This window comes from Cricetulus griseus, chromosome 8, assembly GCF_003668045.3.
Source record: "Cricetulus griseus strain 17A/GY chromosome 8, alternate assembly CriGri-PICRH-1.0, whole genome shotgun sequence".
Taxonomy (NCBI): domain Eukaryota; kingdom Metazoa; phylum Chordata; class Mammalia; order Rodentia; family Cricetidae; genus Cricetulus; species Cricetulus griseus.
The window spans coordinates 52245801-52386948 of record NC_048601.1 but is presented as its reverse complement, the minus strand read 5'-3'; the positions used below and the strand labels follow the sequence as shown (position 1 = coordinate 52386948).

Here is a 141148-nt window from a genome sequence, read left to right as displayed (position 1 = left end):
CCAGTAGATCTACAACTACAGACTGGTCTTGACACAATGCTAGTGATGATGTCAATGCCACATTCTCATAAATAGACAGCCCCTACAGAAAATAACTGAATAGAGAAACTCTGGTGTTAAATGACACCATAAACTCAAAGATCTAACAGATATCCCACCCAAACACTAAAAATTACAAGTCTTTCCAGCAGCCCATGGAACTTTCTTCAGAACTGACCTCATAGGACACAAAGCAAATCTCTGCAATATAGACAAATGGAAATCACATTCTGCATTCTACCTAACCACAATGGAATAAAGTTGGAAATCCACAGCAATAGAAGCTACAGAAAGTATGCAAACACACAAAAACTGAACAACATACAACTGAATGATAACTGGGTCATGGAAGAAATCAAGAAGGAAATTTTAAAAATTCCTAGAACTGAATGAAAATGAAATCACAGCATACCAAAATCTACGGGGGGGGGGGGGGACGACGACAAAGGTAACAGAAAGAAGAAAGGTGTCTACTAAATGCCTAAATTAGAAAAATTGAGAGATCTCAAATTAATACTTTAATGATGAACCTGAAGCCCTTGGAAAAACAAAAACAAGCAAACCTCCCCAACCAAAAAAAAAAAAAAAAAAGACACAAAGAGATAACCAAAATCAGGGTTGAAATTAATAAAATAGAAGCAACAACAAAAATAAGACAAGGTCAATGAAACAAAGGGTTGATTCTTTGAAAAGATGAACAGGCTTAGCCAAATTTACTAAAACAAAGAGGGCGCTGGAGAGATGACTCAACAGTCAGGAGCACTGGCTGCTCTTTCATGTGGACCAGGGTTCAATTCCCAGCACCTGCCTGGTGACTCACAACTGTCTGTAACTCCAATTCTAAGGGATCACACACCCTTTTCTGGCCTCCTGGGCACCAGAAATGCACACTCTACACAGATACACATGCAGGACAGATAGTAATACCCATTAAATAATATTTTATTTAAAATAAAAGTGTAAAACACTATATGCCACCAAGCTGGAAAATCTAAAAGAAACTGATAAATTTCTAGATCTATATGGTTTACCAAAGTTAACCCAAGATGAAATATATACTTTAAATGGATCCACATCATCCAGTGAGATAGAAGCTGTATCTAAAAGTCTACTGGCTAAACAAAACAAAACTTGGGGCCAGGTGGATTCAGTGCAGAACCCTAGGTCTTCAAAGAACTCATACCAGCACACCTCAGAGTATCCCATAATAGTAAACAGAGGAACATTCCAAAGTCTTTTTACAAGGTCAGCAGTAGTACCCTGATACCAAAGCCAGACAGAGCCCCCCCCCAAAAAAAACCAAACTATATCTCAATAAGATCCTTGTAAACTGAATTCAACAACACATCAGAAAGCTTGTCCACCATGACCAAGTTAGCTTCATCCCAGAGGCACTGGGGTGGTTCAACATATGTAAATCAATAAACGTATCCCTCACATAATTTGACTCAAGGAGAGAAACCACATAATCATCTCATTAATGCAGAGAAGCCCTTTGACAAAACCCAACATCCCTTCATGACAAAGGTCCTGAAGAATGTGGGGATACAGAGGTCACATTTCACAGCTCACATATGGCTGAATGAAGAAAAATTCAAAGCATTTCCTCTCAAGTCAGGAACAAGACAAGGATGTCTGCTCTGCCCCCTCCCATTCAGTACAGGACTGGAATTTACTAAAGCAATGAGGTAAGAGAAAGAAATCAAGGTGATACAAATATGAAAGGAATCAAAATATCCTCTCATGAAGATGATATGATCCTAAATATAGCTTGAATTCTTTATAATTTCATTTGGAACTTTAATAAAATGATTCAACAAAATTTGCAGAAATTCTGTAATATCCACTTAGTAGCACTGGGACACTGAATTGCTGGACCAGATAAGCACTGGGCTCAGCATGGCTCGCACAGTTCTGAGATGGCCTGGGGTCCTTTTCTGGGGATGCAATACTGTTCCTTCTCTCTGGAATGCCCTTCCCTCCTCACTTTACCAAGTCTCTGCTCCTTTTAGACCCAGCTCAATGTGACACATTTCCTGATCCCTACCCCTAGTCAATCAGACCCTCTCTGGAGCAGTGACAGAGAAACAGCAGAAGGCTTAGTGTGCATTCACAGGAGGTGGTGTCCAGGAGGACTGTTCGGAGGGAGGCACCAAGTCCACATGGTGCTGCCCAGTGACTGCTATATTGAGCTTGGCCCTGGAACTTCCCTTATCCCTCAACCTCAGGCCAGTTTCCTGTGCTTGCCTGAGTACCTGCTGCCCTGACCCCCAGTGTTGAGTTTGTGCTTCAAGAGAAATGTAGTTACCCAAGGACCATTTTACTAGGTCATTCCCCTGAGAGCCAACCTTGGAGGAGATGGGCATGGCCACATGCATACCTGTGCAGCCTACTTCTAAGGTGTAAGGGGTAGGAGGGAAGGCTAGCTCCTATAGTTCTTACTTTCTATGGAGTGTGCCCATCCTGGAGAGAAATGGAAAAGGATAAGGGGCTGAGGGCCGAGTGCAAGGCCATATGGCCAGCAAAGGCAGAGGTCTGGGCTTATTCTAACATAGGCTTCTTCATTGCTAAGCAGGACCCCCTTCAAGCCAGAGACCTTGCTGTGGTTCTCCCTGTTTGGTACACCCAGGGCACTCAGCAGGCTCTCACAGGCTGCTAACCCAGTTCTGTCAGCAGGTGCACTTTGCAGATGGGACAGACTGGTCAGAGCTGAGAGGACAGCTGTAGGGAGACACCCTAGCCCCGCCCAATAGTCCTGAGACAGGTACCAGGTGGACCCGGGACTCGCCCATAAGGGCGTGGTGAAGGAAAGCCGGGGTGACGTAAGGGGGCTTCTTAAGGGGCTGCACGTGGGGACCCAGGCCTCTTTTGTTCTGGCCCCGCTTGCTGGGTTCTATAACCTAGCTCTGGCCTGTGTTTTGCCTTGGTGTCTTCTTGAATAAAGAGACTTTAATAGTAACAGACAGCCCCAAGTTTTGATGTGGGGGCCCAGAATTCCCCAGAACCCGGGTTCTCTCAGCCATGACATCTATCCTGTTTCTGGAAGGAGATCACAGGGAAGCTGGTGTGTGAGGGAGTAAGGTGCACAGGCTTGTTAGCTGACTGAAGAGGAGCCAGAAGACGCCTGGCTTAGCTGACCTATGTTCAGTGTGAATCTAACTGGGCACATCAACACTCTGCAGAGGATGCCAGTAACAGATCCCAAATGGTACTCCGTAGGATGAGTTGGTGGGAAGAGCCAGTGACAGGAATCTGAGTGGAAGAGGTGAGACAGAGTGCCATCAGGTGATGCAGAACCAAAGCCATGGGCAGGACCTGAGGGTGGTTGAAGGTTAAGAGATGGGCAGGGCTGAAGGGCTGATTGAAGTGATGGGAGGTATAGGGAAAAGGAATGGAGTTGTGGATTGTAGGCTGGTAATCCTTTGCTCTATGTCTAACATCCATATATGAGGGAGAAGAAGAGGGAGGGAGAAAGACATGAGGGGCCAGGAAGATTGAGTTGGGGGAAGAATAGAGGAGAGAAAAAAAAAGAGAGAGATACCTTAACAAAGGGAGCCATTAAAGGTTTAAAGAGAAATCTGGCACTGGGGAAATGTCCAGAGATAGACTAGGATGACTCCAACTAAGAATCTAAGCAATAGTGGAGAGGCTATCTTAAATGCCCTTCCCTGATAATGAGATGGATGGCTACCTAATATACCATCATAGAGCCTTCATCCAGTAGCTGATGGAAACAGAAGCAGACACCCACAACTAAACACTGAGCAGAATTCCTGGAATCCAACTGTAGAGAGAGAGGATTGATGAGCAAAGGGGTCAAGACCATGCTGGGGAAACCCACAGAAACACCTGACGTGAACTAGGGAGAGCTCATGGGCCCCATACTGACAGCTTGGAAACCAGCATAGGACCAAAGCAGGCCCCCTGCAAGTGGGTGCCAGTTAGGAGGCCTGGGTAGTCTGTGGGACCCTGGTAATGGAACAGTATTTATACCTTGTGTATGAATGGACATTGGGAGCCCATTCATCATAGAAGGATAGTCAGTCTCAGCCTAGACACATGGGGGAGGGCCTAGGCCCTGCCCAAAATGATGTGACAGATTTTGATGATACCCCATAGAAAGCCTCATCCTTTCTATGGAGTAGAACAGGAATGAGATGAGGGTCGGTGGAGGGCATGGGAGAAGGGGAAGGAGTGGGAACTGGAATTGATACATAAAGTAAGATTGTTTCTAGTTTAACTTTTAAAAAAATGGAAAAAGCTGCCAACCTCCAATTTGACACTAGGTGGCGCCAGATGTGTGCTTTTTTTTTAGAACTAGCTTCATTCTTTTTATTTAATTAATTTTACATTCCAACTCCTGCTCCCTCTCCTTCCTCTCCTCTCACTACCCCCCATTCCCGCCCCCCCCACACACACACCCTACCTCGAATCTGCTCCTCAGAGAGGGTAAGGCCTCCCCTAGGAAGTCTACTAAGTCTGTCCCATCATCTAGTTGAGGCAGGATCAAGGCACCTCTCCACCCCCACACCTCTGTGTCTAGGCTTTCCATATAGAATGGGCTCCACTAAGTCAGTTTGTGCATTAGTGTTAGATCTTGGACCCACTGCCAGTGGCCTCATGTATTGTCCCATCACACCATTGTCACCTATATTAAGGGAGTCTAGACCAGTCTTATGCAGGTTCCCCAGTTGTCAGACCTGAGTCAGTGATCTCTCGCTAGCTCGGGTCAGCTGATTGTGTGGGTTTCCCCATCATGGTCTTGGCTTCTTTGTTCTCATTATCTCTCTTCCCTCACTTCGATTGTACTCCAGGAGCTTGGCCCATTGGTTGGTTGTGGAAGTCTGCATCTGCTTCCATCTGTTTCTGGAAGAGGGTTCTAGCTTCTCTGGGGTTGTGTATTGTAGGCTGGGTATCTTTTGCTTTACGTCTGGTATCCACTTATGAGTGAGTACATACTATATTTGTCTTTTTGCTGGTCACTGGTTTGGCTACAGGAACTTTTAGAGAAAGCCCTGACAGCTGGTGGTAGTGGTGCATACCTTTAATCCCAGCACTTGGGAGGCAGAGGCAGGCAGATCTCAGTGAGTTCAAGGCCAGCCTGGTCTCTTCTAGCTCAATTAATGAACCAAGGTAAACTCCCACAGACAGGCCCACAGACCAACCTGATCTAGACAGTTCCTCACTGAGACCCAATCCTACATGATTCTAGAGTGTGTCAAGTTGACAAAACTCACATCCACTCTTTGTCAACGTGACATAAAAACACGCCACCTAAAGATATCACCATCGGACCCTTTCCCCCAAAGTTTCATATTTATTTCATAATGTAAATTGTAGTCCAACTTTAAAAGTCGCCACTGTCTTTAAACACTAGCATGCAGGACTGTGAGGGTGGAACACTCACATTCAGGATCATGAGGGTGTATATTTTCATATGATTTATGTCGAACTGGGAGTGTGATTGCTAGCTCATATGGTGGTGTGGAGCAAAATACACCACAGTTTTCTCAACATCTTCTGGTTTGTACTTCCCTCTGAGAGTCAGTGATTGATGCTGTTTTGTTTTTGATTTTTTTTTTGTTTTTTTTTTGTGTTTTTTTGTTTGTTTGTTTTTTGAGACAGGGTTTCTCTGTGTAGCTTTGGAGCCTATCCTGGCACTCAGTCTGGAGACCAGGCTGGCCTCGAACTCACAGAGATCCGCCTGCCTCTGCCTCCCGAGTGCTGGGATTAAAGGTGTGCACCACCAATGCCAGGCTCAAATTGTTGTTTTGATGACTGACAAGTATCTTTAATGTTATTGACCTAGTTCAAATAAATCCTTTCATGTGCTAATTTACTAATGTATGTCTTAGTTTTGAAGGGCCTGTCCATGTCTTCTCTCTTTCTGAGACATGGTAATGAATGTTGGAATAGAACTGACAATGCCACCATGACTGAACTTGAATTTGTGACCCTTGGCCTTCAGCCTCCTGAATGCTAGGACAATAGACATGCACCCACATTTCTCACCATCTTCTTGTCCTTTCTACATTATCAACTGGATCATTTCCTTCATTTGCTCCCATGTTATTGACCTCTTAATAGTTGCAAATATTGTGTCACGTCAACTGAATATGTAAAATATGTAAAATTCCATTCTGTTAATATTTGCCTGAAAATGAAGAGAGTCAACATAACTTAATATTTTTCCAAATTGTCTACTTCCCTCACCCAGTATGTTTTGTTTATTTTCATTTTGTTTGTTTGTTGTTTGTTTTGAGGCAGGGTCTCACTCTGTTCTGTGGCTATTCTGGAACTCACTATATAGACCAGATTGGACTCAAACGCAAAGAGATCCATCTGCCTCTGTTTCTCAAGTGTTGGGATTAAAGGAGTGTACCACGATAGCCAGCTCATCACCCAGTTTTAAAGTTAGTTCTTTAAATAAAATCATAAAATCGGAATTATGAAATCAAAGTATGTGTATGGCTGTCACTATGGCAGGAAAATTAAGCAGTATTTAGTTTGTCACATATTCTTGAGTTGATCTTCTGAAATATTGAATGACACATAATTCTATCACATATATAAGATTTAACTGTAGCAGCGTTTTGGTAATTAAACATGTGTGACAAGTCTATTGTTTCCACAGCATTGGCTGTTCTTCATGCTGGGTGACTTTGCATGTCCTATTTTTACTGACTTTCAGCGTTTAATGTCATTTGAGATACCTGATCCAGAAAGTCAAAGCGCTGGAGCTAATGGGAGGCTGAGAGCCTTTTCAGATAAATTTTGTTGTTTCTCAAACAGGTTATTATACCTCACCGTAGCCAAGGTTGGCAGGGCTGAAGGTCTTTCAAAGGCTGAGCAGCAGGCAATGGTGCCTCCGGACACTCTAGGAGGAACTTCTCTGCTTACTCTGAGAAACTGAAGCTAAGACTGGGACTGTTAGAAAATGATCATTGTTTGGAGAAAGTCTTCCATGCTTTGAAACTTGTAAAATCACATTTTGACACTTCAAGAATCTTTTCATCCTTTCATTTCACAAGAATGTACTTTGCATATGGGTGAAGGTAACTGAACACATTTTTATTATGATAAAGCACATAGAATACGAGCATTCCCCATCTTAAGCACATTGCTTGGAGTTATTTACATTTTTACCACTGTCTGTACCACTTCTTCCTCCTCCACCCGGCCAGCCGCCCATGGCTGCCCCTACCGAGCAGAGAATGACATTCTGCTTCTTTGTCTCTGCCTGTATGAGTCTCCCAGATCTTCCTGCTCCTTGTAGTCTACACAGAATTCATTCTGTGTGACTCTCACTCAGTCAGTATGGTGGCTTCATGCTCATCTGTGTGGTACCATGTGCAGAATCTCCTTTTCTTTTAAAGAGTATAAAACACGTATGTTTTTGGCATGTGGCTATTCCTTTATGTCTGCCATCCACATATATCACAATACAGGTTTAGTAAATAAAATAAAATAAAAAAGAATAAATAAATAAATAAATAAATAAAAATAAATAAATAAAAAGAATAACTCTGGGACTGGAGAGATGGCTCAGCCATTAAGAACATTGGCAGCTCTTCCGTCAACACCATGGTGGCTCACAGCCGTCTATAATGGGACCTGATACTCTCTTCTGGCATGCTGGCATTCATGTAGATAAAGCATAATATACACAAGATAAATAAATCTTTAAAATTGTATTTTCATTTTACAGGAAGCTCAAAAGAGCTACAAAACGAAACAAGGCTCTGATGGCAGTGCGCCAGCTCATCCTCAGGGAACTTTACCCATTCTTGAGCAATAACATGTTTACTGCCCTCCCATACATGGATTTGAAAATGTTAATTATACTTTTTTCAGCACTGAGAACCAATAAAGGACTGGCTGTGGCATAGCTGTGACCTATGAGAATGGATATACAATATAACATAGGATCACCATTTATTCTTAAGTAGGCCATGCAGCTGTCCACAGTGTACATGACAACAAAGAAACTCATGAGGTACAAAATGGTCCGTGTGGCTCTTTGTTCTGGGGATGATTTAAGGGAAAGGCTGGTGCTGTGGAGATGCTGGGACTGCTTCTTATGTCTGCATAGGAAAATCACCATGTACCCACTGGAGAGGGCCAAGAGACCTACAAAGATGACATCTCTGACAGTTAATAATATATAAAACGTATGCCGGACAGAGTAACTCATGAGTGTAAGAGAGCAAGATTCAGTAAGGTATATAAGACTAGAGGAGGTTGAATTAGGGGTCGCAGTCACGTATGACACGAGGTGACTGCTAATGGACGCAGAGAGGGCACTGAGGAAAAGAAGACAACCTAGCATGTAGTGTGCAGATTGACATTTGAACTTTGCTAGACAGGAGGTTCTGGGACTGAGGGTGATGGCCTGGAGGATGCTGAGCAGGCTAGAGGCACAGAGAGAGAGGCTCCTAAAAAACCTGTACAAGGATATAATAACTTTGCATGTGGTATCACTCCACCTCCTCCAAGGCATTAAAATGTCTGTAGCTACTAAACTCATGACTATCAGCATCAGCAGGTGGATGAGGGCCAGGACCGCAATGGGAAGGTCAGTGAGTCTGGGCTTCTGCCCACGGATGAGCCTGAGGATATGGAAGAGAAGAAGGAAGCAGTTGCCTAAGATCCCAATTCCAGCTTCAGAATAAATGGTGTTTCTTAACTTGGTGTTATGGGACAGTTTATTGATTTGATTCATTTTATTTCTGAAAGAAGCAGGTAGGAACTATGTGAGGAAAACAGTAAGAAGATTCCATGTCACAAATCTAGCCTTGCTCATTGACTTCAGTCAATGACGGCATCGCTACCTCAGGAAGGCTTGTCAGTGCTTCCCAGTTCAGCCTCAGTCCACTTAATGTCACCTCCACCTAAACTGTCCAGATGCAATCTCTGTTGCTCCAACACTTGTGCCCCATCAGTGTGTAAGCTCTCTTCCATATTAAAAATTGCCATGTGTCATAGAAGCATTTTCCTCACCACTTCACATGTGAGGTTTCCCGAGGCAAAAGCAGCCTTGCCTTACATCTGCATCCTCTTGATGATCAGGCCCATGGCAGCTCTACAGTTTTTGATGAAGTTCAGTGAGGATTGCACAAAGTAGGAATGAGGCCCTGGCATGAAACAGTGTCCGTGGGTCAGCAGGGTTGTTTTATTCCAGTCACTCTCTGTTCTGTACATTTACTGCAGACCTAGTGCTCTTTGTGTGGTTCTGCAGGGAGCAGTGATAGGTGGGAACTCTCAATCCAGACTGCTTCCCAGTCTGCCCACAATCTAAGGGTGTGAGGTAGACCTCTGAGGGTGACTCTGAGCACTCTGAGGATGACTCTGAGCTGCGGTCACCTCCGCTAGAACATATGGACAGTCATGTGCCTGTGTTGGGAAACCCGAGGTGTGAAAGAAGGTGGAGTCTAGTACTAAGCATGGCAGTGTTTACTGCACAGGGTGAGCCGTGGAAGTGTCTGCTGCTGACTTTGTTCCCACAAGATTCCTTATGTTTGTGACTTGTGAGAGTTCATGCATTTTTTAAAACAATTGATCAGCTATGCCCTGCCTGAAACAGAGAAGATTAAATATGAAAGCCGTAGACTGTCTCTGGGCAGTCCCTTGCCAGAGCAGAGCATTCTGGTAGCATTTTAGGCCTTTTCTGTGAACCCCACTTTGTAACTGCATTTGAGATATGTGTTTGAGTCGCAGCAGAACAAAAGCCTGTGCAAGAACCATCCCGTTTTCAGATACTCACAGGAACATGGTCTGGGGTTGTTCTCCTCTGGCAAATGCAGATAAATAAACGGAAACAGAATTATAATTAAAATAGATCTAGAACCATTCCTATTGTAGGGTTTTAATAAATGATGAAACCCATCCTGGAAGATGGGCTGGACAGGCATCTAGGATTCCATACCTCCTTGAGGAAGGAGGGATGCTTCTCACTCAGGGGGCCCAAGCCTCAGATGTCCACCAGAAGATTTGATGGAGGATTTACTGGAAGATTCTTTCTCACACAATGCCAGCATTTACTTTAATTCAGGTATCATACTCCTGAATTGTGTAATAATATAAAAAATTTCCAGTCATATAGTAAAAAATAATTATCATCTGATACTCGAGGGGGTATTTTTTTTTTCTTGTTTAGACCATGGAACTTGTAAGATATGAAGGGAAGGCAGAGGTATCCAAGTTCCTAAACATATAGTGCCAGCTATGTGCTCAGAGCAGAAGGCCTGCAGGAAAGCTCATTGTGCAGAGGGGATGGCTGTCAATCATGATATGAATTTGATTCCTGGAATTTACACTCTGGAAGGCAAGAACCAACTCCAAGGACCCCAAAGAAGTGTGCTGTGGCATGCATGCCTCCTCCGCCCCCACAAAATGAATGGAATGAAAGAAATCAGAACTGAGGTAGATAGCCCATTTACACAACTAGAAATGGTATCTGAAGAGATGGCTCCATGGTTAAGAGCATCTGCTGCTCTTGCAGAGGACCCAGGTTCAGTTCCCAGTACCCACAGGATAGCCCCTAACCACCTGAAAAACCAGCAGCAAGGGATCTAAAAAACAATTCTGAGGTCCACAGGCACCAGGCATGTATATAGTGAAAACACATGAATGCATGGGAGATATTTGTTCACATACGATAAAATAAATTATTTTAAAATGGAGATTTCCTGAATAAAACTCTATAGCCTTCTTGGGAAAAAATTAAAGTTTTATGAGATTAATAGTCATAATAATGTAAGACTGATAGTAATAATAATACTAATAGAGTTTTAAATAAGTTTTACTGAATTATTCCCCTTGAATTATCATTCCCTTCATATAACATATGGGCTTAATGGCCTAATCACAGTCTCAGTAAGCAGAGGTCAGAAACAAAACGAAACAAAATCTACCAGAGGGAGACAGACAGACAGACAGACAGACAGACAGACTGCAGCTGTAAACCCTGATTTAGGAAAATGGGAACAATCTCCTAAAACCATGACTTTAGTGGACAAAGCCTTGGACCCACTGGAAAACCTGTTTTTCTGGAGGTGACCACCTGAGAAGCCTCCTTCATCCAGAAGACAGACCAAGAAGGCAGCACACCATCTGGTCCTCACAGGTGCCTCCTGGCCAGGACAGACAGCATTTCTGCAGTCATCCTGCTATCTCCCAGTGTTGCACCACACTTTTATCAACCAGGCATAACAATCAAACGCACATGGTGTAAAAGTCTTTAAACTATGAATGCTGTAAAGATATGTATACAGTAACTTCTAGACTAAGCATGGGGATCCACTATGGTGAAGATGAACCCCTCAGCAAGCCATTGAAAAGGAATCCTCAGGACTGTCCCCTCCCAGGTAAACCTTCCCAGATCATATCAGTCTAGCAGATCACGGCCACAGAACTCAGGGGACACAACAGAAATGCTCCACCTGCAGCAGTATCATTTAAGACAAATTCCTCAATCAGACAAGTTAAGGGTGACTGCCTGTGATTATACTAGGATAGCCTGTTGTATTGCGAACCCAAATCCCCTTTTGCATAATGAAAACACCAATTGATTCAGAGACACTTGACATCATGTTTGTAAGGAAATAAGTCACAGGGAAAGTGATATGGGTTTGGGAAATTGTCCCACATAAAGAAAAGAAAAGGCTGAGTGAACAGACCAGGAAAACAGAATACTCAAGAAGGAAGAAATGACCAAAAGAAACCATGGGCTCCCTCTGTTAGAGCCAGCTGTAGGGATGTCCCCTGAAAGATGAGTTATCTTGCCCTGCACTGCAGAGTCCAAAAACCCATGACTGCAGACACTGTATCATCCTGAAGTCACTGCCATCAGGGAGAGCCCTATAGCACCTGACGACACCAAATGGGCCTCTAACAAGTGACGAGTGCTCAGGACAGTGACCCTAACTTGTGATCTGGTTGTAAGTAGAGAGTAGAATGGGCAGAAGAAACTCCTCGAAACCCCTAGGCAGATGCCACTGCAGGATGGGGTGCTTAATGCCCTGGTATAGGCACTGATCTAGGGAGAAGCAGGTAGAAAGAACATATCTGTTTCCTCCTCAACGTGAGTCAGCCCGCCCATCTCCTGGTGTTGACAGGAGATGGATGAAGAGCATGGTTGTGGAACTTAATGGAACCTGTTCACTCTTGCATTCAGAAAATGGTGTGCTTGTATTTCTCATCCTCAAATAGCTCACCTTTGAGTTGTCATCGCTCTCATCCCCTCTGTGAGGTACTGTAAAATGGACAGAGGGCTTTGCAAGGGGGAACTGGCTCGTAATCCGAGTGGGATTGGGATGAAGTGGAACTGAGCTCTGTTTGTTGCACAATTCTATCAGGAAGACTAGGATGATGGCTGGTTCATCAGGGAAGCCTCAGTGCTGTTTTGCTTGGGTCTGTTGAAAAGGGGTCACTGTAGAATGTAATTTCAGGCTTAGCAAAAGTAGGGGGGCACTTGGGGGAGATGGAACCAGCCTCAATGGACTGACTGCTCTTGGCTTTGCAAAAGCCTCCTTTACTGTTACACAAATTATACCTCTGGCAAGTCAATTTCCAGTCACCAAAACCTCTTATCTGGAGTTCTTTGACGGAATCATTTGCCTAAGCAATTCTCAGCCATGAGAGCTCCAATTTTGCCAGGTCCTCTCGAGACTAAGTTTTGCAAAGGCTCTAAAATTCCTTCAGGAAAAAAACTCAGATAAGAATCACGGACTTTAAACAACAGGTAGTTCAAAGCCTAGGAACTAAAGCCAGATGCAAGGGCTCTGTGGAATCTCTCGCTAGGGAGAAGGAAGGCCATCACCAAGCAGATGTTAGCTCTGTGTCCAGAGAGGACATGAGCACAGGAACTGCAGTAATGCCATGCAAATGCCTGGAGAGTATTTGGACTAGGAAATGATTGTGACTTCTGAAAAGTAGCTTAAGAATTAATTCCTATCATCTTTTTCCTGAGCCTAGTGTGAGTACTTCTCGGGCTTCAGACTTGCAGGTTGGATGTTGACCAATATTGTTTCTACAGCAGCAGAGGAAAGTGCTCTTTTGAAATACAGAAGCAGGGGGCTGCAGAGAAGCCTCATCTTCAGCCCCTTGCTGTCAGCTGTCAGTCCCGGAGACCCACAGCCCATGGGCAGACTCCTCCTTCACCTCAGGGGGAAATAATGGCTGAGACAGGCTTCCTGCTGCACAGCTGTCTCTCCCTTTCCCTCTTAGTCTCTGTGTGTTAGCAGTAAGAAAGACAGGTGCTCGTGTTTGTCTGATCCTGATGGGTTTATGACAAGAACCAGACTGAGAAAATCTGAACACTAAGCACAGGGCAGAGGAGGGTGAGGCTTGACACCCTGCATTCTCTTCTAAGCCAGAGATCTCAGCACCTCCACTGTTGGGGAGTTGGAAAGGGGTACTTTCTCAGTGACTAGAACAGGGGAAAGATTAATGGATACAAATTCTGTTCCTCTCAAGCTCTTGGAATTTGGATCCTGGCTCTTTAGACACCAAGAGGGGAAACCCTTGTGTTTCCCTGTGTTCACTGTGTACTTAATGTCAAGTGTTCCAGCCACCATCATCCCTCTGAGGATACATCTTACTGTGTAGTGCACAGACAACGAGCCAAGAGCATTGGCGTGTGATTTCTGAAACTGAATCAGGATAAAATGACTTCAGGAGAAAATTACTGGTGGGGCCTCTAAGTAATGTGACATCCTCTACTAGACGATGTTGACACAAAGAAGGACATTTCCTTCTAGACACACTGGAATAATTTTTAATTTCTCAAAATATAGGTGATTTATATAATAAATAGTTTTGTTTTAGTTAAGAATTAACAAAAGTAAAAGTATAGATTTTAATGAAGATATGAAGTCAAAACTATCAATGTTTAAATAATAGGCACACTACTTAAAAATCACTAAAACATACTATATAAAAGGCAGCATTGATATAGTTCATTGTGAGTCATTTAATTCAGACAAAATGTAAACATAAAACATTGATTTTTCCAATGAAAAATTAACTAATTTTAGGAGTTTCAGGAAATATCCTAAGAAGAAAACGCCTTCATTGCCATGCAGCACACAGTCCCTGTGCCCAGGGGCTGTCAGAGCTCAGTGTCCCCTCTGCAGATCCCTGATCCCCATGGCCTGCCTGGACCTGACCACTTTCTGATTCTGCACTTGGGTACAGAGCACTTACCCAGATAGACGTGGCTGATGAGGACTCTGCCTGAGGAGATCTGCACAGGCTTAGGTGAGGGGGGCTTTAATGCATCTCTGTGGTTTGTAATTTTAGTGTCTGTTGAAGGCGACAAGTTCCCGCTGGGAGCTCGGAAATGTGGCATCCCAGTGGAACACCATTCCTGCCTATCACAGTACTTAACTCTGTCCTGGATAACAGCTATCTGGGGAGGGCTGATCACAAACTTTATCTGAGCTCCCATGCTGCAGGAGGGATCCAAAAGTTTATGTCAAATGGACAACCCTAACTTTTCTCACTTTACTCCTTAGACTTAAGTCAAACCAATTTATTCACTATGATGCCTCTATTCTGAGATGAGGATTCCTGGGCCTCCCATGACTCCCCACGGTTCCAAGGATGATTTCCCTACACTGTGTGATAGGGTTGCCTATAAGTCTCCCTCATGAGACATGTATTAATATCAGGGAGGATTAAGTGGAAACTTGTGAATATGAAGTGAGAGTAAGTTATTGAACGAGTCTTTGAACACATATAATCAGGTAGGGCTTATCCAGGAAGCAAGCAAAAGGTAGCTAAAGAGAAACAGGTTAATTTAAGTTAAAAGAGCTAGCCAGAAAAGAGCTAAGCTAAGGCCGAGAATTCAAAACTAGTAAGTCTTCTTGTCAGCTGGGAGGTGGTGGTGCACGCCTTTGATCCCAACACACACACACACACACACACACACACACACACACACACACACACACACGAAAATGAAGATAAGTGCAGGGTCCAGGATGAGGCTGGACTGTGGTGGCCCTCTTTTCCCAGTAACAATGTAAAATATTTGAGCTGAATAGTTTTCCTTTTATACTATATTCCTATATTCCCACTGAATGATGGCAAACTTCCATAACCCACCAAATAACCCAAAACTACACATTTTATCTCTTGGGAATATGGGTGTTGTGTTCTCTGGACTGTTATCTGGAGGCGATGGCATCCCGAGGGGATGCTGAGAAAATTGAGATAATGGACAAGTCCTAAGAAAACTTGCTATAACATTTATTAGTTCAGTCTCTGTGTAATGGGAAAGTGCATTGAAGCCATTCTGAATGCAGAACTCTGTGGAAACTGTAACAGGGGGGACTTTGAGATTTCCTGGGCCATCCATTTTCATTGGTGACTGGTCTCCTTGCTCTGAAAACACACAAACTTTCAAAGGTAATATACATATCTGCATAAACACAAGCATGGACTGTGTGTTGTACACAAACCAGGCAAAGATAATGTTTTGTCTGTCAGCTTTATGTTTGGTTGGACTGTATAACCAAACCTCTATCCATGTTAGATGAAAGAATGGCATGTTATAATAAGTCATGAGGAGTCTGTTACCAACAAGATTTATCACGTCTCATCCAATCTCAGAGCTGTTACTGTTAGACCCCCGAAAACTCAAGTATCCAGGGTCCCAGGCCACGTTTTCGGTCACCCCAATCACCAGGCGGATTCGAGAGCTTGCTGCAAACTGCACGAGGCTTTATTGTAATTTAACGAGCTAACCCCATGTTAGCTCGGGTCTTTCACCCACCCACCATGGCAGATGGCTAGAAAAGACGGCTCCTAGGGGCTCCCAAAAGATCTTATAGGGCAGCGTAAGGGGAGAGTCTAGGGGTACGCACAGGCTCACGATTGGTGTGCCTCCAGGCTTGGAGGGCTTGCCCTGTGTTGATTGGTCAACTGGTTGTTATGGCCCATAGGCCCTCCCAGGGTGGTTGCTATGCTCTCTATGTCATTGCTGTGCACTTGTCCATAAAGCACCCCAGAATCATAAAGCATAGCGCCACCAGCTAACTTCTGATTGTTTCCTTGTCACAAGGCAGGCATCTGACTTTCTAGTGTCTGGGACAAGGTCATAGAAGCACGTGTTTGGCCGTTATGGCTGCCAAAAGAGAAGCTGGTTCCTTCATTACCATGTCAAGAGATCACCATAAATGTCACCCAACTGTCCTGCAGTTTTCCTAGGTTTACTTCTTTATGTCTGTAGCCAAGATTTTCAGGGGGTCTCCCCCCCATCAAATCTTCTCTCTATTAATTTAGAAGGAATCCACAGCCTTTTATTTCCTGTGAAAACCAAAGGATAAACTCTACCCCAGTGCTGAGGGGAGCAGCTCCCCGTTTGGGCAGCCATAACAGCCTAACACGTGCTTGCCTGACCTTGCCTTGGTCACTAGGAAGTCAGATGCCTGCCTCCTGGCAAGGAACCAATCAGAAGTTAGCTGGTGATGCTATACTTTATGGCTCTGGGTGTGCTTTATGGACAAGTGCACAGCAGTGGTGTACAGAGCATAGCAACCAATCAACACAGGGCAAGTCCACCAATCCTGAGCCTGTGCATACCCCTAGACACTCCCCTTATGCTGCCCTATAAGATCTCTGTCCCGTGGCTTCTCAGGGTCTTTTAATCCGCCACGGTGAATGGATGAAAGGCCCGAGCTAATGGGGTTAGCTGGTTAAACAACTGCAATAAAAGACTCATTGCTTTTGCATCGAAATGGGCCTCGTGGTGATTTGGGGATTCAGAATTTGGGTACAACATTGCAACACTTTTTCTGAATTCCATTTTAAAGTTAAGACATCCCTAAAATAAGCTGATTTAATTCAGTGGTTCCTCTTACAATCCCATGTCTCTCAGCAGGTGCTGTTCACTCATCAGAATTCAAAAAATTCAAAGTCAACAAAGCACCATACAGGATCCAGACTCCCTGTGTATTTCCCATCTTCATTGAACTTATTCTTTTTAATTATTTTACTCTTTCATTAAAGACTTTACTTCCTCTTTCTTAAATTATTTTTAAACCATTTATGGTTCCCTATGACTATCTATACCCATATTCTTTTCTTTCTTAAGCACCTATGAACACTGTAACCTGTTTTTGTTGTTGCTCTGGACAGGTTTTACTGTGCACCTGAGCATTCTCTGGCTACATGAACCAAGCCTTAAACTGCTAAGCGGCAGCTAGGCCCTCTACCAAGAGGCTCTGGTTGTTGGTTCTACCCCCTTCTTGGGTCCCTGAGAGCCAAGCTTTAAGACTGTGGGTTGTCAGGAGCCAAAAATTATGCTATTAGAGAATTTCTCGGGGTCCAGACCTCCGGTTCCAGTGGTTCCAGTATCAGGGAACGCTAGGTTCCATTATATTGCAAATACTAGCTGATATGCTTTTGAATGGCATAGCCTTGTCCCCTAGTTTTGCATCTCTACAGAACTAAGCATTTGAATAGGCCTGCACCAGGGTGGAGGGCAAGGTCTACACAAGAGTATAGACTGTTTTGGAGGTATCTGCTGATAGGGTCTAGAGAGAGGTAGAGGAGAAATGGCCAGGACAGTAGGTCTAGCCAAGAGTGGTGTTTAACTGGGAGCTGCATCTAACTGCCCACCTCTAGAAAGCTGGTGCCCACACTGTGGCCGGGGTTTTGACTTAGCTTGCTCTTTGTAATTAGCATGCTAGCTGCTCAAGTGCTGTGTTGCACAGCAGTGCCTCTTAAAGGAGATGTATCCTTTTTCCCCCTTTTTTTTATCTTTCTCGGGCCCTAGGTGGAAATTTGGGCCCCACATTTGTAGTTGGAATTATCTTTGGACTGCCAACCAGCTCCCAAATAAAGACACAGAAACATATTATTAATTAGAAATGCTCAGCCTTAGCTTAGGCTTGTCCCACTAGCTCTTTTAACTTAATTTAACCTGTTTCTATTCATTTTTACCTTTCATTCTGTAGGCCCTACTTTCCTGCTTCCTCCACATCTGTCTGGTCCCTGGCATCTCCTGTAGTCTCTTTTTCTTTCTTCCCCTGAGCCTCAATTCCTCCTCCTACTTTCTCTTCCTACCCAGAAGTCCTGCATATACCTCCTTTTTTGCTATTGGCCATTCAGGTTTTTTCTTTTTCTTTTTTTTTATTAGACCAGTTGGGTGCCTTGGACAGGCAAAGTAAAACAGCAACACTTCTTTACATACTGAAACAAATGCAACTCATCTTAGTGTAGTTAAACAAATATTCCACAACAGAAAAAGACTGGACAGGGCCTTTCTGGGAACTCCCAGAGGACAGACGGAACCTATGAGACTCATGATAATGACAAATACAGAAGCCAAAAGCTCACAGTGGTAGAAAGGATCAGACGTGGTAGAGTATCAGCAGTCTTAAGCAGTTGATTTAGCATTTCAGCTAGAACTTTTTATCAAAGACAAAATGCAGCAGTTTATGGCAGTCCCCAAGAAACAGCCAGCCTATAGAAATTTGTGGGGTTCCAGCTTCTTCCATAGACAAGAATAATATTAAAGTGTAAAGCATGGAGAAATTTGACCTAAACAAAGAGCTATACTGACAATATGCACCAAGTGTTAGGCCTGGAGGAGGCTATGTTGGGACCTAGCATTTCTGATCATCACTGTCCTACTCATTCTTTTCTGTGTGTGTGTGTGTGTGTGTGTGTGTGTGTGTGTGTGTGTGTGTGTGTGTGTGTGTGTGTGTGTGTCCATGTAAAACTTTTCGCCCTTCCATACAGTATTAGCAATAGGTTCAGAACAGTATCCCAGGTGACCAAAAGCCCCCAGCTTTGCTCAACTTTTTCCACGTGCCATGGGTCTTCTGGCAATTTCTTTGGCTAGAGATGTATTCGGATATTTCATATGCTTTTTCTATTGTTGTCCTCTTGTTGAGTGTTAAGGGTTCTTTGTATTCTGGATATAAATAATCATGCACACAGTTTGCAAATAGTCTCTCCTATATCATTCTGGGATTAAAATTTTTTAATACAGTGCAAAATTTTTTCTTGCATGGTTTGTGGTTTTGTAGTTGAATCTACAACCTCCTTGTGAAGAAAAGGTCACCTAGATTTCCCTTCATGTCACCATTTTAGAAGTCCTGTAGTTTTTTACTTTCAGGCCTGTGAATGTTAAAAATTAAAATTTATTTTTGTGAATGCTTGCATGTCAGTGCATATACATTCTTTTTTTGTTTTTTTATTTTTTTATTTATTTTAATGTTGACTGTTCCAGTACTGAATTCTGTAAAACTCCTCCCTTCTGCATTGGTAGCCTCTGCTCCTTTGACAATAATTAACACTCTGTGTAAGCAAAGTTTTTCTTCTGGACCACTGTCTCCCCAATAACCACACAGAAACTTATAATTAATTATAGACACTAGGCCAATCTCTTAGGCTTGTTTTCAGCTAGCTCTGTAACTTAAATTAAACCATTTATATTAATCCATGTACTTCCCAGAGGCCTGTTTACCTCATCTATGTAATTCCCATGCTGCTTATTCCACATCTGGCTGGTGATTCCTGAGGACACCCCCCCCCCCGTCCTTCTTCTTCCCAGTGTTCTCTCAGCCCCCAAAATCCTGCCTAGCCATTGGCCAGTCAGATCTTTATTAACCAAAGAGAGTAATACATATTTACAGTATTCAAAACGATTACTGCACAGTATTCTCCCCTTTTTGTCTAATTAAAAAGGAAGGTTTTAATTTTAACATAGTAAAATTACATACAACAAAAATAGTTATCAAGGAAATTGTAGTTACACTATCTAGTTCATTTGCATTTGGCAAATTTAGAGAAAATATTCTATTATCTATCTTATATTTGTGAGTCTAAAGTTTTAAACTAATTTATCTTTATCATAACTAAGGAAAACTTTAAGTCTAATTATTTAGCCTTTAACTCCATCAAAGACCCCAGAAAGGTGTAATGTTAATTATCCACAGAAACATTTGGCTGCCTGGATAGTCACCCAAAGTTCTTCTGTAACACTGGGGCATACAACATGTCTGCCAGATGTCCTACAGGCCTAGGACATCTGACAGACATTTTTTGGAAGCAGGGAATTTTGAAGGACTGTCTTTCCTTGTCTTGGCAATGTTTGGCAGTCACTTTTTTCATCCTGCTGACACAGTTTGGAAAGTGAATGGTCAGCAATTGAGCCAAGGAAAGTTTCTTTACCCAAATGGCTAACTTTTGCCGTAAATAAAGCAAATTCCATGCTGGGCGTTGGTGGTGCACGCCTTTAATCCCAGCACTCGGGAGGCAGAGGCAGGCGGATCTCTGTGAGTTGGAGGCCAGCCTGGTCTCCAAAGCGAGTGCCAGGATAGAGTCCAAAGCTACACAGAGAAACCCTGTCTCAAAAACCAAAAAAAAAGCAAATGGAGTTTCTTTGATGCCCATCATCTTCTTGTGAAGTAAATTGGTGCTGTCAGTAGTAGACTTGTATTACTGTCATAAATAACCTTAGGTTATTAAGCATATTAAATGCCATATTCTGGAGGTCTTTGAAGTGTTTGAAGATCATCTGTCTATCTAAATATATCTGTTTAACCTTGAAAACATACCTAATATAACTACAAGTTTGATTATTATAAATGAATAACTATTAACCTTTTAATTACACATTTTTAAATTGGTTGCATAAGCACAATACCGGAAACAAGAGCAGAAACATATATATATATATATATATATATATATATATATCAGGGAAAAGTAACTTTAAATTTGTATCAATAAACCAAAATCCATACCATTGTAAAATACTTTGAGATTAATAGTTGTTTTGTAGATTAATGTAGATCCATTAATCTGCCCTTTTTTCCTATCATTCCTATGTCATATCCACCTTTTTTCCTTTAGAAAAAAAATCTTTGAATTTAACTCTTTTGTTTAGCTTTTTTTCTGACTTTGACCAATAACAACTTGTAACCACCCCCTCCCTTAAATGATAACATATATTCATAACCCACCTTTTGGGAATGTGTGTGTTTTTATTTTAGACTGATTCTTATTTTATGGGGTGCTGGACTCTTTGGGGGAACCTTGGGAAAAATCAGGATAATTGTTAAGTCCTGGTTAGAGTAGTCTGTGAGGCTGGACCATCTCAGCCAGCAAGCCTTGAAGTTGTTCTGGATGCAGGACTTTGAGGAAACTGCAACAGAGGTGTTCTGAGATGCTGGATCATCTGAGCCACCCATTTTTATTGGTGTCTGATCCCTTGTTCTAAAAGACACATAAAGTTGTAAAAGTAACATACATATCTGTATTAATAGAAATAGAAACTGTATGTTGGACACAAATTAGGCAAAGATGTTTGAGTATGTAACTTTGTAGCTTTTCTAGGTTTATTTCGTTATATCTGTAGCCAGAATTTTCAGAGGGTCTTCCCCAGTTAAACCTGATCCATATCAACCTGGAATGAATCTGTAGCCTCTCATTTTCTGTGGAAATAAAAGCATAGCCTCTCTCCCAAAGCAACACATCTTTTAACTTTATTTTGAAGTAAAAATATTTTAAAAATATATAGGTTGGTTTAATCTAGCAGCTTTCATAAACCAATGCCCATTAGCAACTAATATTCATTCATCAGCAGTCAGAAATTCAAAAACAATACAATAACATACAGGATCCAGACTCTCTATGTATGTATTTCTATCTTTATGTGGTTTATATTTTTTTTATCCTACTTTACTCTTTTTTTTTTTTTTTTTTTTGGTTTTTCAAGACAGGGTTTCTCTGTGTAGCTTTGGAGCCTATCCTGGCACTTGCTCTGTAGACCTGGCTGGCCTCCAACTCACAGAGATCTGCCTCCTAAGTGCTAGGATTAAAGGCATGTACCACCAATGCCTGGCTACTTCACTACTATTTTTTTTTTGGTTTTTTGAGACAGGGTTTCTCTGTGGCTTTGGAGGCTATCCTGGAGCTAGCTCTTGTAGGCTGGTCTCGAACTCATAGAGATCCACCTGCCTCTGCCTCCTGAGTGCTGGGATTAAAGGTGTGTCCCACCAAAGCCCGGCTACTTAACTCCTTTTTTTAAGGACTTTAATTTTAAACTATTTTTTTTTACTCTATCACTGTATTAAATACACTGTAACTCATTTAGAAGTGTCTTTCATTTGGATCTGTCTTTACTGTGTATCTGTAATCTTTTTTGTCTGTATGAGCAAAACTTAAACCACTGTGAAACTTAGCTCATGGAATGCTGGTGGCTGGCTTCTCCCCCTTTGGTTCTGAGAGCTTAGCCTCATGGTGGAGGTACCAGGAGCCATGTTTGATTGGTTGATGAATAAAACACTGTTGGGCAATAGGGCAACAAGATAGGAGATGAGGAGGATTCTGGAAGATGTAGGCAGAGGCGGAGTCATCATGAGAGTCAGGCCTTCTCCAGTAAGATAAGACCGTGTAGAAATACATGGATTAGTAGTTATGGGTTAGTAATTAAGACAGAGCTAGCCAAATAGGAAGCTCTAGTCATCGGCCAACAGTTTTATAATGAATATAGCGTTTGTATGTTCATTTGGGGCTGATGCAACTGTGGGAACCAGGCTGGCAGGAAGAACCATTCATAACAAGTTTACCACCCCATCTCTGGGAAGTTTTTGGGTCCAAGCTGCCACCAAGTAGTGTGCCACCTGCTGTTCATAAGTGTTCTGTAGCAGGGCCTCTTAAAAGACCCTAGTCTCTGTTGCTACCACCTAGCCTACCTAAGAGCAGGTAGTTACCAGGAAGCAGCGTTTGGCTCTGGTTTTGTATTTTAGAACCTTTTCTTTTTAAAGCTTTCTTAGGTTTTATGTGGTTCTACATTACCCCACATTGAAATGCCATTTGTAGGCAGAGTTTTTCATGCAGACCACAGCTCCCCAATAAACGCACAGAGATTTATAATTAATTAATTATAAATGGTAGGCTGATAGCTTAGGCTTGTTTTCAGCTAGCTCTTATAACTTAAATTAACCCATTTCTATTAATTTACATGCTGTTCCAAGGATCATTTACCTCATCTGTCTACTTCCCATGTTGTTTTTTTCTGAGTCTGGCTGGTGACTCCTGAGATCCTGCCCTTCTTCTTCCCAGTGTTCTCTCTGCCCCCAAAGTCTTGCCTAGCCATCAGACAGCCAGCTCTTTATTAACCAGTGGGAGTAATACATTTTTACAGTGTACGTGAACCTGAACCTCAAAGGACTTGGAATGAATAGGTACAAGAGGCACAAGGATGACAGCAAGACAGGATTTCTGATCAAGCTGTAAAACTTTATTTTTCTCAGAGACCTTATATAGCGGGTGAAGTGGGAAAGGCTTGGTGGTGTGGGGAGAGCTTATTTGCCTGGTACGTGAGATTTCTTCAGGGAGAAGCCTTTGATCTGGTACATGAGTCCTTGAAGGTAGACAGGATGTCAGGAAGGGCAAGCAGGGGGTTGCAGGTGCAGATAAGGCAGGATAACGGGGCTGCGGGGGGGGGGGGGGAGGGGCAATCAGAGGGTTGCAAACATAGTAAGATGAAGAGGTTGCAGGAGGAAGAAGCCTGACTGTGGAATGTTTGCCATCAGCTATTCCTGTTTTCCCAGGCTCTATTCATTTGGGGAAGAGGTAGATTGGGACTGTAGTTAGCTATTCTCCCAACATAATGGGTTACTCATGCTGACAATCTTTAAGAGATTCTCTGAAGCTGCCCAAGTCTCTTTACAGGTCTAAGGTTACCTGTGCCATGGCTCCGGGCATTAGTAGACTTATCCAGGTCACTTTCTGGGCTCACTGCTTTGACCCACTGACTCCCTGTTCTCTCTCCAATACATGACGCCAGTGGTTACTGTGTATTACAGCGAGGCTGGAGCCCAGGATGACTTAGCCTGAACCCCTCCTCTGAACTGGGATTGATTGCAGCAGATCTTTTGCGTTTCCCACGTGAACTTTGGAATGACCAAGTTGGAGAAGTGATGTCACACGAACGTGAACTTCTTTCCATTTCTCCCCATCAGTATGTTGCATATGTCTTCAGGCTGACACTGCGCACGTGTTTCTTGGAGCTGAACCTAAGTGTGTCTTTGTGATGATGGTTTTGAAGGGACCAGCTTCACTTTTGGCAGCCATAACAGCCGAACACGTGCTTCTATGACCTTGTCCCAGACACTAGAAAGTCAGATGCCTGTCTCGTGACAAGGAACCAATCAGAAGTTAGCTAGTAGCACTATGCTTTACGACCCTGGGTGTGCTTTATGGACAAGTGCACAGCAATGACATAGAGAGCATAGCAACCACCCTGGGAGGGCCTATGGGCCATAACAACCAGTTGACCAATCAACACAGGGCAAGCCCTCCAAGCCTGGAGGCACACCAATCATGAGCCTGTGCGTACCCCTAGACACTCCCCTTACGCTGTCCTATAAGATCTCTTGGGAGACCCTAGGAGCCATCTTTGCTAGCCATCTGCCATGGTGGGTGGATCAAAGACCGGAGCTAACATGGGGTTAGCTCGTTAAACTACAATAAAGCAGCAAGCTCTCGAATCCGCCTGGTGATTGGGGTGTCCGCAGTCGTGGCCTGGGACCCTGGATACTTGAGTTTTCGGGGGTCTAACAGTTCCAGTTTGCATCTCCAGTTCCAGTGTGCAGCTGAAGTGTAGAGAAGTATCTGGCTTTTCTTTGTTGGCCTTGATGCCACAGCCTTGTTTTAAGTGGCTGTAACCGGGAGGTTTATTAATCATCTGGGTTCTCTCCATGAAAAAGTCAATTACAAACAGGAAGTTTTATTTCTTCTTTTCCCACCTGCAACCCTTTCATTTCCTTTTAGTGTTTATCCTATTTAATGATATTATAGGGCCAATGAGATGGTCAGCAGGTAAGTCTTGATGACCTGGGTTTGATCCCAAGAAATGTTAGAAGAACTGATCCTTTTTTCAAAAGATTTATTTATTTATTTATTCTGTATATGGTGTTCTGTCTGCATGTGTCCCTGCAGGCCAGGAGAGGGCACCAGATCTCATTATGGATGGTTGTGAGCCATCATGTGGTCTCTGGGAATTAAAATCAGGACCTCTGGAAGAGCAGCCAGTGCTCTTAACTTCTGAGCCTTCTCTCCAGCCCAGAAGAACTGATTCTTAAAAGTTGTCTTCTGATCTCCATGACAATGAAATGAAGAAAGGAAGACAGAAAGTTAGTTACTGCACTAGACAAGATTCTAGCTTGTAGCTAAATGAGGTGTATAAGGAAGGACAATATACTGTATTCTTGACCTTCAGAGGAGGTTTGGTAGAATTCATCAGAGAAATCATTTGGAGATTTTTTTTTTACATCATACATTCATTCAATTTTTTTCAGTGATATGACTCCATTACAGTCTATTTCTCCTCTGGGAGTTTTTGTCTCTGAAGGAATTAATCAGTTTCATCTAAGCTTTTAACACTCTGAGAAGCTTCTCTGTGCTACTTTTCATATTCCTAAAGTATTCATGTTATCAACAGTGGTAAGCGCTGTTTCATTTCTGGTTAAGAGCATTTGAGTTCTTTTAGAAAACCAGAATTGATATTGGTTGATTTTTTTTCCCTCTGGGGATAATCTATTTTCAGCTTTTAAATGATTTTCCTGTTGCTTTAAATTAATTCACTATTTGTTTTATAATTTACTCAGGTGAAGTTTAAATTACTGACACCAGATTTTTCTTCTTCCCAGGATACACACCCAGTGGCATGTATCTCCTATACTGTGAATCTTGTTTTTACTACAGATCACAAAGTTAACAAATTGGTTCCATTCCCTCCTCCTCCTCTTTCTTTTTTGTCTCTCTTATTTTCAGGGAGGAATCCAGAGCCCCACTATGCCCTTGCTGGACAAACACTTCATCACTGAGCAACATGCCTAGCCCCTTATTTCTATTTTAATTTGACTGGGATTAAAGAAATGCCCCACTACATCTGGCTAATTTGACTTGTTTTAAACTCACATTTAGCTCTGACTTGCAGCTTGGAAACTGCACAACTCACAACTTGGAAATCATGGGAAACAACCAATAACACCCAGAAACCAAATGCTGCATGTGAAAATGGATTAGAGGGCTCCTGTCACACACGGGGAGAGAACCCTTGAGCCTATGATCAAGAATAAAAGGACTACCACAGTTTAAAGCCAAATTTGAAGCAAGCTTTAATTATGTACTGGTCAAGTCTATACCCAGGTTCCTGGGAAATGTCCAATAATCACAGTTTGTATCTGCTTAAGAAGAAAAACCTGGGCCGGGTGGTGGTGGCACATGCTTTAATCCCGACATTTGGAGGCAGAAACAAGGAGATTTCTTTGACTTCAAGGCCAGCCTGGTCTACAAAGCTACACAGAGAACTCCTGTTTCAAAAGACAACGAGGAGGAGGAGGAACACGCATTTCTCACAGGTCCAGGTCCAATCAGGAGCAAGTATACATCCTGACATACCTCCGGCCTGTGAACCTCCTGCCCACGTGTGATCAAGCACATCTGGTGCAGATGGGTCAAACTAACTTGTTTAGGGCAATGAAAGCATGTGTGGCTTTATTAGCTCCCATAAATAGCCTCCAGCATTTCAAAAACTATCTGTCCTTGGACAATGGGCTTGCAGATCAGAGGCATTTTTGTTTCATGGGTCTCTTAGGCATAGTAATTAAAACTTAAAGTGTAACTTTGGCTCTCACACCTACTGGGAACTCACAGGAAGTACCAGGAGTCCCACAGGACACAAGAGGCATCACTCACCATAAAATAGATTGCAGTTGATTGTAACTTGGGACCAGTCATAGAGAATGAGTGTGTGCCACAGGGAGTCAGGGTCTGTGTGCATGTACCATGTTTTGTTTTTCCACCCATTCACTGATGGACAGCCACACTGAGCCCAGGACTTGACAAGTGCTACAGATGTTTGTGCAGGCATTTCTATTCCTTTAGGAGTGGCAGTCCTTGGTGGGGCTATAAAAGGAGACAGATCTGCAGGTGAGGTTTTCAGGAGAAGCTGCTAACCCTACCAGCTACTCCCCACCCGGTGCATTTCCCCCACCCAGAGGATGGTTTTTGTGTAGTCCTATGAGGAAACTTTCTTCTTGGGGTACCTTTTCTTTTAGTTTTGAGATCTATATAATTAGTTCATTTGTGTCATGAGAAATACTAGTTTCAGCTCTCTGTTTTTAAATAAAACTTCTCTTAACTAGCCAGAGTGAACAGTACTCATTATCCTTATTATTACTGATTTGAAATACTGTGTGTTACAGGATACATATTATCAGGGAAATTATGTTTTAATTTCACAGTAATATATTGCTTTCCTCTTTTATCTTTATAGAGAGAAAATATAGTTATTAAGTATCTTAAAGATCTTCAGGAATTTTTTTATTTTTTAAAGATTTTATTTATTATGTATACAACATTCTGCTTCCATGTATATCTGCACACCAGAAGAGGTCACCAGATCTCATAAGGGATGGTTGTGAGCCACCATGTGGTTGCTGGGAATTGAACTCAGGACCTCTGGAAGAGCAGCCAGGGCTCTTAACCTCTGAGCCATCTCTCCAGCCCGATCTTCAGGAATTTTAAAGAATATTAAATGCTTGAGAAGGGAGTGGAGTTCATGATGAATACCTGCTCGCATGGTGGACACTCAACCACAAAGCATATGCCAGTGTTTACCCAGGAAAGGTTCTATCCAAAGTTTACTGTCAAAATTACAAGGGAATAACATTAGCTCTTAAACTAAAATATGCATTATAAATGTAAAACCAATTAATGTTTCTGAGTTCACATTTGCTTGGCTGATACAGTAGAATGTGTATTTTCAGTATATGCATACAGCACACCCACCCACACACACTACCACTGAAATCATCATATCTATGAGACCATCTGATCCATTGAGTCTCAATGCTGGGGAAGGCTAGAATTCGTCACTAGTAGGTAATCCATCCACTTGAATTCACTAACAATTGTACAAGTTTTATAGTGCACTCGACACAAGAGGAAGTAGTAGTTGGCAGTACTTTGTGTAACACGTGGTAATCTTTAATGCACATAAAAGCTTAGGCACTAGAAGGCCCAGCAATGGATACATGCCCCAGCCATGGCTTGGAAACCTTGGGGCAGATGATGCAAGTGGTGGTAAAAATCTCTTCCAGTGTTTCTCAGGCATTTACTATGTTATGTAGTTCTTTGCTTCAAAGATGAGAAAAACCACTAGAATGTGTTGTTATCTTAAACCCCGGTCATCTTCCACATCTTCGGTTCTTTCTTGAACACAGGCCAAGACCAGTTGACATGCTTATACTGACTGGGCTGAGACAAATTCTCAACTTCGTTTCCATCTCTCTAATAGTTACTGGTCAACAAATTTTTCCTATGTTTACTGGACATTTGAATCCCATCTCTTGAAAGCTGTATTCTCATATCCGCAGCCCATCACTTGACTTCTAGTTATTCATTTTATGAGTTTCTGTATATTCTAGACATTAATCCTGTCATGTTCAGCTAGCAAGGTTCTGTAGTGTCTTGTTCCACCACGCTCCAAACGCGCCCTCGCAGCCTGTAATGACTTCCAGCCCTCAGTCTCCTCCTTCAGACTATGCAGGAGGCCCTAAAGCACGACGATTCCTGGAACCAGAGACACCTGAAAGGATACAAACCTCAACTAGAGTTCCTAGGCAGAAGTACCGCCCCTTCCGGCAAGTGTGGCGCGTGCGCAGTGGAGAGTGTCTAGCTGGGTGGAGCTTCGAGTGCTATAGCAGCGACGGCGCAGTAGGAAGGCGTCATCAGGAGGCGCGGGTCAGTGACGCCATCAGGGTGCGTCCCAGCCTGGCCTTAGTCCCTTAGTAACGCCTTCGGACTCGCCCCTTTCCCTTTCCAGACCCTTCTCACGGCTTTGCCCACTGAGATGCTTCACCGAAATCTGTCTAAGATCCGGAGAGGGGAAACGGCCTAAAAATGAATATGTGTGGAAAGTAACTTCCAAGCACTTCACATCATGGTAATAGGAATCAAACGGAAAGGGAAAGCTCGCAGGCTTCAGAAACAGGCTCCCTGTGTTCATCTTCCTTCCGGCGCAGGAGGCTTGGTTCCAGGTCTTCTTCGGTTTCCTTACCAGCAGCACGTGGTGGGACTCACATACACACTGACAGGGCTAGTCCTTGCTGCTTGTTACTAATTCCGAGGCTATCGGCGGGTTCGTCGTCAGCTCTTCCGTTTACTCAGTGCTCAGGGCACCTTTACTGAAGATGCTGAGAGACTTCTAGGGGGCGTGTGGGAGTGTACTAAGATGGAAAACTATGCCAGTCACTGTGTGAGTGCAGATAGGAGCTCCCGGATCTCCACAACTGTGCCGTCAGGCAGGAGAGGTGGAGCTGTCCTGCCTAGGGGTGGTGGGGAGGAGAGCAGGCATGGGATACCAGACCAATTTGAGTTCACCCTGGGTGGGCGGTCCTTCCACACCTCTCTGCTCTAGCTTTTGAATCCCATGAAGTGTGCTTTGCCTATCACATTACCCCGTTTGTCTCGGGAAGCAGCCGAAAGGTTCAGGGAGGTCCTGAAACTCAAAGCCACTGTTTTGATGATGAGATTCTGCACCAGTGCGTGTCCACACTCATGGCCTGGAGAATGATGTGATTTCCAGTCGGTCCCAAGCTGTGGTCAACTGTAAAGAGTGCCATGCGCCTATGACCTGATGACCTCCAGCCACCCCTTCTTTTACTGGTATAGAGATGTGGCTTTGGGCCCATGACAATTGAGCAAGGACAGTTCACAATCTGTCAAGACTCTGGAGCCCTATCTCTGCTTGGTCCTTCTCATTACACAGGGAACATCCGGGTGCCTTGCTGCCTCTGGATGTCCATCCACAATCCCTCTTTGCAAACTCCCCACAGTCGCACCTGGGTTTGTACTTCAGGTTTCTGTCCAAGGACTCTGGCTCCCTTGTCTCTGGGCCTATGATGAACAGAACATCGTAGTATGTATGGTAAACCAAGCGCCTCATCTTAAGGTGGCCGGGAAGCAGAGACCAGGAACAGGAAGGAACCCAGATCAAAACGCACCCACACAAGTCACACCCTATTGACATACTTCCAGCAAGTAGACCTACCTTTAATAGTCCTGCCACTTACCGATAACCATTTGAAATATCACCCTCAACAGGTGTGTCTAGCCTGTGACCCAGGGCCCACAGGTATCCCAGGAACTATGACTGTAATTCAACACATATGTTCATGCAGTCTATCACAATGTCAAGATGTGGACACCCCTGGAAAATACAGATTATATCAGACACAGGTGTGAGTTTCTAAAGTTCTTGGCATCTCTCAGTCCTCAAACCCCTGGCAGTGATTCAGATCATCAGGAGGTCCTGGGAGCAGGCAGACAAAAAGGTCATGAGTTCAAGTGCAGCCTGGGCTAGAGTGAAACACCATTTCAAAAACAAAACAAACAAAAAACCCTCAAGGGCTGGGGATGCAGCCCAGTGATAGAGTTATACCTCCCATTGGCTGGGCCCTGGCTTCAGTCCCTTGTCACACATACCACCCCATCTCTCTCCTCACACACAAGTGCAGGGGAGAGTGAGTGTAACAATTACAGAGACTCTCTTAGGAGGAGGAGTAGAAGATTGACAAAGACTCTCTGAGGAGTTAACCACAAGCTACAAGGCTCACATAGCCATTGAGAGGCAATGCAGGCACTCACTAGTGACACTCATACCATTTCCCTGTGTGCCTCAGTTTCTATACCTCAGCCTGTGTGGGCTCCCCTCCACATTGTTGAGGAGATGGGTGTTCACAAGTTCATTTTCCCAATCTGTGTTCAGATTCAGTCCCTGCTCAGCACCAGGCACTATAACGTAAAACATGAACCCTGAAGATCTAGCTCATCAGAGATCACCCCCTGCATGAAGCCCTTCTCATCCCCCCAGCCCTCTCCAGCCTCAATCTGGCAGCATTGTAATACATCCATGACCTCTACACCTTGTGTGGGAAGACACTGGGCCTGAAACAGAAGCAGAAAATGGGACAGAAGGGGGACTGGAGAAAGGAATGTCAGAGCAGATGACATTCAGTGCTAAGTCACCAATGTCGGATGTTATTCCCCAAATGATACCCTCTCTCCAGAGCTTACATTCCTCTGAACTTTTCCCAGGAGCCTGAGAGCAGATAACACCACAGCCTCACTGAGGCCATGTTTGATTTTTATTCCAACTTTACTTTGTCAGGACCTTAGCAGATATCCTACAACTAGAGCTGTTAGTATGACAATCACATCAAGGACAGGAATCTACCTGTGGCCTCTGAGCAATGACAGGGACACAGGGTGGGAAGAGAGGACATCACTCAGGTCTAGAGGAAGCAGGCTGTGGGACAACAGACACAGGTGGAGGCAGAGAGGCCTAAGGAGGCTCAGGGAGGAACTGCAGGAGGCTGGGAGACTCCACACCAGGACGAGCCCATCCGTCTCTCTCCTCTTCTTCCTGCTGTGTTGCAAATAGGTCAAGAACAGAGAAGCAGGAAGCTAGATGGCCGGGGGCTTTGATGGGAACCCTTTGATGGCCGGGGGCAGTGTGAGGAGTGGGGACACGGCACTCCAGTGCCCAGATGAGGCTTTCCCAAGTTTTTGTGACGTTGGTTTCCAGGACTGACACACGTGCACCCCACTCTGTGGATGGGACAGAGGGGGGCTACCTTAGAGATATAACCCACAGGGCTGCAGCTGGGGGCTTAAATTCTCATTTTTGTGAACTCAACCTTGATACACCGGGGCTAGCCTGACCTGTAATTATCTGGAGGTGACAGCCATCTCATCTTTACTGAAGACCACCTCCTCAGCAAGGACCACCTCCCCAGCACAGACAACAGTTCAGGGCAGGGCAGGGGGCAGGGCAGACCAGGGCAGGAGACAAGGCTGGGCAAGGGAGGGCAGGGCAGGGCAATTCCTTGGGTCTTAACTTTTGTCTCCTTTCGTCACATTTCTCCCCCTGCTCTGGCCCTGGTTTCTCCCTTCTGTTGTCCACGTATACTCTAAGGTCCTACAGGAATAAATCCTGTGGCCTTGTCCTCTTGAGATGACAAGTTAAATCACACACCACATTTGGGCACACAATTATGTCAGTTAAAAAGCATAGGGCAGATGAGGTCAGTGCTCAAATACATCTCAGTGCCTCACCTCCTGGCTTTGGGTGTCTTGCCGTTCTTCCCTTTGATGGGAACCACTGTGTTCCTGGAGACCTGACCTTTCATCTGGACTGATGTGCAGCAGCACAGTTTTGCTGCACAGTTCACCACTCTCCTCCTCGCTCCCTTCCAGCCTGGGCAGTGTCTGCAGGTACAGGCTATCATCACACTGTCAGCCTGGTCACTGGACAAGGACACTGGCTCTGATGACAGATCCCCAGAGGATGAGCCGCTCTCTGTTGTATGAGCACCCTTGGTGGTCAGAGTCCATGGTTCCTCCCTGGGAAGTGCGTTGTTTTCTGGAGGTGTGTCCTGAGAGCCCACATGACTCTCAGGCTCAGCACCACAGCTACTCATGGAGTGGGTACAGAGGGCACTAGCATCATCATGATGGCAGGCTGCCCTGAAATAAGAGCTGGTCCTCTTCAGCAGAGAGCTCTGGGGAACAGGAGACATGATGGCCCTCTTGCCTCCCTCCATCCTTAAAAGTTTCTCCTCATGGGGAAGCTGACATTTGCAGGGGAAGGTGTGAAGGGCAGGCTTGCTGGCTCTCTGATTCAGAAGGAGAGGGAAGGTGGAAAGATCTGTAGGGGTCGCACAACAAGGTGTAACACCTGGCTGCACAGACTTCTCTTGGCTCTCTTGTCTATCCTCCTGGAGGCTCTTGTGTTGTAATATCAGATATGTGGCCATTATTTCATCGAAAGTTTGATCTTTTAAAGATTCCAGGACCTCATTAGGGTCATACCCCAAATCAACCATGATGATTATAACAATGGGGTTTGGGAGACTGGGGAACTCCTCCAGGGAAAACTCAAGAGAAGGCAGCTCACCTTGTGTGAGCCATGGGTGGTTCATGATACAGTCTATAGTGGCCCTCTTGCTGGGGTCCAGGGCCAGTAACTGGCTGATTACATTTAGCACATTTGCAGAAAGATAAGATGGGCAGTAGTATTTCGCACACAGGATCTTCTGCTTTATCCCGGGATTGCTAGGTGCTTGAAAAGGGAGGCACCCCGTGGTCATAAAGTAGAGGAGGACTCCCAGGCTCCACATGTCGGCTGCGGGCCCATCATAGTCTTTTCCCTGCAGGAGCTCTGGGGCACAAAATGGGAGACTGCAGAAGAAAGAGTGCAGCTTCTGCCCAGGGCTCACCTGAACGCCCAACCCAAAGTCAGTGAGTTTGATGTTGCCCTCGCCATCTACCAGGATATTTTCTGGCCTCAGATCCCCATGCACCACACTTTTTGAATGGCAGTAATGCACAGCGCTCCCAATCTGCTGGAAAAGTCGGCAGGCCTGCTCCTCCTGCAGATGTCCATCCTCCTGGATCCTGTCCAGCAGCCTTCCCCCGCTTGCATATTCCATCACAAGGTAGGTGTTGACAGTGCTGTTGATTATCTGATAGAGCTGGATGATATTGGGATGACTGAGGGATTTCATGATGTCGATTTCAGATGTGACAATGGGGGAGTTCCTAGGCAGGACTTTCATTGCCACCTGAGTCTGGGTGAGGAGGTGGCAGGCGAGCTTCATTTCACCAAAGCTGCCTTGGCAGATAGTGTTCAAGATCTTGTAACTATTTCTGAGGGGCGCCTCGTCGAAGGCTGTAACCTTGAGGTCCAACACCACCATTATCACGCCAATGAACAGTGCTAGGTTAAAAATTAAAGTAATCGAAATCAGTTCTGAGGGAAATGTGACTCTAATTCCCACATTAGAAAGGCAGAGTGGGCAGTGCTCTTGCTACTTACTGCCCAGCCTGCTGTACCGGCTGTGTGCCTGGAAACGAGTTGTCCTAAAATAAACACATCTCAAATAGACAATTTAATGATACTCCTCGAGGCCACAGAAAACCAAAACAAACCAAGCAGCAAAGCGGTAGACAAAAAAAAAAAAAAAAAAAAAAAAAAAAAAAAAAAAAAAAAAAAAAAAAAAAGAGCAGAGCAGAAGTGAAGGAAATGGGATATAAAATATGAAAGCTTGCAGAGATGGAGAGTTAACTATAAAATATGAAAGCCTGCAGAGATGGAGAGTTAACTATAAAATATGAAAGCCTGCAGAGATGGAGAGTTAACTGAGAGCAGCGCTGAGCTGAAAGCCTGAACCAAGCTCATAGAGAGCATGAATAAAATAAGAGATAAGAAGGCTACAGTATTACAGCTGATACCACTGACATCCAGAGCATAGGTGGGGATATTTTGAAAACCTACAATCCAGCAAACTGGAAAAATCTGGAATAAAGACTGTTTCTAGACTCACATAGCCCACCAACATCAAACCAAGAGAAGGAAAACACCATATTGAGTACAAGCTACAAGAGCGAAATAGTGATTAAATAATCCCCAGCAAAGAAACCCCAAGGCCCAAATGGATTCACTCAAGATCTGAAGACCTGTTACAGAAGAACCAATGTCCAATTCCCTAAAGCAGAAATGTAAAGAGCCCACCCAACACAGCCGGGTTGATTCTGACATCAAAGCTAGAGACATAAAAAAAAGGGGGGAATTATAAGCCAATTTCCAGGACAAGTGTAGATGTGAAAATTATTTATAAGAATATTTAATACTCTACACCAAATTCAATAACACATTAAGGAGGCCTTACTTCATAACCAAGATAAGTTCACCAAGTGTCCCAAGGATAAGGATGTTGTAACATATACAAATTGTTAACACACACACACACACACACACACACAGAGAGAGAGAGAGAGAGAGAGACAGACAGAGACAGAGAGGGAGATAGAGAAAGGAGGTAATGGAATCAAGGATGAGAAAGACACACTTAGCCATAAAGAATGACTGTCATTTTCAAGAAAATGGGTAGAACTAGAGATCACGTGTTAAAGCCTACATAGAGGTGCCCGCCACCAAGCCTGACCTGAGTTCCATCCCTGGAACCCACAGTGGAAGGAGAGAACTACCTTCTAAACGTTGTCCTCTGACCTCCACATGTGTGCTGTAGTATGTGCACAGATACAAAAATAAACAAATGTAAAAAACTTCCAATACCTACCTATATACTGAACCTTAAACTCCTAAACCCAAACCAAGAAGCTAGGAAACAAGCTCACTATGTCAAAGCCCAGCAGGTCACAGTGTCAAATCCAACAAATCACCAGTGTCCAAGTTTACAGCCCACCAGTGAACAGCTGTCCAAACTGTAAAACTCAGCCACAGCCCATGCTTCTTATGGACAGGGACCTTGCATTGCTCATAATGGCTCCATGTGATGTCAAAGCAAGAAACAGGCACACCCCACAGAGGGCACACCCCACAGAGGGCTTCACAGCTTTCCTTCACCAGGACTATCTTAGATTTCTCATCATTGTGAGCAAAAACCTGAAAAGAAGCAACTTAGAGGAGAAAGGGATTCCTTGGACTCTTGCTTTGAGGGAGCAGTGGAGACATGGTGGTAGCTTAAGGCTGAGGCTGTGGCTGCTTGAGGTGGCTAGTCATTCTATGTTCCATCCCCCACCCCAGTGACCGTCCACTTCTCTGAGCTAGAAGCCACCTCTCCAAGGTTCTATAATGTCCCCAGGCACCACCTGCTGGGATCAACTGTTCAAATACAGAAGACATTTCAAATCCAACGCATTAGAGACTTACTCATATACCTGTGTCCGTCAGAATGCCAGAGGCCTCAGAGAGAAGAGTGCATCCGATGCATGGGGAGAGTTGGGTGTGTGAGAAAATCCACAAGCACTTGTGGGGGAGGGTTGCACTCACTGCTGAGTTGTGACATATTAACATATTAACCAATTAACCCATCTGTTAGAAATTTAGGTCCTTTTATAGCAGATTTAGAAGCCTTTGGTTAAAGTGTGTTCATTCCTCATCTGGGTTCACCAAATGGCAGAAAGACAAGCCTGGCACTGCTGTTACTTTGTGTTTCCTCTCTTTTCCTTTGAGTGAGCTGTTTCCTGTTGAGCACATTTGTTGCTCAAGGAAAGCTGAAAGCAGACTTAAGTCGTTATTAAGTAGAGTGTTATTATTTTACAATAATACATTATATATTTTACTAATGTTATATTAATGTATAATATAAGTAATAATTTTATTTTTGTGCATGTGTTGTGTGTGCGCGCATGCATGTACACAGGTGTAAGGTGAGAATTAGTTCTCTCTACCCACTGTGAGTTCCTGGGATTGAACTCAGGCCTGTCAAAAAAAGTTCTTTTGCATGCTGAGCCATGTTTCTGGCCACTGGTTTGCATGGGGTTGGGGGGCAGCAGAACTCCAGTACTGTCTCTAGAGTCTGGGTTATCTAGGTTCAACCTGAATAATAGACCTGGAATTAACTAAGAGACTTGCCTCTGGGAAGGTCTCTGAGGGTATTTCCTGAAATGGTTAACTGAGTGGGGACAATTCACCCCCAAAGCATGTGGCACCTTCTGGTGGTGGCACAGATACAAGAGGCCTGAAGGGAAACTGTTGCTTCTTGCCTGCCCTTTGCCCCTCTGCTGCTGCCTCTGCCATCCTCTTCTGACAGAGCACAGCTTCTATGACATTCTGATGTGGACTGACAGCTAGTGGCTCTCTAGGATTCCACCAGGCCTTCAGTACCAAGCTGTTGTAGACTATTAAGATGTGTTACATTTGTTTTAATGATGCAATTAATTGTTGCATTCTTTCATATTGCATTTAACTCTGTGATACTTTGATCTAATAAAGAGCTGGGCTGGATTAAGAATAGGCAGAGCTGGAAGGCAGAGAGAATAAACAGAAGGAAAAACCTGGGAGGAGAGAACAAGGAGAAGACACAAGGGGTCAGCCATGCAGCCAGCCACAAATTAAGAGCAAAAGAAAGGTATACAGAAATGAGAAAGATTTAAAAAAAAAAAAAAAAAGGTCCAGAGGCAAAGATAGAATAATTTAAGTTAAGAAAAGCTGCTTAACTAGGACCCATATAGAAGTCTGGGATCTGGGCCAGAGCCTGCAGTGTGGGTGTAGTCAGGGGGGCATGCCACAACAGGGGCCACACAGATATGGGTAGCCTGTGCTAACCCCCTCCCACGCCCCAGGCCAAGGCTGCGGCTGAGTGCCATGTCTGGGTCTGTCAGTGTCTGATTGACATATGTGGCTCCAGTTACCAAGTGCCATGAAGAAGCCCAGGTCAAACCAGCAACCTGAGTCTGGGTTGGTGACCAATGACCAGGAAGCATCCCTATCCGAGTGGCCTGCGCTGCTACTCAATGATATGGCGACGTCTGGGCCCGAGCTGCAGCTGAGGGCCATGTCAGGGTCCATGGCCCAACTGCAGCCAGGGTCTGTGCTGATGGCCAATACTCCTGCTACCACTGTAGGCCAAGCAGACAGCCAAGATCAAGGGCCAACTTAAGTGTCTCAGGGCCATACTGCTACTGGGGGCAGTGGTGACATCAAGATTCAGCTGCTGCTAAGGACTATGTTGAGGTCCATGGTCCTACCACGGCTGGGGTTTGACCTGAAGTCTGGGTCCTGCACTGCCACCAATGGTCACATAGAGGCCCAGGGTTGGAGCCACAACCTGAGGCCTTGGTAGTGTCCATCGACCACGTGGCTGCTGGAACCATGCCCACCTGAGTGGCCATTCCCTCCACCCAGAGCCAGGATGTTATCTGGGCCTAAACTGCATACAAGGGCCATGTATGGAGCCATGGTCCAGTCACAGCTGGGGTCTGTGCTGATGTCTGTGGCCAGTAGCACCTCAAGAGGCCTTAGGGATCATGTGACATGAAAGCAGAGGGCTAGGCTGGGCATTGGTGACACATGCCTTTAATAATCCCAGCACTCGGGAGGCAGAGGCAGGTGGATCTTTGTGAGTTTGAGACCAGCCTGGTCTACAAGAGCTAGTTCCAGGACAGACTCCAAGCCACAGAGAAACCCTGTCTCAATAAAAAAAAAAAAAAAAAAAAAAAAAAAAAAAAAAAAAAAAAAAAAAAAAAAGGGAATCAGAGGGCTATACTGAGCCAGTCCTGTTCTTACTGCCCTGGGAAAGCTGGCCTGGATGCCCAGTACAGCAAGAACGCTAACCCTGCACTCTGGAGAGAGGGCCTCCACCTCTCAGGTAGGATGAACCTACCCTGAGGGCATGCATGTAGGGGAGCTGACTCTGCCACTCCTGAGGTGTGTGGCCCCAGTGGCTCTCTCTGACCTGACTGGCTAACACCCGGGCCCACAACTGGGCCTTGCATTGAACTACCCTAGCATCTACTCCATCTAGGTCCTGCTGGAGCTCCCATAAAGGGACTGGTCCTGCAGAAAGATACCAGCAAGATCTCCAAGACACAGGATAGATACCCCAGAAGAGCTCTGGAACTCTAGTCTACTGGAAAAGAATGTAGTACATGATCTTAATCACTAAGCCAACTCTCCAGCCCCAATAATTTGCATTTAAACTACCATGTGTCTTCATAAGCAAAAACAATAGATGAGAGTTAACGACAGGTAAGTGGAGAATTGAATCTATCTTAACCCACACCTCTGGCAGAAGCCTCCCACCTCCTGGAGCCCAAGCCAGCATCTGGGTCCCCAGATTGGTGCCTAGTCCAATAATCATCAGGTTTCATCCATTCTTAGCACCTATGTCAGATGGCTTACAATCACTTGTCAGCCAGGTGTTGGTGGTGCACACCTTTAATCCTAGCACCGAGGCAGAAGCAGCTGATCTCTGAGTTTGAGGCCAGCCTGGTCTACACAGTGAGTTCCATAACAGCCAGGGCTACACAGAGGGGGGGAAAAATCACTTGTTAACTCCAGTTGCAGGGAATCCAACACCCTGTTTTGTCCTCCACAGGTACATGAACATACTCACACAGAGACACCTAGTTACAGATATAAATAATTATTTGTAGAGCCTCGCAGTACTGTGTAATACCCATCATTTTCTGTTTTTAGGTGAGTGCACCACTCCTGCCTAGCTGCCCTGACATGCCATGTGTCATGCTTTATATGGGTGTTCTGGTTTCTTGAGCCCATCAATGAGTAATACCAGGCAAAGTCTGTAAATCAGTAACACCTTATGATTGAAATTTTACTTGAAAGTATGTTTTGCTCATTTTATGTGTGAAGTTGCATCCAGTGAAATCTACATTGTCACACTTCTCAAATCTGGCCAGCTCCATAAATTGGGATCTTTTTAAAGCATTTAAATAATTTAAAATTATTATTCATACTTATTTTGGGGTTGGAGAGATAGCTCCATAGTTAAGGGTACTGGCTACTTTTCCAGAAGATCCAGGTTTGATTTCTGGAACTCCCATTGCAGCTCACAACTGTCTTCACTCCAGTCCCATAGGATCTGACATCCTTTTCTGGCCTCCGTGGGCACCAGGCATGCGTATGATAGTCATACATGCAGGCAAAACAGCTGCATACATATCTTTATGAGTGCCTGCCCTTCATGTATGTGTGCCATGTGCATGCAGCACCTGAAAGGGGCAAAAGATCCCTTAAGACTGGAGTTAACAGGCATGGGTGCTGGGAACTGAACCTGAGGCCTTTGCAAGAGCCTAACCACTTGGCCATCTCACCGGCTGTTTTTGGCTCTGAACTAAGTAAGATTCACAGCTCTCTACCTCTCCACATCTCAGAGCCACAACTTTGTGTATGGGTGTTGTAGTGGTAGTTTTATGTCAACTTGACATTAGAGTCATCAGGAGAGAGCCTGAATTGAGAGAATGCCCCATAAGAGCAGGCTGTAAACAAGCCGGTAGGACATTTTGTTAAGTGATTGATGGGGGAGGCCATAGCCCATTATAGATGGTACCATCCCTGGGAAGATGGTCCTGAGTTCTGTAATAAAAGTAGGCTGAGCAAGCTGTGAGCAAGGTCTTCCACTCCACTCTTCCATGGTCTCCATATCAGCTCCTGGCTTCCTTTGATGATGAACTGTGTGATGTAGAAGCCTAAGCCCAATAAACCTTTCCTCCCCAGGTTGCTTTGGTCATGTTGTTTCATCATAGCAACAGCAATCCTGAGACAGGTGCTTTGATTTCACCTATGTCTGTACACCACATGAATGCAGTACTCACACAGCTCAGAAGTAGGTGTTGGATCCCTGCGACTGGAGCTACAGAGAGTTGTGAGACACAATGCAGGTGCTGAGAACTGAGCCTTGGTCCTCTAGAAGAGCAGTGCTCTTAACCACTGAGCCATCTCTCCAGCCCTAACCTCTCAAGCGTTACAGTGGTGGTGACACCTGCCCTGGTGTGGCATGGCAGCATCTTGGTACTCAAGATTGGAATGTGGGCAAAACCACTTCTAACAAAAAAACTGTGGCAGTGGGGGAAACAATGCCACTGACTGCGGGCTATGGGGTAGCTTGGTGAGTGTCCCTTGGTTTTTGAGATTAAATTACAAAAAGGCTGTGCCTTCTATCTTATTCTTTCTTGCTCTAAGGTAAGGTTCATATGGCAAGGAATTGAGAACCAGAAAGAACTGAAGCCTCAACCTAACCACCCACAGACTCAATTCACTTGAGTCCTGCCAAAAGTGGCTCTAGAGTTTGTGAGAAGCTAGCCAAGGCTGGAGATGACTCCAATTAAGGGAGGACCCAGGAAAGCCATGCCTGGGCCCCATAGTAGCAGGCCTTGTAAGGAAATCCTTATTGCTTCAAGGTTATCCTTACACAACAGTAACTGATGCACTCAAAACATCTGAGGTTCCATCACAGTACAGCCTCAGAGTTAAGCTGTTACCTCAAGTCAAGGGATCTGCAGAGCTCTCCTAAAGGCAACAATCTGCCCTGCCACACTCCATGTTCAACTGCCTTGTCTGCAGAACAAGTGTTTAGAAGAACGAGGAGCTTGCTCTGCACTCCACACTGAACATGTTAAAGACGCAGCCTGATTTGACTTTATCGGAGACATGGTATCACTATGTAGCCTTGGCTGTCCTAAAACTCACTATATATATCAAGCTGGCCTTGTATTCTCAGAAAGCCACCTACCACCAATTCCTCTGAAATGAAGGCATGTGCCACCATCAAACTGGTTTTACTAGCATCTCTGAAGACTTTCAACTAATTTTCCCTAATTTATTACTATTATTTTGTTTTTGTTTTTTGTTTTTTTTGAGACAGGGTTTCTCTCTGTAGCTTTGAGGCCTGTCCTAGTACTCACTCTGTAGACCAGGCTGGCCTCAAACTCACATAAATCTGCTTGCCTCTGCCTCCCAAGTGCTGACCGCTGCCTGGCCCTAATTTATTATTTTCTTACAGAAAAATATTTGTAGTGCGGAAGGCTATTTGGGAAGCTAATGCAGGAAGAACAAGGCCATCCTGGCCAACTTAGTTGAGACCTTGTCTCAAAATTACAAAAAGCTGGGGATGTGGCTTCCAGCAAACTTCCCACCTGGCACACAAATCCTCACACATATTCAATCTCCACCACCACAAGAGAGCTAACAACTTTCTAACTAGTAGAAAGCCACATTCAAAGTAGGACAGAAATTGTTTCTTTTTAATTGAGTACTTCATTCAGACGTTTCCTCTGTTGGCTTCTGCCCTGGAAGCAGCTAGGTCCCCACCTCAATATCAAAGACTGACTGGACTAGTGAACATGGGCCCCAAACCAGGGCTTTCAGAACAGCAAAACAATAAACCAAAAACCAGGCCTCTTTTCACTTAGGAGGGACTGGGAGTCACAGGGTCCAATCTTACCCTGCATCTGTAGACACCTTGGAGTCTGGACTGCAAATACAGAAACATGGGTGCCAGGCCCAAGGCAGCAGCCCCATGTACTCCAACTCAAGTATCTGACCATCAGCCTCTTCCAATAGGAATGGACCCACCCTTGAAGGAGTTTTGGCATCTACGTAATTTCCCAACTTGAGGTGTAAAATCTACCAAAAGATACAATAAATCAGCTTTCTCACGATAAGCTTTCCTGAGTAACAACTTTTGGTTGCTGAGAAATCTCAGCACAGTATTTCAAAGTGGCAAAATCCAGGGCAATCAGAGAGTACGTCCAGCAGTGGCTTAACGCTCAAGGACAGGTTTATGCAGGACACAGGTGTATACACACCCCCTTTTCTTCAGTGTACACGGCAAGTAGCCAAGACCCCTGATCATTAAAATAAGTTATTTTGTACATTACAGTGCACAGAGGGAAAGAGCTTTCACAGAGGTGACCAAAAGGCATTGTGCATGAAGTCCCATGGCAAGTGGCAGCCAGGGTCTGTGGCTTCAGGAGCTTGACCCCTGCTCTTTGGCTGCAGAGGCTTTAGCAGCAGCTGTTTCTTCCACCTGCTCCGGTGGTTTTGCCTCCTCTTCCTCCTCCTCATCTTGGGGATAGAGGTCCGGGTATTTCTGCATGCATTCCTGCATGGCCCGGAACTGGTCTATACAGTCTGATCCCTTGATTTCCTCTTTGCTGTAGTGGAAGCAGGAAAAGGCAGACTTGAACTGTTCCCCACAGGGGCCACTGGCCATTCCCCCAAGACATGGGCAATTCCAGTTAATGTCTCCATTGGGCAGTATCAATCCTGGAAGAGGAAGATGGACAAGGGAATGGTGAGAGACGTTCTCTATGATCTTGAACATGCAAAGCATGTTTGTTTGGTCCTTATTGCGTGGAAGGCATCCCCATGACCTCTTTATGTGCATTCTGGTCTACTGTCTAAGCCACCTCTCAGAACTAGAATCAGAATGCTGAGACTTAAAATACCAGGAATCTCCTAAGCCAAAGCAAGTACTGATCCTCCAGGCCCTGCTTCCTCCCACAGCCCTTCACTATGCTTCTGCTCAGCCAGCCTAGAGAGTGGTACAAGCACGCAGAAAAGATCTTAAAACCTGTTATACAATGCAAAGCAAGTGCGTTTAGACTAGTGGGCTGTATTCTTCCTATACAAATCAAACACTAAGGTGGGGTATATAGTACAGAGGCAAAGCAAGGTTTGCCATCCAGAAGACCCCGGGTTCAATCCCCAACTGTAAAAAAATAAATCAAACTTTTAATTTAAGTGATTTATTATGAATGAGCTGGAAAGTCAGGTTATTGATGGGTTTTTAGTAAATGCTACACTGACTTCTTCCTTTTGAATTTGGCTTTTCCATGACCTTGGTTCACATCAAAATAGAATTTTCTAGTTTTCCAAAATGGTTCAGGATAATTCTACTCTCAGCTTTGTGATGGACAGACACAGAAGACAGTTCTCCTGTGAGCCTACTGGAGCAGAGAATGCAGACAGTGGAACACTGGAAAAAGAAAAAAAAAAAAAAGAAAAAGAAAAGCAAAAAGACCAATATAAACTGAACTGTCACATGATCCTTTACCCCAGTGGCATGCCCAGGCGTGGCTGCCAAGCTAGTGTTCAAAGTCCTAGGCTGAATCCTGCCTCTGAACACTAGTTCTGAAAGCTTCACATATCAGCAAATCTGCCCCAACTGGGGACAACAGGAAATGTCACTGGTGCTCCTCAGCAACACCACAGTAAGTTCCTGTACATGAAGCTGTGTGGCACCAGAAGTGGTCCTTCTGACACTATCTGCAGGTTTCTGGCCTTCCGAGCCAAGTCAGGACAGTAGCAGGGCCCATCAGAGCCCCAGAGCTCCAACCTCAACTCCTCTACTTACAAACTCCAATGGGACTGTTAATGCTGAACATAATGCTGGCACTGCAGGTTCCAAAGTGCTAATAAGATTGACATTGAAAAACTATAGCCCAGATGCTATCTGTGGTAGTACATACCTGTGATTCCAGCCTGAGCCATTGCTTTGGGACAGGGTCCTAGCTGTACTGGAACCTGCTTTGTAAAGCAGACTGGCTGGCTTTGAACTCTCAGGTGCTCTTGTAGAGAACCCAGGTTCATTTCCAGCACCCATATGGCAGCTCACAGCCATCTGTAACTCCGGTCCCAGAGGATCTAACACCCTTTTCTGACATTGGCAGGCAATGGATGCATGTTTGAGCAGAACACCCATACACATAACATTAAGTAATTAAAAACAAACAACAAAAAACCCACCACAACTCAGATCTACAGAAGTCCTTGTTTCATTCCTTTTAAGAGCCTAGCAGAGGCCAGGGTGTACTGTAAATTGGGACACACATCCACATCCACAAGATGGCAGCTTTAGCAGTTACAGTGCAGAAGTACATTTAAAAACAAGCAGACATAGCCTGTCTGCTCACAACTCCAGAGCTCTGTGATATATGCAGCTAATGTGGACTCAAGGTAAACAAAGGATCAGGACTGATGTAAGTTCATACCGCTTCATTAAGAAAAGCTAACTCAGGTCAGCTACACCTGCCACTCTCAGGACACTAATACTGTGACATCTGATTTGCCAATGTTCCCAACACAGGGCTAGTTATTCACCCTTACTTGGCAGAAGGCTAACAGGTGAAGGTCCTGCTTGGAATATGCATCTGCTTGAGATCAGGTTTGCAAGTTATAACCACAGCCTGTCCTGCTTTAAACTCAATCTCACTGACCAGCAATTCTCACCTGAAGCACTTGTTACAGCACTGAAATGAGTCTTGATGACACTATATGGACCAGGAATGCTGCACACACCAACCACACAGACTGGAGTACTGAGCCCAAGAGTGTCACAGTTCTAAGTAGCTCTGATGAGTCTTCCTCCTGATTTAACAGGGGAGAAGGACCAGCTGCCTGGCTGCTGCTCTCTTGCCTGCAAATCAGCTAGTATACATGGCAGGGCTCACCTCAGTAAACTGACAGAGCAGAGATCCCTGTCAGTCCTAACTTCAATCACTCTTAATCATGTCAGTACAAACATGCAGGATGGAGACAGAATGTTTTAGAAAGAAGAAACTGCTGCCTTCTGGCTTGGTACAGTCCCAAACCCTGGAAGGGAAACACAAGGACCACAGAGCTAGACATCTGTCCATGGCCAAGGGAGACAAACAAAGTGGGAAAGCAATGCCTCCCCTTGGGTGTTCTGTGGTCCCTCCTCTCTCACCGTGCTCCTCATAGGGATCATTGGGGTCATCAGCCACCAGCTCTGCACTGCTCGGAGTTTCATGGTCTTCTTTGGTCACAAATATGATCCGATCCTTCCCTAGGGTTTGGAGCAGAGGAAGATAGATCCATTGGAGGGAAGTAAAATACAGTACAGCCAATCTGGAGACAGTCCCCTGTATCTGTCCCCATCACTGACTAGATATCCCAGCAACCACTTCCAGTAAGCCAGCTGGAATCCACTCAGGTGGTGGGTAAGGAAGACAGCAAAACACCTAGCTCTCTAAACTGAGAGGGAAGGGGAGTGTTCACACCCTCCCTCTGAGAAGAGCCTGTGGACAACTCACAACCAGGAGGAAACTGGAGCACTGTGACCTGGGGACCCCAGCCCATAGCTGATGCATCTGTGAGGCTCTAAAACCAGCCTGGGGAAAATGGCCCAGGCACCAGCCTCTAAAAGTCAGAGCATAGCCAGGGCCAGACACGTTCAGAAGGAAGGAGCCGGGTAGGGCATATTTAGAGCACTCCTTAGAGTGAGGTATCTTTCCCTCTTGTGTAGCAGCCCCCCAAAGGGAAGAGTTCAACCTTCTCAACCCCCCTCTTTTTTTTTTTTTAACTTAGGCCTGGCTAAGGTCCTGAGGCCTCCAGGGAAAAACATGAGACAGGTATATTTAACATTAGAGTTTCTCCCAATGGTGTGGGGACAAGACATGCCTATTTGACTGAAACCTTATAGTGACCCTGTAAGGAATCCTGATGATCCCAGCTACTCAGAAGGCTGAATCAGGATAGTGAGTTCAAGACTAGCCTGGGCTACATAAAGAAACCCTGTTTCAAAAAGCAGAAACAAGTTTTTTGTTTTTATTTTTCTTTTTTGAGACAGGGTTTCTCTGTGTAACAGCCCTGGCTGTCTTGGAACTCAGAGATCCACCTCTGCCTCCCAAGTGCTGGGATTAAAGGTGTGTGCCACCACCACCCAGCAACAAGTCAATGTTTTAAAGGGAAGAAAACAAAGGACTAGAATAGTTCTCCAGAATACCCTGTGGCTCACTCTCTGACAGATTTTAGCTATCAACTAGCCCCCTCCCACTCCCAGCAGCCACACACCAGCCATTTCCATTGTGGCAGAACCTTTCCTCAGCACCCACAATGCACAGGGTGTCATCTGTTTCCATGGTGGTCCAATTCTGGATCCTGTGTAGCAGCCAGCCCTCTACCCACCACTCCTGAGGGACAGCAATGCCCTCTGTTCACAGGAACCTCCTAAGTCCTTCACACTCCAACTTTTCCAGCACCCACACTGCTCTACCCAACACACTGGGCTACTGAGCACTGAGCATAAGGCTGAACATAGACCCACTCTGCCCCAGTCCCAAACTGAGGAGGGAAAGGTCAATGTCCGAAATCCCTAACCCACTCAGGAACAGAGCAAGGACAATCTTGAGCCTTCTGACAGCCCACCCTGACTCCAGGGGACCTGGGGTCACTAGATCCTCACCCAGAGGGCACACTGGAAGACTTGTTTTCAGGTCTGAGTAAACCTGCCCTTCTTTATGAGTAGCCCTGAGGGAGGTAGCAACTGTGAAAGCTGAGGCCAGGCTGCAGACAGGTGGCTCTCTGAAAGCTGCCAGCACTGTGTCCACTCCTCCCCCTATATTTTGGAAAGTTTAGGTCCAGGCATGTGAAGGAAAAGTAAGGCAAAGGGCTGGAATACCCAAGGAAGAGGCCGGAGAAGGAAAGTGAGGGCAAATGTCAGAAAGGCTGCCTCAGTGAAAAAGACAGTTTAGGAACAGAGGTTTCACTCACTGGCAGACAGTAGCAATTGGCAGGTCTCTGCACACAGGGCTGCCCCACTACCCACCTGGGCTCTCTGCCTAGACAGAGGCAGTCTTGGCCTCAGCACCTAACACATAACCCAGATTGCTCTTTCCACTGCTGGAGAAAGCATTTGAACAAGGCTACTGGGCCATGTTAGAGTGCCTAATGACCCTGGAGATTCTGGACAGTTTCCAAGAACCCCCAAAAGTAATTTGCATAACTGCTGAGTGCTAAGCAAAAGCAGCTGACATAAAGCTCTCAGCTCAGCTCTGACAGTTGTGACCTCAGTTAAGCACAGGCCCAAAGGGGAGGGGACAAACCTGGACAAGTTCCTGAAATACCTGGGGCAATAAGTGATATACATAGAGACCAGACCCCACTCAGCAAAGCGCAATCAAAATCTGGCACATCCACATGGCCCTAGGCTCCCAGACAGGTTTCGATGAAGCAGCTTAGGGCTCCTTTACATCTGTGACTTGTCAGCCCTCACATCAATGCACAGGCAGGTATCCTCTACTCTCCTTTCTTGAAAGGAGAAGCAGACAAAACACTTACATGTAAAAAATAGAATTGGTGTTGGTGTGGCCCTCGAAGAGCCTCCTGCGGCGCCATGATGGGCCAGAGTATCCAGAGGTTCACCACCTCTGTGGTCCATTGCAGCCACTATGAGGAGGGCCCGGGGAAGAATTTGCCATTTTCAGTGGAAAACAGGTGATGGTTACTGGCTATGATGACTGTGTACTTTGGATCTGGATTTGCCACTCCATTCTTTATAGTAAGGCACCAGCTACTCAAAAAATGAGGATATTTAATTCATCCTTTTAAGAAGATTGTTTGAGATGTGATCTGAAAATTGGATTAAACTCTTGAATTCTTATTACTCAATAAAATTATAAATAAACTAAAAAAAAAAGAATTTACATGTATCAAGTGAAGAAGATTGAGCGTTGGGCTAAAGAATGTAGAAGGGACTGAGGCCATCACTCAGGTGGTAAAAAGCTTGCTGAGTATGCTCACTAAGGGCCAGACTGAACTAAATAAAGGAGGCAGAGTACATACCTGCAATCCCATTGAAGGTAGAGGCAGGATCAGAAGCTCAAGACCAAGTGGAGCCTGAAGACAAGAGGTGGCTCTAAGAATTCAGTGTAGCCAGGCGTTGGTGGTGCACGCCTTTAATCCCTGCACTCGGGAGGCAGAGGCAGGTGGATCTCTGTGAGTTCCAGACCAGCCTGGTCTACAAGAGCTAGTTCCAGGACAGCCTCCAAAGCCACAGAAAAACAGGGGCTGGAAAGATGGCTCAGAGGTTAAGAGCACTGGCTGCTCTTCCAGAGGTCCTGAGTTCAATTCCCAGCAACCACATGATGGCTCACAACCATCCGTTATGAGATCTGGTGCCCCCTTCTGGTGTGCAGATATACATGGAAGCAGAATGTTGTATACATAATATTTAAAATCTTAAAAAAAAAAAAAAAAAAAGAAAAGAAAAACAATTCAGTGTTCATTCCCAGTCTAAAGGCTGGGATGGTTTTGAGGAAACAACATCTAAAATGGTCTTCAAAGCCCTGGCAACCCCCTGCAGAGCCTTCAGTACACTATCTCAGTACTTTCCCTATTACTTAGCAGTTGGTAATTGTCCATCCATCTAGGAGTGCTTTGATGCCAACCCTGTTCTCAGTCTGTAGACACAAAAAGTGTCACCTTGCTCACTACATGCCCAATGGCTGTCACATCACTCTGCAATAAAAACGCTTGCTGAATGAACAGAAGAGGGCAGGCACTGACAGAAACACTGGCAGCACAAGGCCAGAGTGAGGCTTCACCCACACTGTGGAACTCCCTGAATGTCAACCTGAGGTCTTTAACTTGGAGACTGACAGATATATGTACCATTGACATGCATGTGTCCAGACAACCATCTGCACAGAACAGGACAGGCGTGAGCCTGGGGTCATTCTATTAAATCCTGAGCACCCCCTGTATACTAGGCCTTTTGCCAGCTCTTAGGTTGGTGGGAGAAGACAATCATTTCAGAGTTTATGAGACACAAAGTATCAGGGAAGACCTGGTGACATTTTGGCTGGTTTTGTTCGTTTTTGGTTTTGGTTTGTTTGTCTGTGTAACAGTCCTGGCTATCTTGGAACTTACTCTGTAGACTAGGCTGGCCTTGAACTCACAGAAGTCCACCGGACTCTACCTCCCAAGTGATGGGATTAAAGGAGTGTGCCACCACTGGGTGGTTCTTAAAGGATGAGAGCTGGAGTTTTGGAGAAAGCACATGAGAAAGGCATAGCCAGAGCAGCTGAGGAGCAAGTGGGAAAACATGAGGCTGGAGGAATAGCAGTATGGTCACCCAAAGCCTTACATGGTATTTATTTTTAGTTGTTGTTTGTTCTTCAGACAGCATTCTCACTATGTAACCCTGGCTGGCCTGGAACTTGCTGTTTATACTAAGCCTGCCTTGTACTCACAGTGATCATGGGTAGGGGCACGTGACTTTAATCCCAGTATTTGGGAAGAAGAGGAGAATCTCTTAGTTTGTGGTACATAGTGAGACTGTCTCCAAAAACAATAGTAACATAAAATAAAAAATATGAAAGACCCCCCCATCCACTTATGCTCTCTTTCTGCTCTCTCTCTTTCCCTAAGTTCCCCTGGTGCAGACAGGACTTTTCCTGTCTTCCTCTTCTTATCTGTCCTCTCTGTCTCTTTACCTCTTTTCTCTTTCCTCTCCTCCCTCCAGCTCTTTCCCTTTCTAATAAAACTTCTCACTAAGCTCTGTCTGCCTAGCATGTTTGTCCCTCTGCCTCGGTCAACCTCACCTGCCATGGAATCCGCCAAAGTTCCCCACAAGCTTTATCATAACACTTACCCCAAAGACTCAACATCAACCTGCCAACTGGTAAACTGCACTAGACTTGGAAGAAACAAAAATCATGACAAGAATTGCTAGGGCGGGAGGAAACAGCTGTGCGGTGTAAACTGGGCCTTCTAATTGGATGCATAGCCTGGGGTGGATTAGTTCCTCCTTTACCCCTCAGATTCCCTAGACTACAGTGAAGAAGCTGGCCTACTCATTCTAAAATTCTGGGTGACCCAAGAATTTTATTTGTATTCCCAATAGTCCTCCAACTCAATTTTCCCCTGGGCACATGCTTTGTGGATACTAGAATGAACGATGGCCGAGACTGGAAACTAGGGCCTGGAGGGGTTGCTAGCAGCTTAGACACAAGGAGCCATTAGTGCCGAGAGGCTAAGGTGCAGACTAGTCTGGAGTCTTCTTGGCTGCAGCTCACAAGTAACAGACAAGTGAGTGGTCCTCAACGTGGCTGGAGACGGTAGAAAGGAAGGCCTTTAACAGAGGGCTCCCCACTGGCACTGCAGCTTCATCACCCGATGGGCTCTAGGGCCGAGTAACCCGTCTTAGTTTACTGTCTGATAAAACACGAACAATAACAGAACCCGACTTATAAAGGTCGCTACGTGAAGTTTCAAGAGTGCCTGGTATACAAGAGGAGCTCAATAAACACTCCTGCCAGAGGCGCTTCACCACGCAGCACAGCCTATTCCAGCCCAAGTGGTAATTTCCCGGGATAATTAAAAAGCCTAAGCGAGATACAAACACGTGGGGCGTGCTAGGGACGATGGTGACTAATTCCTAACAGTCCCCAATTCCCAGCTAGATACAACATGCTCCGCACTCGCAGGGCCCACGTGAGGCCTCCGAGGCCCGGGTTTGAGTGTCACGGTGACCTTGGACCAGCCTAGTTCCTCACGGAGCCTCTACTTTCTTATCTGGAAACCGCCGCGTGAAACCCACGAAGGGCCCACGCCGCCCTATGGAAACCACCCGACCGCGTGTGTCTCGCAGGCCGGCGCCCGAGCGGTCTCCATGGCAGCACCCGACCTACCTTCCTGCCGGCAGTAGGACATGGTTGTTCCGGACGCTCTCAGCTCTGGGAGGCACTCAGCACGACCGTAGCGGATACACACCTTCACGCAGTGACCTCCCTTCGCCTCTCCTCAGGCTTGGCGGGCGGCACTTAAGCCCGCGCGGACCCGCCCCCTCCAGGCCTGCCCGCCGCGCGCCTGCCTCCCAGCTTCCTAAGCACCAGCGCCGCTCCTTAGCCGAAAACTACATTGCCCAGCGGCCCGTGCGCCCCTCCAACGAAGCAGGTACTACATTTCCCAGAAATCTTGCAGTGCGCACGCGCACCAGTGAAGTGTTGGGTGCGCTTGAAATTTTGTGGCGGAAAGTGTCCGATAGCGGACTACATTTCCCAGCAGGCCTCGAGATGTGCTCGCGCAGACAACTTGCGGGGCACAGACAACTATCCGCGGGGCGGTAACTCTTGACCTGAGTCCTGCCAGGTCCTGGATTCCACGCGGAGTCTTGCAGCGCGGTAGGAGAGAGGAGGTCACCGCATTCTGCCTTCCGGTCGTCAGCCTAATTCCTAGCAGAGCAGTGCTAGACCGCGGAGGCGAGCCGGGCCCACCATGGCTGCGAACGTGAGTACCTTCTGTTCCCTTGACCACACTATCATCCGGGACACTCCTTCCCCTGGTCCACGGTGGGTCCTTCGGCGATGCGACCTCAGTGGGTGCGGCGACCCTGATCTCCCTGTGCTCGTCCACCTGTCCACTCACCCTCAGGCCGCACGTTTGTGGAGCGCTCCTCTAAGTCGAATCGGCTCGTGCGTGGTTGCTCCTTCCACTCCTAGTTTCTGTCTGGGCCCCTGGGGTATGAAACTTGGGGAGAAGGACCGCGAGGAAAGTGTCTCTCGGTGGGCATATTGGTGAGGCGATTCCGGCCAGGTGGAGCTGTCCAGCAAAGGCTTCTCTGACCTCCGTGCCCTAGGGGGTGTGTACACCTAGGCTGTGCTGCTTCTGTAGCAGGACCAGCCTGGCCGGATGACCAAGAGAGAGAGGCCTTTCTCTACGGTCCGGTCCCTGGTGCACTTATTTGGTAAGAGACCCTGGCTGAGGATAACCTCTCCCCCTGTCCCCAACATCCCCCAGGTCTCTGGCTTCTTCCTACTGCAACTAGTCCTTAAGAACTTTACTAGTGAATCCGAACATTCATTCAACAAGCGGAGCAGCGCCACTTACTAGGGAACTGGGTGTGGGAGAAGCTGGTGACTCACCACTGCCTCTGGTGAAAGTGCCTCTGAAGCCAGCTCAGGAGTGCTGCCAACCCCAGGCACACCCTCTCTCCCTCCTTGGTAGAATGTCATTGCCCCCCTCTTCCCAGGCCTCTCCTCTGTCCGGCAAACCTCTTCTTGGCCTCCTACACCCCTGGAGCGGCCAGAGTTTGTGGGACCCACTGCCCAGGCAAAGGCACATTGTCAGGCCCTGGAAGGCAGGAGAACCAGAGGTTAGGAAAGCTGCACTGGAGCCAGAGGAGAAGGCACCCTGTAGACCAGCCTAACAGGAGCAGGTGGACTCATGATGGCGCTTATCACCATCACCATCATCATCATCTTTTACAGTTCCCCAGCAGAAGACACCGGCTCGGGGGTGCTAGGCCAGTATATGCTACAGCACCAGCCTGGGAAGGTGATGAGGGCAGGCTAGAGGCAAATCCAGATTCTTCCACTCTAACTTCTCTGGGTTCACTGTCTCATGGGATCAGTTACTTTGAAGTTTGAGGAAGATTGCTAGGCACAGAGCCTGGTACATGGGAGGTACTTAACCCATGGAAACGTCACTCTTACAGGCTAGTACCCACAGTCCTGGTAGGCAGAGACCATCTCGGGGATGTTGGAGTCTGACTCTCATACCAGCAAACATAGACACAATGGGATCTCTTCAGTAGCCATGCCTTTGCCTATTTGTTACATTACTTTCTTGGAAAGACTTGAATGAACATCCATTCAGTCAGCAGGATAACCATAGACCAAAGGAACAATCCTACCAACTCTATCTTGGTGAACTGTGCATACTTGCAGGAGCATGGGTAACCCCTAAACAGCTACCTCACCAAAGTCCCACATCAGCATAGGTGGACCACCCCTGGAAAGCTGCATAGATGAAGTGTCATCCCCTTTGCTCCCAGCCCCCCCTTCAGTTAGCCTCTGCCTTCTGTATACCCTAGCAATGCTATATACTGCTAGGGGTGGGACATAGGAGGAGGTGATCGGCTGGAATCTCATCCACTCTTCCAGAAAACATGCCTGATCATGTGAGGGGCTCATGTGGACAATCAAAGCTGTTCTTATTTCAAGATGTCAATGACTGTGTCATGCCTGGGGGACAGAGGACCAGAGCATTCATACTAGAGCTGAGCCACCAGGCAGGGTTAAAGACAGTGGGTGGAGCACAGGCACCTAGATTCAGAATAACAGCTGACCTGTCAGGTAGGTATTATTACCAGCAAGTGAGGAACCAGGACCAGAGAGGTGGAGCATGTTACCAGGCTCACACAGCAACAGAGCTTGGATTCCAACCGTGGTGTGCCAATTTCCAGGCCTAGTGTGTTCCCACCTGTTGCTTCATTGCTTGTTCATTCTGAGCCCAGTGTGCTCAGAATACGTTACGGAGGATACATAAGTGTATGTATACACATGCAAATACATATTCCCATATAGGTACCATTTGCCATCTCACCCCTCCCCCAGCTGGAGGAATATCCTCTTGGCTTCTATCCCTTCCTGGGCTTAGGAAGAACAGGAAAAACACAGGTTTCCTTTTTTCTATTTCCAATTGTTCAGATCACATTACAGCTAAGGTCACTTTAAGCAATGAGGAAGGCAGTCTAGGGCAGAGGGATCTTGCTGGATTTGAGCACCTACTCACTACACATAAGCTTGATCTGGGCAGATATCCTAAGCAGTGAGTCTCGATTTCCTCACCTGTGAAATGGGGTAGTGCTAGCCTCTTCCACCTTGAGCTGGCTCATGACTGACCATGAGCTGGCTCATGGTCACCTTCTTGTCTGCAGCGATTATCTCCACTAAGTTTCTGATGGTGTCATTCTGGGTTCAGTGGGTGTCCTGAGCCAGCAGTGGAGAACAGCCAGAAGTGGCATCTGCTGTGCTCATAGACTCCGACCCAAATCTATCCTCTGATCCTGGGCAAGAAGGGGCCTGGCTCTCTGAGGTGCCTGCCTGGTGACCACTTTGTATCTCTGTGACTTTCGTCTACACCCACAGTCTGGGTGGCAGCCCCAGTTTCAGTTTTGGAGAGATCTGATAATGTTCCTATTAGCTGTAACTCCCACAGGTGCCTACAAGGCCTGGGCACTGAGCCAATACCCCAAGCATTTTGGATAGTCACCTCCACTTTACCCAATAAGAAATGGAGGGCCCACAGCTAGTAGGTGGCAGAGCCAGGATTCAGGCTCAGTCTCTGCTTTTGGTGATAAGCACTAGACATACTTCTGACAACAGCAAGCAGGGCAAAGCCTGCTCCACTGACCTATGTGGCTTGTGGCCTACTGGATGCTGCCCGGGCATGCCCATCCGCTCTGTCTCTCTACCAGCCCTCCACAGCCAGAGCAGACAGGATGCCACTCCACACCATTGCTCCACAGTCCCCTGCTGAGGGTACCCTCTTCCTGAGGTCTGCCTCTATGCCCCCTCCTCCTAGGAGCTTGTCTTGATGCCTTAGCTGGAAGGTACACTCAGCACTGGGCCCACATCTCACTGGACGCTCAGTACAGCCTCCTGGTAGTTCTTAGAACTGTGACCTGACTGCCCAAAAAACCACCTGCCATTCTTCCAACCTCACAGAACAGCACAATCCTCAGGAAACACAGCCATTACTTCTCAAAATGAATTAAAAACACATTTCTAGCTGCTTTGTAAAATAGCTTGTTGGTGTCTTCAACCTATGCTTAAACATTTGCTTGACATATGCTGAACTTATGGCCCAGAAACTCTGTGCCAAAGTAGAATTGTCCCCCAGTGTCTGTGGGGAAGAGGGTTTCTTCTGGGAACAAGAACAAATTATTTTGGACACCAAAAACATGTCTTAAAGCTCATCAAACTATCAATTTCCCCCTCAGTATTCCAGCATCGGGAGTAGGAAGGAACACGTGAAAGTGACATCTGACCCCCAGCCAGGCTTCCTGGAGCGGCTGAGTGAGACTTCCGGCGGGATGTTCGTGGGACTTATGACCTTCCTGCTCTCCTTCTACTTAATTTTCACCAATGAGGTAAGATGCAGAGTGAGGATCCAGTGGCTGGGCTCTGAAATAAAGGGCCTAGGTTTCACAGGAGGGAAAAGGGTGCTGAGTTAATCAGAATGCTTTGTGTGGTGACACACCTCTGTGTAAGCCAGAGGGGCAATGAGTCAGTTCACACAGCTGGAAAACTGCTTCAGGCATGGCTGTGTTCAGGCACTCATGCTGGATCACTGGAATTCTGCCTCTTTGTTGTGACAGTTTGAGGGGAAAGCCCCTTCCCTTGGGGGTAAATGTGGCCCTAGCATTTTCAGTCTCACCTCCAAGCAGCTTAGAATCTGAGTGAATAGGGGAACAATGTCTTTTTAAATCAGAAGTTACAGCTATCTCTCAGGTTCTTGGCTTAGGTCTCAGCCGCACCTGACTACATGGCCTGCCAGGGGAGGGGAGTGATCAAGACATGATGGAAAAGGTTCCCCTGCCACCCTAGGTTCTCCCAGAGGCTTCAGGTGCCTTGGAGTGAGACAGGTGAAGTGTCGGCTAAGCTGAGAACACACCTGGTTGGCCAGTCCCGGATCACATGATTTGGACAGTGGTTCAAATTGGTCTTTGTAAACCACATGGATTGGGAGGTGGGAGAATGGAAAGCAGAGGTAAGGGAGGCACAGGACTAGTACAGACAGGGCAGGGAGACACAGAGTTGTTCCCAGCTTCGGGCAGTCTGAGATTGGTGGGGTCTGCCTGGGGAAGCAGGAGTCCTGGAGCCTGTCTTGAGTCTGCAGTCGCTAGACCTCAACATCTCTGCTTGCTAAGGCCCATCCTTCTGTGTGCCCGCAGCAAGGTGTCAAGCAGCATCTGAGCTGTTGAAACCCCCTGTTCTACTCTTGACAGGGCCGCGCGATGAAGACAGCCACTTCTCTTGCAGAGGGGCTGTCGCTTGTGGTGTCCCCAGACAGCATCCACAGTGTAGCTCCAGAGAACGAAGGGAGGCTGGTGCACATCATTGGGGCCCTGCGAACTTCCAAGGTAGGCTGGGTAATTGGGTGGCAGCTCCCGACTGTGGTAACTTGGAGTTGGGCCTCAGAGATAGACCCACATGGGTGTGATGGTACCCTCTGTGTCTCTGTGGTCAAGTCACTTCTTAGGCACAGTGCCCCTTGTGCTAACTACAACAGTCTCATAGTCATGTGGTGAGAGCATCTCAAATTACAGTTAGCACATAGATAGTCTGATGATCAGAGCTCTCCTGTTGTCTGCAGGGTCATGGACATTGTTGTGTTGAGAACTGAGGCTGGCAGCTTCGTGCTAGTCTCCTTCACCTTCACTTCCAGTCCTGCCCATCTTTGTCTCTCTTGCAGTGGGGCTGCTCTGGCCTAGGGATTCTGTACCTCCATGCATCTGGCCTTTCACTTTTATTTGTTTGATTCTTTTTGAAGCTCTTGTCTGACCCAAACTATGGGGTCCATCTTCCAGCTGTGAAATTGCGGCGACATGTGGAAATGTATCAGTGGGTGGAGACAGAAGAGTCCAGGTGAGGAGCCAGGCATTGAGGGACTACAGGACATGAAGGGCATGAAGGGCTCAGGTGTTAGGATAAAGGGCAGTGGCTTTTATGTAGACTCCATTTAACCAAATTCAAAGTGTAGGGTCTGTGATCAGAAAAGTGTCAAACCCCAGCATTAGTGCATGGTGACCTTTTATTTGAAAATGACAACAATCTAGTACAGACTGGGCCAAAGCAGAAAGGGAGCTTCTCAACTTAATTACCTGAACATTCCAGGGTGCACAGCCCAAGGCATGACAGTTCAGGCTCAAATGGTGCCACAGGTCACTTCCCAATTAACTCACAGCCTATCGGAAGGCCCAGGGCAGGCTCTCAATGGCCAGGGCGGGTGGGTCACCTGGAGCCAGAACTGGACTCGGCCCCTCCTGAACGACATGGCCTGTGAGTGGAAGGGAGTAATCAAGGAATACTAGAAAAGGTCCCCTGCCACCTTAGGTTCTCCCAGAGGCTGCTGCTGGATATTTCTTTGAGCCCAAGGTTAGATGCCCTTGGGTGAGCCCCCTGGAGTGTGTCAGCTAAGCTGAGAAAGCATGTTCTTCCAGACAGGCTGTCTAGAGATAGTGCCTGCTCCATGGTGGTTGGGGACTGTGTTGCTGAGCCCACCAGGCTTCCACTCCCTGTGGGGAGCTGGGCCTTGAGGCCAGCTCAGATACTTGGAGAGCAGATGGCCTTGGGTGCCTGAGCTGACTCCTGCTGCCTGTGCTTTTTCTGCAGTGAGTACACGGAGGACGGACAGGTGAAGAAGGAGACCAAGTACTCCTACAGTGAGTCCCAGACCCTCCAGGCCTCTGCACATCCGCAGGACATGTGACTTCCTCCCTAGCCCAGGCTGGCAGTGGTGGGCAGCACAGTGGGGCTGTGGGTGGGTATGGAAGGCCCCAGCACCAAGCAGAGTTCCTGGGTGCCAATCCTCAGAATCCTGCGTGTCCATCCAGGGAGGCCTGAGCAGCCAGCCACCCTGGTCCCCAAGGGTCATGGGTGCTAGTAAGAGGATGCTGAGACCAGTGTTAACTGGTCTGAATTGCCCATTCTTTCTCTTCATGCAGACACAGAGTGGAGGTCAGAAATTGTCAACAGCAGAAACTTTGACCGAGAGATTGGCCACAAAAACCCCAGGTGAGAGCTTGGCCCTGGGTCAGAGTCCAGTCTTGCTTACCCTTGCAGGATCCAGCCTCAGTTTTTCATCTGAGTGATGGGTTGAGTTAACTGCCTCACAGGTTAGCAAACACAATTCAGAGATGTAGTTGGCAACACCAAGCTCTGTGTTAGAATCAGGAGCACAGATCAAGACCTGGTCTTTGCTCACACTCAGGTTAACACAGGCCTGGTGAAGGACTGAGAGGTCCCTCTGTGTAGTGAAGTGCCTTGTTACTGTTAGCCAGGTTGGGGGCTCTAGGGGTAGTGTTAAGATTCCTCAGGGGAAGTCACTCCATGGCATGGGGTGATGTAGCTCCTGGGCATGGCTAGATCATATGAAGCCAAAGTCCAGGTTGAGCCAGGAAGATAGTCAGTGCCTGAAGGCTGCCCAGGCTGAAAGTGGGATATGGTCCAGAAAGGCTCCATTTCATGGCTAATTGTAGCAGGCCTTCTCGAACCACCATCCCCCAAATCATGACCTGGAGATCTAGTTATGAATGCTCAGCCTTATCTTATACTTGTCCCCCTACCTCTTATAAAAGTTTAACCTGTGTCTCTTTATGTTTTGCCTTGGGGCTTTTTACCTTTCTTTTATTCTGTATGTCCTACTTTCACTGCTTCCTCTGTGTCTAGTGGCTGGCAGCCTCTTTCTCCCTCATTCTCTTTTTCTCTTTCCTCTCTCCCTCCCCCACCCCCATCCCTCTATTACCTAGCTATTGGCCATTCAGCTTTTTATTAGACCAATCAGGTGCCTTAGGCAGGCAAGGTAAAACAGCAAACATCTTTACATAATTAAACAAATGGAGCATAAACTAATGTAACACATTTTTATCTAGTTAGAGTAATATATTCCACAGCATAAACAAATGTAACGCATCTTTACCTAGTTACATATTCCACAACAGCTGATAGGATGGGACAGGCTGGGTAAGAGTATGCAGCTCTGGGTGAGGAGACAGAATGGGGGTGCTCAGCCCAGACTGGGAAACAGGAGCCCTGGGGGGCAGACTATGCCTAGACTTACAGGATCCACTTCCTGGGTAGGGACTGACTCTAGCACATTACAACCAAAAGGTGACCAGACAACTCTACCCTGGTGCCCCATTATTGTTCCCCTCTCTCCTACAGTGCCATGGCAGTGGAGTCTTTCACAGCGACTGCTCCCTTTGTCCAAATTGGCAGGTTTTTCCTCTCAGCAGGTGAGTCTCAGGCCTTCTGTGGAGGTGCCCACCCAAAGGCCTTCCATTCCCTTGGCCTCTTCCAGGCCTGGGGCCCCAGCACCAAGCAGGCCCACAGCCCATGGTGGTCAGTATCAGGGTCCAGCTGGCCTTCATCTCAGAATCATTTTCTTGGCTGGGGTCAGAGGGAGGTGAATTCTCAAGGGGTAGAACTCCCACTCTAGGCAGTTCCTCTGAAGCCTGAATTGTTCTAGAAATTACCCCAGGTGCTACACCCTTGTCACATTTCTGTTCATGTCTGTTCTGAGCAGACATTGCACCAGAGACCTGCCTCAGGCAGCCCTCAGTCAAGAGTGTAGACAAGGCCCTCCCTCCCTCTGACCTTTGGTTCCACCTGTGTGAGCCCTACCTGGCAACCAGCTCTCCCACAAGGAGGTGCATCACAGCCTTGTCTAAGGAGAAACCCTCAAGGTTTAAGGTGACACCATGAGTCAGAGTAATGCTCTGGTTCCATCTCTGGGCCTAACCTGGGAAGGTGACAGGAGACTCTCGAGACCTAGATCGCCAAGCTTAGCCTGGCTGTCCCAGCAGCTCTGCCACTCAACTGATGCCTGTGGTGGAGGGAGCTCCAGCCTAGATGTGGATGAGTGTTTCTGAGGAGGGATGGCAGAAAGCAACTTGGTTAGGCTGGCTTAGCAGGAGAGGGCATGGGAAAAGTCTTCCTGGAAGAGTTAGTGATCGAGTTGGGCACAGGGAAGTTCTGGAGATGGAGTTGGGAAAGGGCATTGCAGCTGGTGTGGTGGCACAGGCCTATCATCCTGCCACTCAGGGAGCTGAGGCAGAGTTAATAAATTTGAGGCCAACTTGGGCTACATAGTGAAACCATGCCATGGAACAAAAAAGAAACCATACATGAGAGTGTAGGCTTTTCATTCCAGCACTTGAGGAATGAAGGCAATAAGCTCAAGAGGTCAAGGTTACCTTCAGCTCTTAGTGAGTTTGAGGCCACCATGGACTACATGAGATCCACTACCTAAAAAAAAATGTTCACTGCATTTGGGAGATAGCCAAAAGCCAGAGGGTGTAGGCTGGTTAATAGTGCATGGCCCTGCTGTCTGAGGACACCAAGTACAGGGTGTCAGGCTATGGGGTTGGCAGAGCAGGGGTTCTCAGTGGAGTCCATGGTTTCTGCATTCTACTTCCCTCAGGCCTCATTGACAAGATTGACAACTTCAAGCCCCTGAGCCTGTCCAAGCTGGAGGACCCCCATGTGGACATCATTCGCCGAGGAGACTTTTTCTACCACAGTGAAAACCCTAAGTACCCGGAGGTACATGGACATGAGGGCTGCTCATATAGCAGAGGCCAGGGCTTTTGAGTAGCACGGAGGGTAGCATGCAGCAGCTGAACCCAGGCTGCACTTGGCCAGTGAGACTAGAGATGGGCAGGCCTCCTAGGGAACGGGACAGTCTGGGTGAAAGAGAAAAACCAGCCAGGTGCTGGATCACTATTTACTAACTTTCCTGCTTCTCTTCCACCCTCAGGTTGGTGATGTTCGAGTCTCCTTTTCTTATGCGGGACTGAGCAGCGATGACCCTGACCTGGGCCCCGCTCATGTGGTAATCTGCTCCCCAGAGGCTGACCCCAGTCATAAGTCCCTGGGCCCAAACACCTTGGGATATGTCCTGACCACTTTGCACCTCATTTGTACAAGCAGCTGGCATGCTCTTGGGCAGTTTCAGAGATCTGTGTTTCCACAGTGGCTCCTGGACCCCTGCCTGGGAGCCACAGTCCTAGTGGTGCCAGTCCAATCATAGCAGTCCCTTCACCCAGCCACAGTACTTGGTCTTGGTTCTTCATAGTACACAGTCAGAACGCTACCCCAGGGCCTGACCTAGGAGGCAGATGGAAGACTCTTAGGGCTGGAGACACATGGTCTGCAATGTCAAAATGCTGGAACATTTTGACAACAAGCAGCAATGGTCACCATGCAGTCCATGCCATTTGCCTATGTAGGCCTGCCCCAACCTCTGCTCTGCCCCGACATGGGCTTTGTCCTAAGAGCCTCCCTGGAGCTTGGACTGGAGCAGCTGGGCTGGAGCACCAGGGCCTAGACCTGTAGAAACAAGGTCAGCCCCAGGTCTCCTCACCTCCTGGCTGGCGTGGAGTCTGAGGGATGGGCTGTGGGTCTCACCCTGTGCCTCTGTCCCTCAGAGCACCCCACTCAGCTCTAATACTGACTTTTCTGATCAGGTTACTGTGATTGCCCGGCAGAGAGGTGACCAGCTAGTCCCATACTCCACCAAGTCTGGGGACACATTGCTGCTCCTGCACCATGGAGACTTCTCAGCTGAGGTGAGTTGCTGCTGCCCTGCCTGTGTGTTGGGGACAGACACGTCCTGCCCTTCTTCCCAGTGCTATTTAAGAATCCCCACCACTAGAGGTCATGGCCAATGCAGTATGGCAAGAAAAGCAGCCTCCTGTGTGAGCAGGGCACTGAAGACTGACACTGCTCCCTTAGTTTGTCAGTCTTGTGGGGGGAGAATGGTGAGGGCCAGGAAGTGAGGATAGCAGTGTGGACAGCCATGTTCCAGCACGATGGGTCTCTAATAGACAGTCAGTTTTTATGGCCAGGGCCTCTTGAAAAGCCATTTTTGTGAAGGCCCTCAAAATAACAGGTCCACCCTAGAATAATTAAGTCAGGCAGGAAAGGGTTCACTTTGTCAGTGGGTACCAGGAGAAGAGAGGACAGTGTGACTGCAAGGTTGCCATAATGCAGAGGCCACTCTGAGGTGCCTCCTCTTCCTTCAGGGGGCATCAATGGAGGGTTTGGAGTTGCAGTATTAGGGCCACGTGAGTGAGGTGATCACCCAAACACAGGTCCCACAGTACCCCGGGTGTGTCTTTCCCAACTATTTGGAAAGGATCATGCCTTTCCCAGTGCTGATTGCTCAGTTCTGTGCCTTTAGAATAGAGCAGTGTGGATTCTGGCTCTTGCTGGTAAACACAGCGGATCTCTGCTGGGCCTCCCTATGTCTCTTAAGCAGATTTGTGGGTTTCATCCAGAACAGCCAGAAAAGGCCAAGGGCACAGCTGGCCTCAGAACATAGCTGTGGCCCTTGTGCTGCTATAACTGAATCCTCAGCTGCCCTTTGTCCTCCCTACCAGCCACAGCAGTGGGTCATAGTGTTTGGGCCCCACCTGCTCCTTTTACCTGGCCAAGATAGGGTGTGGTCGGTCTGTTATTGGGGAGCCTGGTTACCAAGCTCAGGGTGGGGCTGCCACCTCCCAGCCTGGGTTATGAGTCATCCTAGGAACCGTTCTAAAATTAGGAAATCCTGTTCTCTCTCCCAGGGCTTTGCCCAGCCCCTGGTTTCTAACCTTCTCTGGCAGAGTCTCAGGTATCTGGGGGTCTCCAGAGAGTAGTAGGTGGTATGTGTGGCTGAGGAGGCCTGGGATGGAAGGTTTGGCTAGTACAGGCAAGAAGGCAGACACACAGAACTGAGGAGAAAGCTGGTCCCCAAATCAGGACACTGGGACTCGAGGGCCTGGAGAGTTCAGGGGCCTAGACCATGGCACTGCTCATGGATCCCTGTCAAGCTCTTGCCTAGTTCTGGCTCTGCTTCTCACCAGCTCTGCCTCTCACCAGACTTGAGCAAGTCTTATCCTCTCTGAGCCCATTTCCTCATCTGTGAAATGAAACATCTTAAAAAACACCAGCATCATCATCCCCATCTCATGTGGTGGCTGTTCATGCAGTCCACACCTGCTCACTGAGCACAGGCTATCAGAAGGGCTTTCATGTTAACTGCCTATGGTGAAGCCATGGGGTTGCATCACAGCCCTGCAGACCTCAGCTTCCTGTCTCAGTAAAACAGAAAAGAAGATCTGATCAGGCTATTTTAAGTCAGGTCAGTGTGCTTGTAAACCACACGGCAATGACAGCTAACTATTGAGACAGGTGTCCATCTTTGCATGTTGTGTTAGAGATTAGACAGGCGTACTGTTCAATCAGCCTGGGAAAGGCTCTCTGAAGAAACTGCATCTTAGCCAAGACTGGAAGATACTGCAGAGCTGCTGAGCAGCTGTAAGCAGTCTGTACATGGCAGTACACTTGACCCGGCCTCACCATAGGTGGCCCAGGCCCAGGTGGAGGGTCAGAGGTGGTGTGGCCATGGCAGTTGCTGTGTGAGAATGAGGTGAGGTGAGGAAGCAAGGAGGCCAGAGAGGCAGAGGCTAATGTAAGGGCTCCTTGAGGAGCAGTGATGGTGTGGCTCACAGTAGACAGAGGAGAAACAGCTGACAGCTTGCTTGTACGGTGAGGGGCCAACAGACCATACCTAACCCCAGGTTTTGGCTTATGCAGGTGGGTGGGTGGTGGGGTTATGTGTTGCTGTGGGGAAGACAGAGAATCAGACTGGGGTGGGGCTCTGAGTCAATGCTCAGCATGCCAGGAGGCTGGGACAATGTGTGGGAGGCAGTGAGGGCTGGAGGCAGTGCAGCCCTAAAGCAGTGCTGGGCGTGTAATTATGTTTAAGTATAGGCACATGGAACCATGGGATACATGGGGGTCCTGGAAAGATGGATGGAGCAGCCAAAGGATATCAGCATTTACAGGCCAGAAAACAACAACAACAACAACAACAACAACAAAACAAAACAGGGGCAGCAATGGAGTCAGAAGGACCCAACCTACAGAGTAGGAGGGAGCCTGTCGGGGCCAGGGGTCCTGAAGCTGCAAGCAGTGTCCTGGGGTTGAGGGCTAATGCTTTACTCAGGACCAGCACGGACTTTTAAACTACTACTCAGAAGGGTGGGAGCTGCCCCCGGATGGACAGCTGCAGTGGGAAGGATGGTGATTGTCTTCCAGGTAAGACCGTGTCTAAGGCCATAGGTCTCATTCCATGCTCTTGAGCCAGACAGCAGAGACTTTAGACACCCGTGAGAGGTTTGCCTGTCTCCCTGTGTTCTGTAAGGAACAACCCGCATATTCCCACCCCCACCCCCACCAGGACCCACACTGCTGGTTGGTGACTCCCTGGGTCCTGACATAGTGCCACCTTGTCCTACAGGAAGTGTTTCGTAGAGAACAGAAGAGCAATTCCATGAAGACATGGGGCCTGCGGGCAGCTGGCTGGATGGCCATGTTTATGGGCCTCAACCTCATGACACGGATCCTCTACACCCTGGGTAAGTAAGAAAAATGCAGGAGCCATCCTTCCCTCTGGAGATCTGTCACACTCCATTGGCCAACCTTTTAGCCTGATGGGATCCTTGAGAAAGACACCAAACATCTGGCCTGTCCTCTATGTGTGCCCCCCCCCCAGCTTTAAGACAAATATTGAGGAGAAAGGCAGATGTGAGGGACAGGATGTTCACACCTGCTGAGGGGTGGGAGGCTGGTCCAGTTTCCATGACTTGGCCTGCTCTGCTCATCCCTTACACCATAACCAGACAGCTATAGGGAAGAGGCAGGCCAGCCTGTGCTATGAACAGGATCTGCACCTGAAATCCCTCAGGTCAGATGGCATGGATACCCCTGCCTGGGCTTCCTTTTCTTGCCCCTGCTTAGGAGTTTTCTGTATGGAAACACCCTCCAAAGCCAGGCCAGGTTTTTGGCAGCTAGCACATCTGGAGCCTGGGGAAGGGGCTGCTCACTTGCCCTAAGTCTGGCACCAGAGAGCTCATGTTTAAGTATCCCAATTTTGTTCAGGACCTGGTGCCCAGGACGTAGAGTGTGCCAGGCTGACATTGTCCATGCAGGATGAGCACCTGCTCAGGGAGACTTAGTACTCAGGTCTCTACCCCAGTATGTCCCCATTCAGGCCTGTGGTGCCAGCAGAAATCCCTCCCACTTAGGTCTGTGGACTGGGGAGAGGTGTGGCTGGAGCACATCCCAGATTGGCAGCAAGTGTTGGGGGTTGAGGGGGGTTTCTTCATTTACAGATGGGAAACTAAGGTCATTCCTTCAGACTTTCCCTAGGTAGCTGAAGTATGCTCAAAAATATCAGCCACATTGTGGGCATGACAAAGAACGATCAGAATTTAAACAGAACTCCCTTGGCCATGTGGCTGAGGACAGGGCAATCCCTCTTGAGTCTCAGTCCCCACCATGTTTGAGAAGCCCTGTCTGTGCTACTGATTCTTCCACTGAAGGCACACTGGCAGGTAGGGCCGATATAGTGTGGAGGGATAATGGGAGCTGTGGCAGGGCCCATGTAGGTCCTGTCCATTAGTCAAGGTGACCTACTGAACACCAGGTGTTTCCTCTGCAGGCTGGGCACAGTGGCTCAGAGCTTAAGCTCTGACAAAGCAGTGTAGAGTGTCAGCATTGGCTCCGTGGGAGAGAAGGTGTTATGAGTGATTTTTCAATGGCCTCAATGTGGGCTTTGAAGGGCCAAGGCACTCACACTTGGGCCTGGGCTGAGCAGGAATAAAGTTGTGGACACCAGCTTACTGAGCTTCTCCTCCCCTGGATATTCTGGGCAAGTGGGAGGCTGTTTGGTTCCACCTTGTTGATCCTTTCCTCCCTCTGATGGCTGAGAGGAGCCGTCGGGGGGCAGGGAACAGTGTCCTCAGGGACTCATGGCCTTTTCTTTCCCCACAGTGGACTGGTTTCCTGTCTTCCGAGACCTGGTCAACATTGGCCTGAAAGCCTTTGCCTTCTGTGTAGCCACCTCACTGACCCTGTTGACTGTGGCTGCTGGCTGGCTCTTCTACCGACCGCTGTGGGCTGCCCTAATTGGCTGCCTGGCTCTGGTGCCCATAATCATTGCACGGACCCGGGTGCCAGCCAAAAAGCTGGAGTGAAGCCTCAGAGGCCAGGTCCCCTGTGACCTCCACACCCTACTCAAGGGGCCAGTGTCTACACTTACATGTAGGGTTTGGTGTTCGCCAGCTCACATCTTCTCCACCCCACTTCTTGCTAAAATGCAGCTTTGGTGGCCAAAATGCAGCTTTGCTGGGCAAAAGCAGCCTGAGGATGGTGATGCAGCGAGAACTGTCCTGCTTAATGCCTTCCCCTCTTAGGGCTTTATTCCACTCAGCTATCAGCTGACCTGCTGGTGAAGGACTCAGCCTTACTGCCCATCCCTCATCGCTGAAACCAAGTGGCAGGACCGCCACAACCTCCGGCTACAACTGAAGCCCCAGAATGCAGCCATCACCTACTGGCCACATCTCATCAGTACGACACACCATACCAAGCCTGGAGAAGGTCCACCCCAAACCAAGTCTCTGGGTAGAAACTGATGTGGCCTAAAGAAACACTGACGATCTGTCTTATCCCAAAGGTCACTGTCACTGTGGCTGGACAGGGTTTTGGTTTAAGCCCTCAGTCCTCTGGTTCTGTTACTCCACTTCTTCACGTGTTCTTTCTGTCCCAAGGAGTTGAGACTTAAAACCCTGTGAATGGCCCCCATTTGACAGTTGCTGTCACTGAGATGAACTCTGCAGGAATGGTGTCTCAGTGGGTGTGCCTTGACTGGTTTTAGTTCCTGAGGCCTTAGGGAAGGAAGCTTTAGCTTTGCGATGCTTTTGAATCAGTGTTAGTAGATTCTTTCATGCTGGGTTGGGACTGTGGAGGAAGCACCCAGGGTTCACTTGAAGGTGATTTTGAGTTTGTAGTCAGTGTTACAGAAAAAGGCTGGAAGTTATCCTACTAAGAGGGCTTATTCACTGTGACCTCCAGTTAACTGAAACCAAGGCTTGCTGGAGGAAACCCACATCTGGCCTGGCCCAACCTTTTTCCCTGGAAATGCTTTTGACCTTGACACTCCAGCCTCAAGTGGTTGCAGCATAGTGGTTCTTTTTGCATTTAATGTCCATCACTTTCCTCATCCCAAATAAAATTCACCCATACTAACGGACATAATTTCTAAGTTTCCTCTCTACTATTACACCTTTGTATACACCTTAGCCATGTCATCATAGATCCTTGGTTTATCCTGTATCTCAATTCTATTTGCAAACTGCCCTAGTGGTCGCTGTATCTAGTAGCTGTGTTTGGTAGCTGACTAACGTGTCAGAACCATTGACCCTAGTGATATATAACAGTCCCTCTCATGTTTGTGGTATCTATGCTTTCAGCTGGGGTTCTTGGTAAAAGTGCAGCCAGAGATGGCTTGCTGGGTTTAAGGATGGAGACGATATTCATTACTGCTCAGTGCATACTGGTGCAGTCTCATCTAAACTCCAAAAGATGGTTTGGGAAAACATGGTACAATTAGTGATTGCTAAACACACAATCCTTGGGATTCAGGTTTTGTAACTCTTATATGGGTTTTATTTGCCAGCTTAAAAGTGTTCTTATAAGCAAATTATGGAAGAATAATTTGATGTCTTTGGAAAAACTGAAGTTTGTATTCTTTGTATTAAAATCTGAAATAAATTTCTACCTATCTTTTGGTATAGGATCTTGCCAGTAGTCTGTTTTGGTGGGGATTTTGTTGTTGCTTTCTTTTAAGGAAATCAGCCATCAGACTCATTTCAACCGACTCAGCTCTTTGTTGCTCTAAGTGGTTTCAGTTCTTTCCAAAAGGGCAGCTCAATATTCCTCACCCCTAAGCCTGCTTTGTCTTGGCTCTATTTAAAGTAAATGACTCATGCTTCACAAACCTTGAGAATGTGCTAGAAGTATGATGCAGTACTGAAAGCACTGGTTTGAGTGTCACACAGATCAAGTCTGTCCCACTGGCTCGTGGTGTTGGGCCCATCCATTGCATCTGTAAGATGGGGACAGAGCCTGTCACCATACATGGCTGTAATGAGTAAATAAGTTGAAGCCCAACGGCCTAGTGTATGACATCTCTTCATTGTTTTCTTCCTGTCTGAAGCACTGCCATGCTGTTACCTAGCAGGGAACCTTTCCAAACCTAACATGTCATTACCATCACGTCTTCTCATAGCTGCCACCTGCCACAGTAGGTTACATTTCCAGAAACATGGCCATGCCTAACTAAAATCCCCAAAATAAAATCATTTTTAGGAAGCCTGTCAGCCTCTGGTGCAGGAAGTATAAGAATACAGTTTCCATGGAGACCCTAGTCTGTTTCTCTACCAGAGCGTCTAATATGAGTCATATTCCAAGTGTTTTGTTTGTTTGCCTTGGTAAGAGTGACTCAACATTTTTTTTTTTGAGACAGGGTTTCTCTGTGTAGCTTTAGAGCCTGTCCTGGAACTCACTCTGTAGACCAGGCTGGCCTTGAACTCACAGAGATACACCTGCCTATGTGTCCCAAGTGCTGGGATTCAAAGCACGCAGCACCACGGCCCAGCAGTGACTCAACATTTTAAAGACTCAAAATGAAGTAATATTGAATATAGTCATACACAAAAAGCTTCCTTGGTGTGTAAGGGGTTCCCAGCATCCATGAAAACAATCCTGAAGTCTGTTACCTGGATCCTCTTAGCTGGTTTAAGACATGAAAGAAAATGTGCAGCCAAGTGCTTTTAGGTAAATGCTAATTTTTTTTTTTGTCAAGATTTTATAAAAGGGCTTTCTCCTGAGTTGTATCCAGAGCAAATGTACAGAGCAAATGTATCCAGAACCAAACAAAATGTAGCCTAATTAATCTTTTACTGTTTTCATAATTCTCCATTTGTTTTCCTTTTTCTTCCTTCCTTCCTTTCTCTCTTTCTTGATTTTAGCTCTTTGTTTTAGTCTTCTGCCACTGTAAAACCAACCCTAAAAGCGCCTTGACAAGAGATGGCCTGCGTCTTTGACAAAAGAGCACTGGGCAGTATTGGAAACCTGACTCAGGAAAAGTAAGGCCCGAAAAGCAAATGCCCTGCGACCTGCAGGAGAGGAGAGCAAAGCATCTCAGGTGTGAACAGCACTAAAGAAGGGTGTGTCCTCAATGCTCCAATACCCAGAATTTCCCAGTGATTTCTATTTAAAAAACAGGCAAGGCATGCTTGCATATGCCTGTAATATTAGCCCTTGGTTTAAGGCAGGGGGATTTTGAATTTGAAGCCAGCTGGGACAACAGATAAGACTCTCTAAAACAAACTCACATTTCCAAGGATGGGAATACCAAGGTTCAAGAGTCAGAAAGCATCTCCCAGGAAAGTGTTCAAACCCTAGAGTGGGTTCTGGGTAGCTTCCAGGACCATCCATGGGGGTATGGCTGGGCTGGCATCAGACCGATCTGCAGCATAATTTCCATTTGGCCTGTAGTCCCTAGGCCATCAGGTGTCTGCCTTCTAAGCAGACAAGAGCTGCCACCTGGCCTGGTGGACACTCACTTCACAGCTTCTCAAATGGGAAGAGGTGGGAAGCCTCTGCAGCCCGCCTCTTCCGGGTCATCTTAGAGTACTCAGGCTTCTGCTCTTCTTTAGCTTCTCGGTTTTGAGGCCAGGAGGCAGCCAGGACTCTTGCTGCTTCTGCTTGTGAGCTGGTCCCTTCCTCTTCATCAGAAGAGAGTCCACCTCCTGCATTTGCATGGGGAGCTACTGCCTCACTCTGCAGGGGAGACAGTGGAGGGGCCACAATTAATGGCTGGCTGACTTTAAAAGGCGGCAAAGTTCCCCAGAAGAACCCAGTCTTAGATCTAAGCCCCTTGGAAGACAAGGGTTCTGGGTGGTGCTGGAGAGTCCAGGCAGCCTTACTGGCCATCCCCAGCCTAGGAGCTCACCCAAGCAGGTACTTAAGTGAGAACTGCTAGTGGAAAGAGGGTGCCCAGGTGGGCAGCTCAGTCCAGGGGAAAACAGCTGCTGCTGTGCCTGTCCCCTCACTCCCACACACATGCATGCTATTTTCAATTGTTCAGTGCTCAGAACCAAACTTCAGCACTAAGGGATCTGAGGCGGTACCCCTGGAGGCTGGCTAGGCTAGCTGGGGAGAGGGGTCCTGGATGGAAAGGAAGGCAGTGTACTACGGGTAGCCCAGGAGCCAGTGAGAACAAGCCAGATGAAGGGGTCCCTAACAGGATTCAAATGAGCACATGACTAAGGTGTCTTCAGCAGGCAAATAGGCAATAGGAAGGGAGATAAATCATAAAGGGAAAAGAACATTTAGGGCACTGCCTGATGACTCTGACTTAGTACCCATCACACAACTGCTCCAGGTTCTGCCTGTACAGAGATGAAAACCCTCCCACAACCCAGCACTGTAGACAGGCTGTAGGTGTGTTGAATGTGCAGGCCCAAAGCTGGTTACAGTACTGGGAATCCTGGAAGCTAAGAGGCAGACACAGAAGGCCCAATACACCTAGACGGCCTACATGGACCTCTGCAGCAAACTAGACCAAGCACAGGTGTCCAGGTTAACAGGGCACAGGGCAGGGCAGGAACAGCTAGCTGAGGCCAATAGGCAGGCTTCCTAATATAAAGCCACCTATACTGTGATGTTACAGAATCTGGGCCTGTGACTGAGTGGTAACCAGGCTGTTTTGTCTACAAAGGCCCCGTGCTGACCTTGGCCCCATATCGGAGTTGCAGCCTCTCTCTGATGAGCAGTCCTCTGACCAGCAGCTTCCAGTTCCCCAGCACCCGCTTTTCCTTTTTCTGCAGGCAGAAATAAAGGGAGGAAAGGTGAAGCCAGGGCATCATCAGAGAAAATGTTAAGGCAGAGACTAATGTTCAGACTTCTGTCTGCAATTCAGGTTGGAAGAGTCTTCCTGTCTGGGGAGATGCCCAGTGGTTAAAGATTTGCTGCACAACTCTAAGGACAGAGTTTGGGTCTCTAGAACTCACATAAATGCTGGGTGTGTGGCAGGCCTGCCTGCAATTCCAGCCTCAGAGGGTAAATACAGGATCCCCAGAGTAAGCTGGCTAGTTATCAGTGGCTAACTTCCTTAGTGAATAAGGTGGTAGAATGACTGAAGAGGATTCCAGATATTAACCTTGGGCCTCCACATACATTAGTGCACTAACCCCCCCCCCACACAAGCAAGCATGCATGCATACACACACACACACACACACACACACACACACACACACAAGCACGCATGCATGCATACACACACACACAAGCACGCATGCATGCATACACACACACACACAAACACACACACGCATGCATACACACACACACACACAAGCACGCATGCATGCATACACACACACACACACATGCATGCATACACACACACACACACACAAGCACGCATGCATGCATACACACACACACACACACACACACACACACACAGAGTCTTCCATCACACCAAGTCTTGCTTCTAAGCCATGAGTCAGATTTAGTAAGTGACAAATGTAAAAGCCATCAGTAACCAAGTCTTTTATAACTAACACTGACTAGACGACAGCAATCAGGTCTAGGACCTGGGCCTTCCAAGTCAGAGCCCACAGTCCCTGAGCTTGCATGCAGGCAAGTAGGGGACAGGGCAGTGGACATGGAGTGTGGGAGGGAGCTGTTTTACCCAGCACTAACCCCTGGAATGCCCTCCACCAAGTCAGAGCACCAGAAGAGCTAACACACAACAGACTTTCCCATCTTCTTCCATGATGCAGGAGTGGCCTGGACAGGAGACCCAGCTGGAACTTGCTGCTTTCCTCCAAGGCCCCATTCACACTACTGACCTCCTTCTCCTTCTTTTCAATGATGTCCTGTTCATTCTCCCAAGCAGCCTGCAGCACATCTTTGAACTCCTCACAGACAATGTAACCATCAGTTCTGTTGGGACAGTAATACAGATGAGCTCCCTGAGCTGCCACCTACCCTACCCCTTCTTGTTCAGAAGCCAGTGGCCCTTTCTGAGTACTTGGGGCCCTGATGGACATTCCTGGCCAGCAAGTGACAGATGCTACCCATGCAGGAGGCAGGATTGTGGGAACCTGTACCTTTTCCTCCACAGCCCTTGCCTGAGTGCTAGAGTGAGAGAGAGTCCTCGACCCTAGTCCCCACTTCACACAGGCGCACTCAGGAACCAAGAACACTGATCATGGTTTGGTTCCAGCCTATGACCAGCACTAGGGGGCAGTGCTTCAGTCTACAAGTACCAGGACACTCATTGCACTGGGTCTGCTGCTTCCTTCTTGTTAGAAGCTGTGACTGATTAGGAGATAAGGCTGACTTTAAACCCAGAGACAAATCTGGAAAATAAGTGCCACCAGCCTCAGCCTCCCCACCTGCCACCGAAGGTCCCTCACGCACACTGGATGGCAGTAGCCTCCATGGAAATCGAAGCCAGTGATGGCCTGCACGCAGTCGATGCCTAGCTTGCGGGCCACACGGTGCAGGTTGGGTAGGTTCATCTGGACACAGCCGATAGGCATCATGCTGGGCAGGAAGAGATACACGTTCCCAAACTCATTCCGAGGTACCTGCAGAGATGGGCATGCCAGGATGTAGCTGGATGGAAAACAGGGCAGCCTACTCTGACCCCCCAGAGCCGTCCTTACCTTCCCGTCTACAGCCACAGGGGGCTGATACTCTTCTGTCTGCCAGTGACCATAGAGGGCCAAGTCATTGTAGTCATGCAGCTGGGGCTCCGAAAGCCGGGCTTTCCGGGCACGGTTGGAGAAGCCTTTCACCATCTACTCCAGAGGAAACGGCCAGGTTGTAAGAAAGGCTTTCTGCTCTGGGCACTCAGCCCACACCAGGCACTGAGCGCTGTCATTCTGACACAAGTGGACCCTCACTAGCTAGCTCCTGTTCTCGGTGCTGCCTCTTTCCTTTAGGGAGGGGAGGGTGAAACAGAGCTTCACTCTGTAGCCCAGGCTGCTCTCCAACTCCTAATCCTCCTGCCTCTGCTTGAGTCTGGAATTACAGGCGTGCCATCATGTCTGACATCCATGCTTCATACTACTAATCTCAGTGAGCTCAAGAGGTGTGGCCCTCTCACTATCCTCTCAACTTTCCAGAAGTGCAACAAGTGACACACCTAAAGCCACAGCTCATGAAGGCTTTGAAGTTCTGTCCTAAGTTCTGACTTCCATTACAATGAAAAAGTGGCCTCAGAGATGAAGTGACTGACTTAAGGCACCATGGCTTATAGGTAACAAGAGCCAGGATTTAAATAACCCAGATAACTCCCCATCTCTGTAGAGCGCTCAACAGCTATCTACCCTAGTGTCAGCTGTGGAAAGCAGTGTCTGGTCAGGACCCCCAGTGCACAACAAATGCCTAGCAGCCAAGACCTAGATTCTTCCTAAGAGTTAAGGGGTGAAAGGAGAGGAGTGGCAAAACGAAGTTGCATAACACAGGCAATGGGCTAAGGATTGGTTCCTGGGCCTGGGCACACAGGCTGTTCTAGCGTAGGGGTCAGGTTAGCAAGCTTTGCTGGTAAAGGGTTACAAGTCGCCTCTCTCATCCTTTAATTCTTTTCCTTTTAAAAACTTTTTAGCAAACCAGCCAGGCAGTGGTAGTGCACACCTTTAATTCCAGTACTCAGGAGGCAGAGGCAGGTGGATCTCTGAGATCGAGACCAGCCTGGTCTACAGAGAGAGAGAGAGCTCCAGGCCAGCCAAGACTACACAGAGAAACCCTGTCTTGGGGGAAAAAAGAAAACAAAACACGTTTGAGAAAACCACTCTTTAGATGAAGAGCCCACCGAAGGTACTGAGCTTGGTATGGTCCAAGCTACATCTTGTACACCCCTGTGCAGGTCTAATCCTCTAGGCATAACCTCTCAACCACCCCTGTGGGACTCCGCAAACTTTTGGTTCTGACAGTCTCCTAAAGTAGCTGTTTGCTCTGGGTAGGTTTTACTTTAACCTGACACAACCTAGAGTCACCTGGGAAGAGGGACCTCAGCTTGAGAATTACCTTGATCAGACTTGCCTTCAGCCATCTGAAAGAGATTGTCTTGATTGATGACTGATGTGAGAGAGCCCAGCCTAGAATGTGTGGCACCATACCCGAGCAGGTGGGTCTGGACTATGTAAGAAAGCTGGCTGAGCAAGCAAGTAAGCAGAGTTTCTCCATGGTCTTGAATGGAAGTGGAGGCCAAATAAGCCCTTCCCTCCTGCAACCTGCTTCCGATCATGGTATTTACCACAGCATCAGAAAGCAAAGTAGGCACTGTTCACCCAGCAGTGTTCAGTGAGGTCACTGTGCAGCTCTTAGATGTCCCCGACAGCAATCATGGGCACAGACGGGAAGAAGCAGTGCTTGCTGAAGTATGCTATCTATTGTATGACTAATGATGGGACTAGTCTGAACTGAGATACTGAAAGTTACATTCAGAATTACACATAAGGACTAAGTAAAATTTAAGTATCTTGCCGGGTGGTGGTGGTGCATGCCTTTAATCTCAGCACGCGGGAGGCAGAGGCAGGCAGATCTCTGTGAGTTCCAGACCAGCCTGGTCTATAAGAGCTAGTTCCAGGACAGCCTCCAAAGCCACAGAGAAATCCTGTCTTGAAACTTCACCCCCTCCCTCCGTGCCCCCCCCCCACAAAAATTAAATATCTCAGACATTTTTTCATATTTATATACTTATAACACATTGGAATGCTATTTTGAATGTATTTAAATATTTTTTGTGGTTTTTATTTGTATACTAAAAATTGGGGTTTTGTGCAGTGGTGGCACTTTGGAGGCAGAGGCAGGTGGATCTCTGAGTTTGAGGCCAGCGTGGTCTACAGAGCTAATTATAAGACAGCCAAAGAAACACTGAGGAACCCTGTCTCAAAAAAAAAAAAAAAAAAAAAAAAAAATCACTTTTTGTTGAGCGGTGGTGGCACACATCTTTAATACCAGAACTCAGGAAGCAGAGGCCAGCCTGGTCTACAGAGTGAGTTCCAGGACAGCCAGGGCTACACCAAGAAACCCTCTCTTTAAAAAAACAAAAACAAAAACAAAAAAAGGGGGGGGTTGTTTTGTTTTTCAAGACAGGGTTTCTCTATATAATAGCCCTGGCTGTCTTGGAACTCACTTTGTAGAACAGGTTGGCCTCAAACTCAGAGATCTGGCATGCCTCTGCCTCCCAGGTGCTGGGGTTAAAGGCATGGGCCACCATGCCTAGCTTTGGCTACTAAAAATTATAAATGCCTGACTCTTACTGTAATTCCACTGGATAGCACTAGTCTGGGAGGGAAAAGGTGGAAGGCAGATCCCAGCAGGCCTCTGGATCCAGCAGGAAGCTCCATGCACCAAGCCACTACTGGTAGCAGCCATTATTAAATCCTGCCACCACTTCCCACCAAGCTGAGGGCCCACCACCAGCTCCACAGTTCCAGCCCCACCAGGGTTCTGATCCACAAGGACTCTGCTGTATTCTGACAAAGAACAGTAAATGGGCATATAATGGCCATTGTGCTCTGCTATTGTGATTGAGCCTATGACTGGAGGAATGACTGTCACACTTTGCTGATTTCATGGCCCTCATAGGTACTGACCTAAAAATGTCATAGAGTCAGAGGCAAGTGCTAAGAGCAGGGCCTATAAGTCCTGCTGAGCCCAGGATGTTACTAACTGCAAGGCCTACAGGCAAATCATATCCTATCTGAACTTTAACTTTCTCATCTGTAAAATTGACATCACGGTTTTGACTTCTAGGATCACTGGAATGCAACAGATCACATATAAACAAAATCCTTGGTAAACTGTCATGCAGGGTAACCTCTCCATGAAGCAGAGCTTGGACCTCAGAATAACCCAGCAATAACCTGCTGACCTTCAAGCTCATAGCATGAGTCTCCAAGCTACTTTCTGGCCTACAGCTCTTACTTGGAAAACCTATTTCCTAAAAATGCCTCACTAATAATTTACATGCTTATCTCCTCAAACCCTGTTCAAGGCAAAGAACAGGCTATTTCTGGCTGCCTATCTGGGCATGCCTATCCAACAGCACTTCCTCACTAGACCTCTCCTCTCCAACTCTTGCTGCCAGCAAGATTTCTCTCCCTGCCCCCTGCAGGAGGCTCACTGTTACCTTGTAGGGCACTTCTCCAAGCCGTACCACTCTTGCTTGCTTCAGCCATGTGTCCCTGGAGTGCAGAGTATGCACACAATCCCTAAGGGGAGACAAAGGACATACTCAGTGCACACTGTAAGTAAAAGGCCTCTCTGGGCCTCACCTGAGCTTGTATGTAGCTGCTGTGGGCACAGCCCTGCTAATTCTCCTCTAAGGCTTTACCTCCCACCTGGAGCAGGCCCTTCCTCTACCACACTGGCTATTACCAGTGACTTCTGGTGAGGACAGTGACTGGCACCATTGTGCTGGGGTGGGGAGAGGTGAATGGTGTGGCCACTGAGCAAACAGCTCAGTCATTCCCTCCAAATTTCTGTAGTATGCAAAGCATGGACTCAACTAACGCACATAGCAGCATTGCTCCCAACAGCCTAAAGGAGGAGCCTGAGCATCCATTGACATGAATAAACAAATGTGGGCTCTCAGGCAGGGAATACACTCAGTTTTAAGGAAGGAGAGGTCAGGAAAATGACTCAAGGGTAAAGGTCTGTGTGACTCCCCAACAGGGCTCCAAGCAGGACCTGCTCCCCGTCAGAGGGCTTACCCATGTTTCTTTTCTGTGTCTCTTGTTGCCCATTTATTTAAAGCAGTCTCTATTCTTTGGTCCTTGCACTTCAGGGTTTCTAAAAATCCCTTCTTTCATTTGTTTTCTACTGCTATTGCTCAAAATCGCTGCTTCTATCTTTCCCCCTCAGCTCTAAATTCTATTCATCTTTCTTCAGTTTTCACCTTGTAAATATCGTACATTTGTTTTTTATTTACAGTACTTTTTCTGGTGGCTTCTTTTGCCTGCAGTATTCAGGCATACACAGAGTACAACTTTTCAGCCACTCTTAAGGACACAGTTCAGCAGCACCAGGCACACTTACTGTTGTTTATTACAGGGCTTGGCACACCTGTGAGTGTGCCCTCGACTCCTTCCTTTCTCTGCTTTGATGTGCATTAGCTAAGAGGAACACTTCTTATGGCCTTATATTTTAACAGACCCACATTTACATAAATTTCCCCACAGCTCTCTGCGCTTGGTCTTTTGGTACATGTTTTGATTTGTGAGCTCTGATTTCTTCTTCACAGCACACACATACTGTGGCTCACCCCTGAGAATTCTGTTAATGGCAGAGCCTATGCAACAGGTGCTATCCCAGCCCACCAGGAGGACAAGGCAGATGCTTCACACACCTGGAGTAGACAGCTTCTCCCCGACAATACCCAAGGACTGCAGCTGTCTCAGGGTAGATGGCCTGGAATTTCAAGAGGTGGCGCTTCAGGGCATAGAGAGGGTGGTTCTTGTATGTGCTGATGGAGGTGGGCAAAGGCTGGTCCAGGTGCTTCGCCTGAAACTGCAAAGGCCAGACAGACATTGGTGAGCAAGCTCCTGCACAAGGAAGGGGTATGAGCGGGTTGCTATACATGAACTTGTTCTAACAACAAACAGTGGAGTCCAGACCGACTCATCAGTGAATTGGTGACATTGCCAGTCACTGTGGTTGTGGGGTGCACCAAGGATCAACCCAAAGCCAGGAAGCACTAGTAGGTGTGATGTGCACCAGCAGCAGAAAAGCACCTGTCTCCAATCCTTAGACACCCTAAGCCTTAGCAGACCAAGTCCACTCTACTACATATCTTCAGAGGAGAAAGCGCCAACTTTTATACCATAAGGCCTGACCTCAGTGACACCGTCATCTTACAGCAAAGCAGGTTCAAAGGCTTACAGCAACCACCCTGCAGCTTTTCTGAGATACACACAAGTCTTATACTTCACTAAGAATTCTGGTTATTAGTAGGAAATCCCACTGCTATAGAGCAAATGCTGTTTCCTAAGCTGGCTTAATCTTTCTCTTGGCATCCCTTCAAAATACCAGGGAGCTCTTACAAACTGGCACCACTGTGTTGGTTGTTGTTTTTGTTTTCCAACTTGACACAAACCTAGACATATCTGGGAAGAGGGAACCTCAATTGAGGAATCGCCTCCATCAGATTGGCCTATTGGCATTTCTATAGGACATTTTCTTGATTGCTGATTGATGTGGAAGGCCCAGCCCACTGTGGGAAGTGCACCCTGAGCGGGTGGTCCTGGAAGGTATAAAGGTAGAGCTGAGTGTGAGCATAGAGCAAGTCAGTAAGCAGTTTCCCTCCATGGTTCCTGTCTCTGCTCCTGCTCAAGTTCCTGCCCTCAAGGATGGACTGTGATAAGGGCAGATAAGGCAAATAAACCCTTCTTTGCCCACATTGGTTTTGGTCAGTGTTTTATCATAGCAACAGAAAGAAAACTAGAACAACCATGGAGCAACTAAGGTAGAGACTGCTGGCTGGGCATCCTGACACTTCAGTTAGGTATAATGCTACTTGCAGGATTCCCATTTAGCCTGTCAGCACTATCCAGGCAACTCAACATGGGCTGCAGCATACCCCCTAAGGTGACAACCTCTGGCCAACGTGGTGAGTTCTCATGCAGAAATGCAGAGTTCCACCCAACACAGGGGCTGCTGTATATGAGCACTTTGGACCCTTTCCTTGCTGCTAGGATTCATTCTTGTCATGTCTGCGTTACATTTTAGAAGTCTCTGCTTCTAGAAGACATCTGCTTTGCCTGACTTCTTGGTTGGCTAAAGAGAGTTCTGTGTTCCAAGTCCCTCCCTTCCCAGGAGACACATTCTACTTGTGAGAGGTGGATCTGTGAGCTGTGCATGCACATGGAAGAGGGAGTGGCCACACACAGATGAGTTATCCTCTCTCCCTCAGTGGGATCACAGAGCTTGTAAAGCACCTTCAAGCTCCAAACTACTAACAGGGTAATAACTAAAGAATGCAGACTTCACAAAGCCCTGGGTTCAAAGCCTAGCCATGTGATGACTTGGCTCTTAGAAGTCTTTTACTAATAAAACAGTGGCAACATCATAGCAGTGTGAGTGTGGAGAGCAAGTCAGTAAGCTGCTTTCTTCCAAGGTTCCTATTTCTGCTTGAGTTCCTCAAGGACAGACTATGGGGGGATTATGTAAGCCAACTGTTGGTGTGATAATTATATATAATCAAATAAATGGAAAAGTACAGATTTCTATGGCTAATATAAATATATAGTTAAACCACACTAAGATATCAGCATACTACTGGGCTTAGTTGTGAGCAGAAAAGGACAGTTTGATTGCCGCCAAGTGTAGAGCCTGGGCAGCCTGTGTCTTACCTCCTGGTCTTCCTTCTTCTCCCTTTCCTTAAGTGGGCTCTGATAGGGTCTCAAGGTCTCAGCCCACCACTCAGCGTCAACCCGGCATTTGCGGGTTGCGGTCATCCAGGCTGGGTCATACCTCTGAGTGACATCTCGGACCCAGCCATCACTATCAATGCCTACAACATAGGTCATGGGTTTAGTGGCATATTTGTAACATGTTAGAGGCTGGGCCACGACACCATGCACACAGTCCACACACACCCACTTTGCCTGTGGCTCACAGAACACCTCCAGCCACTGGTTAACACCAGCAGCTTTCCTATCTCCTGTCTCTTCGCCACCACTGGAAACCTTCTTGCCTCTCTTACTGCCTGAAGAGCTTGAAGATGCTACTGGAAAGCCTGGTGGCTGATGCTTGGAGGCACTCTTGGACCTGGCCTTTGTCCTCTGAGGAACTGGGGTCCTTTTCTGCTTTCTAGGGCTGGGCTTATGCTCCTCATCAGAAGAATGCTGGCCTTCGCCGCTGGAGAGTTCAAAATCAGAGCCACTGCCGTCCTCATCACTCCCACTCTCCTCTTTGTAAGACACCTTGGCAGCCACCCGCCGCTGCCGGGCATGAGCACGGCTCTGGGTTTTCGGCTTGGTTTCCTCTCCCTCACTGCAGGAGGGCTTTCTCCTCTGCCTGCTGTCCACAGCCTTGCTTTTCTTCCCTCTGGTATTTGCCTTGTCACTGTCCTCAGAAACCGTTTCCTCTTGTTTGATTCTTTTGCTGGTCTTGGGTCTGTTGTGGCTTTCTAGAACTTGACTGGAAGGTTCTGAAGAGCCTCCAGGACTCTCTAAGGATGTTTCCTTGGAAGATTTCTTCCCCTAAAACAGTAAGAAATTTTGGTACTCCTGGGCATCATGCTGTATGCCTGCAATTCCAGTATTTGAGGTGCAGGGAGGATGATCAGGAGTTCAAGGTCATCCTCAACTTCAGTGACTCTGTGGCAAATTGAGCTACATGAGACTTTCTCTCAAAAAAACAGCAGGAAAGAGATGAGGGAAAGATATATTAATTTTGCTGTTCTGTCTTAGTTTTCCATAATTTAGCTAACTTATGATAATCAACCTCCATTATTGCAGGCATTAGATGACACGACACCCCAGTTGGTAGCACTGACACCCTTCCTCACATATTTCAGAAGGCAGAGTCATTTACCTATCAGCCCTCCACTATGCTAGTGAGGATGGGCAACTCTCTACTTGGTTCACAGGCTAGCAACAACAGCTCAGTAACCTGCCCTCTCAGATGACTCAGTGCACCCCAAGCTCAGGGTGCTAAACACTCACTAACACAGAGGATGTGCAAAGCAGGCTCAAAGGAGTCCAGGCTGCATGAATACCAACTCTTAAAAACAGGACATCATTAGGCTGGCAAAATAGCTCAGTGGGCAGCACTTGCTGCCAAGCCTGACAACCTGGAAAGAAGAGCCAAAGTCCGTAAGGTATCATCACACACACACACAAATGTAAGATCAATATAATAAAAAATGGTAATGGCTACTTTTCTTTTAAATGTGCAATTTCCTCACTCTTTTCTGGTGGCAACTCCTTTTCTTTAGATGATCAAGAATCTCACCTTTGTCACAGATGACTTCAGTGGAATGGGCTGTAGAGACAACACCAGTCGGGTGAGCAGTTGCAGAGCCCGAAGAATCAGAAGAAATATCTATGATGACAAGACAGAATAAATGTAACTGGATAGTGTAAGGAAGCTAACCCAAAGAGCTCTGCTGCTTAGATAGGACAGAGTGGAAACCACCCCAGTACAGGGCACCAGCCCTGGGGACCCTGTTGTAAATGACACTGCAGAGACCCAGGTCACAGGAAAAAAATCACCATTTTCCTAAGCAGGATTACACATAAATATAAAGACTCTCTGTACACTTGATAGCAAGCACCTATCACTGGCTACATGTTGTCAGAGTCTCTTTCTGCTTACCTATCTTTTGACTGGCCTGCTATATGTGTTATATGTGCATTTAAAAGAAAAGTAAAATGAAATAGTCAGGGAAGAAAATGTGGAAATACAGATGTCGCCAGGTTACACATCTGCTTTCTCTTTTCTACTCCCCACAATGAATCTTACCTGGAGGTCACAGCTCTGACCTGTGAGGATGGGAGCGTCTCCCTCAGGGATAAGCCTCATGGTGACATCAATAATACATTGCAGCAAGGTCTCCCCCAGACCTCCACACTAGCTCCTGACCACTCTCATCAGTTACTATAACCCCCTGCTGAGAAAGTCAGAGGTGAAGACTGGAAATAGGAAGGTAGGCCATCTCAGAAGCCATGTGACCATGGAAAAGCTACCTGTGACTTCCTTTATCTGGATTTTAAAAAAGCCTCATGTAAAGCAGCAGTTATGTGGTGGTGGCACACACCCCTAACCCAGCACACAGGAGGCTGAGGCAGAAGTCATGATTCTGGGCCAGCTTGAGCTACATCAGAGACCCTGTCTGAACTAAGCAAGAGCTGAGGGAAGCAGCCCTCAATTCCCTGCCTCTAATCCCTGACACCTCCCTGCAAACTTGTGAAGATCACCAAAGGCAGAGAAAGACCAAGAAACCATCCAAACTAGAAGAAATTAAGGGACTCAACAAACTCAGTGCAGCGGGGTCTTGGCACAGGAAAAGGCAAGGTCGGGTAATGTCTGTAGTCTGGCTGGCAACACTGCTAGAGGTAGAGTCTTCGTTCCATGGAGGAGGGCAGGATAAACTATCACGGGCCACTGGCTAAGTGGTGTCTCCACACAGGCTTTTTTTTTTTTTTTTTTTTACACCTGAGGCAACCCCTGCTTCTCCTTCCTCACAGCTCTAACAAGCTGATGAGAGGGTAATGAGGATGACAGTACCTGACATATTATTACATTCTTCAAAACCAAATCGAAAGAGGTCTAAGGAAGCCAGGCATTTGGCCAGACATGCAAATGCAAAGTCCGGTCTCTGTGCAGGTAACAGGCATCCTCCAAGGATGATGACATATTTCATTCTGTTAATGAGCAGTGCCACCTGAGGAACCACTTACATGAACCAACTCCTCCTCATCCCTCGCAGAGTAAATGGCGATTCTCCTCTCCAAGGTTGTCTGCAGGCTGTCCTGCTCACTGGCTGAAAGATCCTCATTGACTGTGAAGGTTCCAATGAACCTGGGAAAAGACCAGGTACTTCTCTATAGAGGGGTCAAGGTGAAGGAGAAGTTCTAGTCTTTTACAGCCAACAAAACCAACAGCAAGCTATGGGTGTGTGTGTGTGTGTGCGCGTGCGTGCGTGCGTGCGTGCGTGCGTGTGTGTGTGTGTGTGTGTGTGTGTGTGTGCGCGCGTGCGTGTGCATGCCTTTAATCCCAGCACTCAAGAAGCAGAGGCAGGCAGATCTTGGTGAGTTTGAGGCCAACCTAGTTTACAGAACGAGTTCCAGAAGAGGCTCTGAAGCTACAGAGAAACCCTGTCTCAAAAAAAAAACTAATAAAAAACAAAACAAACAAACAAACAAACAACAAAAAAGCCCAGCAGCAAGTGACTCTTAGACTCACCTACCTGCACTGGCTCTTCTCAGCCCAGCTAGCTAAAGCTGACCATCACTGAAAACCACCTACCTGGGCACCCTTTCCAGACTGCCCACCTGAGAGAAGCACCCTGTTTCCTGCATCCCTTTGCCTCAGAACTCCTCATACTCTCCTAAGTATGCAGTGCATATGGGTCTCCTGCCAGCCCAGGCTCTCTTCTAGGCCAATGTCATCCTAATGCTTCCCTCTCCTCAATGTCATGCCCCCTCCTGATGCCAACGGACCACTATAGAACTGGCCTGAACCAGATCTGGAAGACAGTAGACAGCCTTACCACTTCACCAGGTTTGAGAGGAAGCAGATGTCCCTGTCTTTAAGTGGCACCTTGGTAAAGCGAGTTGGGATGATGGAGAGGCCAATGGCCAGCAGATCCGGCTGGCGGCAGATGCTATTCCGATAGAAGCCACTGGCCAGCAGGCACAAGAGGTGAACCTGTGGAGTGGGGAGGAAGAAGCCAGCATGGAGGGAGAGCCGAAGATAGCAGGGATAGTGCTGCCAAGTTCATATGCTGTGTGGACAGGAAACATTGGCTATGCTTCTACACACAGCAACTACAAAGGCTGGCATCAGCCATATCCCAAGGCTTTGTGTCTCACTCTCTTCTCACTCCCTCAAAGAATTCATCAGTTCAAAATAAGAGCTTTTCCTCTTAGCAACAATCCCTTTTACCAGCACACTACAGGGTTTTCAGATGGAGCATCACACCCCCTGGGTCTGCTGCAGTGAGGTCAGCAGGGCAAGTGAGTGGAGGCAGGCTGCTCAGAGCACCAACTGGAGGCCAGGCATGAGCCACCCTGCTCATCTGAACCCACCCCTCCAACCTCAAGCTCACCCTTCACCAAACTGCTGCAATGACAGTAAGGCTGTCTACTCTTTCCCACCTCCATATAAAGCTGTCTACTCTTTCTACCTCCTCCCCTCAGCACAGCTTTCTCTCCACACCAAGGTGAAAGGAGCTCCACCTAGACACCTCCCGTAAGCCCGGCCTCCAGCATGGCACCTAACTTCCTGCAGGCCTGTCACCCCTGGACCACTCTTCCTGCCTTCCTTGCCGTCACCTTGTGCATGTTCTCCTGAACCTCCTTATTGAAACGCTTCATCATCCTCCGCAGGTACATCTCAAGCTCCATCTTTATCTTCTCACTGAAACACAGCGAGAAACCCAAGACTGAAGCAGGAAACGGCAACTCCTCACCATGGCATGGGAGCCACTTGCCCTGTTTCCTATACAAGGCTGTGCCACTCAGCCAACTCAGCAAGCAGCCCCCATCTGCTCTGGGGAGAAGAGGAAGCCCTGTCCTGAGTGAATGTGTGCTACTGATATGGGCATGGCCATATCAAGGATCCCACAGCCTGGGAGTCATGGGAAAATGGCAAAGCTACACCTTGCCCATGAGACTCAAAGAAATGGCAAAGGCTTCACCTTCCTTGGGGTGGTATATAGCATCCACCTTCCTATGGATGTTAATAGTGTATGCCGGAAATGGCCACCTAGCTTCCCACCATGTTTACTGCTCCCCTACAGAGACTGCTCCTACTGAGATGACCTAACCCTGCTCTCTTGATCCAGCTGTACACCATAAACCCTGCCTCCTTGTTTATCTCTATGTAATAACCCTGCCTTCCTGTTCAACTCTACATAATAAACACACTGAGCTTCTGAAGGACTGAGCTTTCTCTGTCCAAGATCCTAGACCATCTGACCAGCTTTCTATCCATGTGTCTGTCATTTCTTCATTTCTTTCTTGCCCCAATCTGGTCTGTCCTTGGAGCCGTGCAGGAAGGAACACGTCCCACCTGCAAACTGCTGACAGGGTCCTGTGCAGCCTTCCCTGGATGCAGCATTTCCCACCTGTAAACCCACTCTTGGACATTGTGCAGCCTATACCAACTCCTTCCAACATGTTATGCCTCACCCACAGGCCTCAAGTACCCTTCCTTCAGATTCCCAACTGACTTCCTCCTCATCAAAGCACCACACTGATTAAATTAAAGGAGGCATTTACGTGACTGTTCTGAAAAATCTTTCACCCATCAACCTTCAGGAAAGCCTTGCACTTCCTGAAAGACACAATGCCTCCCTCCTCCCTGCCTAACAACACAAGGTCCACTCTGATGGACCTTGTGTGCTCCATTTTCCTAGGTCACCAGAGGCTACAGAGGAACTGAGCACCCTGGGAAGGGTGGGTGCTCCTTCCATAGTGGGCACCATCTCAATTCTTGTAGTGATATGTGGAAGGAGAAGTGTGAGTGCCATATCAGCCAATAGGGATTCAGGTCCGCCACTCTCTGGCTAAGTGGCTTCTGGACTGTCACTTAAGCTCTCTGAGCCTCTCATTTATAATCCTGCTCTGAGGGTCAGGTAAACTAATAGCTGAACAAAGTGCTCAGTCCTTGGCATGCACCTCCATCTCCCAACCAGACAGGACACCCTTTCCGTCCTACAGGCAAACTTAGGCTCTCCCCTGTGGCATGACCACTCTGACGTGCAAAGGCTTTCTCCATGTAACTATTGCCTGTTTTCAGGACAGGAGCACAGAAGCAGGGCCCAGCCTACCTTCTCTTCCGTGCCTTTGCCTGCTCCGGTGTTTCAATTTCTATCTCGACTGCCTTCACAGGCAGGACAGACTGTGAGGTGGAAGGATTTTCTCCCGTGTCCAGCATAGGCTCAGTAAGTTCTAGCAACAGTAATTTTAAAAGTTAATAATAATAATTGGGGCTGGAGAGATGGCTCAGTGGTTTAGAGCACTGACTACAGAGCACCTGAGTTCAATTCCCACCACCCACATGGTGGCTGACAACCATTTGTAACCTCAGTCCCAGGGGATTCAACACCCTCTTCTGGTTCCACAGGCAGCAGGCATATAGTGCACAGATATATATGCAGGCAAAACACTTATACACATAAATTAAATAGTAATAATAGCTAATAGACGGAACAATATCAGGGTTCTGCTGTGAAAAACAAAGTCAGGAATAGACAGGGAAGCTCCTGAGTTTCCCCGATTGTTTATCTGACAAAACAAGAATATTCTAAAAAGCAAGAGGCCAGGACTTTTCAAAGCAGGCATTGCTCTACAAAGCCAAAGCAGAAAGAAGGAAAAAGAAAACGCCAAATATGGTGGCACACATCTGTAATCCCAGCACTCAGCAGGCTGAGACCAGAGCTCCTACGTCCCATGTTAGCCTGGACTGCATAGCAAGTTCAATAGTAGAGACCTCACCTGAAAAAAACAAGGGCTGGGGCTGGCAAGATGGCATGCATCCTGATGACCTGACTTTGGGCTGGATCCCACAAGGTGGCAGAAAAGAACTCTTGAGAGCTGTCCTCTGATCTACACACATCTCTCTCTCTCTCTCTCCTCTCTCTCTCCCTCTCTCCTCTCTCTCTCTCTCTCAGACACACACACACACACACACACACACACTCACTTACTTTTTAAAATCAACCCCCCCCAAAAAAAAACAAGGGATAGGAGTGGCAGTACTGTGGCAGAATACCTTTCTAGTATTCCTAAGGCCATGGGTTTAATCCCTAGCACCACAAGTAATTAATTAAGGCAGTACATGGTGGGAGTTTTAGATTAACAAAACAAAACAAACTACAAATGCATAATTTCTAATATGGACCTGGATTAGAAAAAAAAAAAAAAACAAAACCAACAGCGCTCTAAAGGCATTTTTGTGACAATTGAGGGTTGTTTTTCACATTTTTAAGTGTGATGAGGTTGTTCTGCCAGGTAAGATAGAGCTATCTTCTTAGGAAAGGAATGCTGCAGGGTTTCTGAAACTCATTTTCAAATAGCTACAGATAGAAAGACACATTAAGCTGGATGGTGGTGGCCCACACCTTTACCCCCAGCACTCAAGAGACTGATCTTGTTGAGCTGAAGGCCAACCTGATCTACAGAGCAAGTTCTAGGACAGGCTCCAAAGCTACAGAGAAACCCTATTTGGAAAAACAAAAAACAAACAAAAAAGAAAAAAGAAAAAAGAGAAGAATGAGGAGGAGGAGGAAGAGAAGGAGGAGGAGGAGGAGGAAGGAGAAGGAGGAGGAGGAGGAGGAAGGAGAAGAAGAAAGAAAGAAAGAAAGAAAGAAAGAAAGAAAGATTAAACATAAAAGACAAGGTATACAAACTACTCTCATTTCTTGGTAGATTTGAACCTTGTCAAAATAAAATGTTGAGGGGATGGACATGCCTCACAGAAGGAATCAGGGATTAACATTAGCTACCACCCCCACAGTGAGGACTTGGGGCTCAGGCCTACTGTACCTGCAGACTTTCTCCCCAAACCCTGCAGCCTGAATGGGCACACAGTTCACAGTCACATACAGTTTACAGAATGTTGCCAGTGAAGAAATCTGACTCAGACAAGCAAAGAACTTGCTCACACAGCGCCATGTGGGGTAGTGCTGGGCTGGAGTCAGGACTGCGAAACTCTTCCAGCTGCACTTCCTCCAGCACGGCCTCTGTTTACAGCTTCCTTACCAAAAGCCAGAGGGAGACAACATAGAAGCTTCTCTAGCAACCCAAGGAATTTTGTTACTTAAAAGAAGTCCCTACTGCAACTGTATCTTGTCTTTGTTTCAAAGAAAAACAAGATTGCAACATGCGACTTGGCTCCCAACAGCAAACAGAGAATCAGTTTGGAAAACAAGACAGACACTTTACCTTCTACCTCCTCCCAGTCATCCTCGCTGTCCTCATCTTCATCACTGCCTTCATCCACCACCTCTCTCTTTGGATGCTTCTTTGACTTCTTACAGTCACCTGGAGGGTCCCTGTGTATGGATCAAAGATGCAGAAGACTCACATATCCTAGTGTCACACTCAGGCTTAGCAGAGCCTACAAGATTTCTTCTCTGTTGACTATTGCAATCATATCCTTGAAGGTGAGAGACAGCTGGCTCTCAGTCTTAAGATGTGAAGTGGGAAGAGCTCAAGTATAATGTTACCCTGCTACAAAGCAAGATTTTTGTTTCTTAAAACAAATCTAGAACTTATTAACTCACAATCCATGTGGGGGGAAAAAAAAAGCCAGGCTGTTGTGGCGCACACCTTTAATCCCAGCACTCGGATCTCTGTGAATTCGAGGTCAGCCTGGTCTCAAAGAGAGTTCCAGGACAGCCAGAGATGTTACACAGAGAAACCCTATCTTGAAAAACCAAAAGAAAAAAAAATGCTGTGCCTTGAATTGATGAGGGCAAAATTAAAGAAGCCGCATGGTCACAGGAGTCTCAGAAAGCTGAGGTAACTGCACAAATGCACATAGCTGGAGGCCAGAAGAAGAGAGTTCCACATCAGCCAAGCTGCCTGTGTACCAACTCAGAGAATGCTTTTCTCCCATTAGGAAATGTAGCCCAAAGGCACTGAAGCTGGCACAACTCAAACAGGACAAGTCAGGTGTGATCATGCATGAACCCATAAGCAGGACCAGGCTGGGCAGCTGTTAGTAGGGGAAACCCATGCAGATAAGCAAGGTAAACAGTTGCCAGAATGTTGACATATTTCTGCAGATTCACATATAAACCCCATCTACAGTTCTGGGTTACTTTTGGCTTGTATAAACATTATGATACTTGGTATCAAGAGGAAACAGCTAAGATTTTAGCACAGACATTTAAAATGATCTCAGTCTTGAGCTCCAATAACATTTTGGTTTTGTTTGCTACTTTTTCTCAATGTCATTGCAACAAAATTTCCCCCATGTAAAATAGTAGGAATGGTGCTAAACTACAGGTTGGACCAGTCAACCCTCAGGTGAGAGGAAAGGGGATCCAGAGCCTTCCTTGGTAGCTCTTGACCTATCTTTGTATGGATATCCCCAGAGACAGAACTCAACAACTGAGGGGGCAACCAGGAAGCAATATGGTGAAGCTGACTGCTTTCCCTGGCCCACTACTGCCCTCTGCTGGACTCTTCTCCCATCATCTACTGCAGGTCGGATTTATTTAGAAGCAAAACAACGTTACCAGCTTGCTCGGGCATGTTCTGTCCCTCATACTGAAATAAGAGTATTAACTTCCACAAAGGCATGCAGCATCTGGAAAACTACAGCCAAGCCCTAGATGCCACAGGCCCTGTGAACACAAATGAAGCTCACAGCTCTAGCTGAGACCCAAGAGGTGTGATTACCCTAAAGGGTAGCAAACCTGGATGCACTGTATTGTAGGTAACTGCCATCTGGCAGACATGTTACATACACTCTTCAACAGCAGCAGCAGAACATGGGAGCAGAAAAGACCAAGAGCTTGTGAAAACTAGAGCTGATGGCTTCAGACAAGCATCAAAAGAGTCAAAAGTATGCCAGGTGGAGTGCAATGGGGGGGGGGGAGCACAGTGATCAGTGCTTGCTTACGACACAGGAGGCCTTGGGTTTGATCCCCCAAACTGTGAATAAATAAATAAATAAATAAATAAATAAATAAAACTAAGAATGTGACCAGTGAATGCTCAAAGTCCAGCTGGATGGCAGTTGCCAGTGCCAAACACCAAGGTGGCAGGAAGTTGCCTCTCTGTTGAGTATCTGTGAAGTGGAAAGAGCACTGGACCAAGAATTGGGAACCTGAATTCTGCTCTTGAGTGTGCTATTAGCTAGCTGTGTAACCAGGAATAAAAAGCTAGCTGTGAGCTGCTGTGAAATAATCCTTCTGTACACTGTGAATGAACAGGTAGGTGGTCTTTATGTAGTCCCGACTCGATTAAAAATTAAGATGGCTTCAGAGTTGGAGTATGGCTCTCTCCTTCTCTAAACCCAAGCATATTTGTTAAAAGAAAATTCAAAGTCTCTGGCTCATATCAGAAGAGCCACATTGTATGGGACAGAAGAAAACTGAAATCTAGGGACTATTATATTGTCACTAATCTCTTACTCCTCAGATTTATTTTGACTCTTCAAAACTTTTTTTAGGTATACGTACTATCTCAAAATTTAAACTTTCTGTTTTGATATTAGTGATATTATAAAGTACTAACTAATTCTAACCTTAGGCTTCATGTAGCTTCTTATATGTGATTTTAGGCTTGAGTTTAAACAGCTATTTAGGAATTAAGCCTGGATATCCCAGATGTATTTAATAGGTTATGGCCCTTTAACCTCCCTAAGATTTACAGCATGTGACACTTAATATGTTTAAGTTTTCTTCTGAACAAGAAACATTCCCAGCAGTGACCACTGAAGTCTCCAAAAGGATGATGGGGCCCCACAATGACAATTCTACTTGAATTGTAATAATGCCAGTAAGCTGATAAACACACCCAAAGATTGGCTCTGGACTACAAACTGCTCAGGATAATTCCAAGGGAACCCTAGAGATGCAGTTGCCCCCCAGACATCAGGAAGTAATTTTAAAAATACAACACCCACATTACCAAGAGATGGGATGTATGGTTTTTGGTCTTTCACTGGGTTATGGATATTTGTCATTGTGTGAGGAGCATTGGTTACAAATTGTTCCTGGGTGTGGTCAAAAAAAAGGGGAGGCATAGATCTGATAGGATAAAAAGTTAGATTGTTGAATCTACTTTCAAACTAAAAAAGCAGCTACTAATCTTAAATAATATACATTGGCATAGATTTTGGTTTATTGATACAAATTTAAAGTTAATTTTATTATACTGTATGTATATTTCTACTCTTGTTTAAAGTATTGTGTTTATACAACTCATTTAAAAAATATAATATATAACTAAGAAACACAGATTAATAGTCATCTATAATAGCAAAACTTACAGTCATGTTAGCTATGTTTTCAAGGTCATACACAAATATATTTAGATAGATAGATGGTCTTCAAATACTTCAAAGACCTACAGACTATGCTACTTAATATATTTAATAACATAGGACTTTTTATGAAAGTGAGACACATCTGCTCCTGGTAACACCAATCTACTTCAGAAAAAATAATGGGCATCAAAGAAACTCCATATGAAGTCTATTTTCCTAATGGCAAAAGCTAGCCATGTGGGCAAAGAAACTACCCTTGCCTCAATTGCTGGCAATACACTATTCAAACTGGACTAGCAGGACACAAGAAAACTGACTGCCAAACTTTGCCAAGGTAAGACAGTCCTTCAGAATTCGTTGCTTCACAGGAACGTCTGTCAGAAATGCTAGGTGTACAGGCCAGAGTTGGATGCCCCGATGTTACAGAGGAACTTTGGGTGACTATCTAGGCAGCTTGATGTCCCTGTCATTAGGTGACATTTCATCCTTCTGGGGTCCTTGATGGAGTTAAAGACTAAATAGTTAAACTTATAGTTTTCTTTAGTCATGATAAAAAACAAATTAGGTGTAAAACTTTATAGATTCATCAAGACAAGACAGGTAATAGAGTATTTTCTCTAATTGTGCCAAATACAAATAGACTGGATACAGCAAATGTAATTCTCACTTGAGAACTGTTTTTGTTGTATATAATTTTCCTGTGTTAAAGTTAAAACCTTCCTTTCTAATTAGACAAAAAGGGAGAAGTGCTGTGGAATAATCCTTCTGTACACTGTGTGAATATATGTTGCTATGATTGGTTTAACAAACGAGCTGACTGACCAATAGCTGAACAGAATAAAGTTAGGTGGGAAAGCCAAACTGAGAATGATGGAAGGAAGAAGGGTGGAGTCAGGGGAATCACCAGCAAGACACAGAGGGAGCAGGAGATGAATGTGTCATGCTAATAAAGGAACTGCTATGTGGCAGAGTGTAAATAAAAAATATGGGTAGTTTAAAATGTAAGAGCTAGTTAGTGATAAGCCTGAGCTACTGGCCAAGCATTAGTAATTAATAGTAAGTCTTTGAGTGATTATTTGGGAGCAGCTGTGGGACAGGAAAACTCTGAGGTCTCCAGCTCCTGCTGGCTTGGCTCTATCTGGAAATGCTTAAAGACCCTCCTTCCCACATCCCCTTAAAGAGCAAAGAATGACTGCCATTATCCTCGCTTCTCTGATGGGAACAACTGTGGCTGGGTTCCGTGTTTGGTCCTCTCACCTGAAATCGTCCCCATCGCTGAGGGCTTCCTCCTTTGGAGCCTTGAGATTCTCAGATTTAGCAGTGGCTTTGGCCACTTTCTTTTTTGATGGACCCTTTGTGGGGTCTCCTGGATCACTGCAGGCTCTCTTCCGTTTTCTTTGCGAAACTTTGGAGAGAGGGCACTTCTTTGGGGGTTTCTGTTTCTCATCTTCAAAATCATCTAGGTAACAACACAGAGCAAGAGGTGACAGGTGGTTGAGAAGGTGGAGGCAGTGAGACTTTTGGGCAAGGCTCCCCAGAACCACATCTGTCATCAATCCCCTGGTCACCATCCTGTGTCTTAGGCAGCACACAGTACTCAACCTTTCACCTAAAGCCTTCTCTATGGTCACAATAAAAACCACACAAATCAAATGCAGAGCCCCATGTACCATAGGGAAGTGCTACACCCAGCTACACTACCAGAAGACTCTTTCTTATTCTACTTCTCCTAAAACAGAAACCACCCTATGACTAAAACTCTAAATTCCAATCTCAAAAGAAATGTAAGGGAAAAAAAAAAAAAAAAACCCCTCGAATCCATTCAATGACACCATGCTTGCCAACCACCTGCGAAGACCTAGTAGAATCTACTACTCAGGTGAGACCCTTCCAGTTCACAAACCTCTTTGCACCTTACTTTTACTATTTTCTTTCTACCACATTCTAAACCAAACTCTGCTCAAGCACACTGCCATTCTGGAGACCTAGGTAGCCGAAAGCTCACAGAGATCTGCCTACCTCTGCCTCCGGAGTGCTGGGATTAAAGGTGCACCACCAGGTTTAATTAAATCATTAAAACAAAGGAAAAATGGCATAATATGTTCAGTGTAAAACGTTGTTTTGGCTGAGTGTGAAAAAGCTCAGGCGGCAAGAAAATGGACCTCTACTCTGCAGTAGTAATCTTTAGATGGCAGAAACAGGTGACTTTTCAGCATTGTTTGCTGTTTATTTTTTGCAGGACGAAGAGGAGAAGGGTAGCCTCTCAACAAATCTCCAGAATAGTTTCCAAAATTAAGAGCATCTAGCATACCTAACCAGTCTCCTTGAGCTCAGTCATTTCAGCAGTTCAAGAATTAGCACTGTGGTTTCCTCATTGAGCTATGGAGACTTAAGGGCAGGTTATACATCTTCTCAGAACTCCCCAAGGCACTCAAGAAGAATTCAAATTCCTTAGTTTGATCTTCAGGCTGAGGTCCCTGCCCTGCAATCACCTCTATTTCCACAGTTCATCTCTTCATACTGTGCACAGCCAAGAGTCTTTAAGCATCCCATTCTGTGCATCGGACACCCCCCTTGTACTTACCACCTCACTTCCAATGTAGAGCTCAAATTGGCTACAGCACCTGGACACTAACACTGCCTCTTCCCAGACCTATGGCAGTCTGACGGGAGCAACCGGATTTACTCATCACCATGTGAATTTGCTTTTCTTTTTTCTCTCTTTTTAAATCTCATTATGTTAACATTATTCGCTTCCCCAAAGAATATCAGCATCCTAATAGCAGGAACCTTGCCTGCTTCGTCTACTAGTATACTCCCAGTACTTAGAGCAGTGGCTGGAAATCACTGAATAAATACTTAGAGAAACTAATGAATTTCCCAATGAAGACATTAACAGAGGAAAAAAAAAACATATGAAGAGGAGCCTATTGGACAACAAGGTAAGTGATGATGTTCTTTATTCCCAACTATCAAAAGGAGCTAAGCCTCATCTTCATTTGCATGCATAGGAGTGCTCCTCAACTTTTCCATGTAGAAACTACCAAACTGGCAGACGCCACATAGCAGATGCTCAAGAAATGTCTTAGCTTAGATGAGTAAATGAAGACGGTGAAGTTTCTTAAGTGTAGAGTAAGCTAAGGCCTCTAATGTTTAGGAAATATTACTGTTTCCTAGTGGGCAATGAATTTACAATCTGTATGTAATCCGATTCCAAGGTAGTAGGAGCTATGGGGTGGGTATAGGGGTCACTCAACTAGTCAAGTTTTTTTTATCTAGTTATTTTAGAAGGCCTAGATAGCCCTTCTCTAGCAGCATGCATTTGCATATTTAAAAAATGTTTTTGCAGGACAAAAGAGATGGTTCAGCAGTTAAGAGCACTTGCTGCCCTTCCAAGAGAACTCAAGTTCAATTCCCAACACCGAAATGGCAGCTCACAACCTTTTGTAACTCCAGTTCTGGGGAATCCAACACCCTCATCTATTTAACATCTGCAGGCATGGCCCACACATTGTGCACAGACATGCATGCAAAAAACATATGCATAAAATAAAAAAATAGTAAAGTGTTTTTTCAGAGATGTAAACAAGAGAAAGAACAAAATAGGTTAAGAAGGGAAATGAGCTTTGTTTTTATGAAGCTTACATTGTACTCAAACAATCAGAAATGAAGATGACTGTAGAATGATAGGTGAATAGGAACATCACTGTGATTCTGTGGTGGAGGATACCTAGGAATGACTACTTTAAGATGACCGTGGAATGTCTTAGACCTCAAGTAGAGAAGAAATTAGACCCAGCAACAGCGACGGAGAACATTCTAAGGCAAAGAAACATGGAAGGCCAAGCCTCCAGATAAATAAACAGTATATTCAAAGAAGAGAAAGGCAGTCACCAAGAGCCATCTGTAATCCCTGTGATCATGAGGATGAGACAGGAAAAACCCAGAGCTCTAGGCCGGGCTGCTGTTTAAAATAAGAATATCTGGAAGAGAGACATGCTAAGTGAGGTAGATGCTATACACGGAGAGCACACATCTAAGAAGGTTTTAAGTAAGAAGACCAAGGCATATGAAGTTTTGTTGTCGTTCTACATCACTTGGCTGCTGGATGGAGATCTGATGTAGAGGGGAACTCACTCAACTAGAAAACGACAGGAACAGGATACCAGCTATGAAATTAAGAGAATTAGGCACATATTTCAGTGACTCCGAAGCTGAACTGGACCTCCTGACGAACTAGCAGTTAAGAAAAGGCGTGTTTTAACAGGTGGGTGAAGGAGTGATTTATTGAGATGGGAATATTTTAAGCTTCTCCTTGGTTCAAGACCAAGGTAAGAAGCGCATCGCAAACCTGGGGCCGGAATTACAGTGGATGCAACTTGGAGAGAGATTCTCACACTACAAGGTCTCCCTCTGTCCTAGTTTTGGTGTCTCTCTGACACCGGGCAACAGGGAAGCTTTTTCCTGATCGGCCCTCAACACTTGCCAAGAGGCTGGACTTGGTCCTAGGGGTTACGGTGGGGTCAGGGCTGATGGTAGAGGCCCTCGGGGCGCCGCGCATCCGGCCGTGGAGACCTTCCGCCCCGCTGCCCGCCCCAGCCTCCGCCACCATCGCCTTGCGCGCCGCAGCCTCTCACCCGCCTCGCTCTCCTCCGGCCGGGCTGCTTTGTTGTTCTCGGCTTCTCGGCCGCGCCCCCGCCGCCTTCCTCCCGCAGGGCGCTTCGGAGCCATGCTGCCCGGCAGCGACACTCCGGGCTACCGCAGCCAGCCGGCCGCAGACACTCTCCGCGTGCTCGCCCCGCCCCGAGGCGGGCCATGCCTGGGCCGCGCCCCCTGACCAGGTTGGGACCACGCCCTCCGGAGAAACCCCTCCCCCTGCAAACTACAGGGGCGCAAAGGGACAAAAATAAAGTAGGTCTACTTCCCGAGAGTGGAACCCTTTGCGTTTCTGAGTGCCTGTTCTCGCGAGAGGTGGAAAGGGCGCAGCGTTTGAAACATGGCGGACGACGTAGATCAGGTAAGTTTGTCCGGAGGCGCTCTTAGAGGAAGCGCTTGCGCTTCCAGGTCGGGTTCGCGTTTTCCACGCTCGCTGAGAAGCGGCCCGTCTCTCTTTGTCCCGAGGAACCACGGCCTTCCGTAGCCGCGCCGGCTCCTGAAACTTCCGCAGGCCTAGAGTTTTCTCAACCCGCCTATCTGCCCATCACGCTCGGCATCGGCTTTTATCTGTAAAATGCAAACGGCTGTCGACACCAGACAGAAAGCGTGAGGTAGTGGTGGACACCAGCTTTGTAATACGTGCAAGCGCCTGGTGCGCAGGCAGCGGCTCACTTGGAGTGCAGTAGGAGGGAGGGAGGGAGGTAGAGAACCTGGTGGAGATGTAGTCTGGAGAAAGCAAGCCAAGATCGGGTGCACACAGGATCACAGGCTGCCCTCTTCACCTGCTCTTCCCCCTATTCCTTAGCTACCTGTGGAGTTCCGAAATGATTGCACTCCCTCACACGCACACGCACCCACACACGGGTATTTAAAATAACAGAGCATGTTATTTTAAATATGTATTTCTTTATCTGAGACATTTCTTCCATAACTAGAACGTAAGTTACTTAATAGGGGCATTGGGGCGGGGGTGGCTGGAGAGGTTGCTTTAGGAGTTAAGAGCACTTGTTGCTTTTGTAGAAGACCATGGTTGGGATCCAGCACCCACATGTTGGCTTAACAGCACCCCAACGCATCTTAACTCCAGTTGCAGGAGGGGATCCTCTGCCCCCTTCTGGCCTCTGCTACCGAGCACTGTGTCAGCGTGTGGTGCACATGCATACAGGCAAACTGCTCACATACACGATAAAAGTAAACCTTTAAAATAAAGGGGGGTTTTCTGTGTTTGCTTTTCTTTCCTAGGTTTAGGACAGTGCTGTTAGCACTCAGCAGGTTATTAGTTGAGGGAACGAACCCAATGTTCAGGGGCAGCTTCTTTGAAAAGGCAGAATGTAAAGCTTACAGGGTGAAAAGGATTGACAGTGGCCATCCTAGACTGAAGAGGGCTGTCGTGGGAACAGATTTCATTGTTTTGCAGCTATGTATTTATATGCCCCTCTCCATACTAGAGTGAGCTCCATTGAGGGGATGCGGCTTCTGTATTGTTGTAATCCAGTGGTTGGTTGTCTGATTTCTTAACAAAAGCCTGCTGAGCTAAGGTGGGAGGAGGAAAGCACCAGTTGAGATCCGGGGTTGGGGGTGTTCTGGGAGGGTTGTTTGTTTCCTGTCATCAGCCTCATATCTACACAGCCTACAATTTTCAGCTTTCACTGACCCCAGGTACTCACTGGAGAAGCTTGCTGAATGGTCTTACTAATTCTTGATGGCTGGAACCACCTCTTTCATATAGCTGAATCCAGGTCATCCCAGTTCTAACCTTTGAAACCTGTTCCAACAGTTCTTGAAGAGTAATTCTGATTTATCATTCCTCTGAAATGACTGACCAAGAATGCATTCTTAAATCTTGAAGCAAGCAAGAGATTATATTAAATATAAGAAATTACAGGTGCTGGGAGTGGGGCTGGTAAGATAACAGGTAAAAATGCTTGCAGTTTGTAAGCGTGACAACCTGAGTTCAATTCCTGGGACACACAGAGGAAGGAGAGAACTTTATAAAGTTGTCTTCTGACAGCTACTTGAACCCCATCACACACACACACACACACACACACACACACACACACACACACACACACTCTTAAAAGTTCCAGACTCGGTTCATACCTGCCCAATCCCAGCATCTGAGAGGCAAAGACTTGCTGCTCATCAAAGGCTGTCATGGGCATGCCTCTTAAAAAAAAAAAAAAAGGTAATTATTTAGAAGTGTTTCCTTTTTACTTCAGATAGACCCTTTAGTCCTTATAAGATCTCTGAGGCAAAGATGTGGTCTCCCCAGTTTGCAAATGAGGAGTCTGAAACAAGAAATGGCATGATTTTTAATCCCAGTTCAGAAGAGCCAGGTCAGAACCCAGAATTGAACAAAGGCTTCCTAATGACTCAGTTCTTTTAACTTCTATACTATACTACTCGGTAGGTAGGTTCATCTTGCCAGCCAATTAGCACCCTAAACTTAACCTGCGCTGTACTGACTTCAAATTCTGTCAGATCTTTTTAGTAGTGTGTGAATAGGTATTGCAGGTATGTTTTTCAAATGATTGAATTATACAAAAGATAAAGCTAAGGTTCCTAAGTGGTACTCTAACACTTTGGATTTTTTGGAAGTTCAGTCATCATTTTGCTACTTAACTCCTCTCCACATAATGTTTTTCTCCTCTTTTACATAGCATCGAGGCACCGTTCTAAGCTTTCATATGTCATTTAAAATAATAGTATTGGGGAGACACTATTTTCTGCATTTGGCAAATTAGACTAAGGTATAAACGGGTTATGTGACTAGCCCTTGGTTTCACTGCTTAACAGTGATTGAAACACCACTCTGCCTCTGGTGGTCCATTACTAAGTGTGTTTCCTTCATCAGCAACAGACTACCAATACCGTAGAGGAGCCCCTGGATCTCATCAGGCTCAGTTTGGATGAGCGAATTTATGTGAAGATGAGAAACGACCGAGAGCTTCGAGGCAGATTACATGTAAGTCTTTTAAATTATCTCAAAACCAGATGTTTCCCTATCATCCCTTCCTACCTCCTTACAGATTTAAGAACTGCAACACAAACATACTGTTTTGAATTATGTAGTTTCTTTTGGGAGTTGGAAAATCTTAGACAATATGAATATCCTTTATTTTTAAAATATTTTTCCTTAACCAGAGGTTTATGAAAGAAAGAATGTGTACATGTGGCTGTGTGGATGTACCCGTGCTTACGGAGCCCAGAGATATCTTGGAGCTGAAGTTACAGACATGATATGGGTGATATACAAGCCAAACTTGGTTACTCTGCAAGAGTAGCCAGTACTCTTAACCTGAGCATCTCTCCAACCCTATAGAACATTTTTACCTCCTTCAATCTTACCTTCTGTTTACTTATGAATAAACTTATTTGTCTTTGTTTTAGACAAGGGCTTGCCATGCAGCCCAGTTAGTTTTAAAGTCAACATCCTCCTGCCTCCATCTCCTTAGAGCTGGGATTATAGATATGCACTACCATCCTTGGCTTTGTCCTCTGTTCTTGGTTTTTGGGGAGGGTGTTGTTGTTTTAGTTATTGAAAACAGACTGGAGATACAGTTCACTAGTAAGAGTGCTTGCCCAACACGGAGCAAAGCCCCTAGCACTACAAAAAGTGTTAAGTAGCATAGAAATCTGTAGGATTAAAAGCGAAGTCCCATTTACTATGGATGAGCACTATTCAGGGTTGGTTACAGAGTCTTCCAGATCTTTTCTGCATGTGTGTAGACTGTGTTTAAAGGGAGATCCTAGTGAGGTATGGTGACATGTGCCTGTAATTCCAGTACTTAGATGACTGAGGCAAGAAGATCAGATGTTCGAGGCTAGTCTGGACTACCTAGTGAAACCCTGTTTTGAAAGTCTGTGACGGCTTCATATACATATTTTTAGCACTTTTTCCATGTGACTTTTGTGTGTGTATGGACTGTTAGATAGATGATTACTACACAGGATTTTATATAAGGCAACAGTCACATTTTTCCTTTTTTTTCCCCCTAGCTATGAGACTGTATTACTCACTTTTATATATTATTACTTGTGCACATTTATGACTTCTGTGGAATTACGGTTTTGTCTCTTCTTAACTTTTTACTTTCCTAGGGCTGTTGGTTTACAACACGGAATTGAGCCAAGTCTTACTTTAGGGTTAGAGACAGCCCTGTCCTGCCAGTGATAGATCCACTAGGCAGTTGTGCTTCAGTCTCCCTCTCAGAAACTATGATAGTTCCTTCCATGATTCCTGAGGACAGGGAGCCTCTGGGGCTGGGAAGGAAATCGGGTCACTGATCTACAAGCTAGCCTTTGCAAACAGCAGTGTCCGTTTGACGAGAAAAGTGGGATGGAGCTAAATTACATGGGTCTTTGGCACATGAAATGACACCCCAGGCCAGACGGTGTCTTTAGCTTGTACTTCCGTACTAAGTGGCCCACCTTTCTGTTTGCTTCCTGCTCTTCAGCTGAACATTTATTTGCTCATTTGTCTAGCTGCCAAGCAGTTCCTTCCCAATGTGGCTGTTAGGCTATTTTTATCTTGATATGAACAGGCAAACCACTTAGCATTTTGTTAGAAGAACATGTAAGTGGGTTCTGAACAGGCCCCAGGAGGTTTGCCATTTAGTAAAAGGAATGAACTTTGAAGGTTGCACTGAAAACTGTGGTCTCAATCCTTCCTGGCTGAGCCTCCAGAGGCCAAGCACGTTAAGCTCTGGACAGGTTATAAATGGGCAAAGTGGAGGTAGGAAAGATGGTCACTGGGTAAAGCATGAGGACTAGAGTTTAGATCCTCAACACACATGGAAATACTAGGCGGGTATGGTGGCTTACCTGTAACTCCAGCCTCTCGAGGCAAAGATAGGATCCCTGAGCAAGCTGGCTGGCTAGACAGTCTGAAAGCTCTGTGTTCAAGTGAGAGACACTACCTGAATACATGAGGTTGAGAGCAACTGAGGAAGTCTCTGGTGCCCGTGCACGTGTGAACATGTATATACACATGTTGTACACTGCGCACGCACACACAAACACACACACCCACAAAAATGGGGAAAATTTTGCTCTGCTTGTATGATTTTTGTGTGGGTAAGATGACATTGTTCTTGCTTGAGAACCACAGGGCCAGGACTTTATATTGCTTACTATCCTTGAAGTCTAACAAAGGTACAAAAAATGGCAATAGTGTGGTCTTTTGGAGCCTCAAAGCTGACCCCCAGTAACACACCTCCTCCAATATGGCCACAATTGATAATACTTCTGAAACAGTTCTATCAACTGGGGATCAACTATTGAAATATATGAGCATAGAGAGGCCATTCTCATTCGAAACACCACAGTCTCTAATAATGTAAAAACTTATATTTTCCATTATGTTAAAATACTTTCAAATACCGTATAAAATGAAACTATGTAATATAACCTACGTCATTGTACTTTTAATTGGTTCATTAAATCTTGTCTAAATTTTGTTATCACAAAAAAAGAAAGAAAGAAGTCTAACAAACAAAGAATTTGCTGTTTTTTCATAATAAACTGTTGTGGATGGTGGGGTTTTCTCTAACAAGTAGAGTAGGTACTTAAGAAGTAATTTCAGGTTATTTTGAATGAATTCATTTTTGATCATAAGCAGTATTGTCACTGGGAATGGCTTGTGAAGACTCGATAGACTAGCACAGAGGGAGTGTTTGTTATTTGCATATAAAAGTTTTGGGTGTAAGTATTGAATATGTTGCTTATAATCCACTTGCATCTTTTTTTTTTTAAGATTTTATTTATTTATTTATTATGTACACAACATTCTGCTTCCATGTATATCTGCACACCAGAAGAGGGCACCAGATCTCACAACGGATGGTTGTGAGCCACCATGTGGTTACTGGGAATTGAACTCAGGACCTCTGGAAGAGCAGTCGGTGCTCTTAACCTCTGAGCCATCTCTTCAGCCCCCACTTGTATCTTTTGAGCTCTCTTTGTTTCTCAAATCTCACCCTCCCATTTCAGGCTTATGATCAACATTTAAATATGATCCTGGGAGACGTAGAAGAAACTGTGACGACGATAGAGATTGATGAAGAGACATATGAAGAGATATATAAAGTAAGTCCTGCAGGTCTTCTCTTTGACAGTGTCAGATCTTATCATGCAGCAGCTTACCACTTACTTGTGGGAAGCCTGTTATATTTGGGCTCCTACTTATAGACTGTAGTGATTAAATGCAAGGGTTTGGACTATTGATAGACTGTAGTAATTAAATACAAGGGTTTTGGAATCACACAACTTGTTTTTTGTTTTTTGTTTGGTTTTTTGTTTGTTTGTTAGTTTTTTGGTTTTGAGACTGGGTTTCTCTGGCTTTGGAGGCTGTCCTGGAACTAGCTCTTGTAGACCAGGCTGGTCTCAAACTCACAGAGATCCACCTGCCTCTTGCCTCCCGAGTGCTGGGATTAAAGGCGTGCACCACCACCTCCCGGCAAAAGTTAAATTCAGCCTGCTTTTTTTGTTTTGTTTGTTTGTTTTTTGAGACAGGGTTTCTCTGTGTAGTTTTTGGAGCCTGTCCTGGGACTCACTCTCTAGACCAGGCTGGCCTTGAACTCACAGAGATGCACCTGCCTCTGCCTCCCAAGTGCTGGGACTAAAGGCATGCACTACCACCACCCGGCCTCAGAACTGGTTATTAACTCTGATTTTAAAGATAGCTTTATCACCAAAGCTCCCCCCAGCATGGATGACAACTCACAAAGCTGGGAACCATGTAGCACACTGCACGGCCTGCAAGCAGCTCAGCAGGTTGGAAAGTGTCCTTTACCATCAACTGAGTTGGTCTGAACCTTGCCTCAGAGTACTAGGATTAAAAGCTTTTGCTACCACACCCAGCCCACAAATACAATAGCTTCTTTTCTTTCTTTTTAAAAATTCATTTTATGATGCCAGGTGGTGGTGGTGCACACCTTTAATCCCAGCACTCTGGAAGGAGGGGAGGCAGATCTTTGTGTGTTTGAGGCCAGCCTGGTCTACAGAGCAAGTTCTAGGACAGCCAGGGTTACAAAGAGAAACCCTGTCTGGGGGAGAAAGTAAAATTTTGTGTATGTATGTGGATACCTACATATATGTGTCTGGTGTCTGAGGAGGCCAGAAGAGGGCTTCAGATCTCCTGGAACTGGAGTTACAAATAGTTGTGAGCCACCATGTGAGTGCTAGGAATTGAACCTAGGTTCTCTGGAAGAGCAGCCCGTGCTCTAAACCACTGAGTCATCCCTTTATCACCTATTATAGTTATTGTAGTGTGTTGTGTATGTGTTTACTACAGACACAGGCAAGACAGACTGGTGTTGTGGGTCGTATCTTTAGTCCATTCATGCAGCAGTGGAGAACAGTGCCTTGCTGCCTTGTATGTTCTCATTACCTTTGAAGTGGGAAACCAAGCAGCAGCCTCCCCATGGCTGCATGGTATGTTTTGCCCTCCCTCAGTTGACATAACTAAATAATAGCAACATTCCCAAAACAGGAAGGACCACAGACCACTGAGCTTTCCCCACAGAATGCACAATTAACTCCTGAGTGACTGGATTGATACCAAGTGGCCAATAGGAAGGCAGACAGCAGTTAGCCCTGTTCTTTGGGTTCCCTCTCTACCACAGAATATTGCTTTTGTTGATTGCTAAAGTTCTGCTATTTGGCTCTGCCCACTTTTTCTGCTATCCATCATGTTTACCACCTTCTGTCACCAAACAGCTCATCGTGTGGCTCACTGCCTGGCTTCTCTTGGTGATACTGTGCTCTTTGTAGCCAAACCTTCTTGCTCCAAGCACCAGTTCTCACGGAATTACAGACCTGCTGGAAACTAAGGAGACAGCTTCTCTGTCAGACTACCCTGATCAACCCCTCCTGAGCTTCAGCAGGCTGCATAGGCTTTGCCTAAGGACAAAGTGTTTTAACTGAAAAGTTTTACTAGGCCTTGTCTACTTTTTTTTTTTTTTTTCTTTTTCTTTTTTGTACTTACATACTTGGGCTTAAAAGCACCTGGCATTGTTTCTTTTTGTTTGCCTGATAACTAGCCAGTTCTTGCCTGATCTCATTCTTGTACTTCCTGCTGAATGCATCTGTTACACCATGGCACTTATTTACATTTGGCTTTTTCTAGCCTTTGTCCCCAGAGTCTGTAGATTTGGGAGGTCTTTAGGCTGCTCCCAAGTTCTGCCAACATATTGCCAAGGCATAATGATGACCCAGATTGTGTCATGTTTGCTGCCTGCCCAAAGCTGATCACTAAGCTGAAGCCTTGGGGGTTGTATCCTCATTTGTGCTCATAGGAGTACACAGAAGCAGGTGTGAGGGCTGGTGGGCACACTGGGGGTTGAGTCCCTGCCTGCAGGTCAATAGAGTAGCTTTCTTTCAGGTGCTAAGTTGGGGACATAGACTTCTGCCTTCCTGTTCTTGAGGTCTCAGTGTTCAGGGTCCATCCATTGGTAAAACAATGACTACCCATTGGCATTCAGAGGAAGTCATTCTTGAAACCCATGGCTGAAATCCAGTTGTAGCTGAGGCTGTAACTCAGTAGTAAAGCATTTGCTTAGAATGAGCAAGAGTATCATAATGGCACACACCTTTAATCCCAGCACTCAGGAGGCAGAGGCAGGCAGATCTCTCTGAGTTTGAGGCCAGCCAGGTCTACAGAGTGAGTTCCAGGACAGCCAGAGTTACACAGAGAAGCCTTGTCTTGAAAAACACCACCAAAAAATAAGTGCAAGACTTCAGTCCCCAGCACCCACTTCCCCAAAATCAATCCGAAGCCAGAGTTAGTGGCATACTCCTGCAATCCCAGCACTGGTCTGGAGAGATGGCTCAGGGGCTGAGAGCACTTGCTTCTTTCCCCCTTTTCCCTTTTAGTACTTATTTTTGACACAGTCTTACTACTGTTTGGCCTTATTGTGCTTTACCCTTTTGTTCTCTTCCAGTCAACAAAACGGAACATCCCCATGCTCTTCGTCCGGGGAGATGGTGTTGTTCTAGTTGCCCCTCCGTTGAGAGTCGGCTGAGACAGAAAATGGTCCTGTGTAGGAAAATGGAGACTTTGCCTCTTGAGATGTACAGAACACTCACAGAGAGAAGCTCATGTGTATTCTGATAGTCAGAAATGACCCGAGGATCCCTCCACCCTCAAAGAAGTTCATTTGCGAGTAACTTACAACCTCTCCAGCTAAAATGGCATGTTCCTTTTTCTCCAGCCCTGTCTGTGTAACCACCTTGCTCTTTTCAGGAGTTGATTTGCCCATTGTTCTTGCAGTTACTTTCAGGTTGTTTTCTGATAATTAAATTTGATGTCCCTTTTTTATTTTTAATGTGTCTTGTGGATTCTCAAGTTTTTACTTGGTATGTGCAGCATTCTTTCCCATGACTAGGGGACCAAGTTGAGTGTGAGGAAGGAGAGTTTGGCCATTCTGCCCCTGCCTCATCTGAGGAAGAGCTGTACCAACAGGTCCAGCGCAAGGAGGTCATTGCTCATAGCCTCTCCTGTCTCAGGGGCCCCAAGAGCTCAGGTGAGCACCCCAGTGAGAACCAGGCCAGAGGGGAGGTGGTGAGTGGCTTCAAACCTGCCAGGAAGATACAAAACATGACTTCTGTGACTGAAGAAATTATCTTCCACTCATGACTCACAGTCAGCCAGTGACAAGAACCTGAAGAGTCTGAGCAGGATGAGCTGAAAGCAAAGCTACTTCCATTCTGGCTTCAGTCATCCAGGACTTCACGTGGCATCACAAAAACACTTGGAGCCAACACCTTCCACTTAGTAGTTATCCATTGTGAAATGTAGACAATTGAGCTAGGGCTGTGGCTCTCAGGTTGGCTACTTGTCCTGTATGCATTAGTCCCCAGCACCACAAGAAGAAGAAAAGTATAAGCAGTCTGCGCTGTGGAGGACATGCCTGTAAATGTGCTCAGTGAGTTTGCTAATCTGTCAAATACAGTTTGTTCATGTGCTCTGAGCCAAAGTCATGTTGAAGAGGCTTTGTTTCCATTATTAATTGTACCTGTCCCTACAAGTTAGAGAGAGAAAAACAAGTGTGGCTGAGTTGATGGAAGTTTGATTTTCAGTGAGTAGGCAGGGCAGAACCCTCCTGACCACCCTGACCACCCCTACACTGTCCTTAGGCATTAGCTGTGCTAGGTGATGTTCTGTTCACTGTTCTGTTCACAGGACTTGGGATTTGGGCTGTGTCAAGTGGTTGTTCCTTGCAGTCCCCCTTCCTGAGTAGACAGCTTAACCAAATGCTAATAACAATGGCTGTAACTAACTCACTGAAAAGCATGCCTTGGGCAAAGCCACTCTATCATAGTCCTTTCAAGCCCTGCAGTCATAGAAGTAGCAAACCAAAGTGCTTAGATCACCCTGGTGCTGGTTTGTGGCAGCAGGGTGACCTTGCCTAACACCAGGTGCGCATGTGTGGGTATATGGCAGAGGCCCCCACTGTAGGTAACAAACCAGTATCCACTGCAGCTGTGGTGTGTTCGCCCTCCTCAGGCATGCAGTGTTGGGTGTGATACTTCTTCAGTTCTCTGCTTGGCCAGCTCCCTGATAGACTGACTGCACTAGAACTGTAGGCTGTGAAGACTCATTTTATACACATTTCTGAAGTCTAGGAATGTTAAAGTTTGATAGACTCTATACCCAACACAAACAGTCCATCTAGCTGCTGAGATATGGACAAACAAAACTATAGAAAACTGTTACCAAGTTGAGGAATGGGAGGCAGTGTGAGGTTGGCAGCCCCTTTTGGTCTGGAATTAAGTCCTCTACCTTGACAGTACAAGCATAGCTCTGCCACTGTCCCCCACACAGCAGTCACCTCCACTGATCTGCAGTGGTATTGTTGGCTGTATGACAAAGGGCTTCTAGCAACCATGCCTTAGACTTATGACCAGAGAGCACTGGGCTGGATATCCCATGCTGGCTTCTGTAACACAGTATCTGTCATATTACAATATGGACTATCCTCTACAGACTCAAGTATTTGAATACTTGGTCCCCTGCTGGTGCTCCTGTTTGGGGAAGCTGTAGAACCTTTACCAGGTAACTAATGGAGAGGTGACATTAAGGCTTTATAGTCTAGCCTTGCTTCCTATTGTGTCTGCTTCCTGAACCACCCATATCTGAACAAGCAATTTCAAACTCCTGCTATCACAGCTGAGGTACTCTCACCACAATGCCTTCCCTACCAGGGTGGATGTACCCTCAAAGTGTCAGCCATAGTAAACCCTCCTGGAAGTTGCTTCTTGTCAAATGTGGGCACAGCAGATGCCACTGTTCCGTTCCTGGGTTGGTCATTTTATGTTAGGAATGGTGATTGCTTCCCACACAGATAGAAAATACAGAGCTGTCGTTGGAAACCAAAGTGAGACATTGCTAGAGGCAGAGGAGGCCCATTCTGTAGACAACACTTAGTCATTTATAAGTTACTGAAAAAATAACTGGATACTTTATCAGAGGTGACAGATTTCTTGGACACACATCAGGCATTGGGGTGTTAGGTTGTTGCTGTAAAACCTCATTGGAGGCTCTGGAGCCTCTCAGGGAATCAAGGTGGGCAGAGCTTAGGCTTGTTCACTAGTGGACTGGGCCCCGGGACAGCAGCAGGACCCTGCAGTGGGGGTTGGGTGGAGTGCCTGCAGAGTCCTGCTGTAGCTCTGGGTGGGGTTGCTAAGCTGCGGGTAGATATTGGCTTCCTCTGCTTCTGGGAAGGGTAGGATATTTAGGAGTTGAACACAGTCCCACCAGACAAGTGACTGCTTGTATTCACAACCCCAGACTTGACGCCTAGCCAACAACTTGTCTTCCAGCAATGCTGAAGATGTGAGGATTAAATAACATCAGGCCAGCGATGCTATGTGGCTGGCACTGCAAACAGAAAGGGCCAATAGTACTTTGGAGAGACAAGCTGTGCACACCGATCCCCTATCCTGGGGTCCCCACAGCTCAGCAAGGCTTACCTCCTTTTCACCCCTCGGCCATCTTCTGCTCCCACATGCCTGGGACTACCAGCAGGCGCCAGCCACAGGCACCTAGCCAGGCATCGGTTTACATGGAAAACACCAAGAATGAGGACTACAAGGCCCAGTGTTTTCAAGTCCTGTAGGCCTGTTGCTCCACTCTCAGAGCAAGTCAGTTCTTATTTTCTTGGCTGATGCTTAAGTTTCATGGGTGTAGACACAGCATGCCCCACTGTGGTTTCTGATATTGATTACCCCTGAGGGATTCTTTTCTTGTGTTCTTCCCACCCACTACTCTGCCATGGAGATCCAGGGAGGTGTTGACAGGAGCCCCTGGTTGTCTTCCTGGCTTTGGAAAGTTCCCACAGAGGATCTTGCAATGTCATGGAGTCAGATAACTGAGCTTCAGTATGTGGCTGTGCCACATTGCCAGCTGGGCAGATGGAGTACCCTAAGGTCAGTTGTAAGTACTAAAATGCAGCTAAATGGGCAACCCAGACAACCCTGGAGTTTTACAGGTCAGGCACCATCCCCAAGTTGGAAGCAGCACTGAGACACAGTGGGATGGGGTCACTCCTTTATCCTGCCTTAGGCTAGTTGCTTTCCACTCTGTCTCCCTGAGTAGCTTTCAAGAGAATCTGGCTTTGAAATAATTTGGTTCATTCAATTAAAACTTACTTTGCAAAGGCTAAGAAAATGGCTCAGTGCTTCCCAAGTGAGGATCTAAGGTCAGATACCAACACCCATGTGAAAAGGCAGGTGTGGTGGTGCATACCTGCAAAGGCAGCTCTGGGAAGACCCCCAGAGCTTGCTGGCCAGCTAGTCTTGCTCAATCAGTAAGCCCCAGATTCAGTGAGACACCTTGTCTCAAAAACATAAGGTGGAGAACGATAAAACATAGACACACATGAACACATACTCCACACCAGAGAGGAAAAGAAATGCCTGTCATGTGGCAGAGTCTGTGAGAGGCCCGACACAACCAACTTAGGACCTAAGGTAAATGCTATTAAGGAAGGAAGAAAGGGGATGAGGTGGGAGAAGACAGAGCATCCTTGTGGAGTCTGTGTTGGGAGGGTGTAGGCTCTGTAGGGTTTGGCAGAGCAGTGAGAATGGTTTTTTTTTTTTGTTTTTTGTTTTTTGTTTTTTGTTTGTTTTGTTTTGTTTTGTTTTTCCTGGCTGAAGGTCAGCAAGGAGGCTAATGGACCGGAGAAGTCTGAGTCAGGTTGGGCACTCAGACGGCGTGAGAAAGCTGGGTGTCACTGACTACACTACTCTCATCTCACAGGGGAATACAAAGACCTGGGGAGTGAAAGAGACCCTCCTAGGTCACAGCATCCAACTAATTGAATTCCAAAATGGAATCAGGGCACCGTGTGGCTCAGCTCCAGCAGAGCTGTTCACACAGCTAAGCAGCCCCTTCAGATCACCTCCTGTTCCTCTTTGGAAGAAGGATTCTGAGTGAGCAGTCGCCATTCAGGCTAACTGAGACCTGGTCTTCCATCCTTGCTCACTATGGAGTAAATGAACAATGGAGAAAGCAGAGGTAGACAGTAAGCTTGCCAGTCCTTGCTCTGTCACCCACGTGCTTTGTGGATTTGGGTGCATCTCTTCCACCTCCCTGGGGTTCACTTGCTCAAATGAGGGGAAACACTGAGAATGTTCCTAAGAGATTTTACCTAAACATACATGTCTTGTCTTTTACCCCCAGTTAAATATATATTTTTAACTGGTGCATAAAACTAAACATTGGAGCTTGGCATTGTGTTGCCTCAGCATTCAGTGGGCTGAGGCAGGAGGATCACATGTTCCAGGCCAGCCAGGGGCTGTGAATCGAGACCATATCTCAAACGACAAGAACATAAAATATGCACGTAGAAATAAATGGGTTCTGTGTGGTCCCAAAATGTGTTTGCATTGGGTGGGATCTAAATCAGCATAAATATTTATCTCCACAAACATGTATTTAAAAATACATATTTTTAATTAAATTAAATTAAAATACACATTTTAATTTAATTTATATGTAAATATTTAAATTTACATAGTTTATTTGTGGTGCAAACAAAGTCTTTTCTTGTCTGTTTTGAAATGCACAGCCATCGCCACAGCGTGTCCCATAGCATATCACTTCCACGTTGCTCCTCTCCAGCTCTAAGTCCCCAGGATCAGTCAAGTGCACAGAGCATGTTTTGACACCAGGGGGTGCTACACTCTTACCTACTCAGCTTCAGCTGTCTTGATTCACTGTCTAAGACTGCAAACTCTGACATTTACTTCCTTAAATCCAAACAGTATGTGCAACTCCAACCGCACTTCCAGAAAGAAGCACAGGACAGGCAACATCACATGTGCCACAGGCCTCAGGAAACAGTTTTCAGGCAAAATACCCTAACAGTGGCTCCTACAATGCTGAGCTAGAACCATCCACAAGAACACACACAGTCTAGGCAAGATGGTTTTCACCAGCACACTGATCCTGCATGTAGCTGGGTGGTTGTACTGAACTTTGGTCAGGGATCAAGGCCAGACTCTGCCACCCCACTGAGCAGATCCTTGTTCCTGCTCTCAACTTTAGTGTCCTCATTTGGGCTGTGTCCTCCCAGCCTAAGAGCACTCTGTTACTGATTCAACAAGTTTGGAGAGATTGGAAGGTGCTTGAGAGCCATCGTTAGTGTGTTACAAGGTAAGGACATAAGGAGTCAAGAAGCCTTGCTTTTGCAACTAGCTGAACACTAGACTCAATCACTCCAATCCTCTTTCTTTATCCATAAGATAGGAGCTAGCCAAGGGCAGTGCCATTGAGCTGCACTCCAGCCCTCATCAATATCTTCTATTCTTTTTCCTTTATGGCTTTTCCAGACTGAGAACTGCTAGAAACTAGTTCAGATCAAAGGTAGTTGTGCTTAGGGTTTGGGGACTGGATGAGTGGGTTGGTGGGGTTCTCCTTGGCAGGATCCCCCATTCTTCCTTCCTTGGTTCATAGCAATGGTTTTCTCAGCTCAGCTCTCAGGCATGAGAGAAATGAGCAGAACCAGCTTCATGAACAAGGTCACCCAAAAACATCACAAGACGATGACATCACTGTCAGCTCTGGCCCTGCAAAAACCCAGAGCTCGAATAACCAAGGGAAAGGGCAGGTCATCCTCACAGCAGGGCAACAGAGCTGGTGCCAGGCCTCTGCCAACTATCAGGGCCTGGGAGTGTTGCTGAAAGTTACCCAGGAGCCTCTCATACCTGCCTGTGCCCAGCCAGAGCTCTCACAAGCTTAGAACACTGTTCTGAGTCTCACCAACGGGAATCCCCACCCCCACCCTTTCCTAGAAGAAAGGTTAGCAACTGCCAGAATCAAAATAGATATGGATAGAATCGTGTGGCAAGACTCATGTTTAATTCAAGCACACCCAATTGCGAGATGTCCTGAGGAAGACAGCTGAGGAGCAAAACTTTTTCAAGTTATTGTCACTTTGTTGGAACTGCCTCAAGCCGGCCAACTTTTCTCTCTGGGCTAATGTTTCTGCCATACTGCATGTCAAGCAATCATGTCTTCAGAGCCCAGATGCTGCCCTGCTCTACAGGAGAGCCAAAATGTAGAACCTCACATAAGAAATCCTTCTGTTAAAGAAAATGGTTGTTCAAACTTTATCTATTCCATGTGCTCTGGTGACATGTGTGCTCACAAACTACCCCCAGGCTGCCCATCCCACTGGAGCACCATCCAGATTCATGGCCCACCTCACCCACCTCCTACCCCACCTGGCATTCTCACTCTCCTTCTTCAGCCCAAATGCGCTGGCTGTTTTGCTATTCCTCACAAGGGCCAGGTTCAGTCCTTCCTAAAGTCCTTTCCACTGGATCCCACCTTCTAGAATCATCTTCAGTCATGCTGAGCAATAGCACTACTTGTCAGGCTCATAAAACTCTTAATGACCCAAATACCCTACACCAACTAAGTCAGTTTCTGGAGCCTTCCAGGTTGATGTTTAAACACAAGCCAAAAAAAAAAAAAAAAAAGAAGTAAAACATCTCTCTTTTGAGAGCCAATGTCCTGGATGAGGGTTTCTCAAAAAGCAATCCCAGGTCAACAGCAGCAGTACCTGGGGGTGTGTTAGAAATACACATTCTTGACTAGCTGGTAGATCACTTGCCTAGCACAATAAGGTCCTTAGAACAATAGCAAATCAAGTTCTCCCCATTCCAAAGTTACCAAATGAGCAACTTTGTGTATAGGGCCAGGAGTATGCATATGAACAAGGCCTGGGGTGACTGCACATCAGGTTCTGAAAAGTGCTGGCTTCCATTCTTGGTGCTCGGGATGTCTTAGGGATCAGGAGCATCAGAATGCCCCTGAGCTTGTCAGAGTGCAGATCTCCAGTGCCATCCAAGCTCATAAACATGACCTGTCGGATCAGAACCTGTGCTCAACAGATCTCAGTGACTCACACGGGCTAGGAATTAAGAAGTCTCCCAGCCCTGTCCTGAAGGACTCAGAAGCCATGAAAACTGAGAGCTAAGCCTGGCCTGTCTGGGTTGCACATCTCAATTATCTTTGTGTATAGAAAAAAAAAATCAGGCTTGCTAGAGAAAAGGCTCAAACCAGGGCTGAGGCAAAGAAAGAAAGAACCATACACCCCGTACCCATTCTAAAAAGCTGGGCAGGGTGGCATGAGCTTGTAATCCTAATGATGGGTAGATGGAGATGATGAATCCCTAGAGCTCACTGGTGAGCCAGCGTAGCCTGCTTGGAGAGTTATTGGTCTGCGAGGGAATATCTCAAAAATAAGTGGGCAGGCAGTGCCTGAGGATACCATGTAAGATTGTCCTTTGGCCTCTCCATACCCACCCACGTGTACCTGTACACATGCACACACAAACATACAAAGCAAGGAAACACTCCAAGAATGAGGCTGATGTCAGAAAGACACGTTAAAATTTTTATTTTATATTTAATTATGTGTGTATGGATTTCTTTGTGCAGTGTCCACAGAGGCCAGAAGAGGGCATTTGTGCACCCTGGAACTGGAATTACAAATGTTTGTGAACTGCCATGTTGATGCTGGTAATCAAACGCTGACCCTCCAGAAAAGCAGCCAGTGTTCTTAACTGCTGAGCCATCTCTCCAGCCCCAGAAGCCAGTTTAAAGGGTTCTCATTGGTCTGCTTTGAGATGAATCTGATTGTAGTGATATAAACTATTAATAAGGTTTAAATCTATGATTATGTAGCTGTATGATTATAGAAATAAGTGTGATAGCCAGGTGGTGGTGGTGCACACCTTTAATCCCAGCACTTGGGAGGCAGAGGCAGGCAGATGTCTAAGTTCGAGGCCAATCTGGTCTACAAAGCTACACAGAGAAACCCTGTCTTGAAAAAAAAGAAATGAAGGAAGGAAGGAAGGAAGAAGTGTGAATGGAAAAAAGCCTCTTCTCACAGTAAAACACCGACTTCTGGGCTGTAGATTTGATTCAGTGAACCTGTGTGGGTGAAGGCTTGGCCCTCGGACTGTGGTGCCATTGGGCAGCAGTGGGACCTTTAGGAGCAAGGCCTCATGGAAAGACCCGGCCCATCACCCTGCTTTCCTCCCACCATGAGGCAAATAGGTTGTCTGCGCCATATGTTTCTTCTTTGAGATCACATCTTATGATGGGCCCAAAGCAATGGGGCCAAGTGACCGTGGACTGTTACTTCTGAAGCCATGAGCTAAAATTAACCTTTCTTTTCAGATATTTTGTCACATAACAGAAAGCTGACTAACCTACAAGTAGTACACAGAAGCAAAGATAAAGGAAATTGCCCGTGAATGGTACAATGAAATAGGGCCCAAATATGTGTACAATAAAAATGCTACCTCTTTTCCCAACAAATGGCATAGTCGTTACCAAAAGGAAACATTCATTGATTTCATAGTGGATCAGCCAAGGAGAGTCCTCCCTAAACACACAAAGTTATCACCATGTGCCTCCTGCCACCTCACACTGAAAGTCCATGTCACTTTGGTGGTCTTCCGTCCAAAACAGGCATAATCTCAACTGAATCCTCAGGAACTGTCAGTCAAACCCAAGTGGGAAGGCTTCACATGAGATGGATGGATGTGCTGTGTGATCCTGGACCTGGAAAAAGGGTATTACTTTAAGAGGCTATCGTTGAGGCAATTGACAAAAAGTGGGCATAGGTTGTAGATTAGATATGGACTGGTTATGAGAGGGAAGGTTCTTATTCCCAGGAGACACACAGTGAAGTATGGGGGCAGAGCAGTATGTTTGCACTATGTGCTTGCGGAGGTTCTGAGAAAAAGGCAGAATGTACATGATGGAGAGAGGAACAAGAGCAAGGTAAAACACAAACGCCTGGGGAATCGAGATGAGGAGATGCCTGGCTTACTTTCCCTGTTGCTGTGGTTGATCCTGGCTCTCAGCATCAGGTTCCAGGGTATTGTTGGGAAGTCATAGCAGCAGGAAGCAGCTGGTTACATCATAGCTCTCAGTGTGCTCAGCTCACTTTCTCCATTTTATACAGAAGGATCTCAGTCCAGGGGATGGTGCCATCCACAGTGGGAGCGCCTTCCCAGTTTGATGAACCTTACAGCATGCCCAGAGACCTGCTTCCCAGGTGACTCTAGATCTCGAGTTGACAACTGAGAAGAACCATCACCTTGTTCAAAATGGGTTCTCTTCTCCTTGCCAAAACAAAAGAGAACAAACACCAAAGACAGACCTTGGAGAAACAGAGGCTTGGAGTGCTAGCTTCCAACTTATGTCTGGCTCTGCAACCACTTGAGTCTCTACCCTGTGTCACCTCCACAGAGAGGTCCTACCTGGTTACTCATCCAGCCCAGCACACCCCACCACTCCCAGGTCCCATCACCTATTTCCTTTTCACATGTATTTAATTCTCTCTCTCTCTCTCTCTCTCTCTCTCTCTCTCTCTCTCTCTCTCTCTCTCTCTCTCTCCCTCCCTGTGTGTGTGTGTGTGTGTGTGTGTGTGTGTGTGTGTGTGAACTCATAGGACTCAGTCTCGTCTTTCCACCAAGTGTGTTCCAGGGATCAAGGTCAGGCCCTCAGGCTTGGCGGCAAGCACCTTTACCACTGAGCCATGTCGCCAGCCCACATCACCTGTTTCCTTATTCTCCCAGCACTCTGTGTTGTAAACCATCCCTGTTTATGTATATCTGTCTCCTTGTTTAGGGTCTCCTCCCGCCAGAATGTAAACTTACTAATCGTGGAGAATGTTTCTGTCTGATGCATCCTTGAGACCGCAGGCGCCTTGTGGGTACATGAGAAACGGATGAATGAAGAACCCATTTCCCCATCTGCAGGACAAACAGCTCTAGGTTCAACAGTCAGGCTCCTTCCTGGTCTGACAATGAAGTGAGGAATCTAAAGTCGTGGATGTTTCAGTGGAGCCATGGGGACCTCTCTATGCCGCCTAGACCACACTTCTGAACTCAGTAGATTGTCCTGCCTCAGCCTCCAAGCACATGTAGGCACATGCCACTGTGCCCAGCTTGGGTCTCAGCTTTAATTCTTCCTTTCTTGTGTAGTTCTCACCTGATCCTACAGCCCTGCTGACAGCATGGAGTCCAGTTCATTCGATGAGCAGATAACTACTGAGTGCCTGTTATCTCCTGGGCACCCAGAACCCAGCGTCTGGCCCCTAAGGAGCTTGCTGGGTTAGCAGGAGCTTGGCTGAGAAAAACTAGGATTTAGAATAGTTGTCTAACTGGCCAGTGTCACACGGCAAATACACAGTTGAATTGGGAGGCTCCCTAGCTCTCTGCACTGCAAGTGATACAGTACCCCAAAGCTTCAGAGCAGAGCACTGTTCCAATCCCAGGTTCCCCTTCAGGGCTTCCACGCCCACCAGAGTCTCATGACCTCAGCCTGCATGTACCCTTCCGGCAGAGAGAGAGAGAGAATGTGCCGGATCTCAGCCCTTTCTGGTTGTGTTTCTCATTATTCCAAAGCCTCCAAGTCCCATTTCCTTTAGATAAATCAGGGGCTGCTCTGCTTCAGTGGGCAAAGGTCAAGTTCAACTCAAGAAGTAATCTAAATTGGAGATGTGATCAAATAACTTTGTCAGGAAAACAACAACAACAAAGAAAAACAAAGTAACAAAACAAAAACCCACTTCAAAAAAAAAAAAAAATGTCTCCTGAAGACACTGAGCATGAAGAATTGAAACGATGTAAGGGAACAGGACATTTCTTTCAAAGATGTTTTGTTTCTCTTCAGCTCATTGATCCTGTCCCTCTCTGGAAGCTTGAAAGCTTTCTCTGCCAATTAATCGCTGCACTCATTACCAGCCCCCACCCCTTTTATATTCTTCAGCCTCCATAGCAAGGACCACAGTTAGCAAGACAAATGTTTGTCTTGGAAGATCAATTACCGCACTGGGAGGTCTGAGATTCCTGGGGTTTAGTGCATGCCTTGCCTTGGACTTGCTGGGTGACCTTCGGCTTTCTGTGCTGGGGTGTCTGAGACTGCACAAAGAGCCATGTCCTGAGATTGCCCTGAGTTTCCCGATAGAAAGTCGAAGAGGGTACTTGGCCAAGGATCTGATTTATCTATGTCCATAAATGCTTCTCTCCCTCCTTCTAGAAGCCAGATAATTATGTTAAGAATTGAAAAATGCATTCTTAACTGTGGGCATCTGAAAGACGGTCTCTACAGGAATGTGTGGCAGCGGGTGTGTGAATAAAATAGACACATTAACAAAGTTTTGTTATTCTAGAGGGAAAAAATGTCATAACTCCATTTGTTTAATGGCCACAGAGCTGAGGAGGGGGAGAGAAGAACAGGACATTATTGTTGGAAGTACTGTTCACAGATGGCTCCCCAGGGGAGCAGCTTTTCTGGTGGTATGGGGTGCCAGCATTTTCCAAGTGTGCCAACATAGTGAAACCCACCTTCCACTGAGTTTCCTTAACTGAGACTGCGAGGGGATAAACTGGCAGGAGATGCTATGAAGTTCAAGTAGGTAAGATCCTCCGACCTTAGCTGGGCAGTGATGGCACACGCCTTTAATCCCAGCACTTGGGAGGCAGAGGCAGGCAGATCTCTGTGAGTTCGAGGCCAGCCTGATCTATAGAATGAGTGCCAGGAGAGGCTCCAAAGCTACACAGAGAAACCCTGTCTCGAAAAACCAAACCAAACAACAACAAAAGATCCTCCAATCTTGGCTCAGAGATCCTAATCTCTTGATGCCACACACTACAGAAAGATACCACATCTCCCTGCTGTGGTGCTTGAGGACAAAGGGCTTGGGCATCCTGTTTCTTCTGTTATTACGGAATGCCACAGACTGGGTAATTTATAAACCAAAAGTTTGTCTCCAGGTTCCAAACTGGAAATTTCCAAGTGATGGAGGCAGCATCTGGCAAGGTGGACTGACAGTGAGCATGCCCAAGATGGAAGAGCAAGAGAGCCCGCCTCTAACATGTCCATCCTGTGCAAACAAACCAACTCCCAGACATTATTTCATCTTCAGTCCCTGTCACCTTTTAAAGGTCCCAGTTCTCAATCCTCTTACAGTGGCTAGTTACCATGAGTGAGTTTTCCATAGACACTCAGACCACAGCAGAAGGGTACCCTCTATGCATTTGAACAAATATCTCTAATCAGGCAGGGCTGTGTGTACCAATGACTCCAAAATCTGAAAGGAACACTGGCAATAGCTTTCAGCTTTCAGAAAGCGCCGTGACAGATGAGCAATGGATGTACCCAGTATGAGAAACCCAGAGAGGGTGAGCACAGAGGTAGACATTGGGGATGGTAGGCTGGGAGTAGTAACATGTGTAATCTCAGCACTCAGGAGGCTGCTGAGGCAGGAGATTGCCATGAGTGTGAGGCTAGCCTGGGCTACAGAGTAAGACCCTGTCTCAGAGAGAGAGAGAGAGAGAGAGAGAGAGAGAGAGAGAGAGAGAGAGAGAGAGAAGGGTGAATTTATAAATTCTTTGTCTGTGGGGATTTTTAATAGTCACCAAAATAAGACAGTACAGAAGGTGCCCTGCACAGGCGTCAATCACATTTTTTATGATTAGTCATGAGGGTTGCCGAGAAATTAGTTTTCTTTCCAGCACATGCAAGGAGATGACTGTTAGTTCGTGTTGCTTTTTTCCTTTCCCAGGGACAGGGTGCACCACACCAGCAGGCATTAGTTTTCTGCACCTGCTTCTCCCTCTGAGTTCAAGGTCTTTTTGACATTATACACAGTGTGTCTGAAGCACTTTGTTATAGGCTATTTGCACATCGGTGCTACCAAACAGGAAACCTACAGAGTTTTAAAAAAGGAGGGGGGACTTACAGCCAGCCCAGATGCACTGCACAACCAGGGCAGGCCCATTACACTGCAGGACTCAGGTTAATTGACTGGCCTCTTGACTGGAGCTCTGCTGTCTTGTTCTCATGGGGACTCTCATTCCCATCAAGTGGCCATCTATAAATTGCAACTGAACTCCATCTAGACTTTTTTGACCATGATTACTCTATTGCTCAGAATCCTGGATGCACTTTTTGAATCTCACAGTCTTAAGTCAAAGCAATACTCTCTCAGAGTTGGAGAGATGGTTCAGGGGTTAAGAGCACTTGCTATTCTTGCAGAAGATCCAGGTTTAGTTCCCAGCACCCACGTGGAGGATCACAACTGTCTGCAATATCAGTTCCAGGGATCCTGAGACTTTCTTCTGTCCTTGAGCATTGTGTGCACATGACACCCATATATACATGCCCACAAACATTCATACATATAAACTAAAAGAAAATAATTATAAACAAGCAAACAACAGTAAAAACCAGTATATAATGAATGAAAATTTCTTATGGGCTAGAGAGAGGGCTCAGTGGTTAAGAACACTTATTGCTCTTTCAGAGGACCTGAGTTTGGTTCCCAGAACCCATATCAGGCAGCTCATAACAACCTGCAATTCCAGCTCCAGGGGATCCAATGCCCTCTTCTGGTCTCTGAGGACACACACACACACACACACACACACACACACACACACACACACACACACACACAAGAAAGACCTTCTCCAAGTTGATAAGAACCCTACAGATCCTGAACCTAATATTCCCCAAAGCCTATTTTACAAACACTTCCCAAGACACAAAACTGGGCAGGTTTCCTTTGTCATGGGGACTGCAATGTGCTGCAACTTCCTACTTGAGTTATGCCCACAGAAATAAGGACCCAAGGCCCACAATGAGGAATTTGGGCTCACTGGATTGGTGGGTGCAGGAGGGGGTCCCTTTTGCCTTAAAAAATTGTCCAAAAGGTACATGCCTACTGGAAAAAACTTGGGAAATACCACTCTATTCAGACTCTCCCATTAACATGGTGAGTGACACTCAGATATGGAAGGTGAGAACCTGAAGTTGTCCATAGTTAATGGCCAACCCAGGCTTGGAACTCTGTGTTTTCAAACTCTGGGTTCTCTGTACTTATCGGCAGCCCCTCCCTGCTAAAGCTGGCAACGAGCTATTGGAGAGATAGCCAGGCAATAAAGCACCTAATGACCCAGGTTTTACTGTACCAGATTCTGAAGTTTATTGCACTGAAAAGATACCTGTGAAGCAGGTGACTTTGGTTCCTCCCAAGTGAACTTCCCTATCCACTGGGGAAGAGAGGGCACAGCTCTGGCTTCTTTCCCACAAGGCATCTTTGAAAAGTAGGGGAGCAGAAGTGAGTGTGTGTGGGGGGAGAGAACATAACTGAGGTGCAGCCTCGAGTTTGAATCCAGCTCTACCACAAGCTCTTGACAGCAAAAGTTTCCCAGTGTATGAAAAAGGGATGATAACTGTAATATATATATCCTTGGCATCGCATACTTCAAGGGCTTTCTGTCATGTTCCATTCGTGGACAACATTGGGGAGTAAATACAGTGCTCTCTGACTTAGAGAGAAGCTTTCCAGTGATGCAGTGAGGCTCCAGTGATGCAGTGAAGCTCGTTCTCATAGCCCTGGGCAGGGCTGAGAAGACAACTTTAATGAGAATTAAGGCCAAGAGCAGGTATAGAGATGAGCAGATTATTGTTTTTTTTCAAGACATGGTTTCTCTGTGTAGCTTTGGAACCTGTCCTGGAACTCGCTATGTAAACCAGGCTGGCCTCGAACTCACAGAGATCCACCTGCCTCTGCCTCCTGAGTGCTGAAATTAAAGGTGTGCGCCACCACACCCAGCAGAACATGTTATTTTAACAAGGACTTTTTAACTTTTTCATTAATAATCAAAACAACAATAATCTCTCTTTATCTATCTATCTATCTATCTATCTATCTATCTATCTATCTATCTATCTATCTGAGACAGAGTCTCACTATGTACCTCTGACTGTCCTGGAATTCACTATATAGACCAGGCTGGCCTGGAACTCACAGAGATCCATTTGCCTTGCTGGAATTAAAGGCATGCACCATTCACTAACCCCCATCCCAACCCTCCAACGTAAAAAAAGAATTCATGTTCTCACTTCAGGTATGTCTGGATGCATCTAGGCGCCCAAGTACCTTGCTCCTCCCTCACTGAGCTCACAGATTTTCTGCCCCTAGTGGCAAAATAACTGCAACAGCACAGACAGGCCATCCTGCAGCTTAGCCAACAGCTCTTTCCCTGACTGGCTCTGGACTGAGGGGCCACTAGAGATGAAGTTACAAGCAGTTGTGAGCCAGCCACCAAGGGTCCTGGGAACTGAACTCAGATCTCAGATCCTCTGCAAGAGCAGCGAGGACACTAAACCACTGTGCCATCTCTCTAGTCATCCCCCCTACTCCACCCCCACTTTTTACTTTTTATTGTTTTAGACAAAAGTCTCATGTAGCCAAGGCTGGTCTCAAACATGCTGCGCAGATGGGAAATAACTTCTGATTCTCCTGCATCCACTTCCAAAGAGCTGGGATTACAGGCATGTGCCACCACGCCGATGTTCTTTTGAGACAGTATCTCAAGTATTGAAGGCTGGCTCTGGGCTCCCTGTGTAGCCGGAAAGGATGGTGAATGTGTGTTCCTCTGCCTTCCACCTCCCAAGTGCTGATACAGAAGGCATTCACCACACCCAGCTCATTCTTAGCTCATTTTTTGGAGCTGGTTTTCTTTGTTTGCTTGTTTCAGTTCTTTACATATTCCAGATATCAATCCTTCACACGGAATGTGAGTTGCCTATGATTTCTCCTAGATAGAGGTTACCTTTTCACTTTTTTTGTTTTTGTTTTTGTTTTTTTCGAGACAGGGTTTCTCTGTGGCTTTGGAGGCTGTCCTGGAACTAGCTCTTGTAGACCAGGCTGGTCTCAAACTCACAGAGATCCACCTGCCTCTGCCTCTGCCTCCCAAGTGCTGGGACTAAAGGCGTCTGGCACCTTTTCACTTTTTGTTTTAATGCACAGACGTTTTAATGATTAAGTCCAGCTTGCCTACATTTCTTTTTTTTTAAAGATTTTATTTATTTATTATGTATACAACATTCTGCTTCCATGTATATCGGCACACCAGAAGAGGGCACCAGATCTCATAAAGGATGGTTGTGAGCCACTATGTGGTTTCTGGGAATTGAACTCAGGACCTCTGGGAGAGCAGTCAGTGCTCTTAACCTCTGAGCCATCTCTCCAGCCCCTGCCTGCATTTCTTTCATTGTCTGCACTTTGTTGTGATATCAGAAACTATGGCCAAACCCAGGATGACACCTTTGCTTAATTGTGTGAGATTTTTCAGTGTCAACCCTTAGGCTGAGGTATCTGGCACATGCTGAGTGCAGTCCCTAATATGTGTGACACATGCATCCAACTCTATTCTTTCACATGGACTCATCCCACTGCCTATTATAGACTGTTCTTTTTCAGTTTAAAAAATCATCAACAGGGTTGGAGAGTTGACTCAGTGGTTAAGAGCAGAGGACCTGGGTTCATTTACCAGTACCCACATAGTGGCTCACAACCATCTGTAACTCCAATTCCAGGGGATCCAATACTCTCTTCTACCTCCACAGGTATGTGGTACATATAGGAAAACATTCATACATATAAATGAAAATTAACACAAACTTTAAAGAAAACAAAAGCCTGACACCCTTGCTGAAAACCAGTTAGCCACAGATGTCTGGATTTGTTACTGGTGTCTTGACTCCGTTCCCTTGACTTATACATCCACCCTTACACCAGTCACATTCTATTGTGATTACTGTAATATTGCAATCAGTTTGACACAGCTTCATTTATCCTTTTCAACAATTCTTTTGCTCCTGGGGGGGGGGGTGGAGGGTCTCTTGTAATCACACATGAAATTTAGGATCCATTCATGAGCTTCTCAAAAACAGGTCATTGGTAGGGACTTTGGGAAGTACTACCACTTTGGGGTACTTTAAAATTTCTTTTTCTTGCCTAACTGCCCAGGGTGGAATTTGTGGTACAATGCTGAATAGAAGCAATGAAGGAAACGACCCCTGGGTCATGACCTCAGGGAGACAGGTCAGTTTTTCACCGCTGCACAGCATGCTAACTCTGGGCCATTCTTATGCACAACATATCAAGTTTGAAGAATTTCCCTTTTGTTATTGTTTTTTAATATGAAAGGGGAGTATGCTTTGTCAAGTCCTCTTTCTCAAAAATCGAGATGATCACCGTTTGTTTTTAAGATTTCAATGTAAACCTATCTTCAAATACTAATTAAAATAAATGTGACTATATTAATATCAGGTAGTTCAGAGTATAGGGAAAAGGAAATGGCCAGAGTCAGGGAGGGATATTGTGAATGGATTGATGTGTGAAAATGATGTAACAATAATGCTATAAAATACAGGATAATCAGGCATGGTGGCGCACGCCTTTAATCCCAGCACTCAGAAGGCAGAGGCAGGTGGATCTCTGTAAGTTCAAGGCTAGCCTGGTCTATAAAGTGAGTTTCAGGACAGGCTCCAAAGCTACACAGAGAAACCCAGGGTTGGGGGAAAAACAAAAAACAAAAAACAAAACAACAACAACAAAACCAGGATAGCCAGGGTTTACTTCATCTATTTACATGGTCTATGATATTGGCTGACTTTTGTGCATTGAACCATCCTTGTATTACTAAAGGAACTCCTCCATGATTATGATCCATTTATGAATGATTTGTGGAAGATGTTATTATATTTTACCTGTAAGGATACAGTCTGCAGTTTCCTTGTGATGCCTGAACCTGGCTTTGGTATCACATTGTTCCCTGCCTTGGAGAAGCACCACCCTCAGCTTTTGAATGTAAGCTGACTTACAGTCTTGTTTACTAAGCTCAATGTCTTTCTTTCCTCATGACTTAAAAAAAAAAAGCATATTTTAGCCAGGCATGGTAGCGTATGCCTTTGATTCCAGCACTTGAGAGGCAGAGGCAGGCAGTCTATCTACAAAGCAAGTTTCAGGACAGCCAGGGCTGTTACACAAAGAAACCCTGTCTCAAGAAATGAAAATAAAAGACTTATTTTAATGTTTAATTATGTATACATGTGTGCAAGTCTGTGTGTGGGTATGTGTATGAATGCCAATGCCCACAGAGGCCAGAAGAGGACATTGGATCCTCTTCTGGGGCTACTGGTGATTGTGAGCTGTCAAATGTGGGTGCTGGAAACAAACTCTGGTCCTCCGCAAGAGCAGTACGTGTCTTAACCCCGAGCCATCTCTCCAGCTCCCCTATATGCATTTTTTTAGACGCATCTTGCTGAGTAGACCACCATCGCCATTTTCAAATCTCAAACCTTTGATCCTCCAGTCTCAACCTCCCAGGCGCTGAAAGGGCTGCACCATTTCACTGGGTTCCACACAGGCCATTGCTATTAATGCCTCCTCTGCATAAGCTGTACCTCACTTATTTGCAGACTTGTAATTTTTTGTTAAAAACAACTCTCTCTTCTCTCTCTCCTCTCTCTCTCTCTCTCTCTCTCTCTCTCTCTCTCTCTCTCTCTCTGTGTGTGTGTGGGGGGGGGGGTGCATGCACGCATATCTCTGATTGGCTTGGAACTCATTATATAGACCAGGATGGCCTGAGACTCACAGAGATACAACTGTCTCTGCCTCCCAAATGCTGGAGTTGAAGGAGTGTGCTTCATGACTGGTGGAAATTTTTTTTAAGATTCTAATATTACAACTCTAAAAATCATATCCACCCATCCTCACCAGGACTGTTGGTTGCTGCTTGCGGTGACATTCTGTCGCTTGTGTTGGTCCCCTCTTCTGAATTAATCTCGTGCACATCGTGTTCTTTGATATGTACAGCCTCTGAGGAGCTCATTCTGTTAGCCTGGCAGGTAGCCAGTGATTAAGGTTTGTTTCTTAATTTAATTTTGTGCGTGGGGTTGTTTGCCTGCATGTACGTCTGTGCACCACATACATAAAGTGTCCACAGAGGTCAGAAGAAGGTATCAGATCCCCTAGAACTGGAGTTACAGAGGGTTGTGAGCTGTCATGAAACCAAGGTCCTTCACAGGAGCAGCCAGTGCTCTAACCACTGAGCAATCTCTCCAGCCAGAGCCAGCGATATTAACCCACACTTAAACACTTTGCCTGGAACAACAACAACAAAAAATTCCCCAGTGTTTGCAAGTGAACTATATACATGCTGGGACATGCTTTTAATTCTTAGCCAGATATTTTACAACTCTACCTTCGCCTTCACTTCCTGTTTATAGAGGGCCACGAGGTCAGCCAGAAGTGAGAATGTTTGTTGAGCCTTCTGGAGCCCTGAGAATGCAGATGGGTTTCCACATCCCCAGGATGGGCATTCATCCCTCAGTGTGTGTCAATCCCCTACCTTTCTTCTGAGAAGTTTGGTCTGTCTACAGCTTGCTCCAGGCATTTTCTGCTGGCCCTATAAAGGCAACTAATATGTTTGCCTTTCACTGTTTTTAAGAAAAGGCATCTGGGAAGCTGATTCAGCGTCGGCCTTGAGAAAGCTCGATAGTGAGCCTGTCCTGGAGGGCATCGGCTGTGGGTCGGAGCAGAATGCTGGGGTTCTCTGACCTGTAGGTTTCCTCCCCTGTACACTAGGCTCCTGCACCAGGGGTGCTAGTGGTTGACAGCTGTAGGAATACATTTCTAGTATTAAGCTTGTATAGTTTTCATTTTTCAGTTGCGCTTGCTTAAGCATTCTCGTGATTCCTGTGACCTTTTAGCTTTCCAGCTCTAATAAAGTTGAAGATGTGATTTGCACGTCACAGCTGGTGCTGGGACTGTGAAGAAGCATGGAGACAGAGAAGAGGTGGACCTGTCATCACTCACGGCAGGAGTTCCACTCCTTAGGCTTTGACCTAGAATTCTCCATGTCCCCGCACAGCTCATGGTGTGTGTGTTCGGGGGAGGGGGTATGGGGAATACAGAACCTAACTTTGTTAGGTTACACCCATTATGCTGACAATGGGATCTTATCATCATGAGGAAATCGGTTGGTTGGTGTGGAATGACAGAGTCAGAGAAGAGAATGCTCAGAATTCAAAGGCCACAGTGGGGCTCATCTAGATGTTTCCCTGGTCAGTGATGACAACTCTGGACAACGCAATAACTGTCAACCAACTAGAGAGTAGTGACTGGGAGCTCAGGCCTGTACATACAGAGGCTATCTATTTCTCCAGAGCAGCAGCTGCCATGAGCAGCATGAGGAAGAGAAGTTCAACAGTGAACACCAGGAATGGTCCAAGCGCTCAGAAGCAACTCAGCAGCGGGTGGCAACCAACACAGCAGCGGATGGCAGCCAGGTCCCAGAACATTCTTGTTTTAAGGCTGGGTCTCATGCAGCCAAGGCTGGCCTTAAACTCCTGATCCTTCCACCTCTACTTCCTAAATGCTGAGATTACAAGTGTGTACCACCGCACCAGCTCTCCAGAAGTCCGCTTGTCTTCTTTGTAGTAACTGCCAGCGGCCATCTCCTAGAGGAATCTCTAGCAGGAAGGAGTGGAAGCAGCACAGGGACTCCAGTGTCTCTCCCATACCTCCAAGGTAGGTCTCTCTCGCCATTTATTGTGTGTGTGTGTGTGTGTGTGTGTGTGTGTGTGTGTGTGTATGTGTGTGTGTGTGTGTAAGCCGGCCCACCATGTCTGCCAGTAACTCCTTGCCAGAGAGCCTCCTTTGGATGCTAGGACCTGATTTTTCAAACAAGCATGGCAATCTAAAACTGCCAGGGGAACACCTATCCCAACAGCAGCCCTCATTGCCTGCCTCAAGAGGAATACCAGGGTGTTCCACGCTGGCTCCCCCAGCTCACTGAGGTAACTTGTGTGTTCACGCAGGTTTTCGCTGTTCTTTTTCTTCTTTATCTTAGCCCCATTTAGTGTATCTTGGCATGAAATAAACTATGCAGTGAAATCCCTGGCTGGAAGTCTGCCTCTTGGGAAGCCAAGGCTGAGAGCATTGTGTCTTGCCTCCCCTCCTCTGAGGATTCTCCATCCACTTCAACCAGAGGGAGTAGGCATTTGAAGGGCCATACTCTGTGAAACAGCTACCATCTCCGTCCTGTAGTCTGCGATTCTCTGCAGTCCCTGAGCTCATCTTCTTCCCATCTCCCTCCTGGTATCCCAGAGGGCCCTCTACTTGAGCATTTTCTGGGTATATTCCTGATGTGTACTGGTTATCTTTCTGCCAATCAGGCTACAGAGAAATGTTAAAACAGGCCCTGAAGGTGTCTGAGGCCGATGGGTGGAGGTGTTGAAAGGTAGGAGGTACATGCAGAGCTTAGGCCAACTCTTCCATGTCTGATGGGGGTGGGGGAGGGGGTGGGGGAAAATTTCCAGGGACTAGGAGGCTGCCTTCTTTTTATAATCCTAGCTTGTTCCTCATGGTTGTTTGTTTGTTTTTTGATCCCTTAATGACAAAAGTCTTAAAAGAACTGCTGTGGTTTCTGGTCTCTCCCTGCTCTTTCCCTGGTCTCATGGGCTTTCCCACCTACCACACAACCAAAGCTTTCCCTGACAGCCAACAAGTGATCTCAAGTGATCCCGAGTGACTAAATCTGTGCCAGTATCATTCTGTGTTGTCTCCTTCTTTCATTTTCCTTCCTTTTATGGGGGTGGTGGTGGTGGTTCTAGGCAGGGTTTTTCTGTGGCTTTGGAGGCTGTCCTATAACTAGCTCTTGTAGACCAGGCTAGTCTTGAACTTACGGAGATCTGCCTGCCTTTGCCTCTGCCTCTGCCTCCCAAGTGCTGGGATTAAAGGCGTGAGCCACCACCTTTTCAAGTGAAACTGCACTATAGATTCAACTAGGGCCTTGTGAAGGCTAAGCTGGGAGATAGATCTGTCCCCCAGGACTCCAGCTGTTTCTTGATCTGTCAGCCCTGAGCTCCTTCCTTTCTGAAGCACTGTCTGCCCTTCCAAAGATGAATCTCCTGGGATTGCTGGCCCTCACTGAGCATGCCTGTCCTCTCCATTTGAGTCTCCTCACTGCCCTGATCTCTGAATATTGAGGGGTGGGGGATCCAATATTCAGTCCTGGTCATTCTCACATCTGACACACTCATTCCCCTCATGGGGAGGGCATTCTGTCTGGTGTAGAAAGTTTAGGTGCTTCTTGTTGGCTGACCACTCCCACACCTGAACCTTTTGCCATTGGGAATCATAGATCTGTCTGGTTAAACCTGTCCCAAGGGCCACTGTAGCCCACACATTTGAGACAACTTAAGAGGAAGTTGCACAGTCTCTGAGGTTTTGAACTGTGATGCTAGGTTTTATCAAACAGGACAAATTCCAAATACCCTTTCTTTCCTCATGAAGTCCAGTGCAGTTTGCAAAGGGCATGGGGACTTTCTCTTGCTTTATGGAAATCAGAGCTTTCACCATGGTCTCTCCACATGACCTCCTCCATCATATCCCTACATGACCTCTGCCATGGCCTCCCTACATGACCTTTGTCCAGTCTGAATCTCTCATGGGTCTCTTCCTCACTTATAAATCATTTACTATCTTTCAGGCTATGCATTTATAGTTCGTCTCCATCTCGGATGACATGCATTGACACCTGACAAACGTGTCAGATAAGCAGTTGCTGCTATCTCAGGAGACGTCATCTTCACCTCCATTCCTTCGCACGAAGCCCAGCGCCAGTGTCCCTAGGCCTGCCTTCCTCATTGATAAAGTGTCCAGTAACTTCTCAATGAGCCCATGCACTGTAGCTGTGGTGATAATGGGCTATATCTGGCCACCCTGGAAAGCTGCCCATGTTCCAGTCATGGCTATGGCTATCACTTATCTGTTGAGCATGAATGACCAGAGGCTGGAAAAGCACAAGGAACTATGGTGGTGAAAAGTGGAAGAGATTAATTTCTGTTGAGGGCTGAGGCTCTGCTCTGGGCAAGTGACAGGGAGAGGGCGTGGTGACAGCTGCCTTGGAGTTTATGCCATACATCAGCACTCTGAAGGAAACAGAAGACTGCAGGGCTCTTGGGCTTGTTGACAACTTGTGCTTTCTGATAAAGTTGTCAGAAAAAATGAAAACAAAAACAGAAAGGACAGTCCTGAGAAGTTGGGAGTTTCCTGCCCTTGGAAGTACTTTGGGAAAGGCAGTGAGTGATGGTTGAGAGGCTGTGGAAAAAGCTGCATATGCCAGAGAAGAGACCATGTCCCCAATCTTTCCAGTGCCATTGTAATCTGGCACTGGTGTTTGCTCCTTACTTGAGGGGGACAAAGGTCAGGGTTGATCTCTGCTTGAACATCAGTAGGATCACGGGAAATAGCAAAAGAGAGCAAGTGACCCTTTCACAGGGGTTACCTAAGACTATCAGAAAACACAGATATTTGCACTACGATTCATAACATATAGTTATGACGTAGCAAGGAAAATAATTTTATGATAGGGAGTCACCACAGCATGAGGAATTGTACAAAAGAGCTGCAGGGCTAGGAAGGTTGAGAACCACTGCCTTAGAGGGAGGGCAGGGATGTGAGTGTCAGGGAGTAATTGGAACCAAAGATAATCAGAGAGATGGAGAAATTCAGAGAGGTAAGAGCAGAAGGAGCTAAAGCACAAACAAGTCAAGATCGACCAGAATCAGAGGACACTTGGCACCCAAACATCCTCTTTTGTAAGTCTGAAAGGGTATGTTGTCTTGTTCCTATACCTGGCTTTAAACATGATCAGATTTCTGGGTTTGATGGCAGACTTCTATAATCCTGGCACTTGGGAGGCAGGAGCTGCCTGCATTCAAGGCTAGCCTAGGCTACACAGCAAAACCCTGTCTCAAAGAGGGAAAAATGACCAGAAGTGGGGTACATGTGCTGTGCTTGCTGTCAACACCACAAGGCAGAGCAGCAGATAGCTTATTGCTGTTGTTGGATTTTTGTTTTTGCTTTGCTTTGGGTTTTTTTTTAGATGGGGTCTCATTATGTAGTCCTGGCTGTCCTGGAATTATGTAGAGATCTGCCTGACTTGGCCTCCCAAGTTCTGGGATTAAAGGTGGGCACCACCACACCTGCCTTAGCAGTTAGCATTTTATATTAGACAAGTTTTTTTTAAAAAAAAAAAGAAAGAAAAGAAATTCTGATGGACCATGTTCCCTTCCACCTAGATTGAAATATTTTTGTTAATGCCCATGGGAGAAAATGGATTCTCTTGCAATCTCAAACACACACTTTATATCATGTCATTTAGAAGTGTGGTAATGCTTTTAACCACCTGGATGTCAGTTCCTGAGCCTTCTTTGAGATGAAGACAAAAGATAGCCACTTTTAAATTTTTCTTCTTTATATAGCTCAAGCAATATGCATGTCAGACTCATGTGAATTGTCAGAACCGCCCCAGCTCTGTGTTAGGACGGTAAGTGTCTTTTCAATCTTGGAGAAAGCAGTCGATGGCACACAGAATACAAGGAGCCCCTGACTCTAACAACTTACACTGCTGACAGCCCTGTGTTTGTATCTTCTCCTCCTTTGTTTGCAGTGGTTTCAGGTCAGAAAGCACAGAAGCTCTCAGCCCTGTGACTCTAACAATCGGTGCAGCTCCAGCCCGGTTGGTCTTTGACATCAATGTGCAACAATCAAGTTCTCTATTTCTACCCTGACTATGTCACACGAGAGAGCCTGACCTGGGTGGGGTGATATGAGGAAACTGGATACCTTCCCAGACACTCATGCGTCAGGTGTCTGCAGCCCCAATTCTTTTGTTCGAAGAGAATTTCCTGGAACATCACCCGTTGTCTGTTATCAATGCAATAACACATCCATTGCCAAGAGGTGTCCTTTGGGGCCACACCAGTAGACATACAGGCATCCTCCTCTTCAGGAAGGGATTATGGTCTGCAGACAGGAGGCAGGGGGTCCTCTTTACAGCATCTCTGGGGCAATGGTGGGAGTCTGAATGTTAGTCTAAGAGTACTCAGTGTAGAAATGGGCTGAGGTCGGGGTCTTCATTTTTGAAAGACGCTCTATCAGCAACGTGGTTGAGAGAACAGAGAGACTGACAGGCCAAGGGAGATAGCGGGTCACTCTCACATACTTCCTGTACCCCAACTGTGTGGGCCAGAGGCACCAGAGACAGAGTCTGCTGCTGTCCTCCTGGAGCTGATGGGGGTGAAGAATATAAACAGAACCACGGGAAGATCTTTCCCTGCAGTGGTAAGTGCCATGCAGAAAATAAAACTGGGTGCCGTGGTAACTCCTGACCAGGACGTGGGGGATGGTCACTTGTTCTAATGTGTTGGAGGAAGGGTCTTTCTGAGGAAATGGCGTTTGTGCTGAGTGGGGATATATGAAGCATATGAAAGGGGAAGTAGGGACCAGGGGCCTTCTGTACTTAAGGAAGCAGCTGCGCACAGGACTTGGGGAAGGAATGGGTTGGGCATGGGGCTAGGGATCCCTAAACAACGGTAGAGGGGCAAGCAAAGTCAGCCCTACAGGTCATCCTGTCCACACTCAGGAGTTGGGTTTCATACTGAGGGAGTGAGAAACCACATGGGGTTTGAGCAGAGAGGCCAATGAGGAAGCAAGAAGCCCAACAAAATAAATGTCGTGGACCCTATCCAGCACCACACGCTTCTGTAAATAGATGTGCCCAGTCGTTTACATGTTATCTATGGCTGCTTACATAACCATAAGAGCACCATTGAGCACTAACACCAAAACCCACCTTCTCTGTGCAGCGTCAATTCTTTTCCTACTTCCTGGCCCTTCATAAGAAATTCTTGGTTCCTAATCTAAATGGTGTCTTCCAAAGTTGGCTGTGCCTGCTGTTTGGGGTCATGTCATATTGCAGCATCATGGAGGGGAGTGAGCAGGTCACTGCAGGACAGGACCTTGGGATGAGCGGTCCAGAGCATCAGTGCCTGCTAGGGATGTTCTCCCAGCATCAGAGGCATGGAGGCCAGGCTGGGCCTGTCAGGCTCATCTCTCTGGGTATGTACTTACTGCTGCTAATACCAGAGGCTGCCCAGGCAGGCAGACTCTGCTTCACTCCATCAGAGTTTAACTGTTGATCACAGAACCCCCCAGCCAAGCCATCACTGCCTGTCCTTTGTCTTCGGCACCTCATCACCAATTTGGGGCTTGGGAGTCGACATGGGCCAAGCAGCTGTTTCCCATTACCTGTCTGTCCCTCATGCCCACACGGCTCCCAGCAGTGAGCGGGAGGCTCCAAGAGAATCGGATCCTATTTCCAAATCCCAGGGCAGACTGGTTTTGTTTTGTTTCTTAAGAAAAAAAAACATTAAATAAGTAAAATAGTTGAACACTGTGTTAGAAAACTAACCCCAAACATCTGGGGGTTTTGTGCTATGGCAGCTTATTTTCATTCCATTGGTTCTAACTGATAAATACAGAATAATTGAATTAGTCTATTTTGGGAGGCGGGAAACCACTGGTGTTATGTAAAGAAATGGCAAAGGCAGAGCACGAAGAATTGGGGTGACACAGACGCTATCTGAGCATCTCACCAGAGTGAAGGGGTCAGAATGGACTTCACATTTACTCTCATAAGCATTAATATAGTGGTTACTGCTGTATGTGGTAAAACAAGGGCTTTGCCCTCCAGGGATTCATGATCCGCTAACAGTAAATACAACTGTGATGCCAGGACAATGCAATAAAGGCAAGCACCGTAGAGGTCCTTCATGATCGTGCCAATCCTCTGACATAGGTGCTGTCCCCCTAGTTTTAGACTGGGACATGAAGAGTAAACACACAATTGGGGGTTGAAGCCAAATGAATCTCTTTAGATGGCAGAACCATTGATCCAGTCCAGGCAAGCTCCAGGCAGGTAGGCTTCAGCCACAAGAAAAACTTTATCTCTCCTTGCTCTTTGGCTTTTGTTTAACTGTAAGATCTCTCAGTTTTATAAGCCAAGATGCCACTACATTGTGACACCAGAGGCATAGTTGTTAGGTCTTGGATTTTCAACATCCAAAATTATGAGCTTATAAAATAGCCAGCATTAGGCATGTTGTCACAAATACAGAAAATGGAAACACACACCACACACACACACACACACACACACACACACACACACACACACACAAACACACACACACACACACACACCCTTGTCTTCTGAGTTTCTCTTATGAAACTCCTCTTAACAATACAAAGGAAATGGGAGGGGGCTGCTGGAGAGATTGCTCAGTGGTTACAAATACTTTGTGTTCTTGCAAAGGACCTAGGTTTAATTCCCAGCACCCACGAGGCTGCTCATAACTATCTGTAACTCCAACCCCAGGGAATTGGTTGCCCTCTTCTGACCTTCCTGGACACCAGGTATGCAGGTGATGCACATACATACGTGCGGACAAAAGACTTTTACACATAAATTTAAAAAAAAAAAGAAAATCAGTAATGTTACAATAAATCTTTCCACTACCCTCTTGAGTTCTGCTCACTGCATTAGGGCCTCAAATGATACACAGAGACACTAGGTACAAATGCTGCTTGGCCAATGACTAGGATTTCTCATCTGTTAGCTCAGTCTTAATTATCATAAATCTATATATTTTATATGACTTATCTTATTTATGATGCCTTCCATTGGTGTCCTCATTGAGGGATCACATGGTGACTCTGGAGGAAGAGAGAAGGCGCCCACTTCCTTCTTGCCCTTGTTTATATATGAGTCTCCCTGCCATGTCACTTCCTGTGGATCACCACTTCTTTACTACATTTCCCAGAATCCTCCTTGACTCCTAGTCCCGCCTAACTTGCTGCTTCATTGGCCAAACAGTACTTTATTTACCATCCAATAAGACAAACACATACACAGAAGCACTTCCCCCATCACAGTAATGATGAATCATGTCTGCAATCCTAATATCTGAGGGCTTGGGGCAGGAAGATTGCCATGGGTTCAAAGTCATCCTGAGTTACATTGTTTTCCAGCACTCCTGGACTGCACAGTGAGACCCTACCTAGTGGGAGTGATTAGATGTATGGAAGGAGAGATGTGGGGGTGAGAAAAGAAGAGATAAGGGCCTCCAGAGATGGCTCAGCGGTTAAGAGCACTGCATGTTCTTCCAGAGGATCTGGGTTCAATTCCCAGCACCCACATGGCAGCTCACAACTGTCTGTAACTCCAGTTCTAGGTACCCAACACCCTCATACAGACATATATGCAAGCAAAACACCAGTACACAGAAATAAAACAAATTTTAAAAAAGAAGAAGAGATAGGAAATCAGACCAAAACCAAAGGAACTGAGCTCTTTGGGGTCTTTGGTGGGGAGTTTATGGGATCCACATGATGGAAGGAGGGGATCTGTATCCTTACAGACTCGGCCAGTCGCCCACTCCGAGATGTTCAGTAAATACCCTCCTGTGAGTCACATCTGTGAACTGGGCCTCATTGCATCTTCCTCACTGGCTTTGGGGATGATTACATAGCTGTTGGTCACCATGCCTGGTTCAGGAAATGATGCTCAATAAGCATAGGACAGGACTGGAGTAAGAGGGCCTGTGAGAGAGCCAGGGCTGACTCCTGGATCAGGAATTGGTAGGTAAGATGTCGTGGGTGGTCAGTGATTCAACTGGGATGTCAGCCATGAGGCAGGCCAGGGCTGGCTGTGCATATAGATGCTGAGTTTCTGAACCATGCTCCTGGGATGGGGCCCACTTGGACAAGGTGCTGTTTGGAAAGACCTGGCCAGCACTGTTACCCTCTCCAGCTTCTCCTGCTCCAGCCAGCTTCCTGGCTCCTCAGCTCCCCAGAGCAGTGTTCCCAGAACAAACTGGCTTCTGTCCTTACAGAGAGGCTGCCAGAGAGAATAGTTCAAAACCAACCTTTAGCTTTAAGGGTCTGGATTAGACAGAACCAAAAGGGAGGAATGGCTTCTTTGTGGCCCAGATAGAAGAATGGTAGGACCATGATGGGACAAGAATGAGTCCCAGATGCTAGGCACAGATGTTTTAAATCCTAGCTCTGCAGATCATCAGCATGACCTGGGCTGGCTCTTGCTCTTCGACCGGCAATATCAACTGTGTATGCACAGAAAGTTTATTGAAAAGACTAGACAAGTCAGGCTGGGCATAATGGGACATGCTATAATCCCAGTATTTAGGAGGTAGAGACAGGAGGTTCAGGATTCAAAAGGATGAAAATTCAACATTGTATCTAGCTACACAGTGAGTTCAAGGCCAGTGTGGGTACCAAAACAATAACAGACCCAGTTCCTTGTAGTTTGCCATGCCATGGTTTGCACCAGAAACAGAATGGCCAGGCACGCATGTGGAATCCAAGGACAGACAAGGAAAGATATGTACATTACAGGAACCACCAATGCCGGGTCTCCAGGGTTTTTCTTCTTCAAATAAACTAGGGACACTCAAGCTTACAGTTCCATAAAATCTTGAGAGAAAAATGTGAATATCCTTTTGGAGAGATGCACCTGTATTACAGAATCTGTTGGGTGTTTTTACTTTTTATTTTTTAATTAGTTCTTTATGTGGGGAGATGCACATGAGTGCAGTGCCAGGGAAGACCAGAAGAGGATATCAGATGCCCTGGAACTACAGTGCCAGCTTCCTAACGTGGGTGCTGGGAATTGACCTCGGGTCCTGTGCAAGCACAACACATGCTCCTAGTTGCTAAGCCATCTCTCCAGTCCCAACACAAGGTCTCACTGTGTAGCCCTGGCTGGCCTGGGACTTACCTTGTAGATCAGGCCGGTGTCTTATAGAGATCCATTTGCCTCTGTCTCCCCAAAGCTGGGATCAAAGGTTCAACACCCAGTTGAGAGAAGCTGTCTTATAAAACATTGCAAGAAGAGGCTGGAGAAACAGCTTGGCAGTAAGAGGAGTTTGCTGCTCTGTGATTTCAAGTTCCAGCACCCATGTTGTGTGGTCCACATACGTCTGTAACTTCAGCTCCAAAGTATTGAAAAACTGGTCTCTAAGACACACACACACACACACACACACACACACACACACACACACACACACACACACACACCAGGTGGCCCCCAAAACAAGGTGATTTTGAAAGTCTAATGCTAACATACATGCCTGGTCCCAGTCAGACAAGTTGTGTTATATCAGTTGTGGATAACTGACCAGAAAGTGATGGTAAGACATTGTGGTGACTGAGGAAAACAATCCTGGATCTTGGAGATCTGTGTGCTTTTGGGATGGAAGTTCTGGTAGGAAAACTTTGCTTGCCCACAGCTTGTGAAGGAATCCACTTTGCGTAGTGTCTGCCTGTGTGTATGCTATTCACAGCTTCGTGGTGATCTCACTCATGGATTTACGAGAGCAAGAACCAACAGGGATGGCTGGAGCACACCTACACAGTTTGAAGATTTTGTAAATCACTTAGGCTCTTGAGAAAATATTTTGTGTTCAATGATGGCATTTTTAAGATTTATACTATTATTTTTTAAATTATGTGTCTGTGTGTGGATACATGCGCATGAGAGCAGGTGCCTATGAGGCCAGAAGAGGGTAAAGGATCTCCTGGAGCTGAAATTGCAGGCAGTTGTGAGCCATCTGACATGGGTGCTGGGAACTGGACCTGTATCCTCTGCAAGAGAATCCAGTGCTCTTAACTCCTGAGCCTGTCTCTAAGTCCTCCATGGTGATATTTAAGAGACAGCTGCATTGCTGTACCTGGTCTATGAGCCAAAAGAGTTATAAGCAAACCAATCTCAGATCACGAATCTTCTTTCTTGGATTGTTGGAGGTGGGGGCTGTCTAGGATCTGCAAATCTTATAGTTGTGTCTATGGTGGGCAACAGCCTCCCTGGAGAAACACAGAAGGAAATCTGAATGTTTACAAAAATGGCTTATTAGTTAAGAAACAGAGTGCTAAAATAGACAGTTACTGGGAATCATTTACTTGCTTTCCACTCCTGCCGGACTCATGGCCAGTGTCACTTAAAGGCCTATGACACTGCAGAGGTGGAGAGCAGCCTGGGAAAGCTGGTACATTCATAGAGGGGCAGTGTATATCTGCCCGGAACAGTTTATGTGGGCCATTGACACTCTGAGATAGGCATACCAAGCCAAAGAAACAATGCACAAATATTTCTAGGTGTGGTTTTAGCTATATGGTTGCTGGTAATTATTAGCTTGACAGCATCTGGAATCAACTGGGTGATGGGACTCCGGGCATGCCTATGGTGGATCATTTTGATTGTGCTGATAGTGATGGGAGACCAATTGAGGACACCACCATTCCCTGGCTTGAATCCTGAACTATGTAAGTAAAGAAAGTGAGCTGAGCTGCTGGATGCATTTATGGCTCTCTGCTTCCTGGTTATGGATGCAATGTGATCAGCTGCTTCAAGCTCCACAGTGGACTGTGAGCCCAGAATAAACCCTTTCTCACTTAAGTTGCCTTTGTCACATATTTTATCATAGCCACAGAAAAGCAAGACTGCTACTCTCTCATACCCAACACATCACTGATGGTAGTTTCCTAAAAGCTTCAGAGACATTTACAAGTGACAGATGAAGATGTTGTGGAATATTATTTAACTATGTAAGGATGTGTTACATTTGTTTAGTGATGTAAGGATGCGTGTTTGATTATGTAAAGATGTTTTGCATTTGTTTTACCTTGCCTGCCTAAGGCACCTGATTGGTCTAATAAAAAGGTGAACAGCCAATAGCTAGGCAGAGAAAGAATAGGGTGGGGGCTGACAGGCAGAGAGAAATAGGAAGAGAAATCTAGGCTCAAGAGAGGAACAAGAGAAAACAGAAGATAACAAGGAGAAGGAGAGGAATACTCCTGGGGTCAGAAGCAAGCATCTGTCCGCAGACATGAGAAAGAGTGAAAGTAAGATATATAGAAAGCAAGAAAAGGTTAAAAAAAAAAAGCCTCAAGGCAAAGGGAAGATAAAGAGAAACATGTTAATTTAAGTTAAAAGAGCTAGCCAGAAATGAGCCTAAGCTAGGCCAAGCATTCATAACTAATAAGAATGTGTCATGATTTGGGAGCTGGCTGGTAGCTCAAAAAGAAAAGGCCTGGTACATGAAGACAGGGCCCATGAGAGACTCTGCTTGTTTGCTAATACTCAGGGAGTTTCCCTTAATGCTGCTGCTACTGGAATTCCAGAATGCCCATCTGCTGAAATAATGGCTTTCCCACCCCCAGAAAAAATGGCAAAGCCAAACATATTAAAGCAAGAATATTTGGAAGTGAACGTGCCAGTTGTATGTGCTACCCAGACCTCCCTGAGAAGACAACAGAAGCTCACCCACCAGTACTTTCCACGCTCCAGGGGAAGCTTGTCTCCTCTTCCCACCGTGTGTGTGTGTGTGTGTGTGTGTGTGTGTGTGTGTGTGTTTACGTGTTCCTCTGTGTATGTGCATGTGTGTGAGGTGCATGTATGTGCATGTGTGTTCCTGCATATAGAACAGGGGTCAACTTTCAGCTGTCACTCTTCAGATGGCCTCCTCTTTTCTTCTCCTGAGACAGGATCTGGCCAGGGAGCCCTAGGGATCTGCCTTTCTCCACCTTCCCAGGAATGGTACTACATGCATTCCACCATGCCTAGCTATTGTACATGGGATTGGGGCGGGACAAACTCAGTTCTTTGAAAGCATTTTACTGTGCCATCTCCTCAGCCCCAAAACTACCCCCCACTTTAATGTTAGTATTATTTGGTTTGATTTGTGTGTGTGTGTGTGTGTGTGTGTGTGTGTGTGTGTGTGTGTGCATAACATGCATGTTGTGTCAGAAGAGGCCAGAAGAGGGCATCAGTTCCTTCAGAACCTGATTTATAGGTAGTTGTCAATAGCCTGGTGTGGTTCTGAGAATCAAATCTGGGTCTTCTGCAAGAGCAGCAAGTGTTCTTAACACTGAACCATCTCTTCAGCTTCACACCCTCCCTCATTTTTAAATAAAAAAGGTATATGGTATTGTCTATATTTTATTTTCCCCCACCACTTGGTTTGACTTATTTTTTTTCCCACTAACCTATACATCTGTTGGGGGTAGATAGAATGACTAGCCTCTTGAACATGACTTATGTGTCGCAGAGAGGTGACACAGTCAGGCTGTCTTTTTTGAATGCACGGCTTATTGTTCACACATAGAAAGGGGGGGGGGACTCACAGCAAATGAATCTAACAACCTAACAATCTAGTTCTAAGTGATGCCACAGTGTCTGGAGGCAGAATTCACTTTTAGACAGTGGGTTAAGGTGGCATGAAGTGGGCTGCAGGTCTGATTGCCCAGTGCACAGCAAACCACCATGCACACCCACTGGTAGAGGAGGGGCAGTGAGTCTACAGCAGATTCTTTCTGAGAGCGAGGGAGGCTAACTGGTCATGGCCTCAATTGTGATTAGACAGGGTGCCGTGTTGTTGGTTGTTTTTACTCTCTTGGTTTTTTGGAGGATTCCACCACCCAGCTCCCAAATAAATCATACACAGAGGCTTATTCTTAGTTATGAATGCCCAGCCTTAGTTTGACTTGTTTATTACCAGCTTTTCTTAAATTATCCCATCTATCTTTGACCTCGGGGCTTTTTATCTTACTCTATTCCTGTATACCTTTTCCTTCCCATTTACTCCGTGTCTGGCGGTGTATCTGCGTGGCTGGGTGGCTGCCCCTGAAGTCCTCCTCCTTCCTCTCTCAATCCTTCTACCTCTTCTTCCAGATTTCTCCTTCTATTTATTCTCTCTGCCTGCCAGCCCTGCCTATCCCTTCTCCTGCCTCACTATTGGCCATTCAGCTCTTTATTAGACCAAGCAACTGTTTCAGATAGCGGGTTAAACAAATACAGCCTAAACAAAAACAACACATCTTTACATCATTAAGTATTCCACAGCATAAACAAAAGTAACACACCTTAAAATAATATTCTACCACAGTGCCAGATGTACAATGGTCACTAAGGTCAGAGCCAGGCCAGCAGCAGGAGATTCTGGTGGGTCTAGATTCTAGAAGGGTCTCTTGTTGCTAGAGTATGTAGTCCCTGTGTGCTAAGACATTTTGAGGCATGTTGGGAATCAGTCTCTGCAGAGCTATCTGGAGCCTGGGATTTCATGGCTCTTCTGAGATTTGTCTCGTCCTTGCAGACTTTTTGGTCCCTGCTCATGATTGGTGTAGGCTTTCTGCTCTCAGGGCATTACTGATTATACCCAAGTACTCATTTCTGTCTTCAGAGTGTCCTGATATCAGGATGTTAAGTGGGAGCCACCATCTTGTGAAGCACTCCATTTTGTTTTCTTATTTATGTTCTAAGTGTTCATTGCAACTAGACTGTCAGTTCCCACCCATGCCCTACAATCTTCTGCCCAGATCCAAATGCACCCTAGGCATCTTTAAAATGTGTCTGTGGGTATCTTCACATCTTCTCTTGCTTTTTTTTTTTAAAGCAGAGTCTCACATAGCCCAGACTAGCCTCACACTTACTATATAGTCAACAATGACCTTAAACTGATCTGTCTGCCTCCCCCTCAAGTGCTGGGATGCCTGGCATGTGCCACCTCACCCAGCTTCATCCGTGTTCTTGCCCAGGCTCGCTAAGCTGTTTGTTATTTACTGTCATGAGCAATTCTCTCCTCTCACTGGTTTCTTATAGGGCTTCAAAAATGGAAAGTGACGTCTGAGGATGTGATCGCAGAATTTTGAAAGCCAAAGTTTAACTAAATTCCTAAGAAATTTGTCAGTACCCAAAACTGTTTCTATAGCTGCTTCACTTGTCCTGAGTGATCTGAAATTTCTTTCAGTAGATAGACTTTTTTGGGGGGGGGAATCTCCCCTATTTAGCCTGCAGAATGATATCAAGGCTTAGGTATAAATAACAGGAGAGAAACTACATTCTTAGACAAGATGGCCATCCTACAATGCACAAAGGGTCACCTGTATAATAAAAAGAGCATGCTCATTTTAAAGGTGGGAGAGCAGGCATAGTATGGTGATACACACCTTTAATCCTAGTCTGGTCTACATAGAGAGTTTCAGGTCAGCCAGGGCTACACAGTGAGACTCTGTCTCAAACAATAACAATAGTAATTTTAAAAATGAAAGAACAGCCTTCTTCCATTTTCTTCTTCTCATGTGCACGTGTGGTATGTAGCCTGCGTGTTCACATGTTCGAGTGCATGGATGTGGAGGTCCAAAGTTGACACTGGGAATCTTCCTCAATCACTCTTCCACCTTATTCTTTGAGGTAGAGTCTCTCAATTAAACTAGGGCTGCCTGAAACGATGGTTTCATGAACCAGTTTGCTCCAGGGAGCCCATCTCCAAGGCTGGAACTTGAAGAGGGCCATCTGGTATTTACATGGGTCCTCTTGCGTGAACGGCAAATATTTTAACTGCTGAGCCATCTCCCCTGTGTACTCCCTGCACCCCTCTCCCACCAAATGAGCCAGGGATCTAACCCAGTGTGTCAAGTAGGCTAAGCAAGTGTACCCATTTTTATTTGTTGTATCTTTTAAGGCAGGGTCTTGCTATAAGGCATAGGCTGGCCTTGAACTCAGTGATGTCAGACTCTCTTTAATCACAGCCAAAGAACTGTGCAGGAACATACATTGTAAAGTAGGATTCACAGCAGCTGCTGTAAATCTAGGTCAGCTACAGGCTGCTGTCTTAGTAACAACCCGAGTGTGGTTCAGACAGAGCCTTGTGCTCACAAAAGCAAGGTTCCTGCCAGGTTTTTGGTGCCCAAGTTATGCTGGTTTCATGCACAGAGTCTGGAAGCTTCCCTTCTTCTCCGTGCTGATATGTTTTAGTGTTGAACCAGCATTTCCCTACAGATTTGCTTGGGCTCATTCACCAGCCCGCTGATCTCCCCCTTGGAGATGTGTTTTATTAAGGTACTACCACAAATGATGACAGATGTATCCATCTGTCATGCTCCATTGTGGTCTGTTCCTCCTGACTCTATCCCCAGCACCCCCAAGCACAATCCTTCATTAGTTTGCATGTTTTAGAATTTTATGTAAATAGAACCAGAGAGTATGCAGTTCCTTCTTCTGGCATTTTTTCATGAAGCATACAGGGATTGAATGGAACCATTGTCGTATACACGGTTAGTCATTGACCCAAATGTCATATTCTGCAAGTGTCTAACCACTGTGGGACTCACTCATACCATGTATATCGGGCTCATTCATTTTTCTTGCTGACTAAAATTCCATGTAGTCTATGCCTCTATTTGTCTCGCTTTCACCAGCTGAGAGATTCTTGAGTTGTCTGGGGTTCCTGGCTTTTGAAAATAAAGTCACTATAAGCCTAATGTGTTCAATGATAGCTCTTTTTTTTTTTAAAGCAGGGTCTCATGTATGCCAGACAAGCCTTGTACTTGCTATGCAGCTGAAGATAACACTGAATTCCTAATCTAAGCCTCCAAGGTCTGGAGTGCTGGGGTGGCAGGCATGTGCCACCATACACGGCTAGACTTTTCTCTTGGGTAAATATTTAAGGAGGAGAAAGGTCAGGACATAAGATGGGGATGTTTGCTGGGCTGTGGCGGCACACAACTTTAATCCCAGAACTCGGGAGACAGAGGCAGGTGGATCTCTGTGAGTTCGAGACCAGCCTGGTCTACACAGCCAGTTCCAGGACAGGCTCCAAAGCTACACAGAGAAACCCTGTCTCAAAAGATGGGGATGTTTAACTTCTTAACAAATGGCCATGCTTTCCAAAGTAGCCACTCTACCTTATATACTGCCAGCACTATACCAGTGTTCCTGTTTTTTGCTTTGTTTCTTCGAGTGGCTTCAATTTGGCAATGCTCTCAATGCTCTTCTTACTCTGAGCTGTGTTGTCTGGCCAGCAGAACAACAGATGAAGCTTAGACACTTAGGTGCCATTATAAGGATGGCTTTGGGAAGTACA

The 141148-nt window shown here is 46.3% G+C and overlaps 6 protein-coding genes, 1 long non-coding RNA gene and 1 pseudogene across 12 annotated transcripts; 3 read left to right on the top strand and 5 right to left on the bottom strand.

Annotated features, from left to right (window-relative positions):
- Window positions 1-7816: 7816 nt before the first annotated feature.
- Window positions 7817-8761, bottom strand: LOC100773555 (vomeronasal type-1 receptor 54-like). The gene has a single exon (XM_027428992.2). The coding sequence runs from the start codon at window positions 8759-8761 to the stop codon at window positions 7817-7819; it is 945 nt and encodes a 314-aa protein (XP_027284793.1).
- A 19263-nt stretch (window positions 8762-28024) lies between these two features.
- Window positions 28025-33992, bottom strand: LOC100773845 (sperm motility kinase X). 2 transcript variants are annotated; one of them, XR_004771077.1, is made up of 3 exons: window positions 32191-33992; window positions 30147-30283; window positions 28025-29970 (listed from the first exon to the last, which is right to left on the bottom strand). XR_004771077.1 is itself a non-coding variant. In XM_027428880.2 (2 exons), exons 1-2 carry the CDS (start codon window positions 33831-33833, stop codon window positions 30259-30261), a joined length of 1668 nt encoding a protein of 555 aa, XP_027284681.1. In that variant the 5' UTR covers window positions 33834-33992; the 3' UTR covers window positions 28025-30258. The 2 variants fall into 2 exon arrangements, 1 of the variants encoding a protein (XP_027284681.1); XM_027428880.2 differs by having other exon boundaries at window positions 28025-30283.
- Window positions 33993-41622: 7630 nt separating this feature from the next.
- On the bottom strand, window positions 41623-51043 carry Chchd4 (coiled-coil-helix-coiled-coil-helix domain containing 4). Its single transcript, XM_027428884.2, has 3 exons — window positions 50836-51043; window positions 45111-45209; window positions 41623-42667 (listed from the first exon to the last, which is right to left on the bottom strand). The coding sequence occupies exons 1-3, from the start codon at window positions 50855-50857 to the stop codon at window positions 42369-42371; spliced, it is 420 nt and encodes a 139-aa protein (XP_027284685.1). The 5' UTR covers window positions 50858-51043; the 3' UTR covers window positions 41623-42368.
- Window positions 47538-47729, top strand: LOC118238537 (annotated as a pseudogene).
- Window positions 51044-51206: 163 nt separating the features above from the next.
- Window positions 51207-67334, top strand: Tmem43 (transmembrane protein 43). Its single transcript, XM_027428883.2, has 12 exons — window positions 51207-51433; window positions 54930-55079; window positions 55938-56072; window positions 56483-56577; window positions 57325-57374; window positions 57657-57726; window positions 58876-58946; window positions 60134-60255; window positions 60470-60544; window positions 61179-61280; window positions 63998-64115; window positions 65533-67334. The coding sequence occupies exons 1-12, from the start codon at window positions 51422-51424 to the stop codon at window positions 65733-65735; spliced, it is 1203 nt and encodes a 400-aa protein (XP_027284684.1). The 5' UTR covers window positions 51207-51421; the 3' UTR covers window positions 65736-67334.
- A 1039-nt stretch (window positions 67335-68373) lies between these two features.
- Xpc (XPC complex subunit, DNA damage recognition and repair factor) lies at window positions 68374-95115 on the bottom strand. Of its 2 annotated transcripts, XM_027428881.2 has the most exons (16): window positions 94947-95114; window positions 91567-91768; window positions 87252-87361; window positions 85136-85256; window positions 83637-83721; window positions 82853-83010; window positions 82041-82161; window positions 80593-80682; window positions 78987-79838; window positions 76985-77145; window positions 75767-75848; window positions 72291-72425; window positions 72043-72212; window positions 71469-71562; window positions 70341-70430; window positions 68374-69387 (listed from the first exon to the last, which is right to left on the bottom strand). In XM_027428881.2, the coding sequence occupies exons 1-16, from the start codon at window positions 95038-95040 to the stop codon at window positions 69172-69174; spliced, it is 2781 nt and encodes a 926-aa protein (XP_027284682.1). In that variant the 5' UTR covers window positions 95041-95114; the 3' UTR covers window positions 68374-69171. The 2 variants fall into 2 exon arrangements, with proteins under 2 accessions (XP_027284682.1, XP_027284683.1); XM_027428882.2 differs by lacking the exons at window positions 68374-69387; window positions 70341-70430 and having other exon boundaries at window positions 72018-72212; window positions 94947-95115.
- A 61-nt stretch (window positions 95116-95176) lies between these two features.
- Lsm3 (LSM3 homolog, U6 small nuclear RNA and mRNA degradation associated) lies at window positions 95177-104294 on the top strand. Its single transcript, XM_027428885.2, has 4 exons — window positions 95177-95326; window positions 97823-97933; window positions 100960-101055; window positions 103911-104294. Exons 1-4 carry the CDS (start codon window positions 95306-95308, stop codon window positions 103989-103991), a joined length of 309 nt encoding a protein of 102 aa, XP_027284686.1. The 5' UTR covers window positions 95177-95305; the 3' UTR covers window positions 103992-104294.
- Window positions 104295-112098: 7804 nt separating this feature from the next.
- Window positions 112099-131601, bottom strand: LOC103159776. 4 transcript variants are annotated; one of them, XR_003487575.2, is made up of 5 exons: window positions 130458-131601; window positions 128994-129211; window positions 114154-114296; window positions 113322-113616; window positions 112099-113050 (listed from the first exon to the last, which is right to left on the bottom strand). It is a non-coding gene; the product is annotated as an uncharacterized LOC103159776 (long non-coding RNA). The 4 variants fall into 4 exon arrangements; XR_003487577.2 differs by having other exon boundaries at window positions 113322-113613; window positions 128994-131601; XR_003487574.2 differs by having other exon boundaries at window positions 128994-131600.
- Between the last annotated feature and the right edge of the window lie 9547 nt (window positions 131602-141148).

Excerpts from the sequence above, each read along its gene's own strand:
- LOC100773555 (XM_027428992.2), bottom strand. The coding sequence starts at position 8,761 with ATGAATCAAATCAATAAACTGTCCCATAACACCAAGTTAAGAAACACC.
- LOC100773845 (XM_027428880.2), bottom strand. The coding sequence starts at position 33,833 with ATGGTGGTGTTGGACCTCAAGGTTACAGCCTTCGACGAGGCGCCCCTC. Across the intron at positions 30,284-32,190 it reads AAGACACCCAAAGCCAGGAG|GGGTGTCCACATCTTGACAT; the intron begins GTGAGGCACTGA and ends TGTATTTTCCAG.
- Chchd4 (XM_027428884.2), bottom strand. The coding sequence starts at position 50,857 with ATGTCCTACTGCCGGCAGGAAG. Across the intron at positions 45,210-50,835 it reads GTCCTACTGCCGGCAGGAAG|GGAAGGATCGGATCATATTT; the intron begins GTAGGTCGGGTG and ends TCCAAACCCTAG. Across the intron at positions 42,668-45,110 it reads TGATCCCTATGAGGAGCACG|GATTGATACTGCCCAATGGA; the intron begins GTGAGAGAGGAG and ends TTCCTCTTCCAG.
- Tmem43 (XM_027428883.2), top strand. Across the intron at positions 60,256-60,469 it reads AAAACCCTAAGTACCCGGAG|GTTGGTGATGTTCGAGTCTC; the intron begins GTACATGGACAT and ends TTCCACCCTCAG. Across the intron at positions 64,116-65,532 it reads ACGGATCCTCTACACCCTGG|TGGACTGGTTTCCTGTCTTC; the intron begins GTAAGTAAGAAA and ends CTTTCCCCACAG.
- Xpc (XM_027428881.2), bottom strand. The coding sequence starts at position 95,040 with ATGGCTCCGAAGCGCCCTGCGGGAGGAAGGCGGCGGGGGCGCGGCCGA. Across the intron at positions 85,257-87,251 it reads TGACTGGGAGGAGGTAGAAG|AACTTACTGAGCCTATGCTG; the intron begins GTAAAGTGTCTG and ends TACTGTTGCTAG. Across the intron at positions 72,213-72,290 it reads CTGTGGCTGTAGACGGGAAG|GTACCTCGGAATGAGTTTGG; the intron begins GTAAGGACGGCT and ends CCATCTCTGCAG.
- Lsm3 (XM_027428885.2), top strand. The coding sequence starts at position 95,306 with ATGGCGGACGACGTAGATCAG. Across the intron at positions 97,934-100,959 it reads AGCTTCGAGGCAGATTACAT|GCTTATGATCAACATTTAAA; the intron begins GTAAGTCTTTTA and ends CTCCCATTTCAG. Across the intron at positions 101,056-103,910 it reads CATATGAAGAGATATATAAA|TCAACAAAACGGAACATCCC; the intron begins GTAAGTCCTGCA and ends GTTCTCTTCCAG.